Here is a 144,179-nt window from a genome sequence, read left to right on the forward strand (position 1 = left end):
GTCATCTCACTAGTGAGCTTTGTGGGACTGGTCGTTGGAGGGTCCTTCAAATGTGTATTTGGTTTAGTTTCGTTCTATCTTATGGCTTGCCTCTCAAGCACACCACCCTTTGACCGGTGTTCATGTTGCCTGGACTCAGAGCCCCTTCATTTATCTCTATTTTTCTTCCATGCTGTCAGATTATTTTCTTTTGTAGGCTTGATTCAAATACCTGCCCATGATTTCCAGCATTCGGCTAGAGTAAGGGGCCCCAGTTTATTTAACATGGTAAATGCTGCGGCAATGGTCCTCAGGTCTTTCTGTAAAGAGAAAAATTAAAGCTGGCTGTCACTTTCTGGACAAGTCTCATGGGGTGGCAATTTGGTAGAAAGCAGGTCTGTTTCTCAGCTTTGTGGGCTCTGAACCACAGTTTTATGATTGCACCTGAGAGTGATCAGGCCTTCAAGAGGTGGCTCATACTAATTTACCACACAAGTCATAATCCCAATGGACTCATTTTTTAAGATATTTCCAACCTTGTCTAAGGTTGGTAAATGGACTACTCCCATTGTCCAGGCTATGCCTTAGCTTAGAAAATTTAATTAAGGTCAAGGGCTTTATTAGTGAGAATAAAGGTAAAGCAAAAGTACACAATAAAGCAGTGCCTCCACAATGCACTTCCTGAGATTCCATCTGGAAATCCTAGAAAACATTTTAGCCATACCCACTGCCTCTTTTTCTCCTTGTCTTTGAAATAGAGACTTGCTTTCTGAAAGTCAAGACTTCGGGAGTGGCAGAAGGATCAGTACCAGAGGATACATCTGTTGAGGGATATTGCCAAAAAGAATTAGTCACTCAATGTCTGATATAGTCTCTCCAACCAGACCAGTGGTTCTCAAAGTCTTCTGCACATTAGAATCATTTGGGAGCTTTAAAAAATCCCGATACCTAAGCCATACTCTAGACCAATTAGATCAGTGTCTGTAGGGGTGGGAACCCAGGACATCAACATATATCAACATATTAGGGGTTCTAAATATACTATAGAAACGTGTCTCCAGTGAACTCAGGTTATTTTTTTTTAAACTCCCCCAGAAAAGTCATGTTTGTGAACCACTGAACTAGGTTAAACCAATTGCATATCCACAGTCAGATTCCCTTCTTCCTTAGACAAGGTTGGAAATAACCCCCTACTTCCCTTTTGTCTGCCATCCTGTTTAGGAGAGTTCAGGGTAAGGAAAGTTTATATTTATATGGCAGACACTGTAGAGGCCTTTACATATGTTGTCTCATAAGTTCTGAATGTAAACTGCACATTCTAATCCCCAGGGCTGAGCTTCCTAAAAATGCATGTCAGCCATAGCCCTCCCCAGGTCTCCTAAAGCAGAAACTCTGAGATTGGGTGCTGGAAATCTGAAGATTTTTCAAACTCCCCAAATGAGCTGATTCAAACAGATTATGGGGTGGCCCAACCAGAAAACCACCTGCGGTACCAATATATCAGAAGTGTCAAAAATACCACAGACTATACTGCCAGTGAACTCAGGTCTTTTACCTACTTACCTCCTAACATATAGGGCAAAATGCAACATGGTTCCATTTCTACTGAAGTAGATGACCTTCCAGAAGAAATTAAAAGGAAGAAAGGGAAAGGAAAGGAGAGGAGAGAAGAGAGGAGGGGAGGGTGGGGCAGGGCAGGGGAGAAGAGGGGAGGGGAGGGGAGAGGAGAGAGGAGAGAAATGAAAAGAAAAAGGAATAGGAAAGAAAGCATTCTTGCCAGTATTGACCCACACCACTAAACACATGTTGAACAAGTATTTTTTGACAGCCACAGTCCTCACATAGATCAATCCAGCCCTAATTTCATATCAGATTTTCACTGATGCTATTTGGGCTGGTTGTTTCCAGGTAGACCATATGATAAAATAACAAAGCCAATAATGCTGCCATTTATTGAGCATTTACTACACTTCTGGTGTTAAACCTTACTATAACAGGGAGAGCACCCATTCACTCATTTATTCATTCACTCAACAAGTATTGACTGCCTGTAGCAGAAAAAGGCAGTATCTGATAATGGTGAGCACACAGACTTTGGGATGACACAGCTTGAACTTGAGTCCCTGCCCTGTGAGCTGCTGGTCCTATGCCTTTGGACAAATGATTTACTACTTCCAATCAGAGTTTCCTCCTATGTGCAATAAGGACAATGTCACCATAAACAAGCAACTCATTAAGATACTGAACACAATGTGTAACTCTTCAGTAAGAGTAATAAGCATCGGAGACTGTTATTATTGCTACTATGGGTATGAACTGCACTGCTAGTCTAAGAGCTAGACACCTTTATCTCATGAGCAAATTCACCCATCCATTTGTTTATTCATCTATTTAGTAATTCAATCAGTCAACAAATCATTCTTTAATGCTGTGCTAGGCTGTGGGAGCTCACAGGAAAGGGAAACAGACAATAAATAAATAGTGATGAGAGCTGCAGGGGAGGTGTGTGTGTGAAGGCGTCCTGGCAGCGTGGAGGGAGGCGCTGGCAACCTCGCGGAGGGCAGCGGGCATCGGTTTCATGGCTCAGGAGATATCAGAGCAGCTTCTCCTAGGAAATGTGCGGCTAGTGATGTGAGGGTGGGAGTTAGGGAGGTGAAGAGGCTGCCAGGCAGAAGGAAAGCCATGTTGACAAGAGAGGTTTCTGGGATGATGGCCATTGATCACTGACCAGAAAGGAAGGTCCTTGACTTTTCCCTGGATTTGGCATTCTGAGAGGCTGGGATTTGATTTTTGAGCCTGTAGACTTACGTTTACCTACTATACTTCTCAGAAAATCCTCATTGAGATTGGATGAGTTACCTATGCAATTCTTATGAATAAATTGAGCAAAGCTGTAGGCAAGTTAATGTTTCCAGAAAATTTTTGCAATCACTCGATCATTTACTGGCAAGAAACCTCAAGACCAAGGGCAAAAAGGAAATTTGGGTTTAATAACTGTTTGCAGTGGATATTCCAATATGATTTTCATACAATTTTTCTATCACTTGGATTTATTTTATTAAGCCTTTAAATATCAAACACATCATTCTGCAGTAAAAACAGGCTTTTGAAATGTTAACAAAAAGAAGTATTATCAACATTCACTTATTAGGTTAGAATATATTCTAAACACAAAGGATCCCATCACTGGGGTTTCTATGGGAAGAAAGCTCTGCTGATGCAGCCATAAAACACAGACCAAACCTGTAGCACTTTGTGTCACTCAGCCCCACTCCAGAGGCTGCAAGACACCCTTTCTGAATTCTGCACACTCCCAGCAGCCAGGATGTCTCCCGGGAAGTGTATTTTAGCCCTTAAATCTGGATCTTTGCAGCACAAGGAAAAAAAATGATGACTATACACAAGAGTGACGGTCTCTGAAAACCAGGATGGAAGGCAATATTTACTTTCTTTTTATACTTTCCTGTACCTGGCATTTTTTTTGGTAATGAATGGGTTTATTTCTTAACATTTTCCCCCAAGTCATAATTTAAAATACAGGTTTTGCCCTAAAACACAGGTAAAACACTAAATCAACTTGGGCTTCACATATAGTTCCCTCTCACTTCTTATGAGCTCATTTTGCTTTGTTTAAGGCAACTGTGACAGAGACATTAATCTAGGACTTAAATGCCTTGATGAAAATTGCTCTGTTGTCACGGTTGTAAAATTCACCTAACTTTCATTCTTGTGCATTTTCTTTCCTTAGTTATATTTTGGTTTGGAGTTTATAATTTAATTAATTATATTTTAATAATGTGTGCTTTTATTTTTTAAAGATTTTATTTATTTATTTGCGAGAGAGAGAATGAGAGACAGAGAGCATGAGAGGCAGGAGGGTCAGAGGGAGAAGCAGACTCCCTGCCGAGCAGGGAGCCGGATGCGGGACTCGATCCCGGGACTCCAGGATCATGACCTGAGCCGAAGGCAGTCGCTTAACCAACTGAGCCACCCAGGTGCCCCAATAATGTGTGCTTTTAAATCAATTTATTATCACAACTGATAAAACAATAGGAATTTAATAGAACATGGATACATTCCTTATGAAGGTTTTGTTGGAAACTTTTAAATAGGAGCTGGAAGCTTGGAGGTAATTGCTAAAATTTCTCCCAAGAACTTAACAGAAAATTGCACGAAGCCCATAATGACAACATTTTTACCGTTTGTAAATACCAATGGCTAATATTATAAGAATTGAATTGGGATTAATATAATCTTACAGACTGCTTCTTTTCTCAAGAAATTAAATTATAAGGGAAAAACGTCATCTCCTGGTCATAGTCCTACACAGCAAGAAACATTTTAATTGTAAATGTGCCTTTTAGAGCCTTTAAATTTCAAAAAGATGAGCAGGAGGACGGATCCTGTGTGTTTACTAATCTGTAAATAGAGTACCAGGCCAGAAATCAATTCTGAAATGCGGCATCAATTGCACATGCTTCCACTTGGTTTTAGTTGAATAAAAGCCCTACTAGATACGCAAATAACATCAAACTTGCCAGATTACAGAGAGGCCCCTCATACTCCAAATCATGATTGTCAATCATCACCCAGGATTAAGGGATATATTTTAAAAACCTAAAAGCTAGCGCTTCCTTTTAACTTCTGCCTACTGCGCGTTTTGGATTATCGCCCAGAAATAGTATTACTTGAAACAAGACTGCCTCCCTCCTACCATCGATGAGAAGTGCATTGTTACCATCTGCTGTTGTCTATTTGGAATAAAACTCAGCAAGGCACCAGCTTAATGTTCAGAGCCCTTCAGCAGACTATGCTGGTGTTTAGATGCAGCTTCACATTTAAATGGAGCTGGTTTTCAGTTTAGTCAGTGTTTTCTCAATGTTGCAATCCTCCCCACCAGAAAGAAGCAAATTAGTCTAAGAACTAAGACGGCCACAACATATTTACATTGTAAAGTGGAAACTTTAAACCCTGCAGCGACCAGTGAAGCTTTACTTGTAAACTCTCTAGGTTTATTCAGGTGACTAATTTTCCCATTTTTGTATTTTCTCATTAGCATTACCTGCTGCAGACATTCATATTACTTTCACTATTAGAAAATACTCTTTTAAAAGGCATGTGTTCTTGATGAATAATACCCAAAAGATGTAATCATCAAAGCGTCTTAAATATATATATATATACACACACACATATATATAATGTAATACATATATAAACATATATATTAAGGAATCTTTAAAAAGAGTTATGAGGTCTAAAAAAAACAACAGATTCTGTGAATTTGTATGAAACAGATGTGCAAATAATATCTCTAAAGAAATACACAGTAAACTGATAACCATTTTCTTCAGTTAGAGGTGGGGAAAGACTGAGAGTCTGGAGTGGGAAAGACATTTACTTGTCTATATTATTTTGTGCTTTTTATTTTTAACATGTAAATGTATTAAACATTTTTTATTAATAACCAAGAATGTGACTATTTTAAATGGTAAAAAAATAAATATATATATATCCTGGTTCTTTAAATATAAAACAAAATCACATTCCAGGACTAATCTTATCAAAAAATAACCTTTTAATAAGATTATTAAAACAAAGTGTTAATTTATGAAAAGTTTAGCATTCTATTAAATTGCTAACAAAACACTGAATTACAACCCAACAGGTTGCTTCATTGAATTCATTCATCTACTCCTGGCAAGGACATGCCAAATTTGAACTTAATTAATATTCCTTCTCCTGGTTTCCATAGTTTCTTTTTAAACATGAGTACCAGCAGAAACTGGCAGTAACTTTACCCATATTCTCAATAATAACCCCCCCTGGCTGTCAATATGTATAAAAAGGAAAATTTTTTTATACCCAGAAGAGCCTCCATTTTCATGTCTTTTGTTTAAAAATATGCTGGTAACATTTCTCTCTCTTTCTCATTTTGTGCATGCAGTTTGACATACTTAACTCTTATCCTGCCTGTGGTTCACACAATGCTCAGCTGAAAAATGAATGCTAAGAGTGGTGTTGCCATTCTGGGTCCGAACAACAGCCTCCCATTCTACCTTCCCATAACTGCAAAATTGCAGCGGTCTATGAAACTGGGGCCTGACAATTAAGTGTTCTGGTAGAAATCACTAGATATGGCTTGAAATTTATCTGGGTGCAGAAGGTTCTTTTATTTCTATTCTAACACCTGAATGAAGATCTCCTTAGCCACTGTAAACAAAGAAATATGAATTGGTGAGAAACTATACCTATACAAATAAATGGCATATGGGTCCACTAAAGTGGGTCATTTGAGCACAGCTAATTCACTGTATTCCACACAATTTCTCTAAGGCTAGGTATTTTCCTATAGCCCCAAGTGGAAAGAAGCAGTCTCAGACCTAGTCTTGGACCTCCTCTCTCTGCCTCATCTTCTCTTGGATCCATGCTCATCCTGGCTGGGCTGATTGCCTTCTGTGAATCAAAATGTCTCCAGCAGTATGCTGCCCGGCTGTTGCAGTCTGTCAAATACCTCTGGGTCCACTTAATTTTAGTCTAGACTGTCCACCTCTTTCTGCTAGGATGCTGTTATTTTTCAGATTTTGCTTATTTTTCATCTAGCTGCTCCATCTCCGTTTATTTGCATGTTCTACACTGCTGGTGAAGATACTTCTGCTGATTAAATGGGTCTGTTGTGGTTTACAATAAGATGTATAGCCTTATTGATCTGGGAGGAGTTCCATTTTCCCTGGTTTGCAAGAATCAAGCCTGGACCACACATCGCATCAGCCACTGTGGTCCCTGCTTGTGCTGCTTTTTGCATTCAGTCCTCATTGACCACTGGTGTCAACGATATATTTGTAGACTCCACCCAAGAGGCCATGGGGTTATTGACCTCTCTAGCTACATTTCTTTGGTCTTACTGACAACCATAGCTATCCCAACAAGTAACCACAGAGCAGTTTGTTCTCATGGCCAATACAGACCTTATCTTGACCACTACTCTTTCAGACTCACTGATCTGTTTTCTCCTGAAAGGGATTATGCATCTAATTCCAATGAGTTTCAGAATAAACTTGCAAGCAAAGGACAGCTTAGGAATACATGCCAATAAACATGTTTCTAGTTGTATGTTTCTCCAAAATTTTCTCCCTTCTTCTATGATTATAAGTAAAAGGACAAAACACTGGATTTTTAAAAAAGTTTATTTACTTAGTTAAGTAATCTCTACACCCAACATGGGGCTTGAACTCACAACCCCGAGATCAAGAGTTGCATAGTCCCCCAACTGAGCCAGCCAGGTGCCCCCAAATGGTAGATTTTTAATATGAAAAAGATGTGCCTTGTATTGAAACTGCTGTTCTCCCAGAAGAGTCCTAGGAATAAGTTCAAATACAATTTAAATAAATTAAAAAAGAAATGTGCTGACCCTAAATAGAAAAAACCTATATAATATCACAGGACATAAAACGAGATAGAAAAGCATACCATCTTCTTGAATGGAAAGAACTTAATATTTTAAAAATACCAATTCTCCCTAAATTAGTATGCCAATATACTGCAGTTTCAAGTAGAATCTCAACAGACATAAAAATTGTCCTCTGCTTATACACATACTCCCTTGTCCCATCAGACTTCATTTGAGAAGCATAAGTTCAAATATAAAATCAAAAATTTCAAGATGTCAGCAGAACGTCAATCCAAGGGCATCCCTTCTGAGCATGGGCCATGTGCAACTGCAGATCACACACATACAAAGCTAACCCTGCCATCCTGACCTCCATATTTAAAATGGAAACTCTTCCCTGCCAAGTCTTCTTTTTCCCTATATCCTGATCTATTTTCTCCCCTAAACCACTTATCACCTTCTAATGTATTTTAGAATTTACTTATTAATTATATTGATTGAGAAAAATTATATTTGATTGGCTTCTGCTGCTAGAATGTAAGTTCCACAACAAATGGGGTTTTATTCACTGATACATCCCATGTGCCTAAAACAGTGCCTAGCGTATAGTAGGTGTTCAGTAAATATTTGACTTGAATGAATGATAAAATAAATCAAGTGCTAATAGGGCCTCTATCCTAGGCTAATAAAACTCTATGAGGTAGAGTTTTGTGGTGATTCCTCACTAGAAATGTGTTTTGTTAAACTTCTGAATTTGGGGCACCCTTCCACAAAAAGCAACGGAGACCCTGGGACTTCTCCACTCATACACTTGTATTGCTGCTCATTTGCAAATTTGTTAATTGGGTAAAAGTATCCTTAAAATGGGCCTTACGTGTCTTTACTGCCTGTCTTGGAATCTGGACCATGGACCAGGCTTTGGGTCTGGCCTAGCCCAGCATTTAGGCAACATTATCAACTGGCCAATGAATTCTTACCCACTGGCTTAAGTAAGAAAGGAAAGGCTCACTCTCCCAACTCTTCATGTTAATTTAGGTATTTCCAACCTCTGCTCACGCTATGAAGGGCCATATTAATGTCCAATCTGCATATTGAAGTATGAAAAATATTAATTTAAGGGTAAGAACAAGTTTGAAAAGTTATACCAATCAAAATCCATGGCTTGATTATTAACAGAGTTGAACTCTGAGCAGGATTATTGGGATTTTTCACTTTTTCAGTGTTCTGATTCATTCATTTTATAAATGATCTAGCTTTTGGGGGTTGCTGGATAGTTTGGATTCCTGGAGAAAATAAACCCATTATAATCTCAGATGGATATACCCTTTGTTTGGGGAAAATTATCCAAGATAAACTCTTCACCAGTTGATCTTGAAGAAACATGTGAGGTCATCAGAAGTCTAAATCCAGATGTTATAATCTGAGTAGCTGATTTTCTCAGAAATATAACATGGTAGAGTTAAGAGTTATGGGCACCAATGTCTCACTGCTATGTTTAATTGTTGCTCTACCTTTCCCTACCTGGGTAAATTTGCACTGGGTTTCTCTATGCCTTGACTCTTTCATCTATAAAATGATGACAGTATTAGCAGCTATTCACAGAGTTTTTGTGTAGATTGGATGTAAAATCATTAAAATAACATCTGGCACAAAGTAAATGCTTCATGAGTGTTAGCTATCATCATTAGTTTTGTTTAATAGCTGAATGTGGTTGGTGTTGGCTGTGCTGGGCTCCTGAAACATTGGAAAAATGCTTTCCTATATGTAGATTTAGGTAGATGACTCTCAGTGCTCCTGCGTGGTGGTATTAAAATGAACTGACTTGGGCTTTGAGAAATCCACTCTACTGTAACTGACCTTCTAGACCCTCTCTCAATCATTTTAAAGCAGAAAAATGAAAGGGCCTTGGAATTAGGAGTGTGGGAGGGGGACAGAAAGAACTTCTCTGGGTCTGGATTTGGAGAATGAAAGTTCTTGGGAGAGTTTTTTGATGGACATTAAATTGGCCTCAGCATCTGGGAGCCTGATAGAAACTCCACAGGGTCCCTGATATTGAATTTGGGGCTCATGAACCTCAGAAAAATCATGGCCAATGGTAGAGTAAATCACTTTTGGAGCTGTTCTTTGGTTATCCCCCAAGCATGCAGTAAAGCTGTATTAACACTACAACTTTAGGTTTGGGGGGAATTGAAGGTGTTGTGTTGGAATCGTTAGAATTTCAATATTTTTTAAAAATTGACCTTCTGTAGACCAAGCCAGGCAAGCAGCACACTACACTATACTTCTGGTTATACTACACTGTATATTTCTGACATGTTTGGAGTATTTATAGTACATACACATTATTTTAGAAATGAGAATAGAGAAAAAATATTATATATACACAGGTCTTAACCACCTATATGAAGGAAATACTATGGTGAGCCTTATCTTTTGAAGTCAGATGATGTTAATTATAGAACATGTAAATGATCCAATCATAGGAAGTCATCTATATACTTCCCAATTTAAACTTTCTAAAGGACTGACTTTGATGGGGAGGGAGGGAGACAGGTGTCATTCCATTTGAGTCTACCCAATATATCTATACACTAAAATGCTAAGAAAACTTTTTTTTTTTTGCCTAAAGTAAAAAACAAAAACTCAACAACTATACAATCATCAAATATTATTATTCAGATTTCAAAATCATTCCCCTATGTTTCAAAGCGAATGGAATTTTTTTATTCTGTTACAACTTCCAGTATTTCTGAAAAAATAGATTAAAGATAGTTTAAATTTTTTATATGACCTTAACCAAGTTCTCCTGGTGAAAGAATAGATGTTCTAGCACTCTTTGACTTTCCCTCTAAACCTATTTTTGCTAAGGTATATGATATTATACATTATTGTGTAAACTGATAATGTTAACATTCACCAAGATACATAAGCTAAGAATCTTGGAATCATCTTTGATTTCTTCTCTTCCTTGCCCTCCACATCCAATAAGCAACAATAGATAGGTCGTATTGGTTTAATCTTCCAAGTGTTTCCTGAATTCATCACCTCCTCTTCATTCCTGTGTGTCCCCTAGTTCAGGCCTTCACCTTCCAGGTTAAAGCAAGTAACCTCATTTCTGCTCTCTTCTCCCCTCTCATCCACTGCATACATTCCTATCAGTCATCTTTTTAGAGCTGTTCATGTCATTTACCTGCTTATTCATCAATGGTTGGTTCTGCCATCTTCATGATAAAGCAACAATTAACATAACATTTAAGATTCTTAATAAGCTAACCCTGACCCAAGTATTCCACCTTTACTTGCCTTTTTTTGATAGATTACACAGTGGGAACTCTATTCACAGTCTTCCCATTCAATGACTATACCAATGACTTGTGTGCTACACCCCTGAAAGTGTGAGCCACTTCTATCTGGAATGCCCCATCCCCTGAAATGTTCCTTGCCTTTTAAGGCTCAATTGAAATGTAACCTTCTTTTGGGGAATCTTCTTAGAGGTAATAAAACAAAGTGGTTACACAACTGGCTCTGGGAGCTTATGGGTACAGTTTGAATTCTGACTCTATTACTTTTTAGATACAAAACCTTGGTCAAGTTATCGAACTTCTCTGTGCCTCAGTTCCCTCATTTGTAACATGGGGATAATAATAGTATCTACCTTGCAGTGTGAGAATTAAGTGAAATAACAAATGTACTTATTAGCAAGGTGCTTGCTTTAGTAGGTATTTAATAAATAGTAATTTGAGAAGCTTTAATTACCTCCTCACCCCCTACCAGCCCACAAATTTGAAAACAGTTCCTCTGAGCTTCTGTAGCACCTGGTTCCATGCTACTATTACCGTACTTATTACAGAGCACTATGATTGGTTGCATACACTCTCTCACTAGGCTAGACTCTTGAGGGCAGGATCTTTTTATCTTAATATCCTTATCTTCTAATGCAGTACCTGGCAAAAACAGAATTTCAATGTTTATCAAATGAAGAATGAATGAATGAAGTGACCCCTCGGAGGATTGGAAACTCCTTTAAAAAGCTCATAGAAATCAGTGCGAATGAAAAACAATCACAAATATCTCTTCTCCCCACTTTACAACATTTGCACAAGGTCACAGAATTAGTAAGTGACAAAGCCAAGATGCACATCTGCCATTTGTCTGATCAAGAGCCTTAGCTATTAATCACAATGGTATTTGGTCATTGCATGCTGGTAGCATTAGGGGAGGAGGTGACTCTCACATATTCTCAGTTGGGCTCAGAGGTGACTTGTTGAGCTAATCTATTTCTGACATCACTATAAGCTCTTAATAGAATGCCTGCATCTTCTTGCATTTAGAATTAAAGAATTTTGGTAATCATAGACCTAACAAGGAAACTGAGAGTTGAGTAATTTGTCCATGCACAGCCTCCTATTTCACATGCAGTTCATTATAACATGTATTAAATTCATCCCAGATATTGACCCTTTTCTCACATAAAGTCTATCTTACTTAACATATATATTTTTTGGCCTGCTAAATGACAACTGTATGATCATTTTCCCTCTGAACTTTATTAGTAAAAATATCCTATTGGTATTCAGTCATCAATGGTCAAATTTGCATTCACACAATCAGTTTCTCTGATGTACTCTTATTAATTAGTAACTACTCACAGTAGGAAAAAAAAAACATATGACATGCACTTCAAATTTAATTCCTTCAAAATGAAAAGTGCCATGTTTTGGTATAAACATTTTAACCGTTCTCAATTTGACTTTACTAATTTGCTCACCACAGTAAAAGAAAACACACCAAAATATAATTGTTTCTGAGTGATAAAATTATGAGTAATTTTTATTTAGATTTTTTACATGTTTTCTGTAATGACCACTATCATTCCCCTTTGTCCTAAAGCCAAAGCTTTGGTGGTTGAATGGGGTGAGGAAACCCTCCAGAGTGGGAGAGGAGAGAAACCCAATATGGGGTACTGGAGCTCAAGTGGAGTGAGAAGGGTGTCACATAGGAGAGGGAGTATATGTGTGGGTAAGTTAAAAAAAATATGTGTGTGTGTATAAACACACATAAAACCCCCTAGCACTGTCCACTGAGAGGGAGTAGTGACAGTGAAATCTCAGCCATGATAAGCTCATCTCATGCACAAATCATGGCTTCTAAATACCAAGTCCCACTAAATGGTAGAGAAATGGCTGATTCTAGGGCTGGGCAAGGCAAGTACAAGATGAGTTTGAGAATCCTGTGTGCCTAAAAGTAAGGAAGTGCTTTAAAATATGATGGCAACATATCAAAAGGGCATAGGAGCCAACGTGAAGGGGCTTGCACTGGCTAAATGTGGAACAATTTGAGATTCAAAATAAACAACAGATTATAATCCATTGACTGGAAAACCATGAATTTATATTGGTATCAATAAATGGAAAATTTGATTAGCAGGATATATACATAGCTTCAACTACATCCCCCAAAAAATACTTAAAAGAAAAAAACAGTAACTTTATAGTGGAGCAGCCTGATAGGTAAACAAGTGATCAAAATGAACATCATCAGAAATGGGGCAAAATGAAATTGTGCACTACCTAACAGAATGCAATGAGAACAGACAGTTAGAATCTAATCATAAGGAAACAGGTAAATCCAAATTTAAAGACATTTTGCAAAATAACTGGCCTGTAATCTTACAAAAGTCGAGGGTAGCAGAAGTCAAGGAAAGGCTGAGGAACTGTTCCAGAGTGAAAGAAACAAGAGATACAGCAACCTAAGGCAACATGTGATTTTGAACTGTATCTTTATACAACATTATTGGGACAATTAATGAAAATTGGATAGGGTCTGAAGGAGTAATATGTGTTAATTTCCTAATTTTGATGGTTGTATTATGGTTACATGGGAAAACTCTTTCTTTGTGGAAATATAAAAGTACTGTAGGGTGATAGGGCATCATGACAGCAACTTACTCTCAAAGCGGAAAAATTTTATTTGTACAGTATTTACAACCTTTCTTTAAGTTTGAAATTGTTTCAAAATTTTTTCTTTAAAAAGCAGAATGCAGAAAACTAATCAAGAGATTATTCTTAAAGAGCTGATAAAGTAATTCAATGAGATATATAACTCCAAAAACATAATTTTAATGATGATGAACTTTGTCCAATTCCTGTGTCCACTGTGAACATACAAGTTCTTCAAAACTGTCTTAGTTTTATGTCATTAACTGACCCAGAAATTTTTCACATGACTTTCACAATCTTATTTAAACACACATACACACACACAAACACACATTCTTCCTATTAGGACAGTGATATGTTCATAGGTGCTATTCAGTAGAGAGAAACTATGTGAGTTCTATTTTTAAAATCAAACAAAAATGTAGGTATTATTATAAAAATAACTTCTCCCCCTTGTGGCAAAAAAGGAAAGTACATTTTACTGGAGACTCCTAATACAGAGGCACTTAGTATTACTCCTTATAAAGTATTTTCACATAATTTCATGTGAATCCTCTAAATAGCACACAGCATTTGCAAACAATATACTTAGAGGTAGTTTCACAGTTCTCTTTAGGTCAGCACTGTCCAGATTCCATTTAGACAATATTCTCTATAGCAAAAAGCTGCAGATTTGAAAGAACTGCCACAACAAAATACCAGAGTTCAAAGGAACCAAATCTACCCACAGTATAAAAGATTAAAATGATAGGCAGGTAAAAAGTGATGGTCTCACTTAAAGGTACCTGCTTATTTAAGATTACAGGGGCATCAAGAAGGCTTCCTACCTTTCCAAGTTTAATCTAAAAAATTTGAAAGTCCACCACTGGAGATTAATTCCTTGGAGTTGGTTCCATTCAATCTTCAGACTTAGAGTATTAGTACGAAGATACTCTGGAAGGGATAAGACATTTTCCTTCATTTAAGATTGCTAATAGTGAAAATAAAAGGAAGTCACTCATCTGAGCTGTAACTAAATGAAAGTTAACTTATTCACTGCAGATTCCTAGCCCTATTCTTAACCCTCCACACTTCTTCCTATTAAGTCACCAGTCACTGATAATTCTATGTTTTACTGACCTTCCCATGATTATAAAGTAATTTAAGTGGTTTTTCAAAGTAAACTTAATTCCAGTTTCAGACTTTTAAATTAAAAGTGGCTCAGTTGGATACTGTTTCTTCAACATAGTAATATAAATATTAGTATCTTGGCTAAAATGCATTATTGACAATTTTAATACATGTTGCACAGTACATATTAATATTGAAAAATACATGTTATCAGCAGCATAATGTTGACTATGTTCTAATCCATTCCACCTGCTCAAATATTAGTGCAAATAATTATATATTTGTAATGCATCATTGCTGTCTAGCACAAATCTATGCCTTCTGAATAAATGACTTTCCTCTGAGGTTGTTTGCTGTTTGGAGTATGATGTGCTATATTCATATTTAAATTGGCTTTGTACGGTGAGGCAGACTGCAACCATCTAAAACACTTAGAAAATGAACAAGTATGGTTAATTACTTTTCCCTCCCCCTAAAAGTGATATTTATCACAAGAACTGAAGTTTACTGTTACCACCCAAATAATACTGTTGATGTACACAGGGCCAAGTTTTAAAAAATATCAATCTTGTTAAGCCCAGGGTTATCAGCCTAACTGCTCCAAACCATCAATTAAAATTCTTACACTCTACTGTGTCAGGTTTCTCTCCCATATACACTTGAGGAGTTGTTTCTCCCCTAAATTTAGAAAGAGAAAGGACTGATCAGTGGTAAGAATAAAAGAGTTAAGGCAATTTTTAGAAGATTAAACATGCAATTTTTGATTACATGAAAATGGCTATCTATTGCTAATACACTGAGTACGTTTTCCCTATATTTTCACTCCAACATTAGTCATTAAAAACTACCAAATGCATTAAATAATTAACAGAATTGGCAAACTTATGACATTAAAATAGTCTGTTTTTGAAGGCAGAAATACTGACTTCCTCGTATTTTCCAAGCTAGAGTTGTCATTTACTTCTGTTATAAAATGATACAAAATTATTAAGCATAGTACTATAATTATGTAAAATAATACTCACTAAAGAGAACTTTTTGATAGAATGATTTCTATTAAATACAAACAATATTAAATTAAAATTTCATGACCACTTATAAAATTTTAAAAACCAAATTTAAAAAGTATGATTATACACTGGGCACATTAAAAAATCCAACAGTAAATTAGATACTGATCCTGTGTATCAACTTCATAGTCTAAACATTACAGTGAGAACCAAACATTGGATGAGAAGAGAATTAGATTAAGCAAAAACTAATGAGCCTATCAAAACAAAGGACCTATTTAAACGTTCAACAAGGAGACTGTACAGAACATAAACAGTGAGTGAGAAAGACTTAAGTTTCAATCTGAGCCTTTTATTAGCTATAGACCTTGAGTAGGTCTACTTAACGTTTTTGTGGCTTAGATGTTTCATCTGTCAAATGAAGGTAACAGTACCCAACTCCTAAGGCTGCTTTGGAATCTAATGAGATCATGTATACAAATCAAATGATTAGCATAGTGCATGGGACTTGAGTAGATAAATGTAGCTATAATTATTTTTATTATGCATCAAAATTTAAAAATTGCTGTTTTTACTTTAGGTAGAATTATTTACTCTAACAACATGGACTGGTCTTTTCCTCCAAAGTACACAATGTATTTTAGAACCGAGTTTCTCAAGCAGAGAGAAGTACTAAAGGAATTGAATATAGTTAAACTAATCGTATAAAAGCATAAAGTGCTTTTGATATCAAATTTTCCAAAAGAAATCGGAAATATTCAGTACACTTCTAGGAAACTACACTTCTGAGTCAGAGTAATATATGGGTAATATGCAGCATAATTTCATATTAAAAAAAATTAAATTCCCAGAGGTGAGTTTTTTAAGTCTACGACAAAGTATGCACTGAGTGAACTTTGCTTATTCTCATAAAACAGTTGTTCAAGCATGCCTTAGCCACTACCTTATAAACATGACCACCTTAAAAGGTTTTGTGGCATTTCAGGAACCAAATCTCTTTATCTGGGTACTTGTAAATATTCACCATCATAGATGAAATAAAGGCATTTTAGGGAAGCAGTAAATTCTCCACTTTGAGTCAATCTGGTAATTCAGTTATTTCACCGTTAAGTCAGAAGGCTGCTATTCAGATAGTGAAATATTTAAAGTGAAAGAGGAAAGAAAATCATTTAAATATATAAGTTAACATACTTAGCAGCCCTTTTTTAAAATGGGAAGGTGCTAGGGACTTGCAACCATGGTGATGCTCAAAATGAGGCTAAATACTTGTCTTGAAATAGGCAGATAGTCAACTATATCTAAAGATCCATCCAAGCGTTATTTAATAATTCTTCATAAGGACTATTTATCTACTCTGGTTGACTGTCATTTTCAATATCATAACTTACATATGCTAGACTTCCTTCTTAAACTTGTGTTCTGTATTTCACTTTCTGTACCATTTTATGCAAACATAATATACTCAAGTTGAAGAAAAATAATTTGCAGGGTTTTGGAGCCTATTTTCAACTTCAAAACATTACCTAAATATTGCCTGTTAGCTCATGTGGAACTGCAGAAAACTGTAAGATTCTCCTTATTCAATGTTGGCTAAAGTTACTAATATACAAAGTTGCATTATTGCGGGGCGCCTGGGTGGCTCAGTCGTTAAGCCTCTGCCTTCGGCTCAGGTCATGATCCCGGGGTCCTGGGATCGAGCCCCGCATCGGACTTCCTGCTCGGCGGGAAGTCTGCTTCTCCCTCTCCCACTCCCCCTGCCTGTGTTCCCTCTCTCACTGTGTCTCTCTCTGTAAAATAAATAAATAAAATCTTTAAAAAAAAAAAAGTTCCACTATTGCTACCTAAAATTTTACCATGTGCACATGAAAAACACCTTACTTATTGATCATCTCTTTTGAGTCATAAATTGTGGACAAAATTTTATAGTGGCCACAAATATACAAAATATTTTAAAAACTGGAATACAAAGAATGCAAGTAATGCATAGGGGTTTATACAACAATTTTTTTTTTCTTAGAGTAAGATAATCAGTTTAGGTTAAATTTCTAATCTTAGTTATATCTTTCTCCAAAAAAAAGGAAGTGAGAAGACCTATGCTATAAAAAATAAAGAACATCTTGAAAACTTAAATAGAAATAATTTTTAAAATTAAGTACACATATCCTAAAGATGTAAAAATGGAGTGAAATAAAAAAACAATTGCAGGGAATTTGTTTATTAAACATTAATATTAACACTTCTAAGTTAAGTATTCACTTAAGAGTTTTCTTTGTCACTGCCTTGGTCAATGGACATAATGGAAAATATTGCACAAAACTCAAGCATGGAAATAATAATTAACAAAATATCTAAGCAACATGTATATGCTTTACATTTTAAAAATTAGTCCAAACAAAATAATTTGAAGCACTTCTCTGATTTGGAAGTCTTAAAATGTTCTCTCATGTTTTATTTAAGATTTTTTTCTTTTTCTTTTCTTTTTTTTTTTTTTTTTTTTTTACAAATTGACACTGTGTACAAAGAGTTCAAATGGCCAGTAAAACTACTGCTTTAAAACTGTTGGCTTTCAGTAACAGAGGTATAATTTGAATTCACATCAGAGCTTTCTAAAATGGCAATAGTACAAGCATATGACTTTCTCTAGTATCCAAAATCTGTTCTGGCTTCCCTTGGCTAAGGAATAGAAAACTAGACAGCCTTCTAAAACTGCCACGATTTACTAAAATGCTTTGATAAAAGTGGGCATACTTCGTTTCTCTTCCTTACCTTGATAACACTGGGCTAAACAGAAAATGAAGAATATTCTGTCAATAGTAATTTAAACAGTAGCTAGCATTGGACGTGGAAATTTTGGTAAAATTGATGACCATTCAGAAACATAGTCTTAAAAGAAAAGTAGTTTGCCAAAATTAGGCCAAAAAGGCTACAAGGCTACATTAAAGGAAAAAAAATGCCAAGAATGAGCTGAACATTAAACTTTATCTGTTCCTAGAAGATTATGAACACCACAAAGGAAGTTGAAACATTACATATAGATAAGAATGAATTCTTGCAGAGCAAGTTTATAGAAATTGTAGAGTAATAGCCTTTCTAAATTTCCACTTGATGTTTAAAATTTTATAAGTGATTTATTATGTCACCATATTAAGCCAATTCAATTAACTCCAATCAGTAAGAACTGCTTCAGAAATGCCTTGAAAAAGATGACAGAAACTATAGATTTGAAAAGCAACCAGTTTTTACAAAGCTCATCTCCAGACTTAGAATATATAATGCTATCTATCAATTCCTGATTCCCCTTAAAATGTATTACTTATGTTTAGCCATCCCATCTTATTCCAGTTTAGCATTAAGAAAGAAATCTTAAAGGACTGCATTGTTGCTAAACACTGTCAATATTTCTCATATTCACCATTTAGACTAAACCTCATTTTACTTCCCTTGTAATATTAAAATAATGAATAAATGTGGTCCTTTAGTTAAGGTCCTCCACCTTATCTTAAGTGAAATATAAAATAAGGTAGACTTACTAATTTCTTGCTAGCATTGGCTTAAAATCTGTTTACGAAATAAGAAATAGTAAACTTTAAGTTTTTTTACCCAGAAAGCAGATGTATTCTGATCCACTCCTAATATCTACATAAAACATTTCATCATTTTAGTTTAGTTTGTAACATTTTTCTTGGAATATTATTGTTGTACCTCAGGAAAAAAGCCAATTAACCAACTACAGAAATTATGCTCAATTATTAACCTTTTGAAAGAGGCAAAAGTTCTCTAGGAAAACCTAAAATAACTTGTCTAACAATTATCAAGTGCTGAAAAGGTCATTAAAAATTGGTAAATAATAAATGCAGTTTTGCTCTATTTTACCATTAATGCAAAATAGGATGGTGAAATTTTCCAATAGAATATGTTAAAGAATATCAACTGGAACACTGATAACATCTCATTTGTCTTCTGACACCAACATTTTCCAGGATGAAAACAGTGACATGTAGGTTCACAGAATTTGAAATTTAGAATTTGAAATTTATAAGTTCAAGAATGGAATTAAAATTCAACTTAAGGGGAAAAAGCAAAATATGGCTAGTAGTGTCCAAATTTCAAATAAAATCTCAAGGGTAAGTATGGCTGCTGTTTCTCCAAACAGTCATTTTTCCATAAAATGTTGGCTGTGTCATTAAGAAATCTCCTGTGCTTTCCATCAACCAAGGCCTGCTGAAGTACAACATGTTTCCCTTGTAAATTCAACCTCAGCTGAAATGTCGAGCAAGGCGGGCAGATCTATAGTCAGCACGAAGTTGTACAAAGGAGTGAAGAATGTTCTTGTCCAGATTAGCAAGTTGTTCTCCTGAGCAGACTTGCTTTAAATTATCTGGGGCAACTACCAGAAGATTGCAAAGTGCATGCAGAGTATCAAAGAGCTGTAATACCAGTGGAATCTGAATTGAAATAAGAGGAGAAAAAAAAAATAACATTGAAACAAAACAATTTCTAGTTTTACAATTAGTTTCTCATTTATATATTATTCTCATTTATATACTATTAAGACTTACTAATGTGGGAGAATTCAATATTAAAAATTGTAAAAGCTCCTGAAAGTGTCAAAACTCAAATATTTCAGACATTACATAAACTTGATATAATCTTTTTAGGTGAAAAGGTCCATGTCAATTTCCTTCAATAGTAACAGTCATTTATACTTCTGTGGATTAGAATTAGTTACCATTAATTTAGCACTTTTCTTAAATAATTTAAGCCTTAAGGGATTTCAGAGAGATGTACACGAAGAAAGAACGTATTTTCCTGATGTGTGATATATACAGCATCAGTTATGAAAGTCAACAATGTCATTTGGACTGTCGAATTGAAATATGGCCTTGTCTAAAATACAGCACAGAGCAAAAATGTATTTTGACTGAAAATATGATTAGAACAATACTTTTTTAGTTAGGAAATGTTAGATCTGTCTCACTATAATATCAGCAAGTTTTAAACTTTTCGGTAGTGATTGTAAGTCAGCATGCGTTTTTAATGGTCTGACTTATGTTCTTGAGCCTATTTACAAGTTTTATATTTGTGAATACATACCTTGAAGTCTTTGGCACACTTCCTATATTCAGCTACATCACAAATTGCTAACATGCCACCCATACAACTGTAGGAATATTGTTGAAGATGCTCATAAATAAGTCGATGAAAACGTACTCCAAGTTCCATCAAAACTGTATCCACATTCTTCCCATCCATGGAATTTTTAATCTTTTCCACTTGCTTTCTTACATAAGCACAGACTTTAACACAGGCCTGTAAAATTTTTTCTACACTTATTACATAGAAATGTGTATCAGTTTAGCTAAGGAGAAAATACATATAGTATCTCATTAATTTCTAAGTATAAAAGAAAAAAACTTAGAGCACAGTAAGATACACCAATGAAAATGTTAAGCATAGTAGATATTACTAGTATATTGATTTATTTTACTCACGTTAGTATACTGAATCAAAACATTGTTTTCATCCTCTGGCTTAAAATCTGTTTTCTTTTGTTCTGCAGCCAAGATATGCTTCATCTGTCCAATCATACAATTTAAGGTCCTAGAGAATTAAGAACACCATATATTTGACCCATTTATTTTAAATTTACTTTAATTTATATTATTTATACTAAATTGAAATTATTTAATTTCAGAGCACCACAAAATTATTTACTATTGGTAGACTTTAGATTTTAGAAAAAATAAATTCTAGGTCTTGCTATCAATGAACTCTTGGTTTTATTAGCTTCCTGTTCTTGCCCAATACTTTATTTAAGGTAATCTTAAAGATCTTAGAAACCTGTCACTAACTTACTTCCTTAACAACCATATACAGAGACTGGTTAGAAAGAGGGGAAGATAGAGGGTTAAGACAAATGGCCAACATTTGGAAGAATTAGTGAGATGAATAGGAGTTCCACAGTCTAAGGGCAAGCAGGAAGCTGAACAAATGGTACTAAAGACTCAGTTGAGAAATGAGAACATGGGTTTGTAGCGGCACCAATAATGTTCAAGTTATATGCTATTCTCCAACAGCAATCAGCCACCCAGTTATGGGAATAAGAGACTGCACTGCTCCAAAACCTTGGATCTGTAAGATAGTTAAGGTTAACGGAAACAGATTTTAGGGTAATTATAAGGGGCTAATTTAAGAGATGGATCAAACAACCTAAGCATAATAATGAATAAAGAAAAGGATAGAAGATTGGCAAAAGATAAATATATTAAGGGCCAGAGTTCCTGCTGAGGTCAGAAGGTTATGGAATTGGAAGAACAGGAGGTTGTGAGCAATGAGTGGGATATTCAAGTTTCAAGTTTTTGTTATCAATGATAATGAGGTCTAGTAGGATATGAGAGTAGGTAGCTAAAATGAAGACGAGGAAGAAAATGAATGGGTCACACACATGGAAGTAGAAATAACCTAAGATTTAAGTTTAAAAGAAAAACTGTAAGCCAGATGCCCAAATCCTCAATTAATGTAGGAGACTAACATAAATGATTGAGAGACAACAGCAATAGGAAGAGATGATGTGGGTTTCAAAGGCAAAAGGGTTCCGACCTAACACCTACAGATGGATACTGGTCTGAAAATATCAGAGAAGAGATCAGGTGAATGCTCTGCTCACCTCTTGGCCCCATGGTACATGGGTAAAAAAATCAGAAGTTCACATTCATGAGACCACTACAGGATACTGTGCTTTCAATTAATCAACTAGTGCAAAGACTCTGAGATTAAGGCTTATACAGAATGACATTAAGAAGACACCAAGGAAATACATCTTTCCTATATCTCTGAAAGTTTAATATATCCAACCTCCCTATGTCCCAAATATGATTTTCAGGCATTCTGAGGTAAAGCAAGAAGAAACAAATTAAGTTAATAGGAGAGATTTAGGTTAGGAAAATACATACTTCTTGAAGTGATGATTATAATGTGTACAATATATCATACACATTGTAATTATATTAAATGAAATTATATATGGTTCTCATATGGTCCTGACTAAAAACAAAAGGGAGAGACCAGTTTTAGGATTATTCTAAGCATATAATTCAGTAAATTAGTCTCAGTAATTAATTTTATAATACCCTATTTTTCCTAGTTTTATTCTTCAATTTTATTTTTCTTACCTTCATTATCATATACTCAGTAGTAATTCTTGATCTTAGTGAGAAGATAATTGGGAGGTGAGCTGCAAGTTTGATACTGATAAAGTAAAAATTTCTTAATTTTTTGTAAATTAGAGTAGATTCCAGGCTATCCTTATACAGCACTGAAACTAACCTGCATTCAAATATGCTTTCTTAAACAGAAGAGAAAGGAACAGAATTACAGTAAGAGAAAAAGATATGCCCAAATCTAGTAGCATGGGCTTTAGAATTTGAGTTCCAGCTCTACCACCATTAACTGTGTTATCTTAGCACATTACATAATTTCTTTAAGCCTCCATTTCCTCATCTGTAGAACAGAAACAGTATTTCCTACCTAATAAATAAAATAATACAGGTAAAGGTCCTTGCACTGTGCCTAGCGCACACCAAATGCTTGATAAGTGGTAACTATCATCATCATCAATATATGCCCACCACGTCATCTCAAGAAAAGAGACCCACTGCTCTATACTATTAATAGGTAATTAACTACAAAAAGTTATAAAAATTTTTGAATGCAGTCTGTATTCACTTAATGGAATTCACTTACAGAAAACAAGTATATTTATTTAAAGCATTTCAGATATAAGCCTAAAAATTCAAATGAAAATAAAATCCTCTATGTTACATATCACTTTTAAGGAGTCTGGAGAGAGGGAAAGAAAGAGGAGGAGGAGGAGAAAGTGGTGGCCTACAAAAATGGCTTTTCAATTGAATCTAGTTTAAAAGCATACCTAAACATACTGAAAACCTTTTCATGCTGCATTTATAACGGTGTTTTTACAATTTAAAAAATATGAGAGAAAAGGAGGGGCGACTGGCTGGCTCAGTCAGTGGAGAGTGTGACTCTTGGTATCAGGGTTGTGTTTGAGTCCCACATTGGTATCAGGGTTGTGTTTGGTATCAGGGTTGTGTTTGAGTCCCACTCTTGGTATCAGGGTTGTGTTTGAGTCCCACTCTTGGTATCAGGGTTGTGTTTGAGTCCCACGTTGGTATCAGGTTGTGTTTGAGTCCCACTTTAAAATAAAAACTTTAGGGACACCTGGGTGGCTCAGTCGGTTGGGCGTCTGCCTTTGGCTCAGGTCATGATCCCAGGGTCCTGGGATCAAGCAGGAAGCCTGCTTCTCCCTCTCCCTCTGCCCACTGCTCTGCCTACTTGTCCTTTCTCTCTCTCTGTCAAATAAATAAATAAATAATCTTAAAAAAAAAATTAATTAATTAAAAAATAAATAAATAAAATAAAATCTTTAAAGGGGTGCCTGGGTGGTTCAGTTGGTTATACATCCGACTCTTGATTTCGGCTCAGGTCATGATCTCAGAGTCATAAGACTGAGCCCCGTGTCTGGCTCTGCGCTGAGCAGGGAGTCTGCTTGAGATTCTCTCTCTCTCTCCTGCTGCCCCTTCCCCCAGTGCTCTTTCTCTCCAAAATAAATAAATAAATCTTAAAAAAAAATCTTAAAAAGTAAATAAATTAAACATAAAAAATATAAGAGAAAAGGTAAAACTAACAACTTGCCTATCAATGCCAGTATCCAATTTCATCTCCATTTGTTCAATTATTTCTTTTTTCTTCTGAAGGCATTCAGATAACTTAGGAGAAGAGCTATTGAATGTTTAAAGGGAAAAAAAATCACATTAGTAGCCTTATAAAAATTTTTCATAAGCACATGTATATTGTTATAAACATTTATACATACACATATATTATTTTACTTTGCTCACAAATCCAAGAAGCACATAAGTAGTAATTACTATACCCAATTCAATACTAGGAAATTATGTTGTATTACTATGCCCAATAGTCACACTAGGAAAAATTAACCAGTTAAACGAGAAGGAAGAGGAAGATTTAGATTTGTTACTTTCATCTAAGAGAAGATATCCCTTAAGAATATAAATATATGTGATTTTGCAATTTGGGGATTATTTGGTAAACAAAAACAAACACCAAAGGATATCACCAGAGTCTTAAGAATATAATAAATTATACTAATTAAAATTTGGAGACTAAGAGCCAATCCAGCTGTATTTAGCTTTCCTATATTATAAAAACAAATTTGACAATCATATTTGCCTTCTGAATGCCATCTAAATGTCAAAAACACCTAAACTATTAAGGAATCTGCAACCCTAATAGTTATGTGAATTCTGTGCTATGTGGCATTACAGCTCTTAAAATAGTGCATTTCCTTTTAAAGTGTGATTCAGGGATCACAAGTGATCTTTATCTTTGAGACTGTTTTTGAATTAATTTCTTGGCATATCAATGTGTACAATAAAATGTTTAAAATTTTATCTTTTATTTTTCTTTTTAAAAAATATTTTTCCTTTTTAATAACAGTATACACACAATTTTATAAGGCATGTTCACGTATATTCTACCTTATTTAATCCTCACATACTTTAAAAGTTCACATAAATTGAGATATAAACCAAATCTTATTTAATGCCTTATTAAAATCTGTCCTATTAATCTTATAAAATTTTTGTTGTGTATCTTTAAACATAGAGCATTATAATAGTCACTGAAATACCAAAAAAAATCAATTTGACTAACCTTATTAGTGGCATAAGGTGATCATTAAACTGCTTGTCAAAAAGATGAAAAATAGTATTGGCCTGTTGCACAACATCCAAAAAATAGAGATTTGCATTCCTAGAATCTGAAGAAGGAATTCCTAAAATTGGAAGGCATGTACATATTAGAATCATACTTGAAGAAATTCATCTTGGCAACAGAAAAAAGAACACGGTATCATGAATAAAAGTCACTGCTATTTTAATAAATTAGCAATGATTTTTGTGGACAGAAGAGTAAAATTAAGTTTAGTAACTTAATAAAATGAATAAAATTTTTACATGAAAATTTTCACCATCTACTCAGTCTTCATTATTTGCTGAGATAAACCAAAAATTAAATCAATAAATGAATCATCTTGGACTGTATCTTCTTTCCTTTCCCACTCTCATGCCCAGTGGTTCCACATGAGCCATGCATACACTTCCACCATTTTTCTTATAACAAGGCCTCATTATCTCTGGTAACAGTTAAAATAATTTTTTATTAGTTTCCTGGGTTCAAATCACTTTATCTTTTCTGCTATATATTGTTGCCAGAGTAACATACTTAAACTTACACATTTCACTCATCTTGCTCTCCATTATTTCCTCAAAAATATTCAAAGTCTCCTCACTGTCTAAAATTCATGGCATTCAAGCGACTCAACATGCTGACTCCAAAAAAGAGAGCTGACCTATCCAGACTTCAGTTTCCTCTTTTTTGTAGAAGAGCAGTCCATTCTAACCTTAGATGTTTGTGTTTCTAGCTAAAATGAAAAGGTATAATGGGCTAGGGAAAATATTCACATATGAGAAAATAAAATTAATAGCTAGAATTCTTTATAGGATGATGATTTTTTTCAAAGTTTTAAAAATGAAAGCAAAGGTGTTTCATTTTCCCATAAAAGACAAAATCACCAACTGGTAAGAAAATTAAAGGCTCCAACACAAACTTACAAAAGAAAAAAATAAAGTCAATGCACATGTGGAAAATCCTTACTATTAATCAAAGTTATTAAAATTAAGGTAATATTTATGTATATTTTTAACCACTAAATTAAAGTTTTTAAAAGAATATTCAATGTTATGCAGAAGAACTGGTACATGCAACAGCAGTGTAAATTAGGGCAAAAAAAACCCTTTTGGAAAAGGCTTTATGTATAGAAATTTTAAAAATTGGTAACACACTTTGTGGGTTTTTTTTGGTTTTTTGTTTTTTTTAAAGTAAACTCTAGCCCCAGTATGGGGGTCGAACTCATAACCTAGAGATCAGGAGTTGCATGCTCTACCAACTGAGCCAGGCAGGTGTCTCTGGTAACATACTTTTGCTCTGCTAACTTCACCTCTGGGATTTCATACAGAGAAAATAATTCAAAATAAGGAAAACACTTTAAGCTCTACAATGTTCACTGCAGCATTATTTATATTACTAAACTGCTGGAAAAAAACCAGTATGTCTAGTAAGAGGGGATAGTTAATTTTATTTAACTTTATAATATATATGCATGACAAAATTTTATACTATCATTAGAAATAATAGCAGTAAGTGCTAACTGAATGGCTGCAGGGAAGAAAATTTATGAATTATAAGAGACATTTTCATCCTACCAGTAAATTTTCTAAGTCCTTCCAAATTGTGAATACAGCTACTAAAATGAAGATGCTAGATTTCCATATGAGCTAAATAATAAATCCTTCATACCATATGGATTCAAATTCTTGTTAGTTTTTCTCATTATCTTCTTTAATCTTCTTAATATCTTTGAGGTATTATCATCCCAATACAAATTGCCACATTTAGTCATTTGCAAATGGCAAATGTTAAATACTTGATGTCAAGAGTTTGCTGTAATTGGGGTGCCTGGCTGGCTCAGTCAGAAGAGCATGCGACTCTTGATCTTGGGGTCATGAGTTTGAGCCCTACACTGGGTATTGAGATTACTTAAGAAAATAAATTAATAAACTTAAAAAAAAAAAAGAGTCTACTGTAATTAAGTTAAAAAAAGCAGGATACAAATGCTTTTAATCTGTCCTGAGAGCAAATCTACAATCATGAGAGCAAATTAAAAAATGGGTAAGAATAAATCAAGTTTACTGAATTATGGTAATTTTGCTTCAGTGTTAAAAAACTAAAAAATGATGTGATATACAGTCAATAAACATTTTTGAGCATCTGCTATGTGCTTTCTAAGTACTAGATAATAATGGTGAATAAGACAGATGAGATTCCTAGCCAAAAGAGCATATATGCTGTTCTCTTAAAATACTCTTTCTCCAAATACTCCATTTACTCTTTCACTCCATTCAGCTCTCTAGTTCATATAATTCCTCAGAGAGGCATTCCCTAACCAATCTCTCTAAAAAAAGTCCTCTGCTCCTGAATTCCCCCATCCTACCTCCCCAACACTTCTCACTATCTTACTCAATTTTATTTTTCTTCATTGTACTTTCTAGTCATTTGTCTATCTTATCCCTAGGAATGAAAGCTCTGTGAGTGCAGGAGTAGGCATTTAAAAGTGAATGAATTCTGGTAAGTGGAAGCAGACATTAACAGATGAAAATTTCACTGTGATAAGTGCTATGAAAAACATTAATTCAGTGATGAAATAATGAATAACTAGGCTGGGAGTAGAGGGCTATCTTAGAGTAATCCACAAAAGCCTCTTTAAGAAGGTGACATCTTAGTTAACTGAGATCAGAGGCTGAAAAGTCAGGCATGAGAAGTGCTAAAGGAAAAGGGATTGGGGGATGGGGGAAAGCCTGAGTGAGAAAAAAAAAGAATGAAGGCTAGAGTGGCTGATGGCTAAGGTAGTGAGAGGAAGTACAATATGAGAAGTGGATGAATACATAACAGGAAGACAGATCAAAAGCCATGCTTTTGTAAAGTTTGTTATTGTTTTTCCCCTAAAATTAATAGGAAGTCCCTAAAAGGTCTTAAACAAGGAAATGATAATCAAACTGTTATGTGGAGTCAGTATTGTGGAGAGGTTGAGAATGTTTACAGAAAGGCCAGTAAGGAATGGATACAGATGATGGTATTTAAATTAGGGTGGCATTAGTAGAGCTTGAGAAAAGTAGATGAATTTGAGTTATGTTTGGAAGTATAGGATTTGCTAACAGACTAGCTATCAGGTTTGATGAAAAGGAAGAAATATGGCAACTCCTATGTTTGGGGCCTGAGCAACTAGTAAATAGTAATGCCTTTTAAGGACATGGGAAAGAATGGGAGTAGAACAAGTTTAAATGGAAGATAAAGAGTTTCGGTAGGGATATGTTAAATTTGAGATGCACACTGAACAGGTGGCAAGTTCAAAGAGGGAACTACATTAATGCGGTTGGAATTTAGGGAAGAAATCATTATTATCCTATTAATACCAGTAAACCTGAAAGACCAAAAGCAAAAGAAAAATTTTAATATGAATCTATTCCTTTCCAGGCTTATTTTGGAATATTTTCCCTTCTAAACTTTACATTATTCAACTGCTTCAACCAGAATTGCTGTCACCTTCAGTTCTGCTCCTTTGACATTTTATAACTTGTAGCATTGTACCACATTCTGCCATACACTGTAGTGACTTATGTAGCTTACCCTGCCCTGTTTGATGTAAGCAATATGAGAGAACTCTTTGTGTAACTTTCTGCGCCTGACAAACTCTTGCATTATAGATGCTCAAAAAGCATTATTCATTGCATTGAACTGAATTTGATATAAAGAGTTGAATATATACAAAACATTATGCATACAGTTAATCAAGCATGATCAAAGGAATTTAACACAAAATATAACACAAATATACTTACCAGCAAGTCCTGTTTCCAAAGCATAATCAATATGCTCAATACATAAAAATTCCACAAGAATGGTAAAAATTCTAAAGGCATTCCTTGGTAAATCAGAAGGATCAGAGAGCTTTAAAAACAAAAACCAAATACATCACTCCTAAAGTCTATCTTTAAAAAAAAGGGCTTTTCTTTTTTTTTTTAAGCAATCAATTTTGTATACGATGTACCCAGTATTCAGGTTTCAAAATGCTAACTTATGCCTCTTCCTCTCCACCCCCAAAGCCTCTCTCACATACATAGACATATAGTTACAATGCTTCGTATTTATCTACAATTCTCCTGGCTTAGACTAGATCAATATTTTTCTCACCTGGATTGCAATCCATTAGTGGATTGCGACAAGAAAGAAAGAGGGAAGAGACGAGAGAATCAAGAGTAAATAAAGTATAATGTACATGTTAAAACCACATATAGTTTTATGAAATACACATACACACAAAAACATCATACACATATGCATACATATAACAAAGATCCACTGGACTGCTATGTAAAATCCATTTCTTATAGGTTGTGGTCAAAGAAGTTTCAGAGCCACCAACTTTAACAAAAGCTATTCTAGCAAAACTCAGAATAAAAAGGATTCTCTATTCTTCTGGGGGGTGGGAATGGGGAAATCGATAACAAATGCACTATAAAATATGACAGGCTCAAATCCCAGCTTCATCACTTCCTCTTTGAGTAAACCCTTAAGATATTATTTAACCCCACCAGGCCTCAATTTCTTCATCTGTAAGGTGGGAATAATATTAACAGTACTTACATCCTAGTCCTGAGGTGAGAATAAAATATAAAAATGCACATAAAGTATTTTTAGCACAATGTATGGCACACAGTAAACTTACAATAATAAATGTTCATTTTGCTGTTGATATTGCTGATGATTACTCAGAAGAATTATTAGTAATTATGGTGAGAAAATGAAATCTCTCTTTAAAAAGTTAGAAAACTACCTCTCAACATCTTATCACTGCTTTCTGTATTATTTATCAACTGATTGTTGCCACTTCGTAGTCTATTCATTTACCTTTCTCAGAGCAATGCTTATTATCTGATATAAAGAGCTGGGAGCTGAAGTGCATAACCCCTTTAAAAACCCTATTATAAATACTGATTTGGTATTACTCAATTCCCTTCCTGATCTTCTTAATACTACCTCAAAGTTTACTCTTCACTAGTCGCTCTACCACAACCTTTACCTCCCTTCTTTGCTCACTGATCCTCAACAGAAGCCCTTAACAAGCAATAAAGAATAAACTTTTCACCCTCCTCCTGTTTACATTCATATATCCATGCATAATTGATAGAAGAGGTAGACAGAAAATTGATAGGCAGACAGAAGATGTAAACAACCCTGTCAATCAACTGGACCTGACATTTATAGAATACTCCATCTAACAACATCAGGATATACACTTCTTTTTTCAAGTATACACAAAACATTCACAAAGATGGATCATATCCTGGACTAAAACAAGTCTCAACAAATTTAAAACAGATTCACATCATACAAAGTATGTCCTCTAACCACAACAGGATCAAATTTGAATCAATAACAGAAAGAACTAAAAAATACCCCAATATCTGACAACTAAAACACTTCTAAATCACTCTTGGGCCAAAAGAAATCAAAAGGGAAATTTAGAAGTATTTTGAACTGAATGAAAATAAATACAACATATCAAAATTTGTGGTATGCAGCTAAAGCTTACCTTACAGAGAAATTTATAAGACTAAATGTTTATATTAGAGAAGAACGGTCTCAAATCAATGACCTCAGTTCCCACCTTACAAAACTAAACAAAGAAGGGCAAATGAAACCCAACCAAGCAGCAGAAAAGCAATAAAGAGTGGAAACTGATGAAACACAAAACAAAAGAATAGAGAAAAATCAATGATACCAAAAGGTGATTCTTTGGGAAAATCAATAAAACTGATAAACCTCTAGCCAGACTGATCAGGGAAAAAATATACAAATTACTGATATCAAGAATGAAAAGGTGACATCACTATAGATTCTACAGATATTACAAGGATAATAAGGAAATATCATGAACAACTTAATCCCAATAAATTCAAACATTTATGTGAAATATACAAATCCTTAAAGACATGAACTACCAAAGCTCAATTAAAAAGAAATAGGTACCTTAAATAGTTCTAAATCTATTAAAGAAGTTGGATTTGTAGTTAAAAACCCTCACAACGAAAACCGCAGGCCCAAATTATTTCACTGGTAAATTCAAGCAAACATTTAAGATAGAAATAATATCAATTTTACACAAACTCTTCCAGAAAATTAAAGAGGAAGAAATATTTTCCAACTCATTCCACAAGGCCAACATTACCCTGATAACCAAAACTAGACGAAGACATTGTGTGAAAAAAATATATGTATAAGTCAATATCCCTCATGAACACAAACACAAAAATTCTAAACAAAAGTTCAGCAAAAGAATAGCAGAAAATCAGTGATCTAATGACTACCTCAAGGAGTTAGAAAAGAACACCAAATTTAAGGCAAATAAACTAGAAGGAAAGAAATAATAAAGATATAAGCAACAGATGAAATAGAAAAAATATAGAATAGAGAAAAACCAACTAAGCCCAAAACAGAGTCTTTGAAAAGACTAATAAAATTTACAAATCCCGGGCGCCTGGGTGGCTCAGTCGTTAAGCGTCTGCCTTCGGCTCAGGTCATGATCCCAGGGTCCTGCGATCGAGTCCCACATCGGGCTCCCTGCTCGGCAGGAAGCCTGCTTCTCCCTCTCCCGCTCCCCCTGCTTGTGTTCCTGCTCTCGCTATCTCTCTGTCAAATAAATAAATAAAAATCTAAAAAAAAAAAAAAAAAAAGTTCAGCAAACCTAATCCAACAAAATATACACAGGATAATACCTGATAACCAAGGGGAGTTTATCAAAGGAATGCAAGGTTAACATTTGGAAATCAATGTAATTCAGCATACTAACATAATAAAAAGAAAGCATTTGACAAAATCCAACACCTAATCTTATAAAAACTCAGAAAACTAAAAATAAAAGCATTTCCTCAATCTGGTAAGGAGCATCTGTGAAAAACCTATAATTAATATCATACTTAATGGTGAAAGACTCAATGCTTTATTCTTAAGATCAAGAATAATACAAGGTATTTGCTCTCACCACTTCCATTCATCATTGTACTGGAGGTTCTGAGCAATGCAATAATGCAAGAGAACCAAATAATAGGTTTCTATACTAGAAAGGAATAAGTAAAATTGACTTATTGGCAGACTCCATGATAGACTATTTAGAAAATCCTTTGGAATCTACAAAAAAAAAAGCGCTACTAGAACTAATAAGTTTGGTTAAGTTGCAGGTATAAAGTCAACATATAAAAATCAACTGTTTTTCTATACACTGACAACAGAGTATCAAAAATATAAATTAAAAAATACCACTTGCATTACATTAAAATAGCACAAAAAATGTTAAATACTCAGGGATAAACCTTGTGTGCTAAAAAATTACAAAACTTTGGTAAGGAAAATTAAAGAAAACTTAAATAAATGGACAGATATACTTTTTCTTTAAGATTTTATTTATTTATTTGAGAGAGAGAGTGAGAGAGAACATGAGAGGGGAGAGGGTCAGAGGGAGAAGCAGACTCCCCACTGAGCAGGGAGCCCGATGTGGGACTCGATCCTAGGATTCCAGGATCATGACCTGAGCTGAAGGCAGTTGCTTAACCAACTGAGCCACCCAGGCGCCCCTGGACAGATATACTTTATTTGTAGACTGAACACTCAATATTATTAAGATGTCACTTCTCCACAAACAGAACTATAGATTCAATGCAATCAAAACCCCAAACTTTTTTTCCCCAGAGACTGACAAAGTGGTTATAAGACATATAAGGATGCAAAATAATTTATATGAAAATATTAGGGGACTGACACTACCTAATTCAAGACTTAATAATTACAGTGATCAAGACAGTGTAGTATTGGCACAAAGACAAATAGGTCGATGGAACAGAAGAGAGTCCAGAAACAGATCCACATATAAATTGTCAAGCAGTTTTCGACAAAGGTTCCAAAGTAATTGAGTGGAGAAAGGATAGTCTTTCCAATAAATAACGCTTAAACAACTGGATGCCTAAATGCAAAAAACTGAACTTTGATCCATACACCATAGGACATGTATAAATTAACTCAAAACTGATCATAGACCTAAATGTAAAACTAAAACCCTAATAAGATATCACTACACACCGTTAGGCTGTCTAAAATTAAAAGGACTGATTATGGGGCGCCTGGGTGGCTCAGTTGTTAAGCATCTGCCTTAGGGTCAGGTCATGATCCCAAGGTCTTGGGATCGAGTCCCGCATCGGGCTCCCTGCTCCGCAGGAGGCCTGCTTCTCCCTCTCCCCCTACTTGTGTTCCCTCTCTCGCTGTGTCTCTGTCAAATAAATAAATAAAATCTTAAAAAAAAAAAGGATTGATCATACCAAATGTTGGAGATCATGGGGAGCAAATGAAACTTTTACACATTGCTGGCAGGAATGGCAAATGAAACAACCTTGGAAAATAGTTTGGCAGTTTCTTTAAAAGAAATACCATATGAATCAGCCATATTGCTACTAAGTATATACCCAAGAGAAATGAAAGCATATGTCTGCATAAAGACATATACATGAATGTTCACAGCAACTTCATTCATAATAGTCAAACACTGAAATCAATCTAAATGTCTATCAATAGTTTAAGCAGACATACTGTGGTATATTCATGCAAGGAAATACTACTCTGCAATAGAAAGGAGCATACTAATACACACAACAATATGGATGAATTTCTAAATAATCATGCTGAGTGAAAGAAGCCAGAAACACATGTACATATTATAACATACCATATACTATTTATAAAAACTAGAAAATTGATGAACCTCTTAAAGACATCCTATTTAGCTTTCAAGACTCAGTCCTCAAATGTCGCCTTCTTTTTGAAAATAAATCTATAGTGACATAAAGCTGATCAGTGGTTCTCTGAGGATAGAAGTGAAGGGAGAGGAAAGGGGGATTATAAAAGGACAAAAGGAAACTTTTTGAGGTGATGGATCAGTTCGTTATCCTGACTGAAGTTATAGCTTCAGAAATGTAGACATAACTTACCAAAGTTATCAAACTGTGCAGTTTAAATATATGCATTTTACAGAATGTCAAAGGTATCTCAAAGTTATTTTTTTAAAAAGGAAAAAAGCACCAATCTGCTCATTACACTGCCCTTTTTTAATAATCCTTTAAAGTTTGCATCATCTACAAGGTCAAGTCTAAATTTCTATCCATGGTGTACAAAGAGTTTCTGTTTACCTTTGCAATTTCCTTTCTCATTACTCTCCCATGTACATTTTTATTTCAAGCATTTTATGCTGCACATCTGATCTTTGTATATTACTTTTTACATGTACTATTCTCTGCAAGAATCACCTCTTGAAGATATCCTATGTAGCTTTAAGACTCAGGCTTAAAAAGTCCCCTTCTTTTTGAAACCTTTTCAAATAAATACTCTTCCTCAATTCTTTAACCAGGCAGAGCTGGCTGCACCGTCTTTGGTCCCAGCAGGGTATACCTATTTTGCACTGATTATTTCTATGTCAACCTCCTTTCTCCACACTATTCAAAAGTAATATATATGTCTTATTTTTATATCTTCAGTGCCTAACATAGCAGCTGGTACAAAGTAAACACATGTTTCTTGGATTAGATTGTGCTGAACTTCAACTGAATTTCTATCTTGTAACTTTCCAGGTAAAAGGTCAGGACACTGAGCTAGTTACTATGATTCAAACAACATAATGTTGACTGCTTCAGGTTCAATGATCTTTAGAAATATTTTAACACATTTCCAGCATTCAGAAAACTAGAGATAATTTACCAAATATACCCATCACCCACCCACATATGTCGTATCTTTTTTTTTTTTTTTTTTAAGATTTTATTTACCCATTTGACAGAGAGAGACACAGCAAGAGAGGGAACACAAGCAGGGGCAGTGGGAGAGGGAGAAGCAGGCTTCCTGCAGAGCAGGGAGCCCGATGTGGGGCTCGACCCCAGAACCCTGGGATCATGACCTGAGCCGAAGGCAGATGCTTAACGACTGAACCACCCAGGCGCCCCCAGATGTGTCATATCTTATCATTTTTTCCAAATGTACTTCAGATTTTTTTTCTTTTTTGGGGGGGAAGGGGAGTCCTACATATGGATGAAGTCCCTTAAGTACTCCTCCCTCATGGCAAACACTACCCTGAATCTATCATGCTTATGCTTGTGCATATCCCTAAACAATATAAGGGTATTCTTCTACTTTTTAAAACTTTATATAGTGGCATGATACTGAATATATCTTTTCCCCATTTTGTTCTTTTCACTCAACACTGTATTTTTGAGATTTTTTTGTTGATACAACATGTTGATACTCTAGTCATTTAAATTGTTGTACAGTTTTCTAGTGTATGAACAATGTCAATTTATCAATTCTCTTTTCGAGGCACACTTAATTTGCTTCTAATTTTTCACCATGATAAACAATGCTGCTATGATGTTAGACATGGCATGTAGACCTGTGAGTTTCTCTAATGAATTCCGAGTTACTATCCGAAGTAACTATACCAATTTTTACTTCCATTGGTAGTGTAAGAAAATTTATATTGCTCCACATCCTTACTATGATCAGACTTAATTTTTGCAGACTGAGACAGTATTTTCCCATTTTAAGTTTCATTTGCCTATTAGTGAGACTGAATATCTTATTGGTAATTTACATTTTCTGTATTTGTTTACATGTTTAGTGGTCGAGCCAGGTTTTGAGTCCACCTCTGGCCGACTCCAGAGACCTCACTCTTGGCTATCACATATAATGGAGTCAGATGATAGTTTCTTTATTTACTGAGAACCCACTATGTGTGTTTATTAGTCTTTGTTTTCTATTGATTTATATTTATATGTATAATTTCTATTGATTTACTGTCTATCAATATAAAATAGACATATATATCAATACAAATAAAAAAATTAAGACTGCCTCAACTCTCAGTTCCACTGCTTAAGAAGTATGTATCTCAGTTTCTTCATCTGTAAAATGGAATAAAAACCTCACAAGGTTGTTACAATGATTAAATGAGCTGATGTATACCTAAAGTGCTTTGGCCCACAGTATATGCTATACAATTATTTGCCACTATTATTTGTTTTACATAATCTTCTGCTAGTAATACTGGTTATAAATACCTTCTTGCAGACTGTGACTTAAGCTGTTTCCTTTGTTAAAGTGCATTTGTTGGAAAGAAATTCTAAATTTTAATGGAGTCAACTTTTCCTTTGATATCTCGGTTCTTAAGACATCCTTCTTTCCCTAATGCTCTATTTCTTTATGAGATGGCTCTAAACCTCCCTTTCATATCTTGATTTAATATATTGTACAGAAGAAAAATTTGGTATATTCAACTTTTGAAATTATATTAAAATACACTTCTAAATAATTTTAAAATAATTCTGTTCTCCAAAACAAAACCTCTATAATTTTTTATTACAAAAAATAGTTGTTCCTAACCAGAGAGCAGATTTATATCTTACTATAAACAAGGCAAAGATTAAAAAACACAACCATATAAATAAAATAAATTTATAACTACTCTTACCCTATGACATCTTTCAAAGGCTTGTTTGGTTTCTTGTAAAAGATTAACCACCACTTCTTGAGATAGGAAAGTTTCCCCATGAGTATCGATACTTGGCCCCAATGGTAAGTTGGTACGTTGTCTAATTCTCTCTTTCAAATCCTGAATACTAATGCATCATAAAAACAAATGAAAAGAGAACACTTTACTATACACAGATTTCAATTTCAAGTACTCTTCAACTTAAGTTGTATATATCAACAGAGAAAAATGGACTAATTGCCAGACATAAAAGTTCTAATTTCAATAATTAGTTCTGTAAAGTGAAATAAGCTTTAATCTCTAAACATAAGATTTTCAACTGAAAAATGAGTATACTTGGAGTTGTGACCTTTAAAGTCTCTTTCAGCTCTATAATTCTGACTCAATAGCCAAAAATTTCTTGTTTGGTTTCCTTATGAAGTGGACTATTCCAAATAAGTTAATATAACTAAATGGTCCTGCTTAAAATAAACTTTAAAAATTTAGTGCTTTTTAAATATATCTAACCATTTGAGCATATTGCACATTTCTTTATCATTATTAAACAAGATACATTAAACATAATTTAGCTTTTCTTAATGACTGAGGGTTACTTTGAACATTTATTTTATGGTGGTATGTTTAGAAGGTTGGATTTCTTTTGCTCCTAGAATACCTAGCTCTAGACCACTATGAACTTTTTTTTTAAAAAAAGATTTTATTTTTGGGGCGCCTGGGTGGCTCAGTTGGTTAAGCATCTGCCTTCGGCTCAGGTCATGATCCCAGAGTCCCGGGATCAAGTCCCGCACCAGGCTCCCTGCTCAGTGGGGAGCCTGCTTCTCCCTCCTCCCTCTGATCCTCTCCCTGCTCATGCTCTCTCTCATTCTCTTGCTCTCAAATAAACAAAATCTTTAAAGATTTTATTTTTTTTAAATTAATCTCTACCCCAACATGGGGCTTGAACTTACAATCCTGACATCAAGAGTTGCATACTCCACTGACTGAGCCAGCCACACACCCCAAACTATTTTTTTTTTTTAAATTCTCATGATTGTTCTTTAGTTTTTCTCTTCCCTTACTTGCTGCTGCCTTTCAGATGTCACTTCTTATTCCTAATTATAACCTCTCCCTGATCACTATTTAGTATATAAAAAACTGGGAAACAAGAAACTGATTTGAGTGTACTCTGTACTCTAATTATATGGCTCTGCATAAGTCATTCTGCTTCATTCTAGAATCAAATTGGTCCCAGACAGTTGAGATCTGGATAACAGATGCCACCAATCCTATAGCAAATCATTTTCTTCTAGTATGCGAATAATCACAGATTTTAAGGTATTAATTAAATAATTTTATGCCCAAGTATTAAAAAGCTCAGGATACCTAAACTGTAAACTATTTGCTATTTTTTCCCACACCTGCAACAACAAAAAATGATGTGCTTCCTAGTTAATAACCTGGAATAATTTACTCAGTGTGGGGAAAAAAAAAAAGGAGACTATAGAACTCTTTATAGTGCTGGTATTCTGCTTTACATTTTAATTACATTATGTTAGGTCATTTCAACATGTGGTTCAAGAGACAGGATTTGATCAATGGTGTAAATAAGCTGGGTTAAATGAGTTCTTCACAGAAAATTCACTGTCAATATTTGACAACTTTGTCCAAATATAATAAAGGTCTTAAAATCTTTAGTTTTAACTACAACATTTAACAGAAACACTCACCCTCCCGTGCCAATGGATCTCTTTTGATGGTTTTTTGAGTCATAATAGCGCTGTAGGATCATAGCACTTCTGCTTTTCAAATATCCAGTCTCCACCTCAATATAGTTCTCCAAATAGGAAATGAAAATGGATTTGATAAGCTTCGACAAGAAAGTCTGTTTATCAGTACCTAAGTTAAACTCCATCAACTTGCTGGAAAGGTTTGTGGTTCTTTTCATGGAAAAGGGGGAAAAAATTAATGTATATTTTAGGTACAGTGACAATACTAAGGAATATATATTTTTACAATGTGATTTTAATAACTTATGTTAAACCACCATTTCTTAAACCTTGGAAGGCACTTAGGATACAGAGAGCAGCTGCATAGGGCTATATATAAAGTAGAATGGATATTACAAATAACATTGTGGCTTAGAAAACTGACTAGGGATAATCTCCTAGGGATGACTTAGGAGAAGAAACCAAGGCAACCAACCAGTCTAGAAATGGCAACAGTGGCAGAATGACTTCAATATGTTCTAATGCCATTCATGACATGGTACCCACGTCAGAATACTGAGAGATCTACTTTCCGTTCATTCTCTTTTGTCTTTGTCCATGTGGACTTTCCTCTAATTTTCTGTTTCACATTATTAAAGATAGGCTCACAATAAATGTTGTTGGGATGGACTTCCTGATGATGGTTACTTTTGAAAACCCTCCTCTCAAAATGATGACACTGATGAACAACAATAGGACTGGGAAAAAAAACTCCCGAAACAGCTTCTGATATGATATTTCCAAATGTTACACTTGTATTTACAAAGCCCAAGGCAAATTTTCATATCAGACTTAAGGCTGAAACTGTCATTTGTTAAGAATTTGTGACTTTCTCAATTTCTAAAGTTTTAACTGCCAGATAAATGTCATTATACTATGTCTCAGAGAAAAAAATTAAAGAATAGTGAACTAGCTTACAATTAAAACCAGAAACAAAATTCTTGAGTCTTAACGTAAAAAAAGTTACATTAAAGTACATGACTATACAGCATAATATCCAATTCCTTAAGTTAACATGCTAAGAATACTGCTCTTTGTACAACAGTAGTCTATATAATCAAGCATTTAATGCTAAAAGGTATACTACTATCTACAAACTATTACTCAAAAAAAAAAAATACTTCATTTTCTATTAAAAAAAAAAGGAAAGAAAATCTGAGATGTTACTGTTTTCCTATTTTCTAGTAATTAAAAGCATACCTTGTATACAAATCATAGAGATTTTTGAGATACTGCTCTGCATCAGACTTCCTACATTCTTCTAACTGGTCTTTCACAAAACTCTGAGAAAAAAGTCAACATTTTATCAATTAAGTAAATATTAAATTATATATTTTTCTCTAAAATTACTCCACATTCTTGAATTGTTCTGATTAAAATACAATGGAAAAGGCAATGCATAGAAAATATACCAATATAAAAAAAATAAGAACACAGGTTTTTAATTTTTAATGCTTCTCATATTTACCTGTTCATCTATAGCACTTTTAGGAATAAGTATTAAAAATTTCAAAATTTCTTTTGAAACTGGCCTATCTTGCCTCATAAAGTACATTTAAAAAACAAAACCTGAGGCTATACTGATAATAGTCAATTCCTTAAGAAATAGCATTTCCCAAACTGGCCTGGGTAACCCTAGTGTCCCTTGAGACATTAACAGGCATTACTCTAAAATTTTAGACTCCTGTTTTCAGAGAATCACAATACGTATTAGTGCTGTTAAAGGATATTAAGAGTCCTGAATTGTGTTTTAAAAACAAACACTTCTTTAATGTTGCTTAATCCGGTAGTAAACATAGTTTAGGAAATGTTGCTTTAATGTACAGTGCTATGGGAGTCAAGGTTGTAAATTAAATTACTGTGTTTTTTCTTTTCATGTTAGTACATATTATAAAAAATTCTACAGATTGCACTTGTAATTCTTACCCAATTTCACAAATGCCATCTATTGGTCAAAGTGAGGACCCAATAAAAATAAAAATCTGAGGTTTCCCCTCTACAACCTGTTATAACTACTACTTCTGCTGGAATAAATTTCAAACATGCTCTGATGATACTCAGTGATTATGATTAGCACCTTTTTTCTTGATGAACAATATTTTTTACAAAAGCATGATACTGTCATTCCTTTCCCCTTCACTGAATAGATTACTATCCCAAAGGGCATTACATGAATAAACTAAATTTTTGAAAAACTTTTAAAACAGAGGAAAAAAATCACATATTGCCTGAAGAACTATTTAGTCAGTTTAAAATTACCTGTAGTTTGACTTCAAATACATTTTGAATAAGTTTAGCCAGTACTGTTTCTGGATTGCTAAAGATATCTCCAACTTGTTTGTTCACTCGTTGGCAGAGTATCGCTGCATCTTCAAATATATCATTTCTCAAGTAAGCACCCTAAACAGAGGCATTTTACATAGTGAATATATAATTTTTAAATGGTTTTAAAAACACAAATTAGCATAAAATAAAATAAAATCCAATAAAGTATACTATTATGTTACCTCCTGGCACTGCTTTATATAAACATCAACACAATGGGAATAACCCTATGAAGAAGAAAGAAATACATCATCACAGTTCTGGTTTAATAACGATAATTATAACAGTAATAATCTCAATAAAAAAGTTCTTATATGTAATAAAGCTATGTCTATGTGACACAGACATAGCTATATATATATATTCATTAGATATAAAGCTATATCTAATGAATCACCAATAGTAATAGTTATTGGACTTAAATAAAATTAATAGTAGAAAGCTAATAATATAGTATTTCTCCCAGTTGCTTTCTATGAAATTGATCACCTGGTTCATATCCTTGCAGGACTTCAGAATGAAAGAAGAACCCTGAGGTATGACTTCCGTGCAGTCATTTTGCCCTATGATCACCTAGCCATCTCCTTCAACTCTAAATCATGTATTTGTGTTCATGCTCCCACACACACACAGATTCACAATCTTGAAAAAAGGCTTATATATACATACATAAGTATACGTATGTATATACATGTATACACATGTATGTATTTCCTTCTTTACTCTCTTGAATTCAAAGCATTTGTGTTCCCCTGCAAGAATCTGAACAGAGCTGTACTTAACTGGCATTCTGGAAATTTACTTTTAAAATTCAATCTATTTTAGCAGAACATATTTAAAAAAATAATTTGTCATATTAAGCTCTCTTTAATGATTTGTATTCATTAACAAATCATACATAAAAACAAGTAAGCAATGCAAAGTATACAATCGTCTTAAGAGCCATTCTTAATACTCATGCAGATATTTTACTTAAATGAAAAGTCTAAAAAATAACTTCTATTTCCCTACTCAGATACAAATATAAAGAAACAGATTTTTTATATATATTTTTGTGTGTGTTTGTTCTTTTTTTCTTTTAGATTTTATTTAAATTAGTTAACATATATTTTATTACTGGTTTCAGTGGTAGAAATTTAGTGATTCATCACTTGCATGTAACACCCAGTGCTCATTACAAGTGCCCTCCTTAATGCCCATCGCCCATTAACCCATCCCCCTCCCCTCCAGCAACCCTGTTTGATCCCTATACTTAAGAGTTTCTTGGGGTGCCTGGGGGGTCAGTCGGTTAAGCATATGCCTTCAGCTCAAGTCATAATCCCAGAGTCCTGGGATCAAGCCTGATGTTGAGGTCCCTGCTCAGTGGGGAGCCTGCTTCTCCCTCTCCCTCTGCAGCTCTCCGCTTGTGCGCTCTCTGTCAAATAAATAAAATCTAAAAAAAAAAGTTTCTTACAGTTTGCCTCCCTCTGTTTTTATCTTATTTTTCCTTCCCTTCCCCTATGTTCATCTGTTTTGTTCCTTAAATTCCACATGAGTGAAATCATATGGTATTTGTCTTTTTCTGCCTGACTTATTTTGCTTAGCATAATACACTCTAGTCCCAACCACATCACTGCAAATGACAAGGTTTCATTCTTTTTGATGCCTGAATAATATTCCATTGTATATATACACCATACACCACATCTTTGATCCATTCATCAGTCGATGACATCTGGGCTCTTTCCATATTTTGGCTATTGTGGACATTGTTGCTATCAACCTCGAGGTGCACGTGCCCCTTTGAATCAGTGTTTTTGTATTCTTTGGGTAAATACCTAGTAGTGCAATTGCTCAATCATAGGGTAGTTCTATTTTTAACTTTCTGAGGAACCTCCATACCGTTTCCAGAGTGGCTGCACCCGTGTGCATTCCCACCAACGGTGTCCCTTTCTCCACATCCTCACCAACATCTGTTGTTTCCTGACTTGTTAATCTTAGCCATTCTAACTGGTTTGAAGGGGTATCTCATTGTGGTTTTGATTTGTATTTCCCTGATGCCCAGTGATGTGGAGTGTTTTTCATGTGTCTCCTAGCCATTTGTATGTTTTCTCTGGAGAAATGTCTGTTCATGTCGTCTGCCCATTTCTTGACTGGATTTTTTGGGGGGTTTTTTTGGTGTTGAGTTTGGTAAGTTCTTTACAGATTTTGGATACTAGCCCTTTATAAGATATGTCATTTGCAAATATCTTCTCCCATTCCATTCATTGCCTTTTTTTTTTTTTTTAAAGATTTTGTTTATTTATTTGACAGAGAGAGAGACAGTGAGAGCAGGAACACAAGCAGGGGGAGTGGGAGAGGGAGAAGCAGGCCTCCTGCCAAGCAGGGAGCCCGATGCGGGACTCGACCCCAGGACCCTGGGATCATGACCTGAGCCGAAGGCAGACGCTCAACGACTGAGCCACCCAGGCGCCCTCCATTCATTGCCTTTTAGTTTTGTTGACTGTTTCCTTTGCTGTGCAGAAGCTTATCTTGAAGTCCCAATAGTTCATTTTTGTTTTTATTTCCCTTGCCTCTGGAGACGTATTTAATAAGAAGTTGCTGCGTCTGAGGTCAAGGAGATTGCTGCCTGTGTTCTCCTCTAGGATTTTGATGGATTCCTGTCTCACATTTAGGTCTTTCATCCATTTTGAATTTTTTTGTGTATGGTGTAAGAAAGTGGTCCAGTTTCATTCTTCTGCATGTGGCTGTCCAATTTTCCCAACACCATTTGTTGAAGAGACTGTCTTTTTTCCACTGGATATTCTTTTCTGTTTTGCCAAAGATTAGTTGACCACAGAGTTGTAGGTCCATTTCTGGGTTCTCTATTCTGTTCCATTGATCTATGTGTTTCTGTGTCAGTAGCAGACTGTCTTGATGATGACAGCTTTGTAATATAGCTTGTGATGCCACCAGCTTTGGTTTTCTTTTTCAACATTCCTTTGGCTATTTGGGGTCTTTTCTGGTTTCATACAAATTTTAGGATTGTTTGTTCCAGCTCTGTGAAAAATGCTGGTGTTATTTTGCTAGGGATTGCACTGAATGTGCAGATTGCTTTGGGTAGTACAGACATTTTAACAATGCTTATTCTTCCAAACCATGAGCATAGAATGTTTTTCCATTTCTTTGTGTCTTCCTCAACTTCTTTCACAAGTGTTCTATAGTTTTCAGAGTCCAGAGTGCTCAGCATTACACGATGGAACCCCTACCACAAGTGTTCTATAGTTTTCAGAGTATAGATCTTTTACTAACTCTTTGGTTGGATTGTTCCTAGGTATCTTATGGTTCTAGGTGCAATTGTAAATAGCATCAATTCCTTGACTTCTCTTTTTGCTGCTTCATTACTGGTCTATAGAAATGCAACAGACTTCTTTGCAGTTTTATTTCCTGTGACATTGCGGTATTTCTGTATCAGCTGTAGCAGTTTTTTGGAGGAGTCTTTTCAGGTTTTCTACAGAGTATCATGTCATCTGTGAAGTGTGAGCCTGATTTCTTCCTTGCTGATTTGGATGCCTTTTTTTTGTTGTTGTCTGATTGCAGAGGCTAGGACTTCCAATACTATGTTCAACAGCAGTGGTGAAAGTGCACATCCCTGTCGTGTTCCTGACCTTAGGGGAGAAGTTCTCAGTTTTTCCCCATTGAGGATGATAGTAGCTGTGGGTCTTTTATATATGGCCTTTATTATGTTTAGGTATGTTCCATCTATTCCTACTTTCTTGAGGGTTTTGTCAAGAAAATGCTGTATTTTGTCAAATGCTTTTTCTCCATCTATTGAGAAGATCATATGGCTCTTATCCTTTCTTTTATTAATGTGGTGTATCACAATGATTGATTTGCAGATATTGAACCACCCCTACAGCCCAGGAATAAATCCCACTTGGTGGTGGTGAATAATCCTTATAATGGACTATTGGATTCTATTAGCTAGTATCATTCTTGTTGAGAATTTCTACATCCACATTCACCAGGGATATTGGTCTATAATTCTCCTTTTTAGTGGGGGTCTTTGTCTGGTTTTGGGATCAAGGTAATGCTGGCCTCACAGAATAGGTTTGGAAGTTTTCCTTCCATTTTTATTTTTTGGAACAGTTTCAGAAGAATAGCTATTTATTCTTCTTTAAATGTTGGAGAATTATCCTGGGAAGCCATCTGGCCCTGGACTCATTTGTTGGGAGATTTTTAACTACTGATTCAATTTCTTTGCTGGTTATGGGTCTATTCAGGTTTTCAGTTTCTTCATGTTTTAGTTTTAGTAGTTTATATGTTTCTAGGAATTTATCCATTTCTTCCAAATTGCCTAATTTGTTGGCATATAATAGCTCATAATATTCTCTTACAATTGTATTTCTATCGTTTTTTCGTTGTGATCTCTCCTCGTTCATTCATGATTTTATTTATTTGGGTCCTTTCTCTTTTCTTTTTGATAAGTCTGGCTAGGGGTTTATCAATTTTGTTAATTCTTTCAAAGAACCAGCTCCTAGTTTTGTTGATCTGTTCTACTGGTTTTTTTTTTACTTCTATATCATTTATTTCTGCTCTAATCCTTATTATTTCCCTTCTCCTGTTGGAGTTAGGCTTCATTTGCTGTTCTTTTTTCAGCTCCTTTAGGTGTAAAGTTAGGTTGTGTATTTGAGACTTTTCTTGCTTCTTGAGGAAGGACTGTATAGCTATATACTTCCCTCCTAGGACCACTTTTGCTGCATCCCAAAGGTTTTGGACTGTCATGTTTTCATTTTCATTTGCTTCCATGTATTTTTTTTAATTCTTCAATTTCCTGGTTGACCCATTCATTCTTTAGTAGGATGTTCTTTACCTTCCATGTATTTGTTTTCTTGTGGTTGACTTTGGTTTCATAGCATCGTGGTCTGAAACTAAGAAAACCCTATTTCTTTAAGTACCTTCTTTGTAGAAATACAATGCCATACAGGGATTCTTTCCCTAATTCAAATTCCCAGAAGACAATATTCCTTTGTATTACCACCTGAGATCCTCTGAATTTAATTTAAATCTTTTACTAGTTACATTCCATCTACTCTCTCGTTCCTACATCCTACCAGATATTTAAGGCTAAATCTTCTTGCTTATGACCTATTTTGTACATGTTTGACTGAAAAAATAATTTAAAAAACAAGAAGATAGTATGATTTTTCTATGTCAACCTATATAAAAATTAACTGATAAAATATTAATATTATTGAATATAAAATATTAAATACCTAAAATTTAACATTTATGGAGATGTGAAATGTATATTCAAATTGTTCAAAACAATAAAAATTATCACTGTGATATAGTCACGCAACTATAATAAAATCAGAGACTATCCTATATAGAATTTATATAATCTCCACAATATTGAAAACTAAACTTCGTTTTTATTACTATTTACCTTAAAATGAAGCAAAACTGCTGCTACTTCTCTCATTCTGGAGATTTCACCTCTTCTTTGAGCACTAGTAAACTCCTGAATCAGTTGGCATTCTAAATCATGATATTTACCTAAACATAAAAAGAAAGTCATTCATCTACAATGACACATTCAAGGTATCCAAGTTATTTACAAACATATGAATTATTTACAAATATAATGACTATGGATCTAGCTTTCTTTTTAAAGACTTACAAATACAATATTAGATTACAGGCAGTGAATCTAGCCCTTATAATATACTATGATATATAAATCTATATTTTCAAGACAAGAAAATCTTCCCAACCAGTAAACAGCTGAACCCCCATGGTCTGATTACCATTTACCACTGTTACTTAAAAAAGCAGATGACTGAGATAAACCTCTAGATGTCATTTCTGAGAGTAAGAGATAGGAAAAAATCTTAAACCTAAAGCTACAGAAAGGGTGAAGGGGACTATAAAACTCCTTACTAGAGATCAGATGTCTTTACCATGAACAATGGTGGATTCAACACCAAATCTCACCTTAAGATAATATATGGTGTCTGATTCACCACATTACTGAGGTTACTAATGTTCTGAATGAAAACCTGACTTTGGACTAATCTATAGTAATCAAAAACAGTGCCAGGAAGTCCAACTATCTATGTCATTATGATAACACTTCTGGGAAAACAGGTGGCTCTTTGAACTTTTTATGCAGTGGCATCCCAAACGTGACTCAGGTTACCATGGGGGCCTGCAAATATAGTGGCTTTCCCAGAGACCTAGACTGACCTACTTAAAATATAATCCAAAGATTGGAAAGAATAAAACTAATCATGTAAGGAGTCATATAGGTACCAAAATGCTCATATGAGCTTGGCTTTTAAGAAAAAGAACCTATTTTAGAGATACATGTATGGATATAAAACAATCTCCAAGATGTATCATTAAATTAAAAACACATGGTATATGCTAGCCAATTATTTTAAAATAACTGGGGAGAGTAGAACTAAATTCTCTCTCTATATAGATATAGATACATATATAGATGTGTGTGTGTGTATATATACATGTGTGATTTATGTCCTATGCTTATATATCCAGAGCATACTCTAGAAGAATACCCAAGAAACTGGTAATGACTGTTTCAAGGAAGAGGAATCAAACTCAGGGATGGGGTGGGAGGATGACATTGTTCCCACTATCTCTCCTTTTACTATTTTTTTTCTTTTACATAAGTATTTTTATCATCTATTCAAAACTAATACTATTTTAAATACTTTTAAATACTATTTAAATACTATTAAAAACTTACTTGCAATTTTGGATTTTACTTCTGAAAACCTGAAAGATAAGAATTAATGATAAGATTCATTAGTAGTGACAAATGTACCATAGTAATCTAAGATGTTAATAAAAGGGGAAAAAGAGCCTGGGGGGTATAAGGGAACCCTTTGTACTAAAGGTAATCATAAGGAAGGAAGGAAGAAAGGAAGGAAGGAAAGAAGAGAGGGAGGGAGGGAGGGAGGGAAGAAAAAAAAAGAAAGAGAAGAAAGGAAAGAAAGGAAGAAAGCCAGCCAGCCAGAAGGGAAAGAGTACTGACAATAAGCAGGCCAGGTAACAAAACTGAATTTGGACAATTCAGATGGGGTAGCTGGTTTTCATTTATGAAATTCACATTGAATAACAATAACTTCTTAAAGAGGGAGAAGTTCTATATGAGGCACTGACAACTCCACCAGCCCCAACACTGAGCTGTTGTCTCAACACATTCACTAACATTTTAAATTCCTTGATACTTGTCTATTTGCCCCTTCTGTTGGGATTTTTTCATACAAAATTCCATTACTGTTATTTAAACAAAAAAGAATGATAAAATAAGTATATGAAAAATAAAAGAGAAGTCATAAAAAGGACCCAGCAACGTGTCTTACAGACTAATCATTCAATCTTTGCAAATTCAGAAACTAAAATATCACATACTACCATACACTAGAAATTTTTAAAATCTTAAATATCAAGGAAGAAAGTACATCATGGAAAATTAATGTTGAGAGATCCTATACAATCAGTTTGGAGAGAGGAAGGTGGCTGGCAAAAGAGATGGCACAGACAGATAAAGAAGGTAATAAAAACTTAGAGAGTTATACAAAATTGATGTATCAACATCATGGTGGATTAGAGAGTGCATGTAAGGCCATATGATCTTTCTGAAAAAATTAAATCTAATTAGGATATATATTCAATTCCAAGGCTCAGTAGAGAGGCTAAAACAAAACTGTAAGATATGTATGTAACTGAGAAGTGAAAGAAGATGCGTATATGTAGAATAGGATGGAGAGATTATCCAATAATTATCAAGCACCTATTGTGAGCCACACATTTTACCCACTTAAGCAAATGGTCCAACTCTGAAATGAGATAAAGAGAGGTTTTTCTGGTGACTTTAAAAATCATTACTCATGAAGCGCCTGGCTGGCTCAGTCACTATGGCATGAAGCTCTTGATCTCTGGGTTGGGAGTTCAAGCCCCATGTTGGGTGTAGAGATTACTTAAATAAACTTTAAAAATCAATCAATCAATCAAGGAGATGGGTATGATAGTTCTTGGTGAGGATAAAGCAATATACTAAAGCATTTATATTTTGAAGATCCCATTTCTTTTCTAATTTATTTCAAAGTATATATATATATATATTTTAAAGATTTTATTTATTATTTGAGAGAGAGTGAGCAGTAGAGGGGCAGAGGGAGAAGCAGACTCCCTGCCAAGCAGGGAGCCTGACACGGGCTCAATCCTGGGACCCTGGGATCATGACCTGAGCCGAAGGCATACACTTAACTGACTGAGCCACCCAGGCACCCCTCAAAGTATATTTTAACACAAATTATGAGCTAAATCTCTTCAATAAATTGCAGTAATATAACAAAAGATTTTTTCCCATTTAACTATGTTTTAATGACTAATGCTTCTTTATAAAACATATGAGAATATCTTTCTGACCTTAGTAAAATACTATTTTAATAAATAAAACAGAACTATTCATTTAAAAAATCATGATTCACAGTGCTGGGAAAATATGAGATTATTATTAGCAATCGCTAAATGACATGGCCATCACTGCTAATCCTATATGATGATTCAGAGTTGGGATAAAATAAGATATATTTTGGGGGTAAGGAATTCATTCTCACCCTACATTTGTATCACAAACTTTAAGTATAGCAATACATTTATATTCTACCTGTACCCAAGAATCCCCAAGTACTGCCAAAAGTAGTAACAGATATATTGTCTGTTACATGAAGACTTACTTTTTTCACACATTCATACGAGGAAACTACTACTACCAAGATTTTATTAAAAAGTCTGACATTCTATGGACTAAAGGAAATCATGAAAAAAAATCTCCTTCTCCATAAAGTTTCTTTTAAAATGAAACCATTAATACCTGACTTAGCAATGGCCCTAGGGCCTTGCATCTAAAGCAAGGTTTCTTAACCTGATGTCTCTAGGGAGGAGTCTGTGGATAGGCTAAGAGTCTGAAATTCCATGAAGTTGCAAATAATAATCTGTGTGTATCTGAATTATTTGAAGAAACTTTATAGCTTTCATCAGCTTTTCAAAGGTGTCTAAAACCCCAAAAGTTTAAGAATTCTCATCTAGATATAAGAAAAAACAGCTGAATGACCCAATGTTTAAATTTTCCCTGTCTTCTCCCACCTAGGTTATCAAAGTCCAAAAAATGAAAATTCAAAGTATCACGTTAGTAAATTTCAAAATTCTCCTTCAGCAATTTCTTTTCAGAAGAAAGATAAAGGATTGAAAGTATTTCAAGGTATATCATTAAATGTAGGTATTAAGAGACTATATTTTTTCAATTAACTATTATATACTATGAGTTGTACAAAGGGGGTACTCAATAAATTCTTGTTGAATAAGCAAAACCATACAGGGAAAAATACAACTTTATCTATAAATTATAGCACATATCAAAATTAGGTCTTGAGAAATAAACTTGCCTGTCAAAAGGTAACTCCTGGGCAATTAGGTGCAACTTCTGAATGATGTCTGCTGCTTCCTTTATCTATTCAAAAAAAATTGAAAGCAATAATTTTTAAAAAAGCCCTTATGTATATCAAAAATATTTTTATACTTGAAAATAGCCCACAGACCCTCACTCCAACAATTTTCTTTTAAAATCCACAAAAATAAAACCTTTCGAGCAACAGAAAGGCATTTGGGATATCACTAATAATGAGTCAATAAAACATAAACATTTGTCTTTCTGATATTGAAATTCTGTGGTTTTATAATACCACAGTCCCTTCCCAATGAAACCTGCAGATCAAATTTACTTGGAAAAAATTCAAGTCATTGCTTGCTGAAAAGTAGTGTCTCTTCTGGTTTATGTACCCAAAAAAGACAAATAAGATATATGAAAATAATTCAGATTATATTGCTGCATATATCTCACTTTAAGCTAAATGCATAAAACAATAAAAACACCTGTCATTTAATAAATATATTTATAAAACTTGTTCTAAAAGCAAAGACAGAATTTAATATGAAGTCTCCTGAATGAAATATGGTACAAAAACGTGTGTACTTAAGTTGTAAAACTAAAGGACTAAGGTCAAGGGTCTAAAGTTCTTAAAATGCAAATATGTGACTGCGCTTACTAATGTGTAGGGGAGTTATATAATATTCACTTTCTTTAAATGTCACGTAAGTACTGAGATTTATTTTGTCATACTTCAGTAATTGATTTTTTAATCATTCACTTTCTTTTACCTAAAAAATAAAGAGACTCTTAAAAACATGAAGGAAGAGCTAAAAACATTACTATAGATCTTTCTAACTATGTACTCATGTGAAGTCTGGCAAGCAACAGTGGATAACAGCAGGGCCAAAGAAAGGATAGCACTGTTGTCAAACAATAGTGAATATAGCATTTCGGTTTCCATTATCTCTTCTCTCCTAGTCAGCATGTCACTGTCATTTTCAGTTATCACTCACTCAATCCTGCTGCACATGGGCACAGGTACTACTGCAGTATCACTTTTCACCATGCCATTTAGTTGGACTGGCAATATCCATCCTTTTCTCCTCACCAATATCCCCTTCAGAAAAGACTTGCCTGGTCCACAGCCAGTTCTGTTTCCATCAGGAATGTGTTCTTATCTTTTAAGAGATGGAAGTCCCCATTGTATGCTGTTTGCAAACTTTGCTTAAATGTAGTGGAAACAGAGTAACAAATAACACTTGATTTTACTGAACTTCTATAGGTAATTATTTTGTAAAAATCATTTAAAGCACAACAGTTCTTACAGTCATCCATCAGTTAAAATGTACTATAACAGTAAGTACAGAAATTGCCAAATCCACAATCTAATCTAATTTGCTTACATGTAGAGTGAGGTGAGAGACCGCCCATGCTAACAGTGTTAAAGATAATCAGAGTCATCAGGCATTATCTACATGAAGCACAATAAGGTGTGATTCTAGGGACAAAAACAACTAACACATTTTGTAAGAACAGAGGTAAGAGGAAATATATAATATGGACATAAAATAGGTCTTTTCTACGGAAGAAAATTAAAAGATTCTGAAAAACAAAGATTAAAAAAACAAAAATGACTATGGAGCAGGAAGATGTGTGGATATCTTATCCCATTTCAGTTCCTTCCACAGTCATACACTTCCCTAGCTATGTGGGTGATCTGGCTCTTCTTTCCTTTGGGAAGGTAGAAACTGAGAAAGCCAGAAGTTTATCTGATAATTAGCAATCTAATACCATATATGAGTTCCTAAGTGTAATTAACTGCAATAGTACCAAGCCAAAAATAATGATTCACTATTAGCAAACAGTAACCCAAAACTTATGGAAGACATGAGAGAAAAACAAGACGATCGGGGGGAAAAAAGGAATAAAATATAAGAGAAAGGGAACACAGGGCACCTGGGTGGCTCAGTCTGTTGCGTGTCCGACTTAGTTTTGGCTCAGATCATGATCTCGGCATCATCAGATCGAGCCCCACATTGGGCTCCTCACTCTGCGCTCAGCAGGGAGTCTGCTTGAGATTCTCTGCTTCTCCCTCTGCCCCTCCCCCCCAACATGTGTGCACACTCTCTCTTTCTCTCTCCCAAACAACTAAATCTTAAAAAAACAAAGGAACACAAAATGAAAGAAAATGGAATATAGAGAAGAGTGAAGCAAAGGAGAAGAGGAATTCACTTAAAAGCTGTTAGTCTATACTTGCACCTCAAAAATTACAGATAGCTAAGTGACCAAGTGAATGAACTAGCAATATGAAGACTTTTTCTTTCAATTAAAACCTCAAAACTTAAGAGGTAACAATAATACCAAGAACTATACAACTACCTGAGGATAATTGAAATGTTTAAAAAAAGTGTAAAGAACTTAATTTCATGATATAAAATATTGCAAGCAATAAAAAATCAGATTAAAAATATGTATGATCAAAAAAAAAATATTTATGATCAGTTATATTTTCTTTCCCTAGATCCTAAATGGCTGCCTTGAGCTGCATTCAAATAAACAGGACAACCCACATTGGATATAATATCTGCATTTGGTTTATAACAGCATAAATAGATTACATAATCCTACAGGTATAATCCAAGGTAATCCAAGTTATAAATGTTAAATTATATAATTTTTCATATTTAAAACATATTTATAATATGCATATATACTTTTATATTATAAATATATGTTTATATTTAGTAAACATAAAAACTATCCTGAAAAAGTTCATTGTTCAAGCATTGGGGTGTGTGTCTGTATGTATGTATATTTACACTTATGCTTAAAAATCACATAAATCTAATAAAAGCTAGATATTGCCACTGTTTAACAAGTGTTTAAATATGATAATCTTAATGTTACTCTGTCAATTCAACTTTATAATATAAATATAATTGCTTAAACTCATTATTTAAAATACTATCTTTTCCTTAGAGGAATTATGTATATGTAACTGTTTTTTCAAAGTTCTCTAAAAATTATAAATTCTATAAGCCTATACAGTTCCCACTCACAAAAATGTGTTGCTTAATTCAATGTAAACTTTAACAATACATAACTTTTAACTTTCCACTATCAAAAATATTCCATGGAGTAAACTCGGAATAATTCAGGGAGACTGTATTTATTTATTAGTGGACAATGTTACCATATGCATATACTACCTATACGAAGGTCTTTTTTTGTGTGTGCATTTTGATTTTTCCCCCCTGGGAGGAAGAAAGTCAGCTAAATAGCCTCCTTTCAAGATTGGAGAACAGCCAATACCATGTACCAGTATTAAGTGACTAATGCAAAGAAAAGGATTAACATAAACAATTCAGATTTTTCAATTCTCTTTAGTCCAAACTATGCTTGAATTCTTTATAAGCACTCTTTTTCAAGTAACAGAAATTAGAAGCTCTGAATTCCTTTTGCAGAAAGATACTTCTGCCTATCAGTGATTTAGGTCAGACTATATCCTCCCCCAATGGAATATAACTATTAAATTTTGTTAATATTAAAAGTCAACAATGGAAAAGAAATACTTATTAACACAGTTACCTCAGCATTTTCACATATAATTTCATAAACAAAAATTCCAGACAATCCTGCAATTAAAAATCTGAATATATAAACTTCATCAGTAATCTGCAGGCAAGTATACTAAACACACTTCAGAACAATAAAAAGTTTTAATAAGTCAGCTACTCGGTGATTTGAAAGTAATAACTGGAAAGTAATAAATGTAGTTCATAATTTGGGCATTGTTATTAATGATGCAGGTGCTTTTATCCTTCTGACAGTACTCACCTTTTCAGAATTTGTAAAAACGTCAGATTTCAATTCTCCATCTAGAAACTCATTAAAGTATTTCATCAATTTCTGAGCCTCTACTGCCCGTTGTCTAGGTGTGTTTACCCCTTCCAACTGGTCTCCAAGGTGACAGACCTTGGTTGCTACATAGCTGATGTGCTCATCTAGTTCTTGGAAATGTTGGAAGGCAACCTGGGAAAAATGCGCATAAGCATAAAATACAATCAGAGAACCCAGTTTATAAGTGAATTCGTATCAAAACTAGACCACCAATCTCATCTCTACTCTCTAACTTAGGTAACTAAAGATAACATAGAAGTTATATGTGAGCTAAACTACAGAAACAATTTATGCCCATTAGCACTGCATGATCTGAAAACTTTTTAACAAAGTTGCACACTTTTATGCCTTTAACTATTAAAGTAATATTTTATCATGAACATTTGTTAAGCAATAAAATTGTATCCTGTTTAACAATATTCCCAGTATAATTTAGTCCTAAACAATGATTCTGAAATCAATGAACTAAGTGTCAAAGGGACCAGTGATAGGAACAATCTGCTTGCTACTGAGTCAAAAATGTCAGAAATAAAAGGCACTAATTAAAAAGAGCATTTAACATTTATTTTTAAGTATCCGAAGAGCAATGAAATAAGGTAAGATGGTTCTTGCCCAGTTTTGAAAACATAAAAGACTATAACAATTATTCAATTGAAGCAAAGGTACAATACTTCCTAATATATTCTTCCCTTGTTTCCAGAGTACACAGATTATCCTGTGGTTTTTGAAAATTATGTATAATGAATGCCTTAGAATTGCCAATAACACAATTGCTGATAATTCAGTATGGTATGGCACTTTTGTTCTAACTTTAAGTTAAGAGGTGAGGGAGGAGGGAGCTGCAAATATTCACTAAGGACTTCCTCTGTGCCACTGTTCTAAGCATATTACATGTATTTACTTATTTAATCCTTATAACAACCTAATTTATAGATGGAAAAAACTGAGGCACAGGGAAGTTAACTTGTTTGAGATTATATAGCTAGTAAGTGGCAGAACAGACTATCTCCAAAGCTTGTTAGATTAACTATTAATACTATTATTATTACCAAGAGAAAACTGCATTATAAGTATTTGGAATCTATCACTTTGACTACACAAAAACACATTTTCTATCTTATGTAAATTACTGACTTTATTAAGTATTTTTTCACAGCCATATGTACTTAAGTGAAGGAAATCAAATAAATAAAATTTGAGCAGAAATCAGTTTGCTAATACCTAACACTAAGAACAGCCCCTGGGAGGCAGCAATGCTAAACAGGACTCCATCAACTATACTTACAAAGGGCAATCAAGTCCCAGATCAGGCCCAGGCTGTAAAAGGGTTTCACAGGTTCCAGATTCAGTTTAGGATTTAAGAATGGCTTAGAAGTTTGGCCTACTTATCCCAGGGGTGGGCTACTGATTTTACTCCAAAATGGATTGAGGAAGAATTCTGTATCCACTCTCCCCATAGTTATACGACAGTTCTCACACGGGTATATACCCCATGACTTCTGTAAAACTTCCAAGATTAGGGAAAAATCTGATCCAGGCAACAGCTGTTCTGGTATTACTCTGTTTTATGCTTAATGAGAATACAAATGACTACCTAACTATCCAAGCTAATCATGAGCCCCTAAAAATGCAGGTCTGCTACAGTGTCATTCTTCAAAGTTTGCCCACTGTGACTGTACTGGATACCACTCCAACCTAAGAAGGGAGTGCCGTGATCCCAAACCACTGATCAACAGCAAGTCAGTGTGCTAAGAGTGCCTGATAACAGTTCATTGACATTTTTCCCCAGGTATGGGAACAGTTGAGAAACCTCAACAGTTACTATTATTTGACTAGAGTTTTTTAAGAACTTAATGGTGGAAGGAAATAAAGATAACCTGTGTAAACTATTGATAGCTTAACTGCTTACCTGATTGCTTTTCTGGAGCTCTTGCACCTTCTTGGCAAATTCCTTGGCTTCTTTCTGACACTGTTGCTCTAGTTTCTCTACTTTCCTTTGAATCCTTTCATCCATTATCTGTAGTTCCTGAATATGATTTACAAATTCTTCTAATAACCTAATAGAGGAAAATCAGAATATGTATCAATCCATCTATGATTAATCATTAGGAACCGGCCAGTTCACTTGTAATAAAGTATCAGTAAGCATTCCTTAAGGTAGGGATGATTATGTTAATTTTCTCGAGAGCATCTTAGGGATTATCTTTGACATGAATGAAAACCTCACCCAGAATATCTACTACCTTCCAGAATAGAAATCAATTTTATAGAAAATAGTCAAAAAGATAAAAAATATATATTTTTAATATATATGATATAAAAATTTTATACAGTATATAAAAATAACAGTGTGCATTCCAGGAAACAGTGACTTTCTGTTCCTTTAATTTACAACTATACTTAAAACAACATATTCAACATGTTTTTATTTTAGAGATATAACCAACCTTTTCTAGTATATTACTAATTGGAGAAAATATTAAATTCTTACAACACAATAAAATCCCCTCACACCAGTTAAAGTCCTTCTCTAAAATAAAAGAAATATAAAAGAAAATAAACCCCAGGCTGTAAAAGGGGTTTGGAAAGAATTTCAATAGTCACCTTTATTCCAAACACAAATTTGTATTAGATTGGATCTATGGGGAAAAAAACATTTTTACTTCACCTTTTGGGATCAAAAGCTTCAGGACCCCCTCTAGAGCCTCCTCCTGGGGTTCTCCACACAAGTCGTTCAATATACTCATCTGCCACAAAAGGCTCCTAGTTTACAAAATAAATGTTCTTTAAAAAAGTTTCATAGAAGATATCTTAATGTTACTTGCAAAAATGAAGCAGGTTTTACTATGTGAGAGCTTAAAATGGAATTAAATTACCATTTAAACACATTATTATTAAAATATACAAGGTTATTAATTTTAAAAAATCAAATTAATAAAAATTAGGATATTAAAATATTAGAACAGTATTATGACTAGATAGAACATCCCATTGGGAAAATGAGCAAAGGACACAATTTATAGAAGACATACAACAGGAAACATATGTGGCCTCACTAACAATCAAATAAGGTCAAATTATCACTTTTTTTTAACCTCGAACACACTGACAAAGTGGTTTTTTGGTAATTATAATATGCAATACAGGAGAGGGTAAACTGAAATTCAGACACTCATTTTTATTAGAAACGTTAACAGGTACAGTATTTTTGGAGGACAACAAGTAACAATTTGATAACATAAACAGTATTATGAATGCTCATACCCTTTAATCCAGTAATTCTACTTTTATTTTTATTTTTTTTTTAAGATTTTATTTATTTATTTGACAGAGAGAGACAGAGAGAGAGAGGGAACACAAGCAGGGGGAGTGGGAGAGGGAGAAGCAGGCTTCCCACAGAGCAGGGAGCCCGATGTGGGACTCGATCCCAGGACCCCGGGACAATGACCTGAGCCAAAGGCAGATGCTTAACGACTGAGCACCCCAGGCACCCCAGTAATTCTACTTTTAAAATTCTACGGGAAAAGCAGATATGAACACAATTTTTGCAGAATGTTCACTGAGTGTTATGTATGATACCTAAAAATTGTTTACATAAATATTCAATAAAATAATTATTGAAAAATTATGACAAACTTACAGGATGAAAACTATGTACTTATTAAAATCATGCTGAAAAAAATTAAATGCAATGAGAAAAAATGTTCACAAAAAAGCAGGATAAAATTTTCTAAATTTTCTCAGGAAAAAAGCATTAATTATGAAAAAAAAAGAATATTAGAGTAGAAGACCCAATCAAGAAACTAAACATTCAAATATTCACCATCAGCTGACAATGAATTTTTTAAACTAATACACACTAATTTACATATTTTTCATACTACCTTCTTTCATGCAAATGGGTATCATATATTGCCGCCCTCTTAGCATGTAACTTAAACTAGTAGCATTTGCTGGTGATTCCAGTTTGAATTCTAGTATCTGCAAAATTTTCCATTTGTTAATCATATTCTAAAAACATATTTTCATTGATAAACATTCACTGAACAATAAAATCTCCAGTGCCAAGCACTCCATTAGGCTTTGGAATAAAAAGATATATTAAAAAACTGTAACCTCAAGAAACTCACAGCCTAATAGGGGAAAAATTATAAATAAAGAATGCAATCGTATATAATAAGTAAAATTAAGAATGTGTGCAAACTTTAATATCAATACTGCTAAGTTGTTACCTCAACAGGTAGCTGGGCAACAGAAATGCGGTATTTAGTAATTCAGCAAATTTTGCTGAGCAACTGCTATGTGCTGGGCATAGTAGTAGGCACTAAGAATACAGATGTTAATTCAATAGACAGGGTTCCTGCAAGGCCTCACAGAAATGATCTTCTAGGTAAGGAGGCCAACATTAAACAAGTACAGACATAACTAGTTACAACTGTGATAAATGTAAGCGAAAGAAAAGTCCTGGATCTAAGACTATACAACAGGAACAGACATGATAGGAAGATAGAAAGGGTAGAAGACTGGCAAGAAGTAGGCATTACATCAGGCAAACTTTCTGAGGACCAACACTTAAACTGAGACTAGAATAAAGAAGAAAAATCAGCCAGACAATAATGGAACAAATATTTTTCCCGACCATTAGGGAAAGAGTAGATAGAACTTAGCCTATTAGGGGAACTGAGCAGATGGACTAGATGACAAGGACCACATCTGGAGGAACATGAGAGGTGACAATTAAGGCCAACAGATAATAATCTTGTTCTTTTTTATCATCACCACCACCACCACCACACTGGTACTTGAGAGAATCATTCACCAGTCTGATGTGAGAGGAGGAATGAGAGGATGAATTTCAGTCAGACTAAGAATAACCATCACGATAAGAACAGGAATATGTACCAACAAAAATAACATCTCACATAAACACTTTACACGTATTACCTCATTTACTACTCTCTTCATAAGACCTGTAAGGAAGGTCCTATTTTACCCCCCACTTTATGATGAGGAAACAAAGGTTAAGAGAGGTTAATTACTTAACCAAGGTAACACAAGCTGAGCTGAGATTTAAATCATTCTGTTCTATTGCTATGTAAAACTGAATGGCAACTATGGGAAACTACAAGTAGTTCCTTGTACCTAAAGTTAGATGGTAAGGATAATAGGTGAAGCTAAAAAGGTAAAAACTGCCACACGAAGGCATATGCACATCACTGATCATGTCTTTTAAAATTTCTACTTATATTTATAAACATTCTAATTAAATGACCAACCAATAATTTTATCAGACAACTGATACACTGTCACATGCCTATCTGTAGATAGAATCCAATATCAACTTTCAAACTGGTTCATATTTTATAAGAAAACCATATAACCTTTATGACTGTTAGTATCACTAATTGCTAAAAGAAAAAAATTAACATCAAGCAGTAACACAAAACAATATAAATAGGTATTAAAAAATTTTTAAAGACTTTACATTTTACCTATAAAAGTCTCTTTTAGAGTAGTCAAATAACTGAAAAATAGCAGTCATATTAATCCAGTTTCTCTAAGATTTCCATTATAGGAAAGCTATCTGATTAGATGAAGGCATAGAAATAAACAAGATTGTTAGCTACTTAAAAAAAAAAAAGTCAGTTTATCCATGTGCTAACATGTTTGAGAATTAAGTCCTAAGGATAATTTAGATATCCTGCAAAGGAAAAATACTGGCCCTCTGAAATGTAATTAACTCATTTAGCAAACATATCATCATTTAAATAATCATACCTCTTCTCTAATTCATTTCTGTTGAAACAAAAGTTTTATGTATGTCTAACAATTCTTAATTTACATATATAAATTGGGAAACATTGACTCAAGATAAAGGAATTTATGTTTAGAGCTACTTAGAACTTCAGAAACTGAGCTACTTAGAAACTTAAAATCTGACAAGCATATGAAATACTCCTAAATAATGATGAAATGTTGAGAAAAGCTAATTTTTATCTTTACATACTTAATCTCATTTAATACTTACAAGTCTATGAGGTAGGTTTTATCAATATTGATTCATTTTATACCTATGCAATTGTGTGATACAAAAAAGTTATTTAATCCAAGGTCACACAGATTCATCTGATTTCTGAGGTCCAAATTTTCACTTCTGGTAAAATCCAGAGCTTTTTCTTTAAAAGAGGCTAAATTAATTTAGGAAATAGTTCTTCCAAAGTCCACAATACTCCCATAAATAACTTTACATAGTAATCATGTTCCTTTTCCCTGTCACTTTTTATACATGCATACCTATGTAAATACTTAATAATCATAGTTCTCATGTGTTATTAATTTCATTTATTATTCAGTAGTTGCAATTTTCAACTAAATTTCATTGAAATTTACACTGTTCATTAATTTCCATGTAACAGTTCTACTAAATGATGTATGTCCAAAAATTTATACATCAACACAGGTATTACTGACATGGTAAAAAATAAGCATTTTTTTCATATGAAATATTTCAATTTTCTCAAAATACAATATGCCTTCATTCAACAAATATTCATGGAGAGCCTACTACATGTTACTGACTATTCTACAAAAGTCAGTAAACAAGGCAGGAGAAAAATCTCTGCCCCTATGGATGTCATGACAGGGAGTGAGAGACAAATGAACAGATACATGATAAATAAGAACTATGAAGAAAACTAAAGAGGATACAGAGTGATGGATTAAAGTATTTATTTTGGTAGAAGTGATCGGGCACGGCCTCTCTAAGAAAATATATTTTGAACGCAGCTAAGGCATAAGCCACGTAGGAAAGCAATGCTCCAAGTACAGAAAACAAACTTAGTATGTGAGCAATGACAAGAGGCCAGTGTGACTAGAGCAAAGGGGAGAATAATTGTAGATGAGGTACAAAAGAGGTGGTGAGAGTCCAGAGCTTGTATCAAGGTCCTGTAGGATGTACTACGATATATTTCCAGCTATTTATTGAAGAAAAGGCCAGGTTCCTGAAAGGGAGGACTCTGCAACATGCTAGCAAATATATGCAGTAATGATTCTACTATTCCTTCCTCCCCCCTCCCCAAAGAGCTATGACCATTTACTTGAGTAACTGTGCATTAGGGAAAGGGGAACACTCAAACATTTTGAGGTCCGTTATATACAAGGTCCCAGGTGATACTGATACTTGATTGACTCCAAGTATCATGGATTCAAGAGAGTGAGGACATATGGGAACCAAGTAATAAACCAAATTCCTAGCCAAGATCCAATGGATCCATCAGCCCAACTACTGGCCATTTCCCCAGTCTGCAAACATGTAACAGTGACAGACACACTTGATGGTGGATGTAACTCCCATATTGGGTCCTTGGTCTATAGAGTAAGAGCTTTTATAGTGGGGAAGTCCAAGAAGTCTCTGAAATTGCCTCTACTCAATGTAGTAAATCAAGTGGAATGGCAAAATTTGGTGCCACTCTTAAAGCTCTAAAACAAGGATCAGCAATTTTTTTCTTAAGGAGCCAGACAATAAGTATTTCAGGCCTATAAGCCATATAGTCTTTTTTTTTTTACAACCATTCAACTCTGTAGCCATAGTACAAATGTAGCCAGACAATAAGTAAACAAAAGGGCATGGCTGTGTATCAATAAAACTTTAAAAACCGGCATCTACCCCATGGGCTATAAGTTGCCAACCCCTTATTTAAAGAATGCTGGAGCTATGTTCCCCATAATTTTCTTATTTAATTCATTAGTCTGGTCTTATAGAAACCAGACAAATCCTGGAAGGTGATTATCTCAAAATCAACCAAAAAGTAGCCCATTCCATCTGTCATGCCAGATGTAGTATCTCCCAGCCTCATGGTATATGGCCAATGATTTGGCAAATACGTTATTTTCTATCCCTATTAAAAAAGAGGATCAGACAATTCAGTCACATAGAACTGACAATGGTACACATTTACAGTTTTGCTTCAAGACCATTTGAACTCTCCTACCAAAACTGATCCAGTGACTGTCCAAGCTCAGTATCTAGCCTAACAGTAACAGAGACCAACTCTGAGCCCCTGAAACAGCCACATCCTTCAAGTAGACTAACCAACCACATGGTGGCAAGTTGATTACATTAGTTCTTTTCCATTCTAGATGAGTAATTCATTCTGACAGGAATAGAAACATTTGAGTTGGGTATGCCTCTCCTCAGAGGGAGTGTTGTTTCTGTGGCACTGGATCCCACATATCACGTCAGCCCAAAGGACCCATTTTACAGCAAAGGAGGTGACCATGGATCTACTGGTCATATCACAAACTACACCACCCAGAAGCTACTAGTCCATAGCGCACTGGAACAGCCTGCTGAAGGCACAGCTGAAGTGTCAGTTCAGAGACAATAACTATAAAGATGGAGCACTACTTTCCAAGATGCAGTATATATTCTGAATTTAAAACCTTTATATGATGCTGTGTTCCCACAGGAAAAACATGGGTCTGAGAACAAAGCACAAAAGCAGAAGTGATCCTGCTTATGATGACTCTCAATTTGTGCTTGCTATTCCTACAATTTTGGGATCTAGAGGGTTAAAGGTCTTGATCCCCAAAGGCAAAGATCTCTTCACCTGGGAATATAATAAGAGTCCCATTAAACTATAACTACAAGTGCTGCCTGGGCACTTTGGCTGCTTATATCCAGTGGGTAAAAGCAAGAAGAGGAGTGACCATTTTTTTGGCAGAGGCAACTGAATCTAATCAGGAGGTAGGGCTGCTATTATGTAATAGGTGCAGGAACAATATTTGTGACACACAGATCTCTTAATGGAGATCTCTTGGAACTCTTTTGACCAATTCTGAAAGTACACAAACAAGCATAGCAACCCTGGCCTAAGAAGGGTATGGTAACCAGTAAAGCCACCAAGAGTAGCAGAGGCATTAGCTGAAGGTAAGGGGGTATCAGAATGGAGAATAGAGAAAGGAAACAGACTAGAGAAATGAGTATCAGTTGCAACCTGAAACCAGCCACAATAGTGGGAGCCATAGTTCATGCCACTAACCTTCTAATTTTCCTCCCAATTGGAATGCCAGAGGAGCTGCTCCCCAAATGTCTATGAAAAAGTGGAGTCTTGTGGCACAGGAGTGGTCTGTGGTGGACACAGTGATATGTCATCCAGATCTCCCTTCAAGAAGGGTCTTGTTCTAGCTGCCAGCAGTGCTGTGCTATCAACAGAGAGGCTTTGGCTGGCAGTATTTTCAGGCATCACCTCAGCTGCAGAGAACCGATTCACTCAATGTCCTACCTTTCCCAGTGTGATCTATCAATACCTAAGATAGGGATATAAAGGCCTGACAACTTTGGTCCAAAGCAGGACAACTCTGACACTTCATTTTTGTTCCAGAACTCCCCACTGGGGCCAATAACACTGTCAGTGGGCCAGCATTGTAGCTCTATTTCTCCATAGGCCCAATCTTGCATCCTTACCCTGCCCCTTCACAGACATTCACCCCAAGGGTACCTCCTAGTTAATATTCTACACACTAAACGCTGTCTCAAAGTCTGCTTTTCAGAGAACTCAACCTGCAACACTGCAGTAGTTGAGAGATAATGGTTCAAACGAAAGTGACAGTGGTTAAGGTGCTATGGAATCATCACGTTCATGACATTTTAAAGGATGTATTCATACAAATTGCTGGATTGGATGTGGGGAGAAATTTAAAAAGGAAATCATGATTAGTCATGGAGAACTGCAGCCTGAACAACTGTGTGAATGGTGGGTGGTGTCATTTACCGAGACTGGAAAGAGATGGAAAGAGGGAGTGAGGAAACAAGCTCCGCTTTGCATATGACCTGTTGTGGATGTCTATTCGATATATAGTAAGTGAAAATGTAGAGCACATAATCAGAAAAACAAGTTTGTATTACAGGGAAGAAACTAGAGCTAGATATAAAATCAGAGTAATTTAAAATCTCATAACTAGATGACATCTAGGAAAGAGAAGAGCATGTCAACAACATTCAGATAGATGGAGGATAAGGATCCAACAAAAGAGACAAAGCAGGAGGGACTAGTAGAAGAGGGAGGAAAAACCAGGAGAGAACAGTGTCCTGGAAGCAAAGTACAAGTTCTACCCTCTAAGGCAATCAAATTATCACAAGAGTTTAAGATAAATCAGCTACTCCTCTCAATGGAATGAAAGTTCCAAAAAAGCAAAAAGCAAAACAAAACAAAACCCTTTCTGCTTATAAAACCAAATAAATCCCAATAATTCGCTCTCCAATACTTAACCTTGTTGCAAAGGCATTTACAATAAGATAGCCAAACTAACAGATTCTAAGACTTCCAACTGACCAAGTCACCCCAAAGGATTCTCAAAGGTACCTGTAAACAATTCCCCAAAAAATCTTTTAGAATTTCATAAACCTGGCAAAGTTATATCCTTACCTTCTATTTTACTACAGTAACAAAAAAGCAAAAATTGCCCCAACAAAAACAAAAACCTCAGAAGTATGCAATATAGACTAAAATACTGTCATATTAAGTTTAACTTTACATAATTGATTATTGTGTCAGTCTGTTAAAATGATTTTGTATTTTTTACAAATGCTACCGATTATAAGGAAAATATGGGGTTTGTGGTAATTTCTATTAAAATAGAAATTTCTATTAAAAATAAGACATCAAGCCCTTGGACAGGAACATAAATCCCTAATTTAACATTGTTTCTTTGACAAAACTAAACTTTTATATTTTCTTATAGCCTCTTTCCCAAAAATAGATCCAATGCAATGTGTTACAACCACCCACAAAATAAAAAAAACTAATATTTTCCCTTAGCCTAGGTAAAAAAAATAAGGCTCAGAGGATTTCAGAAAGAAGTATTTCTGGGTCCTATGAAACCAACTAACCCACGGGTTCACAAGTACTACCTATAAAGTATTTTTCTTAAATTTATTGTGCATACCACTGCCAAACTAATCTTTAAAACACTGCTTTCTTTTAGTCAGAAACTTCCCTATGCAATTCTTAAATTATCAAGTTCACACTCTTATGTCTACCCTTTAAGATTCTCATCTTACACGTCCTACCCAATTTCTTTTACCCCCAAAATGAACAGCCACACTACCATCAGCCTATTACAGTCTTCTCTTCACCTCCATGCTACTTCTGCTTCCTTATCTGTGGCTAGGTAACTCATCCCACAAGGATACTCTTTCTCTTCCAACAATCCAAACACCTTTATATATTTACTCCAGCTCAATTCCTATTTATGCCTTGAAGAGTTCCTTCCCTACATGACCTCCCCTCATTTTTTCACTCTTAAACCCCTACAAGGCTTAAAAATTCAAATCTCAACACAGAACAATATACTAGTCATTTTTGTCATTTATTGTTTTATAATAACTTTTTTAAGTTTCACTCTTCTCCACACTTAAATTGAAACCAAGGGTATCATCTGTCATACACTTCTCTTGCTTTCCAACTGTGGTCAACAGAATAATGTTGAGCACCACAGATACAGAGTAAGTCAAAACACTTGCTAGTTGGGGCCATGGCCAAATCCCCTGCAGAGGATCTTGAAAAATCAAGCCTTGATCCATATATCCAAAACCAAAAAGCCAGTACAAAAAGCAGTACTACCACCCACACTCCAAAAATAAAGAACAAGCATTCCCAATTTTGGAAAATTCAAAATTTTAATAAAAACCAAATATGAACCTTATGCAATTCTGGCACTGGAACTAAACAAATTTTATTACATTTAGCCTCTTCTTTTTAACCTCATTTGATTTGGTTTTCACGAGACCATGTGTTTTATGGGGGATTAATAGATGAACTACATTTAATGAGTACTGATTTTTTTCTTTAAAGTACTATAAACTCTTTCATTTTGTGTCAGGCTGGCAAAGTGGAAAAGTAGGAAGATAAAGCATATTAAGACCCTTAAAAGCAACTAAGGCAAACTTTGCAAAAGTAAGTTTGAAAACTACCTGCAACATTATGAGATGAATAGTTTTACTTTTTTAAAGTCAATTTTAACGTTCGATCCTCAAGGAGATGCCAGCTCTTTAAACTATGATAAAATTAGCCAATTAATCATATTAGAATTGTTTTGAAGATGATCAAATGGTGGTACTTTAAAATTTTATGAAATATTTTAGATTCTCTTATGCAAAATCTCTCTTCAGGATAGACTATATCTCACTTCTGACAAAAAAGTAATATTTGATTTCTATGCCCCAAAGAAAAGGTAACAGAATGTTATAGTATTTTTTTTTATACCAGTCTCAAAAGAACCACAGGATTAGGTTTAAAAATTGCAAAGCTAGAGGGGTGCCTGGGTGGCTCAGTAGTTTAAAGTGTCTGACTCTTGATTTCAGCTCAGGTCATAGATCTCAGGGTCTTGGATCAAGCCCCACCTCCGGCTCTGTGCTCAGCATGGAGCCTGCTTGTCCCTCTCCTTCTGTTCCGCCCCCCACTCATTCTCTCTTCTCTCTCTCTCTAAAATAAATAAAATCTTTAAAAAAATTTTTAAAGCTAGGATAGTCATTAAATATCATCTTACCCTAGTCCCTTCATCTCATTTTTATACCTAAGTAACTGAAGCAATGAAATTTAAGTCTTGTCAAGGTATTAAACCAGTATTCTAACCAGAGATTTTCCCACTCTATTATGGTGTCTTTTAAAATTCTACAAACACCAGGAAAATTATCACCTAAAGTATCTAAAAAATCTTACATTAGCATTTCAAATCAAATTAAATATATTTACAAATTTACACATTAAATATATTTACACACACTTAACAAATACCTCTGGGATCAAATTAAGCAAATGGATCCAAGGAATCGTTCACTTAAAAAAAAAAAATATTACCGACTTATTCAATTTAGAAAGAGAGCACAAGTGGGGGGTAGGGGGGGCAAAGGGAGAGGGAGAGCAAGAATCCCAAGCAGACTCCCTGCTAAGCACAGGGAGTCCTGATTTCCTGAGATGAAATCAAGAGTTGGACGCTCAATCCACTGAGCTACGCAGGCGCCCTGGAGTCATTCACTTTTTTGATTCATTATATCTTTAGTAAGCAAAGATGTATATATATGATAAAGTTAACTACATCATTATTACTATTTTATATATATTTTATTACTGTTTTCGTATTTCAATTCCAAGGAAAGAAAATAGCATCAGAAAAGTTAGCACACATTTTAAAAATATCGTATATATATAAGCTTTTAAACTGTACACCACTCAACTCCTGAGCACACCAGGGACTCAATATTTTACACTAATTATACACACACAGTCAATAAATGATCCTCAACTTAAAGACTTTTTCATTTCAAAAGTTAAATGCCAGGTTGGTTTGACTAGAGAATTCAGACTACAAAATACTTAAATGTAAACCCATTACTCTTTAAGCATCTGCCTCTACCTCTACCACTCTAATGAGAGTGGTAATCTTGGTGTGGAGTTGATCAACCCCTGTTCCAATCATTTATTGCTACATAATAACCACTCCAATAAATTAGTGGCTTAAAAATAAGAATGATGATTACTTTGTTCACAAATCTGCTATTTGGGCAGGGCTCAGCAGGGAAATCTCATCTCTGTTCCATGTCATATCTGCTGAAGCAGTTCAACCTGGGGCAAGAAGACCTACTTTCAAGCTACCAAGTTATGTTGACTATAGGCTGGGAGTTCAGTCAGCGGAAAGCCTGGATTCTCCCAATTGGCTATGTAGCACAGTTGCTGGGCTCTAAGAGGGGGAATCAAAAGAAGGTCAAGCATATCACCTTTTATGACCTAACCTTGGAAATCACATAAGCAACACTTCTGATACAGTTATAAGCCTGCCTAGATTCAAGAAGGGAGCATGGGCCCTATCTCTCTATGGGAGGAGTGTCAACATCACATTATAGGATAGCAGATCTGTAGCCATCCTGAAAAACACACCCTTCCACAGCGCCTTTTTGTAATTCTCTCCTACTGTAATCTCCTACCTCTATGATTATTTCCTGCTAGGCTCCTTTGAAGGCTTTTTCTCCCTGACCTATTCTCAATCTAGTCCTCTTCTCAATCCCCTTACCAATATTAATTTTAAAAAGCTACTATTCTTCTATGGCATTCTTCCAAGCAGTTTAAATTTATCAACTCATATAATCTTTGAAATAACCCTCTAAGGTAGGTACTGTTACTATCCCCATTTTATAGATAAGAAAAGAGGTACGAGAAGATTAGGTAACTTGTCAAAGATCACAAAATAGTAAGGGACAAAGCTGAGAGATGTCATCCATTCCTAGGTCTAAACTGCCACCCATAATGGATAACAATTCCCATGATAATCTGTATCTCTAGGTGGGGTCTTTTTCTGAGTTACTAATTCATATTTCTCACTGCCTTCTGGACTTCTTCACCAGGATGTCTTACTAAAAATTTAAAATATAGTTTTTTAAAAATGAATACATTATTCCTTCCCCCTGAAAGGGTCCTTCCTATTTTCTCCATCACAGTTAATGAATTACCTACTTTCTCAACTTCAAAAATTTGGAATTAACTCCTCAGTAACCAAATTCTTTTGATTCTTCTTCAAAATGTCTTACCAAATTTCTTGTCTTCTCTGTCCCCACTGAGTTAGGTCAGAATTTCACCTGCCTAGATTAATCAATCAACAGACAATTCTGGACTACCTACTAAATGACAAGAACTATGCCAGGTAGGGTACACCCTCTATATTCCCAACTATCAATCTCTTCCCCATCGAAAGCCATTCTTCACAGTAACGTTAAAATTATCTGCCTCTCCACTCCTCCCTAAAAAAGTCACACCAGCTCCCATAAGCATAGCCTTAAAGCCCTCTCGAAGATTCCCCCAAACTGCCTCTGTGGGCTCTATGAACCACCACTCCACATGCCTAAAACATGCATACACAGACCCTATCTCTTCTCAGTATTTCCCGAATACACCTCATCTTAAAAATTAGTCACTTCTGGGGTGCCTGGGTGGCTCAGTTGGTTAAGCGACTGCCTTCGGCTCAGGTCATGATCCTGGAGTCCCGGGATCGAGTCCCACATCAGGCTCCCCACTCAGCGGGGAGTCTGCTTCTCCCTCTGACACTTCCCCCTCTCATGCTCGCTCTCTCTCTCATTCTCTCTCTCTCAGATAAATAAATAAAATCTTAAAAAAAAAAAAAATTAGTCACTTCTGTCTCTGCCTTGGAATGCCCTTCTCCTGCTTGAAAAGTTTCTAATCTATCAATATCCAATTCATATGTCATTACTTTACGAAACCTTTCCTAATTATCCCAGGAAGAGATTCTGTACTTGTACTACACTGTATTATCTGTTAACATATGTCTCCCTATGATACCATAATAAGAAATGTATATTTTATTTTAAGAAATATATATTCTAGTCTTTGTCCTCAGCTCCTAAGACCTTTGTTTTTTCCTAAGTGATAAATGTGCTAGGCACATCTTTTGTTCTAATATTTGGTCTTTGACCCTGGTTCCTGACACAGAGCTCCTAAAGCCCTTGTAATTTCCTAAGTGATGTGGTTGATAGGAACATCTTTTTTTTTTTTTTAAGATTTTATTTATTTATCTGACAGAGAGAGACAGAGCGAGAGAGGGAACACAGGCAGGGGGAGTGGGAGAGGGAGAAGCAGGCTTTCCGCCGAGCAGGGAGCCCAATGTGGGGCTCGATCCCAGGACCCTGGGATTATGACCTGAGCCGAAGGCAGACGCTTAACGACTGAGCCACCCAGGCACCCCTGATAGGAACATCTTATGTGGAGCTCCTAAATCTTGTAATTTCCTGGGTGACAGAAGTGTCTTTTATTCTACTGAGGCAACAGGGCTCCTGGATGGGGCTGGTCACCAGAAAGATCAAGCATGATTAGAAGTCCCTCTACTCCTGAGTTAACTAAGTTAATAACTGATTATTCCTATGTGATGAAGCCTCCATAAAAATCCCTAAAGTATGGGGTCCAGAGAGCTTCCAGGTTGCTGAATACATCAAGGTGCTGGAAGGGTGGTATACCCAGGGAGGGCTTGAAAGTACTACACTCTTTCCCCCATACCTTGCCCTAGGCATCTCTTCCATCTGGTTGTTCCTGAGTCATATCCCTTTATAATAAACCAGTAATCTAGTTGGTAAATTGTTTTCCTGAGTTCTGTTAGCTGTTCGAGCAAATTATCAAACCTGAGGAGGGGGTCATGAGAACTCTTATTTTTAGCTAGTCTGTCAGAAGCACAGGTGATAACCTGGACTGCAACTAGTATCTGAAGTGGGGGCATACTTGTGGTACTGAGCCCTCAACTTGTGGGATCTGATGCTAACTCCAGGTAGACAGCGTAAGAATTGAAATGAATTGTAGAACATCCAGTCAGTGTCTGCTGGAAAACTGAACTGAAATGTTGTAGGTAAAATCCCCACACATCTGGTGTCAGAAATGAAGTACTGAGACTAGTCGTAGTGCTGAGAGAAAGAGTTTTTTTCCTTTCACTCCGCCAACTAGGTGTTTAACTTAAACTGTCTTTTAACTCCAGTACTTGAGATGACTTCTGCCCTAGTACTCAATAAATGTTTGCTGAATGAACACATTTTCTCAAATGCACGATAATTAATTAATTGGTAGCCAGGTTCCACACACAATTATCTAACAGCTAATATGGCTAAAAGAAGCAGCATTTCAGCAAATAGAAGGTAAAGGGGGTGGTCCACATTTCTATATCTCATGTTCATTACTATATATTTAGCTAGTTAATTGAACGAGAGATCTTTTTTCAGTAACTCTGTTTAAATACTTTGTAACTTAGTTTGAAAATCCAAGAAACATAAATGTATTTGTGTGCAAAAATGTGTTCTTGGCTATTTAAATTCTAATCTGGAGGTCAAACAACCATTGTTACCATAGTCAAATTACCTGACCTCAAATACAATTATCAAGGCACCTCCATTTACAGGAAAGAAAACACTTAAGTTCCTAATCCTGGCATTTAGGACCTCCACAATTAAACTCCAATTTACCTCACATGCCATTCCTCTTCTTCATGCATGCTATACTCCAGCCAAAGTGGAACTCTTCCCTTGCCTCAAGGATCTACACTTACTTCCCTTTATGTCTTGGATTTTATTGTCTGCTTTATTAGAAAGTCCCTTCCATCCAGTTGCACAAACTCAAATCTAACAGATCCTTAATATATCATTCAAATACCCCTTCCTATTCCTTTCCCACTTCTAGAGGTAATCTTCCCATTCTCTCAACTCCTATAGCACTTTATCTTTGACACCATTTATAACTTTATTTCAAGTGTACACAGTTATACATCTTTATTCTCTTCCCACATTAATAAGGGCAGGTTCTATATTAACTCAACATTGTCCAAAGTACATTGGAATTCACAAAATTAACAAGCAGTAGAAAATATAACAGTCTCATGGTCAACTAGTTTGGGAAATAAACTTCTCAGAACCTTTAATATACTAAGGTATGTTGTAACTTTCTAACAAAACAAAGTATGCCCATTTCCAAAACTTACTTGGCCTCTAAACCATTTTGGGTTTTCTGCAGCACATTTCATAGTATTACTATTTCTATGGCATGCCTTTGAGACATGCAGCCTCATTAATCTTGGCACCTTATCTTGAACTTAATAGGTATTCAACAAATATTTGTTGAATGAATGGGTAATTGACCCTGGTTAACAAAGAACTCTACCATAAAGGCAGCCTGCCCAAAAAGAAGACTCCAAGAATGACAGGAGAGAAAAATAGCAAGTGAGAGAGGAGTACAATGTCCTCAGTAGTGCAGTAAGAGAAGAGAGGAATACTTGTGACAACAGAGGAATTTACTACCCCAGCCACTTTTTATATGCAGGGAACTAATCTAAACCACGTAGGAATGCCTGTTTACAACATCCATCCTGAGGTAATCATTTAGAGTCACTGGAGATAGAATCTTTCAGAAAATTTGTCAACAAGGGTTGAAACTATGAAGGTATTCTTGTCAATTTCGAGGCTATACACTATTAAAGTAACTGAATCATCTATTACTAAAGCATTTCTGCCAACTGAAGAAATATCCTGGAGTTTGATTTTGTTGTATGAGGGTGTTTATGTTATAAAAGGAAGTCTCATAGGATCAACAATAAGATTTTAAAAGAAGTAGAGTTAACACTTATGAAATTTCATGGATTCAAAGCATAATTTTGTATTGATTTAACCTCTTTTTCAATGTGGAAATGAAAGCAGCATTCAACTTAATCGTGCATTAAGACCAGGATGTATAAAAACAAAATATCCTGACTACATCCTGACCTCTGTTTCCTACAGTTCTCCAGCTGTGACTAAGAAAGGGAAGAGAAAAAGACACTCCCTGATATGTCCTACAATCTAGATCCTATGGTAGTAGCAACAGGAAATGGCAGTGATGACTGAGGTTTGTTTTTTGTTTGCCTCCTCACTCTAAGGCAAAGACAAACTTTTCACTTAGGGATGAAAACTTATCCAAGAATAGAGTCCACTGGGGGCTGAAAAGATAAATACATTTCTTAATTGTAACTATTAACATTTAATTATAACTTTTAACGTAACAGGCTTTTAATTTTGATGAAGCAACAAGAGAAGGTCACATGAATTAAGATCTATAAGCATGTTTAAGGTTGCCCTATGAACCCTCTGGCCACAGGACTGGTCTGTCTCTGTCATCACTGATCAGTTAAGTGAATATTACTAGCTATGCATAACAAGTCACTCAGCTAAACTAAACCCTAATTTGGTTCAACTACTTTACTAAATAGCATGACCCTAGAAAGCAAATATATATTTACTTCTAAGAAAATAAATATATAGCTATAGATATATATACATGTATATATATCTACCTTCTCTCCCCTTTACCCTGGGGGGAAGGGGGGCAGAAATCAAATATATTTTCAATTAAGTTAGGTGGACTCATGTGGTCAAACATTTAAAGAAAAATAGACATAATACGGTCTTAGATACAACTGGGAATGTCAAGCAGGATTCATTAAATCACAGGTTAATGCCTTATGAACCATGTAAGAAAATAGTAAGTTTTCTATTAATAGTTGGCTGGTCATGTATTCATTTAGCAAATTAAAGATTTCAACTTCATAAAGTTTTCTACCTTTATAAGATGTGAAAGATAAAACAAGGAACGACAGAACTATTTAGTATCTTGCCCAGAAACACGCAGTAAAAGCTTTCAACAATCTCCCTGCTCCTGCATCAATCAATAAAGAGACGGCACAATTTTGGAATTAGAGAAGTTAATGCAATATACCTCCCAACACTTACATCTCAGAACATACAATTAATATTTCCAAATTCTTTCTTGTAATTATAATCCTTCACTCACAAATTACTATTTGATTATTAGTTATTGTAACAATGGTGTATGTTATTCCTCTCAACAAAAAGCATTATCTATCCAAGAGCTGACAGGAACCCCAAATATAGTAACAGTTACAAATGAAAAGTTCCCAATTGTTGTAAAAACTGTGGCATTCAAATTTTAAGCCAAAAAAACTGCTGACTCTTAAGCAGAAAAAGAATCAAATCTTCACTCGCGGAGAAATTCTCTAATGTCAACTGCAGTCTTCTCAATTATTACTTACACTTTTGTTATTCAATTTGAAACACAAGCACACACAAAAAGGGTCTTTGCTTCCTTTTTCTTTACATCTGTTTTCACTTGTTTCACAAAAAGAGATCCTTCATAGGTTTCGTTGTTTGGTGGTCCAATTGGAATTTTCCTATTCTATTTATCTCAAACATCACAGCTTCTTCTTACACTGAATTTCACTAAATTAAATTTTAAGTTTTAGAGAGTGAAAATGCTCCAGGAAACACGTTTGAACGCTCATTGTCTCAGGAGCTAAGGATTCTCTAGCTTGCCTTTACGTGGTTTTAAAATACATTTAAATTCCTTGAGACCCGAACGTGAATGTTAATTTCTAGTTTCGCCTCCCCTTTCAGTCTCAAGGGCTAAGTAGGCCTGTTATTGTCCTAAAAAACCACTTCAGCCTTTACGAATGTAAAGGAAAACTGGCCACTTGTAACGTTTACTAACGGAATAATTTTAATTACTCAACCGCAAGAAGCCCCCAGTCGTCCCAATCTCAGGTGGTCCCCTTAGAATATTACTCGAGGATCCAAGCGACAAGACGGGGCTCGCCCAACCTGAGGCTGCTGGCTCCTCTCTCCGCGCCCTGAGTCAGCCTTACCCACTTCTCATCCCGAGTACATCTTCCAACCCCTAAACCTCCGAAGCTCCTCTCCAGCCTGCGGACAAAACCAACCCTCCTCCTTTCGGACTCCAGGTTCCCTTCCCTGCTCACCTCCCCGCCCGCATCCCCAAGCCACCCCTCCCCCATTTCACGCTCCGCCCGCGCCGCCACCGGAGCCGCCACCCCACCCCTCGCCTCTCGCACCTTTCCTCCCCCGGCTGCGTCCGCTCCTCCGCCCGCCCACCTCGCTGTCCGCACCCCGGGCCTGCCACTCCCCGAAGAGCCGCCGGGACTCACCTCGAAGAGCTCGGCCGTCGTAGCCATCCCGGCCGGCTGAGAGGCTCGCCTCGCACTGGAAGCCGTCTCCTCTTCACATGCTGCGCCTCAGCGGCGCCGCGCACAGGTCCCCGCTCGGCTCGCCAGCTCTGGCTCCGGGCCGCCGCGGGATCCCCCACTCCCCACAGAGCCCAAGCGGGGCGGGAGGGCGGCCATGAAGCGAAGCCGCAGACGCCTGTCAGCTGCCTCCCGGCGCCGCCCGCGCCGCTCCCATTGTCACCGCCTCGTACGCCGGAAGTGGAGCTGCGCGCGCGGGGTTGGCTGTCGGGAGGGGCCGGAGAGGGAAGCCTGCAGCCGGGGAACCGCAGAGAGGCTCGTCGCTGGGGCGAGCGAGGAACCATGATCCTTGCGGGCCACCGTCCCGGAAGTGGCCCTTAGAGGAAGAAAGTACTGGGGTTCCTGGGGAGGAATGCTTCTCGGCATTCTAGATGAGGATTCACAGAACTTTTGTGGCATGTGTTGACAGGAGGGACTCAGACGTTTTAGTCACGCCACCTGAAGGAGCCAGCGTCTCTGCTGAGCCCAACCTGTTTGTGGTGGGACAGAAGGTGGCTCAGGTTGGGTGAGCCTCGGATCTTCTGGTAGGAGCCCCTCTGAGAAAGCCGGTCTGCGTCCTTTTTCCGTGGCGACCTTAGGGATGAGTTGATGCTTTAGTGGCTTGTCATGGCCCAGCGGGCAGTGTGGCTCATAAGCCACGAGCCGGGAACTCCACTTTGTGGCACCGTCAGATTCTCCAGGTAAATGCAGTTCGAATTCTCAGGGGTGATGGATCGGAGGGATTGATAATGTACTGTAGTTTGGGGATGTGTCTTTGTCCGCCGCCTTGGGCTAGTTACTTAACTTCTGTTTCATCTGTTTAATGGAAATTTTAACACCACTACTTAATAGTATTGTGAGAATAAAATGTGTTGATGTTTGGCACATATTATTACGTGTTTTTCAATATTAGTATTACTGTAATAAAAATTAACTTCACCTGCTTGGGATTGAGATGGAGATGACCAAAGGAAAGGAAAGGAAACTTACTGAGCACTGAACATGTTTCAGATTTTTCTACTTTCGTTAATAAAGATCATTCAAGGACATTTTAGCTCATTCTTCAGGAAAATCTTCGCTGAGCAGTAAAAGACTGTTATTTTCATATTATGTTTCATTCTTAGAAACTTTCAGGTGGATTACTTGAAAGTTCCTCATTGTTGAAGAAAATTGGAAAAGTACAAAAAATAAAATCATATTCACTTTTTCTTAGATTGTGTAGGCTGATCTGGTTCCACTTTTAGAATATGCCACATTCTATCAAAATAGCTCTGTGGTGAGAATTATACAATAACTCATGGTAAAATATAAGTGGCAGTCTGTAATCTGTATCACCTTTTATTCTTGGTGGCTATTGACAGCTCTTTCTTGCCATCATATTTATTCTTCCCTGAGGAAAGCTCTGTAGGGAGGTAGCATAGCTCTGCATTGAGATTGAGACAGATAAAGATGAGTGTGATTTTAAATGAAAGTGGTTGGCAATGTGGATATGAAAAATTCCCTCTTCACAACCTAAACATTTTTTGTTACTGAGGGTATCAGAGTTAAAGTTTGCCATTTTCTCCCAGGATACCTGGCTTGCTTTGTTGTTGTACCTTAAGTAAGGAGTTTAATAATATTTAATATGGTTCAGGAGCCTCATTGGTTGGTCCAAAGTACTTATATATTCCTTTGAGTATCTTTATTTCTGCCATTCTCCTCCTCCTCACAGGTAACTCTTACATGTTTGTTGCTATCCCTTTATTTTGTGTTTGTTGGTGCATTTTTCAAATTACACAATTAAGTGTGCTATAGACTTCATTTTCTTATATTTGCCAGACTTCTCAGCACTATTTTTAAGAAACATCCATGTTACTTTGTGTTCATCCAGAGCAGCGCTGTCCAGTAGAATTTTCTGCAATGATGGGCATGAGAAATGTCCTAAATCTATGCTGTTTAATATTGTGCCACTAACCACATGTAGCTATTGTGCTTTTGAAATGTAACTATTATAACTGAGGAACTCAGTCTTGTTTAATTTTAAGTTTAAATAGTCACATGTGGCTAGTGGCTCCTGTTTTGGACAGTGCAGATCTAAACCATTGCTCTTTTGTACTCTATGGTTTACATCCTCTATATTTTGCCTGTCCCCTTCCTCTAGTGATGATAATCCCAGGTTGCCTCCAACTCAGCCATCAGAATGGTGATGCAGTAGATATCCTCAAAAGGCTCATAGGGCCTATCTATGCTGATTTTGACTGAATATTGTGAAATAATTAGCTCTTCAGAATACTTTCTCCAGTCTCACTCTTCTCATCAGCAGTGAGCAAATGTTCCTATATCTCCATTCTTTCCTAACATTTATTCTACTTCTTGTCAATATTGCTATAAAGGATATCTTATTTTCATTTGCATTTCTCTGTGTAGCAGTGATTCTTAGCCCTTTCGATTTCCTTTTCTGTGGATTGCTTGTACATATCCTTGTCCATTTTATCTTTGAGAGTTGCTATTTGTCTGTTTGTTGGTTTTCATGTTAATTTTCTCCTGAAAATTAATTCATTGTGTATTCTTATGTATTCATCGTATATTCTCGATACTAGGCCTTTGTCATTTTTAGTTACTACAGATATTTTCTCTCATTTTGTCATTTTTAACTTTATATATCACTTGATTAAACAAACCACTAATTTTATTACAGTCAGAGTAGTACTTTGGGGGTTTTGTTGAGGTCATACTCTACCCTTATTTTCCAAAGCCATCTTCTTACATTATCGTCTCTTAACTTTATCATTTTATCTGTCATGTTTAGGTCTTTAATCCATCTTCAGATGTCATGTTAATAGAGGAATCCATTATATTTTTCTCTATAGTGTGGGCCAGTTTTCCTGTATGTTAAATGTATTTTTTTGGTATATATATATATTTTTTTCATTGATTTGTGGGACTATTGATAGTTGATTATGTTTCTCTTATAAATATTGGTCTGTTTCAGTTCTATTACTTTATTTGCCTATTCTTGGACCAGTACCATACTGTATTTATATCTGTGACTTTGTAACTTATCTTAATACCTTACAGAGATAAGATTTTTTTTACTGCTTATAAAAATAAGTTCCTTGAAGAACTCATTGTTGCTTTCAGATTTTTTTTTTTCTCATTGTACTCAGGATATTTCAGAAGAAAAATTCAGATATGTTTGGGTGGGTTTTTCAGCATCTCTGTGGAGGCAGCAAGTTGGGTTCAAATAATTCATCTGTCACTTATTAATTTTGCATCATTAAAGAAATTAGTTTTATTATTTTCCATTTTCTGAGCTCTTGGGCCTGGTGTAAGGGCTAAGCATACATACCCTGGCATATTACCCACATATATGCCAAAGGTTAATGGCCATCATTTAAGATTTTTAAAAGCAGATGGTCGTTCCTGTATGTAATTATGTTTTCCCAAAACAAAACTTGGTTTAGATTCAGATTTAGAAGTTTGCTGTCCAGATATATAGTAATAGTATCAGCTTCAGTATGGCTTAGTTTGGTATTTTACCCCATAATTGTAGGGCCAAGGTTTGAGTGCTATTTTAGAAAAGGTCTAGAATAAATCTAAAATGATAGGTTGAGTCATCCAATAAAAATATTTATTGAGCACATACAAGGTATTGTGTACAGTCCCAGATTAACTTCTTATCTTTACATCCAATATTGAGATTCTTACACTTAAGAAGGACTTTAATTATCCTCTAGATAGCCAAAGGGTAAAACACTGGGCTGGAGTTTAGTTCACAGTTCTCAACTGTTCTTATCCTGAGACCCAGAGAAAGAAATGGCATTCAGCTGCTAAGCCATTACTGGAGGGCTAGCTAAATCTTTTCCTTTCTCAATCAAAAAAGTACATCAGAATGTGAATGATAACTAATATAGAGATAACTTTGAATACATTCCTATTTTTCTTTTTAAAAATTATTAGTAAACATCAATATCTTATTAGGGGTATTAATGAAAAAAAATTATTTTGGCCAGGTGTGTTTTTGCTTCTTGATGAGAATTGCTGATATATTTAGATACTCCTTTATTGTACAAATAAGAAAATAGACTTAGGGAAGTTAGGTGACTTACACAGAAGTTAATACTAATAAATGACTTTGTTCTGGACATTAGAGTGGAGAGAAAAGGAATAGGGAAAGTACATCTTTTTTTTAAACTAAGAAAATGTGACATAACATTTTGTAAATGAGTAAAAGCATCTTACTCGGATTTTATTTCTATTACCTCATAATATCTTTCAGGGCCATAAAGATAAACATTTTTATTACTAAAGCATTCTTACATTTTAAGGAGTTGGCAAGAAGACTCAGGGTATTTGTTATTCACTATTAACTGAGTAGAATAGAACATTCCTTTTACATTTGTATCATCTCAGCTAGTGAATCCAAAATTATGGCAGGTTAAATTGAACCACTTCTTTGATTCTGCTCTACTAAGATGGAATCAGAAAAGAAAAAAAAGGCCTTAGTAGATGCCTAAAAAGTGTCCAAGTATACATTCCTGGCCTACCAAACAGGAATCTGAGTGACCAAGAAACTAGAATTTTGAATTAGAACCATGTACTTTACCTATTTAAAAAATTAACTAAATTGATCTATTTTCAGTAATAAATAATGACATTATAATTTGAGATAATATACCAAGTATACAACAGTTAGTTACTACAGTAGAAATTTAACGTGTGATACATTGTTTTGGTTGTGGATTTTGTGGGTGTATGTATTATTGTGTGTTTTGTTGTTATTGTTAGTCTTGTGTTTTGGGTTTGTTTTTGTTTTGGGGGTTTTTTGGATTTTTCTACTTTTATTTTCCTTGGAAGAACCATTTATAATATTTCTGTTTCCATAATTCAGACGGTATCCAACTGTTGAAAAACGAGCCAAAGTCTTCAATGGAACAAGTTATGTGCCTATTCCTGAAGATGGTCCCTTTCTTAAAGCACTGTTTTTTGAACTTAGATTATTGGATGATGATAAGGACTTCGTAGAAAGTCGTGATAGCTGTTCACACATCAATAAAACATCTGTCTATGGACTCCTAGTAGGAGGTGGAGAACTCTGGCCAGTTGTTGCTTTTCTGAAGAATAACATGATATATGCTTGTGTTCCACTAGTTGAACAAACTTTATCCCCTCGTCCACCATTAATTAGCATTAGTGGAATTTCACAAAGTTTTGAACTTCTTTTTGGGATACAGGATTTTCTTCACTTGGGTCAAAAAAATGAAACTGAGTTAAACACAAAATTGAACCAACTGCCTGATTTGCTTCTACAAGCTTGTCCATTTGGAACTTTGTTAGATGCCAACTTACAGAATTCATTGGATAGTATTAATTTTGCTTCTGTGACACATCCACAAAAACAGCCGGCCTGGAAAGTTGGAACATACAAAGGAAAACCACAAGTTTCTATTTCTATCACTGAAAAGGTAAAATCCATGCAATATGATAAACAGGATATAGCAGATACGTGGCAGGTTGTTGGAGCTGTCACTTGCAAGGTGAGATTTTCTCTGATACTTGTTTTATCATACCATTGAACACCTATGGAGAAAAGTAAAATTTTCTAACTTTATTTTACATTGTTATATGACATTCTTGATTTTTATCATAAACAGCAGTCATTAAATGTGTGAAATTTTGCAACATTACCTTTTTGTATTCCTTATGAATTGAATTTTTTTTAAAGATTTTATTTATTTAAGAGAGAGAGTGCACAAGCTGGAGGGAGAGGCAGAGGGAGAGGGAGAAGCGGACTCCCCGATAAGCAGGGAGCCCGATGCGGGGCTGGATCTCAGGACCCTAGGATCGTGACCTGAGCCAAAGGCAGACGCCCAACCGACTGAGCCCCTTATGAATTGTATTAGTTATATATGGCTGCATACTGAATTGTTCCATTATCCCCAAAATAAACATTTATTATCGTCATTGTTCTGTGGGTTAAGACTTCAGGAACAGCTTAGCTAGGAACTTCTAGTGTGGAGTCATGAGATCACAGTCAAAGCAGCTGGAACTATAGTTACCTGAGGGTTTGATTGGGGCTGGAAAATCTACTTGCAAGGTGGCTCACTCACATGGATAGCAAATTGGTGCTGGTTGCTGATGGGAGGGCTCAGTTCTTTTCCATGTGGACTTCTCAGTAGTCTAAGAATATCCTCACAACTTGGTGACTGGTTTCCTATGGATCAAATGATGAGAGAGAAAGAAAGAGAAGGCACAGGTAGAAGCTATTCTTTTTATTACCTCAGCTGAGGACAGATGACATCACTTTTACCACTTTTTGTTCATTAGAAACAGGTCACTAAGCCCACTCCACATTCAAGGGGACTAGAATTAGGCTTCACCTTTTGAAAAGAGTAAAAGAATTTGTGAAAATATTTTAAAACCATCATATTTGATATTTTCCATTTCCTCTAAAAGGATGAAATTGACAAATCTTTGAATTAATATCTAAAACCATTTTGAAGGGCTCTTATATTATTTAAAAAAGTTTGTAGGTTAATATAGTGTTCTCTGGTTTCAGGATAGAAAATAGGAAACGGCAATAGGAGTAACAATATAATTAGTAGTGAGGAGTGCCATTTTGAATAATGATCAAAAATTAAAGCCTTCCATAATTTCTGCAAGTACATATCAATAATATTTTTATATGTCCTTATTTTTCTGATATCCTTTATTCTCTGCACTTATGAATATAAACTTTTTAATAAAAATGTTGAGTGGCTATGTACAAATGCTCTAGATAAAAGTAGATTTCAAGAACAGAAAATTAGAACAGTCCTGGCAGACAAATTGGGTCTTTCTTTTCCTTTTAACCTTAAAGTAACTTAAGAGTTTATGTGTCTATTTTAAACTCACTTCTATCATGATCAAAAATACATTCCAGTTATTAACTTATTAGAAATAACTATTATAAATGATGGGGTGCCTCGGTGGCTCAGGTGGCTAAGTATCCAACTTTTGATTTTGGCTCAGGTCGTGATCTTAGGGTTGTGAGATCGAGGCCTGTGTCAGGCTCTGCACTGGGCATAGAGCCTGTTTAAGATTCTCTCTCTCCCTCATCTGTCCACCCCACCCCCAGTAAAAAAAAACAAAAAACAAAAAACTATTATAAATGGCTCTAAAATTGAGGTGTGCATGGATTATGTCATTCACAAATCTTAAAGTAGTTGAACCCTTCTTTCTCATAAGTCTGTGAAATAAAAGGAAAATTCACCATTTTTGTTTTTCCCTTCTGTGGCAATAAATAGGGAATATGTTATATATAAATTTGCTACTAATTAATATCATGGTGTTTAAATATCTCAGCTCATTGATAGGCTGACTGACCCTAGTTTATTGCTTATGGGAATTTTGGATTGGTTTCTATACAAATTATCATGATGGAGAACTTTCTTCTTTAAAAAACTTTCTTCTAAAAATAAAAAGAATGGGGGTGTGCCATAATCCATGCACTAAATGTTTCTTTAAGCTTGTATGTAAATAGTACATCTGTTAGCCAAACATTTTTTTTAAAGTTCTTCAGGAGGTTAGTATTTAAAGTTTTATTATGAAGCCTATTATAAATGGAAATAATTATCTTCATTTAATCTTAGTCCTAGTAGAAAACCTGGTGAACCAAAAGCCAGTGGACTGAAGTTCTAGTCCTCATTCCACCACTAATTCTTTGGTGTCTTTGGAAAAGTCATAATTTTTACAATCTTTTCTCATTTTTAAAATCAGGTAAGTTCCTAGGTCCCTTCTGTTTTCCCTTCACCTAGTTAAAAGTGAGATTTACATATGCCAGATTGGCTTAAAGGGTAGTACCCAGGTTTCATCTAGAATGACTGTCCTCATTCTCTAGTAAATGACTGATGATCTGGTATTTTAAATCACTAGGTAGCAGATAATCCATTGGTGGCTTCCGTAATGGTTGCAATTTTCTGATCCCTCTAAGAATCTTAGACTGATTTAATAAGCATAAACTGAATATTTAAATATTATAATAGTATTTGCTATTAATATTTGCTCATTTTATTATCTCCATAAATATCTGTCAAAAAACAACTTTTTTTTGTTCTTTCTAGTTCACATATAGAGTGAAGTCGCAGAGTTTGAAACTCAAAACATTAAAATATTTTTTTTCATGACTGCATAGTAATTTATTTACTTTTTAAAATTTTTTTAAATTTTATTTTATTATGGTATGTTAATCACCATACAAAACACTAAAGTATTTTTAAGTTTTGTGGTAAGGTTATTGGACATCTTTATTTTCAAATGTGATAGACATTATTGTAACTGTTACCAAAAAATCTTTATGAGGTACTACTACCTGGTACTGTTCATAATGCCTGCCGGCTAAGTGTTTACATTGTATAGCAGATATATTCTTGAATTCACACATATGTCAAGCAGTAGATAAAACGTAAGAAAGTGAATCATGTCACATTGGAATGGAAAACAAAGGTAGGGTACACAGTTAGAGAAAGATGCCCATTCAGTAAACATTTTTTTGAGTGTCTCTTATATATAGCAATGTGCTAGGCACTAGAAATACAAAGAAAAATATAACAGTTCTTGCTCTCAAAGAACTTAAAGCTTCAAGAGGGAAACAAACAGGGCACAGACAAATATCTATAGGGGGTGAGCAGTTATTGCATGATGCGGACTATGTATATGATAGTAGAACTACCTGCTTGCATTTGCAGCTAAGCATTATACCTGCTAAATTCTATTAACTCTTAAAATATTTGTTCAAAATGGTGTTGGGAAAATTGGATAGCCACATGCAGAAGAATGAAACTGGACCATTTCCTTACACCACACACAAAAATAGACTCCAAATGGTTGAAAGACCTCAATGTGAGACAGGAGTCCATCAAAATCCTAAAGGAGAACACAGGCAGCAACCTCTTTGACCTCAGCTGAAGCAACTTCTTCCTAGAAAAATCGCCAAAGACAAGGGAAGCAAGGGCAAAAATGAACTATTGGGACTTCATCAAGATAAAAAGCTTTTGCAAAGCAAAGGAAACAGTCAACAAAACCAAAAGACAACCGACAGAATGGGAGAAGATATTTGCAAATGACATATCAGATAAAGGGCTAGTATCCAAAATCTATAAAGAACTCATCAAACTCAACACCCAAAGAACAAAGAATCCAATCAAGAAATGGGCAGAAGACATGAACAGACATTTTTCCAAAGAAGACATCCAAATGGCCAACAGACACATGAAAAAGTGCTCAATATCGCTTGGCATCAGGGAAATCCAAATCAAAACCTCAATGAGATACCACCTCACACCAGTCAGAATGGCTAAAATTAACAAGTCAGGAAACGACAGATATTGGCGGGGATGCGGAGAAAGGGGAACCCTCCTACACTGTTGGTGGGAATGCAAGCTGGTGCAGCCACTCTGGAAAACAGTATGGAGGTTCCTCAAAAAGTTGAAAATAGAGCTACCATATGATCCAGCAATTGCACTACTGGGTATTTACCCCAAAGATACAAAAGTAGGGATCCGAAAGGGTACATGCACCCCGATGTTTATAGCAGCAATGTCCACAATAGCCAAACTGTGGAAAGAGCCAAGATGTCCATCGACAGATGAATGGATAAAGAAGATGTGGTATATATATATACAATGGAATGTTATGCAGCCATCAAAAGGAATGAGATCTTGCCATTTGCAACGACGTGGATGGAACTGGAGGGTATTATGTTGAGTGAAATAAGTCAAACAGAGAAAGACATGTATCATATGATCTCACTGATATGAGGAATTCTTAATTGCAGGAAACAAACAGGGTTGCTGGAGTGGGGGGTGGGGTGGGAGGGATGGGGTGACTGGGTGATAGACACTGGGGAGGGTATGTGCTCTGGTAAGCGCTGTGAATTGTGCAAGACTGTTGAATCTCAGATCTGTACCTCTGAAACAAATAATGCAATATATGTTAAAAAAAAAAAAAAGAAGAAGAAGGTAGCGGGAGGGGAAGAATGAAGCGGGGGAAATCGGAGGGGTAGACGAACCATGAGAGACGATGGACTCTGAAAAACAAACTGAGGGTTTTAGAGGGGCGGGGGGTGGGAGGATGGGTTAGCCTGGTGGTGGGTATTGAGGAGGGCACATTCTGCATGGAGCATTTTGTGTTATGCACAAACAATGAATCATGGAACACTTCATCTAAAACTAATGATGTAATGTATGGGGATTAACATAAGAATTAAAAAAAAAAATTCAGATCTACCAAACAAAACACATCAATAAGCCTTCTATGGCCCAATTGGCTAGTTTTAATTGGGTGCTTTAATAGAGGTAAATGTCAAGTTAGAGTTGAGGTAGAAAGGAAGAGCCTTTTTACCATGAACACACAAGTAAGGTATATCATTCTGGTTAGGTCAGAAAAAGAGCCATTACAAGGGTTTTGGGAGTCAAGGTATTTAATATAGGATTTAGGGCTTACTAAAAATAACAGTTAATTTAAAACTTTATGAAAGTGTGAAAAATAATTTTGAATTCTGTGAAGCTCATACCAGGTGTAAGAGGAGTTGAGAGAATAAAAATTCTGATCTTCTGGCTGCAGCCTTCCAGAAACAGTCACTAATGACTTTAGTCTGGAGAAGCCAGAATTCACAGATAAGTCTGAGATGCCACCATGTCTATCTGTTACAGCCTCAAAGCAGAAATTCATGGAAAGTTCTGAAAAGTGCTGCATCTGGCCACCACATCCTTAAAGCAGGAGCTGAGAGGTCTGTGAAGCTGTCATATCCAGCTTCCATAACCTTCCAAGAATACTGGCTTCCCAGTTGCAGGGTAGAAAATGATTAAAGAGGTAGATGGGAGCCAAACAATGAAAGGCTTAAAAGTCATGCAAAACTGAGGGGAAACTATTGAAAGATCTTGAGCATGGATACCATATATTTAGAATTCTGTTGGTTCCAGAAGATGGATTGATTAGAGGAAGGCGAATCTAGATGCATTTAGAGGGCTGTGATAAAAATTGTAGGGGCCTGTACCAGTGTGTTTGCAATAGGAATGGAGAGATGTCAGTGGACTTAAAATAGCTTTTTAAGGGTTTAGGTGTAAGCAGAGGGCTCTAAGAAGTCTCTCCTAGTTCCTGCTTGGTATCTGAGAGTATAACAGAACCACTAACCCGAACACAGAAAGCAAGAATAATACCTTGAAATAAAAATGAGTTAAGTTACGGGAAATGACTCAGATAAATTTAGAAAAGCCTCACCCAGAAGATGTATGCCTCTAAGATCTTGGTAATATCTGTTTCTGTTTCCATTACAGTGTGACTTAGAAGGAATCATGCCAAATGTTACCATCAGCTTGAGTCTCCCCACCAACGGGTCTCCACTTCAGGATATTCTAGTTCATCCTTGTGTGACTTCTCTTGACTCTGCTATTCTGACTTCTAGTAGCATTGATGCAATGGATGATTCTGCATTTAGTGGACCTTACAAATTTCCATTCACTCCTCCTTTAGAGTCATTCAACTTATGCTACTATACTTCGCAGGTAAACAACCTTGGAAAAGTTGGAACTTTGCTAATCTTCATATTTATGAATTCTGTTGTAAGCAAATCATTCATACTTTTGGCCCACATGAGAACTTTTCATTATTAACCAGATAGTAATTGATGAATGAAGATGAAGATTCAGGTCTTTGAATAAGATACTTCTTCTCTCTGGTGTCTGTAATAGCACTGAATGGTTTTCAAAGTCATGGGATCTTTTTTTTTTTTAATGTTCCTTAATAAGGACTCCATGGTCATAGGATAGATCCTGATATAACTTAGTCATGGTTTGAATTATAACATAAAATTCCTGTAATCCCAGGCAACTGGGGTAACAAATACATAATATTATTTATAGATACTGTCTGTTAAATAACTGTTTTGTCAGACATTGTCCTAGGCACTTTACATGTTTTTTCTCCAGTACTTTTAAAACCCTTAATATAGGTATTACTGGCCCCATTCTACAGATAAGGAGAGTCTCAGAGAAGTTAAATGACATGCCTAAGGCCTTATAACTAATAAGTAACAGAGTCTGGATTGAACCCAGATTTTCCACACTCCAAAACCCAACTTCCTTTTTACTATACCATTTGTCTTTTGTCCTAATTATGAATCAATAGTTTAGAAAACCTACTCAAGCTACCTTACATAAAGGGAATTTATTTTGATAATATAAGAGGCAATCTGAGCGTCATTCAAGGATAAAAAGTAGACCCAGCCTGTACTGGGAATAGAACCAGAAAATCAAAATTAAAATCACCCTGTACTAAGTGTCTATACTGTCTGTCTCATCTCTCAGTTTTCTCTTCCAGCTGGTTTTCTCTGCTTCCATATGACCTATAACTCTAAAACCTTATGCTACATAGAGTCTATTTATTACTTCAAATATACCAGAAAGAGTGATTGGCTTACTTCAGCCTACAGATAGTTTCTCCTTCAATCAGTTACTGATAACCAGTTGAGTAAGCTACTGCTGAGCTGGGGGTGGGGGAGTCACAAAATACACATAGGGAACTGTGAGCAGGGCATCAGTGAACATTATGTCTAGTGCACATCTTATGTTGCAGGTCATAGAGAACCTGGAGGAGGGGAACCTGGATGAGCAAGCAAGGAAAAACAATGTATTGCAAACCTTTGTAAGGCACCTTTCTTATCTCTGGAAACAGAGAAGGAAAAATCCCTGCCTTTAGAACGATAATGGCTCCCTCATCTATTATCAAAACAGTGTAGAGTAATCTACACATAATAACTACATTACTACAGGCCCTTTTCTCAATCATCATTGGTATTTTAGACCCATTAACCTGAGAATTATACAAAAATTTGTTTATGTTTGTTTCCAGGTCCCAGTCCCACCAATTTTGGGTTTTTATCAAATGAAAGAGGAAGAAATACAAGTAAAAATAACAGTTAACTTAAAACTTCATGAAAGTGTGAAAAATAATTTTGAATTCTGTGAAGCTCGTATACCTTTTTATAATAGGTAAGAATAAAACAACCTGGTACCATGATTTCTGCCTTTCTTAGTACATTCCCATTGCCCTATAGTAAATTATTTATCTTTGTTTTTTTACCTTATCTTTAAGATCTAAAAACTTTATTCAAATGAATGCTGATTCTGAACCAAAATTCAGTCATAAAAATAATCTCTTTACCTTTAAATGTGTCTTCATTTCTCTAGTTAAACTTACTAGTCAATACAAGAAGGCATGTGATGTAATGAGCACTGGGTATTATATAAGACTGATGAAACACAGACCTGTACCTGAAACCAATAATACATTATATGTCAATTAATTGAATTTAAATTTAAAAATGTTAATAAATAAATAAACTTACTAGTAAATACAAACTTAAGCCAATGTAACTTCTTTAGGGATTATTTCACTACTAGCTTTATTTCTAGCAATTTCTCTGTGCTCTACATAGAAGTCAAACCCAACTATCAGCTACCTGGTGAATTAAGCCAATGGTAACATAAGATTACGTCCTCAACAGTTCTGCTTTTAAATTTGTTCTGCAGCATAGTTCTTTTCATAGGATGCCTAAAGATACAGTGAAATTATAGTTTTAATGTTATGTCATTCCATATGACTGTATTAATATGTTCTATATGATTTTATAGTTGTGTTCAGAATTAATAATGAAATGTCTATCATCACCAAAAATATTTATTGTGGTTTTGGTGTTTTTTGAGATATAATATTTATTATTTGTTCTACTTTATTCTGCAAACTTCAATATATAAATCTGCTTTTATGCAGTCCTTCTATTAAGTAACACTAGCTGGATTTGACTTAGATCTCTTTAGACTCTTCTATGATCATTTTTTTCTTTCTATTTTGTCCTTTTCTTTTTTAAAGAGGTCCAGTCACACATGTGGAATACAAAGTTAGTTTTGGCCAGCTTGAAGTATTTCGAGAGAGAAGCTTATTGATCTGGATTATTGGTGAGCTTTTATTTATTGACTTTTTAAATTCATTTGTTGTAGAATCTACTTACTTTAAAATAGTTAACTGGTACGTTTGTGTTTTTAGGACAGAAGTTCCCCAAATCAATGGAAATTAGTCTTTCTGGAACAGTCACTTTTGGAGCCAAGAGTCATGAGAAGCAGCCATTTGATGAGATTTGCATTGGAGGTACAGCATATTTAAAGGTAAATACATTTATGTGGCTCACTACATTAGAAATCCTTCCTTTGTTTTTAAATTGCATATATCTAATTGATTTTTAATGTATTCTAGCCATTTTTTGTGGGAGAACTTCTTGTCTGTGCTAAGTCTCTTTAGATTTTTGTGAGATTTCTTTTTGTTTAGTATTAGTCACTTTCTATTTCATTTAATACTTAAAAAATTTTTAAGGTGAAACAGTTAAGTTTAACCTTAACACGTCAAAGTAACCAAGTTCTATTTCCCAGCTCTTAGTTACCACATTTAAGATTCCTATACAAAAACTATAAGATGTAGCCCTTGCCCTCTAGAAGTTTTCCACTGATACATGTCAGTAATTGATCAGTGCTAACTGCTTTTGGTATTTGAAGGAAACAGTGAGCATTTCTGACCAGAGTGGTCAAGGAAAGCTTTGCAGTAGAGATGGGAGTTTAAGCAAAACTCTGAGGCCCAGATAAGCATGAAAATGAAATTTTGAAGATTGACCAACATTTATATAGGTAAATAAATGACTTAATCAAAGGAATGAAGGATGACAAGGCACACTTAGGAACCAGTGCTAGAAATAGTAGTAACACATCAGGCTGGATAAGTGATTTAGGTCTAGATTGTAGCTTTGGAGGGTTTGCATTCTGACTTTTATTCCTTTGTTAGAAAATGTTTTTAGTTTTATATAGATCTTTCAGAAAACAATACTTTATGAAGATCAATCTGGAATGGATGTGAGAAGGTGAGTAGGAAAAAAATAGTAAAACTTGATTCCCGATGAAAGGTTGTAAGTTAATGATGCTGAGTGTCACAGAAAGAAAGAAAGACTCCTGGAGAAGCTGTGATAAAGGTAAAGCATTTGTCACTAATTAAACAAAAAATAGTTTTAAGTCCAAGATTTAAAAACATTTTTTAAAAAATGTAGCTTCAATCAGACTTGAAGCTCCAAGAGGGCAGAGACCATATGAGTGTCATTCATTCATTATTTTTATCACCAACATCTAGTTTATTACCTACCACATAAATATTTGATGAAGGATGAATATACTTAAAGTACTAATATGGAGAAAGTTGGGAGGAAGTGGTATACATATCATGTATATTGCTGGTAATAGCAACGTATCCCAATGTAAGTGTCTAGTAGGTAGCTGAAAACCTAGAGCTAGATTCTCAAGAGAGAATTCAACAGTATATAAGGATGCAGGAGTTACCTTGTGGAGAAAAAAATAATTGAGGCAGTGGAAGTGAGTAAGATCAGAAAAAAAGAAAATAAGTAGATGATTTAGAAGACCCAGTGAGAGGAATTGAAGGGATGATCAGAAAAGTAGCAGGAAAACCTAAATAGAATGGTAGAGAAATCAGAGAGATTGAAACCTATATAATAACAGTTAGAAGAAATGGTAGTGAAGTCAGAAGTGCAGGGACACCTTAAGCGTCTGCCTTCAGCTTGGGTCATGATCCGAGGGTCCTGGGATCTAGTCCCACATCGGGCTCCTTGCTCAGCAAGGAGTCTGCTTCTCCTTCTGCCTTTGCCACTCCCCCTGCTTGTGCTCTCTTTCCCTCTTTCTCTGACAAATAAATAAAATCTTAAAAAAAAAAAAGTACACTAGTGATACTCATTTCTTCTATCTTGGCTTCAGCTATATCCACAGCTTTGTTTCAAGGATTGTTATAAAAATTCCTACTTCCGGATATTTTTTAGAAAAAATATGGGATGTTACTACACTGTAGGTCTTGCAGAGGTAGGGATTCTGACTTTTTTTATTCATTACCATCACCTACTCAGTTATAATCTCATTGCAAGCATGTAATACATATTTGTGTTCACTGAATAGATTTATTTTTATAATATTTAGTTATATGGAAATCAGTCTTATTATAACTTCCAGAATCCAGAATTATACCAAACAAGCAAGCAGAAGCCCTTTACAATTAGAGATAATATAAATTGCAATAGGAAAAAAAATGCTTAAAAGATCACAAAATTTACATTCTATGTATGTGGCCCAGTTAATTTGGCAATCAAAAGGAGAAAGTTAGGAAGTAGGAGAAATTTGCAGGGATGGGAGATAGAAGAAGAAGTGTAGAAAAGATAACAGGATATTGCAAAATCAGGAGCTTTTAACAGCAAATATGAGAACCACAGCAGAAGGACACTGGAGCTCCCTTGATAAGACACAGACCTTTGATAGTTCATGTGAATATCACCATGACTCAGGCACCCCACCACTATGCCTTCAGAGAAAGTACTAATAATGGCCCTTTCTAAAATAGCACAGTATAATAATTGGCATTTATACTGATGATGCCACATTATCAATTAAATCCAGAAATACGGATTACATTTTAGAAAGGTTTCATAGGTGAGAGAAAGGATGATTTCTAAGCTTAGTTCTAGAAAAATTGAATTTTAGTTTTCTGGAAAATTAAGCAGAACATCTCATTCCCTCCAAACATGAGATAAACTGTTTCACTTTTAGTAATTGTATTCTTGTGTTTTGCTAGAAAGTGTATACATTTCTGCCTGTAAAAGAATTATGATCTGAAATATATCACAATCATATAGCCTTAGAGATAGAAGAGAATATGCAGAATACCAGACACCCTAAGGGAAGAAGCACCAGTTTTTGTTGTCAGTGGAGTCTGAGTTCACATGCCAGCTCTGCTACTTAAATTCTGGGATGCTAGTTGCTCCCATCTCTGAACCTCAGTGCCCTAATTTTTAAAATAGGGATGCTTTGCAACATAGATTACAGTCCATATTAGTGAAGTATCTGGTGGGTGTTAAGCACTTCCTAATGACAACATTACAAAGAAATGGTCCTAATGCAAAGGGGGAAAGGTGTATGTGTGTATGTATGCACGAAAGCACACCACACACATTTTTATTTTGTGAACTATGTGAAGTGAATCGCTAAAATTGTGTCAAGGGAAAAAAATGTGACCATCGCTTTTATCAAATAATCACCTCAATTTGGTGTATTTCTCTTCTTTTTCTAGCTTCATTTTAAGATCTTAGATTATACACTCACTGGTTGTTATGCGGATCAGCATTCAGTTCAAGTTTTTGCATCAGGAAAACCAAAAATAAGTACACGTAAGTTGTACAGATGCAAACTAACTTGAGGGAATTAAAATGGTGCTATACAATTACTACCTAAGACAAAATTAAAATGGAATAGAGATCAGAGAATAATCCTACTTTATAAAAATTCTGACCTGATCCTATCCTGTGTAACAGTATGTGTACTTTACATTGGCCTCTGCCTTCTCTTGTTTATAAAATGGTCTGGGTGAGCAAGAATTGGTATAGAGGTGGGCTTTAGTATAAAGTTGGATTTGTTTTGCTCTGGTTATAATATACTTTTTTATTCAGAAGTTGTTCCCCGACAAGGGTTTGAGTCTGGCTCAGACATTTTATTAGCTGTGTAAATTTGGACAAGTTAGTAAACTTCTCAAAGTTTTCGTTTCCTCATCTATAAAATGGAAATAATAGTACTGTTTATCTCGGGATTGTTACGAGATTTAGATAAAATTATATTGACCAAGTGCCTAGCATGATGCTTAGCATGTAGCATGGATTCAATAAATGTTAGATGTGATTATTATTTAAAATTTTAAATATTTTTAGCAAATGCTATAGTCAATGAGCATTATTTAGTGCCCTCTCCATTTTATAAGTAGGAGGGCAATAGAAAGAAGGTTTCCAGCCTTTGGTGAGTTTATTGGTTGTCAGTAAACATATATACTGTATATGAAAACACAGGGAGACAAAATAATTTATAAATGAATTCAGAATTATTTAATTCAGATCAAATATTTATAGTAGCATAGAACAGAAAAGTAACTAGAATGAGTTTAAAAGTTAGCTAAACATAAGCAGAACTCTTAAGTTTTATTTATTTAAGTAATCTCTACACCCAACGTGGGGCTCAAACTCATGACCCCAAGATCTTCTGACTGAGCCCAGATGCCCCTAGATAAATATTTCTTAAACTAAGGATTAGGATCCCCAAAATAGGTAGGATAAGACAGGACTTTGTACATGAAAGTTTCAAAAGGATTACAGAACTCAGAACTACAGAATTCTAAGCGATTACTTGTGAATGGCAGTAATAAATTCCATGTAATGTAATCAGAATAAGTCATAATTCTTTACCTCCTTAGGATTTCCCTATGTTTTCTCAGGCATCGTTTTTTGGTTGTATTTTAAAGAAATGTATATACATGGAAGAGTCTTCAAGATGCATTTTTTTATTGAAGGCATGATATAGTTATATCAGTTTAGACAAACCATGCTAAATGCAAATATTTTGGATTCTATCTATGGGATACTGAATGCAAACAGACCAATATTTTAGACTGTATGGGAGATATGTTTTCTCTTTAGGTAATGTCTAAATATTTTAAGTATCTTATTAATATTAACTAAACATATTGTAGCAATTCTCAGAAAGCATAATACAGGATGGGGTGGTTCCGTAATGTACCTGCTTAATGTAAAATATTAATATATTTTAATATAAATTAATATAAAATATTAATATCTTGAATAAAAGAGGTCATCTTATAATGCATCATTATGACCAGTCTTTTATTTCCTTCCTGTTAGTTTCAGAACACGACTACCACTTTGTACAACTAAGACCTTTATTTTGCCATCATCTTGACAATACAATTTATTTTCAACATATACAACTTAGTTCTGAAAATATTAATGCCAATAATAATGTTAATTTAAATAATAATAGCTAACATTTATTGCTTACCGTGTGCCAGGCACAGTTCTAAGTATTTTACGTGTGTTAACTCATTAATCCTCGCAACCCTATGTGAGAATTGTTATCTCCATTTTACAGATGAGGATGCTGATGGAACAGAGGGATTAGGGTCACGTAGCTAATAAATGGCAGGACTGGGAATCAAACCAAGCAGTCTGGCTCTGGAGCCAGTATGTTGTGTTGCTTTTCAATGTTTACTAGGTTCTCAGACTGAAGAAATAAATAAATAAATAACAAGGTAATACATCTTACCTCTATCTTTTTCATTATGAAGAAAGGCATGAAGAAGAAAGGTAGAAAAGGCAGAATTAGATATTCACTAATGTGTGTAATAATCAGAATTTACATGGGTCTAGCTCCAAATGAGCATTATTAGCTCAAATTTACATATCAGAAAACTTTAGTTCAAAGAGGTTGTCATTTGTCCAAAGCTATAAAGCTATTAAAACAGAAAACTTAAATTTGATCAGAACTTTAAGAAACCATTGAAGCAACTTTTTAAAAGTATTACTAGAAAGTGGAATGTTTATTTCTGTCTAAAACTTGGAATGGGTAAAGAACAGCAAGATCAGGATAAGGACCATGGTGAAGAGAGGTCACATAATTGGAAACCAATAAAAAGTTTTAAATTTTTTTTGTAGTTGATGTCATGGTCCATAAGAAACAGAATTTAAGGAAATCATGAGAAAAATTGATAGAAGTGGAATAAATGAGAGATATTGGCATAAATTTGGCATAAACAAGCTCAAAGATAGATTTAAATATTTAATAAACCCATTTTTTAAAGCTGTAAAAATTACAATGCCTTGATAAAGTGAAATTAAAATAAGTATTTCAAAGTGTTGCCTTTCTTGAAATCATTGTGTTCCACATTTTTAAAATATCATGACTGCTCTCTCATTGAATTTTTGTTAATGTAATACAGTCTTATCATTTATTTCTTTTTTTTTTAATAGACCGGAAACTAATTTCTTCTGACTATTACATCTGGAATTCTAAAGCTCCTGCGCCAATAACATATGGATCATTATTACTGTAATTATCTCATACTTAAATAGGATTTATATAATGGTAACATAAATTAAATCATTAGTCTTTTATTTTTAATGTGTGTGCATATAACCTATGAATGAAAAAAGTCATTGATTTAATTATAAAAATGCTCCTGTTTAATGTTTTTAGCCTGACATAGTTTGAAAGAACATTTTAAAGACTAATATTTCCTCTTTTGTTACCCTTTGATTTTACTCAAATATGATTCAGAGCAGAAAACAGTAGTGATTCACTTTAGGCTTATTTTAAACTAGTCCTGGGTCACCCTACCATATATACTTTCCTGCTCCTGTGGCAGACATGGCTAATCAGTTGTAGCCTTCTTTCTCCACTGAGCCTTCCTGGATACGGGCTCAGGCTCCTTCTCATTGCAGAGCTGCAAACAGCCACTCCTGATGGATTGTAGATTAAAAGATGGATGTGCAAGATAAAAAACTCTGCTCTTTCCAACCTGAGAAGTAAGATCCTGGTACAATGTATTGTTATAGAATACCAGAAACCACTGTAAATCTCTTGGGGGAAAAAAAAAAATAACCAGTCAATGAAAACAAAGGAATGTTGTTTAAATAGTAACCTGTTCTTAATCAGAACTTTCTTATTGACTAATAAAGAATCTGAATAATTCTATTTAAGGTGTTTGTTTATCTCTGTTCTAGAGTTACTTTTCAGGTAAACTTATTAATCTGCCACAATAACATTTTGCTCAGGATGTCAGTCAGCATACTAAGAGGGGTGGGATACCTTTAGAAAATGAGCCTAGTGTTTTGTGATCACTTAATGCCTGCAGCCAAATTTTTTAAAGATAAATTTAGGTATAATACTGTTTTTCATGTTTATTATATGAAAATTCTTGATGAATTCAGTAAAAATTCAAAAGCTGTTCTGTGGGTAGAGAGTATTACTTAATCTTATTTCAGTGTCGTGTAGTCTCTTTCCTTTAAATTTATCACTCCTGCTTTCTTACTAGCATTCTCTTGATTTCTTCAGGAACCACCCTGTCATACTTTTTATTCTCTGTCTTTACAAATTATATGTCTCATTCTGTTTTCAAAGCAGTTCCTTGTCAAGTTGGACTTTAAGTGGCCATTCAAGAAAAGATGAAATCTCAAGATCCTCAAAAGTTAATCTATGTCAAGTTTCTTTTTATGGAATAGAATTAGAAGCGTTATAAAAAATATGCATTACAGATTAATATTCAATTAAATTATCTCTTGGTTTCTATTTTTTTAATCAGTCTCCTAAGGAAAAGCTTAGAAAAATCTTCTAACTCCTTGAAAGAGAGCTATGATAGTTTGAAGGGAGAGTGCATATAAATTTAGGATTTGAAATATGGCTTTTTAATTAAGGTCAATCTCACTCGTTATAAATTCTCATTTTCTGTAAGGCATTATGGCAGAATGCTCTATGTTCAAAATTATCCCAAGTAACAAAGAAAATAGAATAACTGCCTGACCAGGACTTTAACTTATTATTCTGGCTTAATCATAGATAATCAGTAGTTAAAATTTTCCTTTTGGAAGAAGAAAAAAAAACATTTCACTTAAGTTATTTGATCTCTCTTAAACTCAAGGAAAGCTTAACGTTTAACTTACGTTAATATTAATGGAGCCATTTGGACATCTTGATTGTATAAATGTTGAGTAAAGTACACTAAGATAGGCAAGAGGCATTTATCTAGTAAGTACATAGATATCCAGTATAATAATCCCCTAAACTTTCTTTCTAAGCAATCAGAAAAACTAGTGAATCTTTGATTTGACATTTCTAGAAGCCTGAGGAAAATCAAGGGAATACTGGACAAGTGTAGGGCGAAGGGGAACCTGATGCCATCTGTTGCCATTCCATTCTAACATAACGCTACAGAACTAAAACCAACTCATGTTTTCATCCTGTTGAGATCAGCTGGGCACACTGTGATGCTTTTGATTTTGTCTAGAAACCTGTCACTTCAGGATAATTTCTGAAGACAAAGTCTGTTTCCCGTTTGGTAGGTGACCTGTTTAATGTTTTCCCTGTGTCTGGGAACTCCTTAGTGTAATTAGCGACCTTTGAACTCCACAACTAATCCTGAGCTATTTTGTATTCCTTACTCATCTTTAAGGCTGGACCTTTCTTTTCTTCAGAGTCCGCTGCCACAATTAAAGAAGAAACAGCTGCATTTCAAAGGGATTCCGATTCCAGAAGCTTAATCGTGATTGACATGTTCTTATTCTAAGCTATAAGACACTCTAAGAGTCCTTTCTTGGGTTAAAACTTCAATCATTTTCTAAAAAATTATCTATGGATTTTATTCATTTTCTTTGATAACTATTCTTTGCATTTTTTAACTTGAAAGATGCTTTGCATTTGTGGTGAATATGAGCATCTACTTCCAGTGAAAGATTTGGATGGTGTCAGACATACTCTAGATGCAAAATTGCTAAATTCCCTTTTAGTGCCAAAATATGATTATGAAATCTGATGTCTATCATAAGGGTAATTATTCTTCAGTAGACCCAAAAGGTAAAAAAGTGTTAAATTTCTGAAAATGTACTCTAAAAAAAGTAGTTCATGATTTTCGTAAAACCCTTCTTCATTTTTTACTGAACAATATTTTTAAAACTTTATAAAGCTGGCAATACTCTTATAGTGTAAGGTAATTAATACCCTTACAGCGGTGGGCACTTTTTATTTTTCCTTTTTAAATTATTGATTCTAATGTCAGGTTTGAAGTAAATAGCCTTATCAGGAATTCTTAAGAGAATTATTTGTGTAAAAAGTTTTTTTTTTTATTAAACAATAGTCTGTCTCATAAACTTTATTTTTTTCACAGCAACTCAGTATTTCTGAGTTAAAATTATTGTGGTTTTTATACATTGTATGATTTAAGGTCTTTCAAAGCACAATTTTATACCCAGTAACAACTAATATTTTTCTTTTATTTTTTTATTATAGTATTTCACACTGCTTTAGAGACATTCATAGACTCCTGTACCACCCCTGAGAGGTAGGTAGGTCAAGTTATCATCCAGAGCCTCTGTGGGGACTGCTGCCATAGCAGAACGGTTGTTTCTAAGACAAAGGTCAGAAAAGGGATGTTAATAAACAGTCCTCAGGTTTAAGGGACTTTTTTAGGATTACATCTTAAATTCCAACAAATCAGATTTAGGAGTTACTGAAAGTGAAATTGATCCATCCCTCATCCAAACTTTGCAATACTTTCCTGTTCTGACATCATTTAGATAGTTAGCTGTATTATCAGATTAGAAACCATTGTACCCGGCTGCTGAAAGGAAAAGGAGGCAAAAAGCTAAACATGGGATGAATTCTGAACCTTTTAACCTGGCTGAAGTACGTTGGTCCCTGTTATGCAAATACCTTCAATCCTCTGCTAAGTTCAGTGGAAATAATTTTCTTGAATGACAGGTTTATTCAGCAAGGATTCAGTTGGTGATTAATCCCCCTTTGATCTAGGGTATTTCACTTAACTACCAGTTACCTCGTTCTGACAAAGTGCAACTGAGATTAGGGAGATCACTAGAACACTACCAGGGTGTGCGTTTATTCTCTCTAACCTTTTAAAGCAGGGGCCAAGAATGCAATTTATTTTCAGTATTTGAAGATGTAAAGTCCTGTCTGCTAAGTTAGAAAGTCAATTGAATACCAAATGAAGTTTATTTCTTACGTAATAGAACAAACATTTCTTTTTGCTTTGACTAACAATGCTTTTAGGAAATGCAGACTTTGAAGAAAGAAGAAACAGAGACTACATTCTAAGTATATCTTCTAGTTTTGTTTCATGTACTAGAGTGTATACTTATTGGCTCTGAGATAAACCAAAAATCAAAGCAGTGGCTACAACTTAGATTGAGAAAATGCTTCTATTTTATTAAACTGCATGGTTTCTCCCCGCCCTCCCCCCATTAAAAAATGTCATGCTATGTGGTAAAGAAATCCAATGGGGAAAACATATTGTAATACACAATTATTCACCTTAAGACTTGCGGTTTCAAAGCTTTATTTGTTAACTTTGTCCTTCCTTGAGGAAAAAGGGCTTGTTATATTGCCACCATAAGAATAATCACATTCTTTTTCAGAATGATAGGGGTTTTTTCCATAAAGGTAAATGATGCCATTACAAAAATAATCCAAATTATTTTAAATTATCAAAATAATTACTTTCCACTGTATTGTTTACTATTTCTTCTGCCTTTTTCTCATTTAATTGGGTACCTCTTCTTCCATAACTGTAAAATTTAAGATACTTTATGGAATTTTGTACAGTATTTTAAGAATAAATATTTTATGCTAGGCTTCTTAAAGAATTTGCTTTTAAAAACTATTAGCAACATCAGTGTCAATATTCATCTTCCAAGATATCAAATTTGGAGATTTATTCCTTAAGTATATTTTAAGATTGGCTCTTAAAAGAAGAAACATAATGATTTGTAACAAAAATAGTTTTAAAATATTAAATTATTGATTAATTTTATTATTACTGACAAGGCTTTTTTTAATGCTTTATAATTGTTCATTATTCTATTAGCAGTTTAGAATACAACTTACATATTTAGATAACTTTCCCACACATTTTTTTGTCTCAAACATTCTGTGATCCAATTTCTAAACTCAAACAATGACTTGTACACATTGAATTCATGTTGGTGCCAAACCAGTCTCTCTAGTTTCAATTTAGTAACCAATCTGTTTCTAAATACCTTCTGATAGCAAGTTACTTAACCAAAGCAAAATTGATGTGCTTGCTTGGGCAGCACATATACCAAAGCAAAATTGAGAAGCAGAAAAAGATTTAAGTTAGAAGAGCAGGATCCCCTGGCTATATTGCTAAGAAACTAGTATTTTGAATAATTAACTACTCTTCTGCAGTCAATATTTAGTTAATAAATGTTGCAATATATTTTGAAGTATGCCATCAAAGAATCTAGATTTAAACGTATGTATACACATATGTGTGTATATTTGTGTAATATATATGTTAGTGTATCTGACTTGGTGGGTTGCCCTATGAAATGTTTGTGTATCATGTCAAAGGAAGAATATTTAAAGTCAGATAATCTTCACTCCAAACATGTTTGTTAACAGTAATGGAGAGGTTCATTAAAATGAAAATTAACAGAGAACTCATGCAATTACTCTCAAAAATGGTTACAACACTTAGGAGCTGAAGCCTTTTCAACTACCTTCTAATTTTTTTCATCAACTGTTTTATGGAGATGATAATATTATTGTCTATGTATAGCCTGGAGCAGTCAGTGCCTTATCCATACTACTAGTTTACTCTGAGGTCCAGATTGATTTCTCTAGGCCCTGACTAATCTGTGTAATTGTTGGCAGTGTGGTGCTAATGTATGATGCATAGCATTTACGGATTGACAGGTACCCTGGGATGGAAACCACCTGCTGAATTGTTTTTTCCAGTAAGACATGTGGAAATTTGTATGTCTTAATAATCCATTAAACACTTGAAGTCGAACTGTATGTTTCCTTTAAATGTCTTCTTTTTAAATGATAGTTCTGTAAAAAACAATATTGTTTAGTTAACATACTACTAATAATAAAAATAAAAATAAATCATGATTATTCCTCTTAAAATTTTTACTTTTTCTTTGAAAGGACTTGAGTGCCCTCTGCAGGCTATAAAGAGATAATTAATGACTGTATTTAAACCCTGTGATTTTTTTTTCCCCTTTTAGAAGCATAGCCTGCATTAAGTGGGATCCATTTTATTTATATTGTTAGCTTTGTTAATTTGTCAGTGATTGAAGCAAGAATTCCTTTGTCAGTTTTATAGTTTGTGTTTAGTGTGAAGAATATTACCATTGATTTTCCAAATCACTTAGCTGGGGCTCTTTAAATGTTGGAACCATACACATTGGAACTAATAATAAACATTCCCTCACAAAAAGGAGACCAGGAAAACATTCAGCTTTTTGAAATTTATTGGAGATGTAGGCAATAACTTGATTATTTCCCATTACATTTTTAGGGTATTATACATTTGATATAAAGCCTTTTTCAATATGCATCATGTAAAATTTTTAAATTATATACAAGTTCTATGTATTGATCTTGTTGATGAGTGATGATTGTGTTCAAGTTAAAAAAACAAGGCTTCTTAGAATTTCTTTAAAGAAAGAATTGAACAGATAATGGTTTGTTGTGTTATTAGGTAGGTCTGCTAACTAGAAAGAGCATTTCTATTTGAAGAGCAAAAAGCAGAGGTTTCATTGAGTCCCTCATTTCAGTGTACCCATACTTTCTCAGCAGGTATAGCAGTTCTGTTCCTAAAGGATTTAGGAGTTCATTTTGTATATACACTATAGAACTGGAGTGCCAGTGGCACTTCTGATTCACTTAAAGCTGCCAGGGAAACTAAACATGATGAGAACAAGGGGAATGACTGGGTCAAATTAATAGAAATAGATCTTTTTGCAAGCATCATAATGATCCTGATCATCAACCTTGAAAAGTAAATTAGAACAAGCAAATTGCTGTTGAAAAATTCTTTCAGCACTCTGCTGTTGCTACTCAGCTAGTCATGGCTCAGCCAGAGGCAAGGAAAAAATGCACTCAGTTTTGTATTAACAAAGGCAACATTATTAAAGTGAATGTTTGCATTGTGTTTATTGAAGTGTTCAAAGAATATTTGTTGCATCTTCAACCTGCTATTCTCCAGACTAGTATAGTGCATGAGTGATAGTAAAAATGAGTCATGTGTACATTTTAGAAAGATAACTGACATTTAACTTAAATGTTTCTGAACTATCTTCAAAATATTTATGCATCAGACTTCAATACTTTCTTTTTTGAAGGTTTTCATCTAAGAAATACATCCATAAAAAAAAAAAAAAGACTCATTTGCTTGAATATACCTTCCAGTTACTTCCAAATGCTCGAAACTTTCCTCCCAGAAACAACAATGCATAGGGGATAATGGGCTGAAAACAATAAAAAAATGAAAACAGCTGTGAAATTGCTGAAGTGAGTGTGTAACAATACATAGTATGTGCATTGGAGAAACAGCATGATAACTGTGAGCACTTATGTGAGCTACAGTTGTCTTGAACTACTTCATAAAAACCAAGTTGAGAATAGCCAAGACAGCAAATGATAACATGTCAGTCTTTCATTTAAGAATTTAAGAAGTATTATATGTACTGGTAAAATGGGAAATTAATAATTAAAAGTTCAGAAAGAATTTTAGCTTTCACCTGTCTAAAATGAACAATTTAAATCACTTTTATATTTTAGAAGTAGGAAAAGTATAGTACTTAATGGGGATTAAAGTACCATATTTTGCTTGGTCTCTTAATAAGTGTTTATGAATGCAGTTCAGTATTCTGCAGTCTCTTATGCATTGAGTAGTTTTTGAAGAAACGTTTTCTTAGATTCACCAACAGGACAGGTTGTCAGTCTTCTACATTTCAACCCAAAAATTTATCTATCACACTTAGCAAAGATTATTAGCCCATGCTGTAGGCTGTTGAGAACCTCTTAGCCAGATATTATTTACCACTTCTGTAGCATATATTTACAGAGTATTATGTTTTTATTACTTTGTAGTCCAGAAGGAATTGATAAAAATTACTTAAAAGTTATGAATTACTGTATAGAAGTTTATATTTAAAATGAATTTTATTTAACATTTTCCTAAGGAACTTGGTCCATAATCTTAAAAAAAAAAAATTATTTTTTAAATAAAGTAAATACCAAGCCTCTAACTCTGCTTTTCTAAGAAAGTAACCAGGAAAAGTGGTTAGTAATGTGCATAGGTTAGTTAATAGTGGCAAGGGGACTTTTTAACTGATGGGGATATCAGTGGCTTCATGCCCATAATATGGATTTCCTTCTATTAAAAGAACATGCCATTTTATTTAATATTAAAGACCTAAACATAATTGAACATAAGGTATGACTTGAAATTAAAAACTGCTGAGTAATCTAGTTGAAATGGAGACCTTAATTTAGTTAATAAAAATTCAGTGTTAAACTTTATTATATTGTACTCTTACTATATGCCACTCTAAAACTAGACACAAAGACAAAAAATAGGGGCGCCTGGGTGGCTCAGTTGGTTAAGCGACTGCCTTCAGCTCAGGTCATGATCCTGGAGTCCCGGGATCGAGTCCCGCATCGGGCTCCCTGCTCGGCACGGAGTCTGCTTCTCCCTCTGACCCTCCTCCCTCTCATGCTCTCTGTCTCTCATTCTCTCTCTCTCAAATAAATAAAATCTTTAGAAAAAAAAAAAAAGACAAAAAATAGTCTCTGATTTTGCATGGTGCCTTATGACTCCCACAATGTATTAGCACTGTAATATGGAAGATTACTTCTGCACATTCGTTAATACAGAAATTGTTCAAGGAAGTGATGGTTGAAGTTCCCAGGCAAACAAGACAGAAGGGCATCCAAGGTCAACATCCTATCTGTGAGGTCCGACAAACAGAATTCCAGAAACCTGAACATCTAACATAGTAAGTGTATACATAGAATATTTTTTTGGTTCTAAATGTTTGAGATTTGAATAGATAAATATAATTTTTTTTTTCAAATCTTCACTTTTATTTTTCTTTTTATTAACATATAATGTATTATTTGTTTCAGGACTACAGGTCTGTGATTGATCAGTCTTACACAATTCACAGCACTCACCATAGCACATACCCTCCCCAATGTCCATCACCCAGCCACCCCATTAAATACAAATTTCTAAGGAAATTAATTATTGCTATATTTAATTTCCACCCTAGCATACAAATACAAAAGCACTTCTGCCTACTAAAATCTACATTCCTCCACTCTGTCTCCCCTTCCTTGATATTTTTGAATGCATATTCACATGTGCTAGTATGAGACTTGCCTCTGTATGATCAATGAATAAAATAGAATGATATATAAATAGGAATATAAAGAAAATATATAAGTGAAGAACTTATATAACTTGATAGGGTAATATATATTGTATTTGATAAGCTAACATTTTCTCTAATTCACCTACAGTAGAACCTACACCTTTGGAATATATTCTTAGCCTTGTTTCATTTGAATATGTATACATGTATATAAGTAAGTAAAACAAGAGAAATAAAAGCTTGAGCACTGGTCTCACTTACTAGCTTACAAATCTTTCCCGCACCTCCCACGCCAATATTTTGAACTTCTTGAGGACAATGACATTTATCATCCCATCTTTGTATTCCCAGTGCCACGAGAAACACAAAAGAAGCTTAGTCTTGATTCAGTGAAGTAGCAAAATGTTAAATATGTAATAAAGCAGATTGTCTTTGCACCTAAAACAAATCAATGATGTTTGAGTGATTATGGTTTTGCATGTGTGTATAAAAAGTTCATTGTGCAAACAGTGGTTCAGTCCACGTTCAGCACAGGTAATTTCTGCCCTGTGATTGCCATGTGTACCACCATTCAGAGATATTGTCACCATTTGTGACACTTCTTCAGGCATACTGTGCAGAGCTTTGGCTCAGCCCGTTAGACCAGCAACAGCTGAGGCCTGCAGTTGCTGCCCATCATAGGACACATTCTTTGCGGTTATGCTTCAGTGAACCTTAAAGCCCTTGGCACTCCCTTCTTAGAAATCCTTTCTGGAACTCCTTCTATAATGGCTTTGTGAATCCCCCACTATTCACCAGAGTTGATCCTGATTTTGTTCAATATAATGTGACCTGATGTGCTATGACTCCTCTCATCCCATAAAGCCACAGCTTTCAGTGATTCCCATATTCTAATGAAATAGAGTCACCAATATCCAAGAATTCCAAGTGATTATTTTGAACATATCCATTAACCACAAAGGCAGAGTGGTGTAGAGGAAATATACAATATTTGAAGTCATACACAGCTGATTTCAAAACCTGCCACTTACTAGCTGGGTGATCCTGGATAAATTACTTCTGTGATCTTCCCTTTCCTCCTAGCTTCATAGGGTTATTGCATTAAATGATACCAAGTTCTCCACATAGGTGTTCAATCAATGTTCTTTCCCTTCTAGATCAAAAGTTAAGAATGGCCTTTTCAAGTAACTTTCTCTGCCTATAATTAGTTATACCTTCAGATTATCAAAATTATATGAGTTGTCCATTTGACTTTGGTGGGGGTTTTTTGTTTTTGTTCTTGTTTTTTTAAGTAAGCCCAACATGGGCTCACAACCTCAAGATTAAGAGTCACATGTTCTGCTCTTTTCTGGTTACTACGGATTGAGGAACCATGAGCAGCAAAGTCTCCCACAACACCCTGTACGAGGCAGTGCAGGAAGTCATACACGGGAACCAGCACAAGCGCCAGAAGTTTTTGGAGATGGTGGAGCTGCAGATCAGCCAGAAGAACTATGACCCTCACAAGGACAAACTTCTCAGGCACCATCAGGCTTAAGTCCACTCCCTGCCCCAAGTTCTGCATATGTGTTTTGGGGAACCAGCAGCTCTGTGATGAGGCCAAGGCAGTGGATATTCCCCATATGGACATTGAGGTGCTGAAGAAATTCAACAAGAATAAAAAATGAGTTAAGAAGCTGGCCAAGAAGAATGATGCCTTTTTGGCTTCAGAATCTCTGATCAAGAAGATCCCGTGAATCCTGGGCCCAGGCCTGAATAAGGCTGGCAAGTTCCCTTCCTTGCTGACCCACAATGAGAACATGGTGGCCAAAGTGGATGAAGTGAAGTCCATCATCAAATTCCAGATGAAGAAGGTGCTGTGTCTTGCAGTGGCTGTTGGCCATTTGAAGATGACAGATGATGAGCTTGTGTACAACATCCCCTTAGCTGTCAATTTCCTAGTGTCATTGCTCAAGAAGAATTGGCAGAACGTCTGGGCTTTATCATCAAGAGCACCATGGGCAAGCCCCAGAACCCATGCTAAGGCACGGTCTAATAAACCCTCCTGCTACCATTTAAAAAAAAAAAAAAAAGTCACAGTTCTACTGACTGAACCAGGTAGGTGTCCCTTTTTGGCTTGGGTTTTGAATGTTCAGCTATATGTTATATTGCAGGAATGACTACTCCACTGCTTGACTGGGTCCTTGAAATTAATAAAACTGCTGTAGAATTGAGTGAGGTGTTTTTTTTTTATTGTTTTATTTAAATTTTAGTTAATATACAGTGCAATATTGGTTTCTGGAGAAGAATTCAGTGATTCATCACTTATGTGGGTATGTTTTATGAACTTTACTAAGGTTTAACAATTCGTCATTATTCATAGGAGGACATTCCCTCAAAATTCATAAGATTTGAAAAAACAGTCATCTGTCAAAAATGAGACTGAGTGAAAATAAAATCCATCCACAGGAACATTGAACAAATACAATAATAGCCCACAAACCTTTAATAGTGCTTGATTCTAGAAGGCTTTCTGTATGTCATCCAAGATGTAGTCTGTGCCATTCATAACTAATTGTTACATGTGAAAGTCATTCCTTCATAAGATGAACCACTGATTAAACTGGAGTCTGATGTCTGGTAAGGAAATGAATATATACAGAATATTCTGAAACACATTTATGTGACATACTGTACTAGGCTGTAGGGAAAAATGCGATGATTAAGAGCTTGCTTTCCCAGAATTTATAATCTAAAAGATATAAAACCCCTTGTATCTCTGGGGTTTTCTTGAAATACTTTTTCCTATAAAAGGAAAATGTTGATTTAGTTGACAACATAATTTTTTTTAATGTCAAATTGCTTGATTTATTGATATAATAAAACACTATTTGAGTTGTCAAATTTAAGTTCCTGGAAATCTGAAGTTACAGAACAAGGGCACTTAAATCTTAAAATGCTAAAAAGGGTTGAAAATAATTTGTTCTCTCCCCACAGAATGGGACATTTTGTTTTGTTTTGCTTTGTTTTACTGGCCCTTTTGCCCAAATTAGCTCTACTGAATAAAATAGAAGCTAAGCTGCAGCTGCAGAGTTCTAATAATAGGTGGGCATATTCCTTCATCTTCCCCAGGTCTGAGTCTCTACCACAATGCCAAGCCTCTCTGATGTCTGAAAGTGGAAAAGTGAATGGCAGGATAACATCGAGGCCTTTGAGACCCTCAGGGAACTCCCGCTGAAGACCACTCCCCACTTCCCAGTCCTGCATAGGAGGGTTCCGTAGGGATGCCCAGTTGGTGGCGCCTGAGAGCTTCCTAAGGGTGCATGAACCCACAGCTACTAACAGGTTTTCTCTTTATGCTTCTATTTCTAGCAAACACACTGATTTTTACAATTTTAATAGTCCTATAAAGTTTCCTCAAATTTAAATAAAAAATGAATGTATAACAGTTTTAACTATACTGGAATTAAATTTAAAAAATAAATTGAAAATGAACACATATAAAGAAAGATATTGAGTAAATAATAGTTCAGGTGGTATATGGTGAACAGAAAGATGGAAACGCAGATGAGTGCACAAAAATTATTTGGGGGTGTTTTGAATCAAAGTTTGACACTTAGGGAATCTAAAATAGGAATAACTCTTCATTATGCTACTCAAGATAGTTTTTCAGTAAAGTCCTCAGAGGGGCTAATAAGCAGTGCAGTCTGTGGAGAATATACTCTGGCTTTTGGGTTAGGCAGACACAGTTCAAATGCCATCTCTGCGTAAGTTAACCTTGGGCCCGGGGTCCTCATTTGTAAGCTAGGAGTCTTACCTCATAAGATGGGTGTATGAATTAAATGGCATAGCACATAGAGAAAGTACATAGGTGATGCTCATTCATTCCTTTTGACTCACCCTCGAATAATGTCAGCTGTTTCTATTCATGATTTCTGAACTGGAAGTAGGTCACAATTACTTCCATTCCAATTTTTTTTTTTTTTTTTTTGGTAATGTGCTAGCAAAATAGGAAAAACAGCATATTGAATTCCCATATTTACTGCAGCACAGAGAAGTTAAAAGTTTGTGTTACTGGCAAAGTCAGATGTAGATTTTCATCTAGTTGAGCTAACCAGTCTCACTGCTTCTCCTTCTGTGCACACAGTAAATGAACTTACACGCATAGACGTTCTTGTAACAGATAATTTTCTTCTCTGCTTTGGTAACTAAAAGCTAAGAGCTGAAATCTTAACCTTTATTTGACCTTTCTAGAGCTTTTTAAATATATTTTTGGTTATTATCTTATATTGTGTTCCTTTTATTATTCTCTATTTTCTCTTTGCTTCAGTGTACCTATTTTTTTTTTTAAGATTTTATTTATTTTATTTGACAGAGAGAATGAGAGAGAGAGCACATGAGAGGGGGGAGGGTCAGAGGGAGAAGCAGACTCCCTGCCGAGCAGGGAGCCCGATGCGGGACTCGATCCAGGGACTCCAGGATCATGACCTGAGCCGAAGGCAGTCGCTTAACCAACTGAGCCACGCAGGCGCCCACCTATTTTTTATTTTATTGTACTACCCTATCCTATTATATGGATCTTTATTAATTGATCTTTATTGTCATTATATCCTTTAATGTTGGTTTCCTCAAATCATTTTCAGAATAAGGTTAAGAATGGTTATATGTGCAAAATAGTGTCATTAATCTGCCACTGATAATGTTCTAGGCAAAATTTAAGAGAAAAAGATTGGAAAGAATTTAATATGATCCTGAAATTGGTCATGTCAGACAGTTCCCTGGTGACTTATAACTTTAAGCAGTTCATTCTTGCTAAAACACAGTGAACTTAGTTAATGCCACCAATCATTGCTTTACATCAAAAGCCATTAGAATCTGTTTGACTATCTTTTTTTAAATGAGACTCACTTCACTAACTCTACCAGCTTATGTATTCAAATACATACTGTCTTTCAAATTAGTCTCCTCTAGAGATGATTCTGGTGAATCCATCATAGCTAGAAAAATGAGGGGAATTTCTCTTTGCAAAAGCCTTCAAAGCTAATTTAGAAGCTACAGAAGAAAAATGAACTTTATGATTGCCTCTTCTCTTTAAATAAAACCCACTTTATCTAGCTTAATCAACTGTCTTATATTCATGGGACTCAATTTTTAAGAAATCAAATATTTGGAAGAATATGCCACATGATTTGAAGCCTGTTCACAAAGAAAAAGGAATTTCCAGAAAGTTTTGGTACTATGACAGACTCCATGGAATTAGTGTTTAGTTAAGCAGAGAGACTACTTTGAAGCTCTGTTGCAAGTTTGAGTGTTTCTAAATGCATCTCAGTAATAAGCACATCCCATACAGCATAATTTACATGTTTCTAGGAAGCCAAAATATTTTCAGTATCAGGATTTGAGTTTTGTTTGATTAAAGCATAAAAATAAATTTTTTAAATATAATAATTTGGGGGTCTTTATAGGAAAGATCTATTTTGACGGGAAAATTGCAGCAATTGAACCTGTAGTGTATAGGACTAGGACTGCCTAAAATGAAGGGAAAATAAAGGAGTACTTATGCATGTGTTTTCATATTCTAATTTGAATACTCTATCAAGAGAAACTAAAAATTATGTTTTATACGTCATTCTCATTCTTATAACAATCTTGTGATTATTTGTATTTAATGTTAAATATTACCTGACATTTTTACTTCAATTATTTTTAGCTGTTCACGCACAAATGCAGTAAGGCTGACATAATTACCCCCTTTTAATTCACAAGAGACATGTATTTACCTATTTGTTATAAGGCTTTTCATGCTAGCATGCTGTTACTGTGACAAGACTACACACAGTAAGTAAAATAATATCATCTATTGCACAGCAACCTCAATAGCTGAATGTTAATTTAACCAGTAAAGACAAAGTAATTGCAATAATAAGAACTCCTTTCTTCTGATGAAGTTAAAAATGGAACTCAAATTGTACTTATATGGCTCATTGGCTTAGTGATCACTGGAAAAATCAACCATAGTGCAAAGCCTATTTGCAAAGCTGCAACTAGTTACTAGAGATCCTAGTTGAAGATCTCATATAGGATCAGTGTAGATATTAGTAGAATACTAGAGTATTTGGCACCTGGAGTGGATTATTTTTAACACTTATCACCTCCATGTGACAAAATTATTTTCAGTGATAATCATGAAAGGAATAAGAATGATGTCCAGAAAGGAGTTCAGGTAGTGACAATTGTCTTTTATTGACCATATGTATGTGGATATTTGGGGAGTTTTCTTTTTACTGGCATAATAATCATGCCAGTGGAAAAAAATAAAATGAAATATTTATTACAGAACAAATAAAAATATAAATATTTATAAATTACATTAATGCATTTTATTTTTTTTGAAGATTTATTTATTTGACAGAGAGAGACATAGCTAGAGAGGGAACACAAGCAGGGGGAGTGGGAGAGGGAGAAGCAGGCTTCCCGCCGAGCAGGGAACCCGGTGCGGGGCTCGATCCCAGGACCCTGGGATCATGACCTGAGCCGAAGGCAGACACTTAACGACTGAGCCACCCAGGCGCCCCCATTAGTGCATTTTAAAAGGGCAAATTTATTTTTTGGATTTTTTAAATTAATTTTATTTTATTATGTTAGTCACCATACATTACATCATTAGTTTTTGATGTAGTGTTCCATGATTCATTGTTTGCCTATAACACCCAGTGCTCCATGCAATACGTGCCCTCCTTAATACCCATCACCAGGCTAACCCATCCCCCCACCCCCCTCCCCTCTAGAATCCTCAGTTTGTTTCTCAGATTCCATAGTTCTCATGGTTCATCTCCCCCTCCGATTTCCCCCCTAAAAGGGCGAATTTATACCTACATAGTGGTCTGTCACAGTAATGCGTAATAGCGTTGCAGTAACTGATATAGTTTTAATCAAATCAAAACATCTGCAAAAAGTACAATTTAGACAACTACATCATACCACTATGTAGCGTTCTATTTCCTTGAGTTATTCTTTACTTTAACACAAATGATTAACAATAAAAAGTAGTATTCAAATTTAGTAAAAGATTTAATGTTTGAAATAAGATTTACACTTCTCAAGCAAAAAGTTCATACTTCAGATTTAGCATGTTGTCTCACTGTTGTAATAAAAACTTCACAGAATTACTGGATTGAAGTGACTCAAGTTCTGTTTCTTAATCTTTAAAATCACTGTGCTAAATTATTAATTTCAAGTATACTGTTTAAACAAAGGATTATGTAGCACCATGAAGTTTGAAGATAGAAATTGCCTTCAAAGCAGGCTTTAACAATCCTCAACTGCTATTACTATGGAAAGGAATGGATGCAGCCAAGTCCATGTGTGGGGGCTGATGGTATAATTGGGAATTCTCCAAATTAACTTACATGCAGGATGCATTGTTTATTAAAGGATAGGTTATCAAGATGTGCCAATCTGTAATTTACATATATTTTATTTCAACTCAACAATAACCACAGTAATTATTTAGAATTTAGACCAACAAGAGACAGTTTTGGAGAGGATTGTTTTGTCACTAACATTGTTTAGAATTGTTGGCACATGACAATAAAAAGCAGACCAATGTTTGGTCAGTTTTATTCTTGTATTTAAGCTTCTCTACAGACAATGCCTACATCAGGAGGTGACCACCCTACCCTCAACACATGACGGCATACTTTCATTTCATCTTGACCTGCAAGACAGGCTTTGTTTTGTGCCAGGTACATCAACTGAAGAAAACATCCAGAGATGTTCTGCACCAATCTTTATATGTTCATCAGTATTCACTTAGTGAGGAAAACCGAGGGTTAATTAGTAAAATTAACAGTTGTTAAATAACTGTGTGTCACTGCTTCCCAGGGCCATTGTACAACATGATTAGTTCTACATCATATCCTACCATTAACACTATAAAACCTTTTTTTTTTTTTTAACCCCATTTAACTGGAGAAGAAACTCAGCTGGCCTTAAGTAGGCAGCAGACTCTCAGCATGTTTGCTTCATATTTGAGCACATTCCTGGTTTCTACTCTGTTCCTTCCCCAATCCTAGAATCTCAGTGCTACTGTGATCCTCGATTTCTGGGATCACTTCAGAGTTTCTGTGTCCCGACTAAAGTATTAGGAACCTTCTGTGTTCCACCATTCAGAGGATTCACTTTTCAAATAGCATTGCGGAGTGAGTAAATCTTAGCACAAAGACCAAAGGTGCAATTTCTGACACTGAGAGTGTTCTGTATCTTGGGTAATGGGGCCTTCATACCACCTCTCAAATCACACCACGTCAACCACTCTCTGCTCATTTTACTCACATGGTCCATCTGGTACAGTGACTTAGCCCAAGTCATTACCTTAAGATTGCAAATGGGGCATTAGGGCTCATGAGTTTATGGGAGTTTCTATCTTGGTGAGGACAGGTTTTCAAATCTTTTTATAAAGTCACAGGACTTTTTTCTATCCCAAAACTAAAACAAAAGGCAGTGCTGGTGGCTGTACAATCATGACTATATCACTTATTGTCAGTTTCTTCATCTGAAAAACGTGGGAAGAAAGCAAGATGACTAGATGATCTCTAAGGTCCCTATCACATTATATATTTCTATTGTACATATAAAACAAATTTTATATAAACCAAATTTATCATTTCTATGCACATAATTTTGGGAAAAGAGAAGAGACAAATTGTTAATAATAGGAAAATATGATGGTGGTGACAATGATCACAGGACTCGTGGTTAGGAAAGCAAGTTGTGGAGTTATAAAAATCTTTCTTATGGAAGTTTCCTGATTGGGTTTCTCTCTCTCTTTCTCTTCCTTTTCACTTTCCCTATGGTTTTTGTTGAACCGTGGCCCACCATCCCATACCCTGGGGCTCTACTTAACGAATGTTAACAAAATCACAACAAGAAGTAATGATAAATTCTTTAGAGTTAAAAAAAAGGAGGGGAAAGACGAAGAATGAAGAGTTCTGGGGGATGGAAGTGGGGTACAATTTGACAACCTAATAATGTACAATTGTCATAGAAACTGAAGGCAGATGTGGCAGGGGGCAAGAGTAAACTTCTGGTGATCAGGAAGTGCTATGAAAAACAGCTTCTACACCATTCAGGAAGTGACCTTGCTTATCACAAAACAGCAAGTGTCACAAGGACAGATGAAGGTATAATTAAGAAGTGCTTTTACTTTTCAAACTCAGTATCTTCATACAAACAAAATGATTTTAAAACAGCCGTGGTGGAGTGTCTGGGTAGTTCAGTCAGTTAAGTGTCCCACTCGATTTCGGCTCAGGTCATGATCTCAGGGTGGTAAGATTGAGCCCTACGTTGGATTCTGCACTGAGCATGGAGGCCGCTTAAGCTTCTCTCTCCCTCTCCCTCTGCCCCTCCCCCCATGCTCTCTAAATAAATAAATAAATAGACAAATAACAAAAACCTCCCTTAAAAAAATAAAACAACTGTGGCAATTTCACAAAACACCTAAATGCTAACTGCGGTTGCACATTACCTTCTGAAACACCAGCAAAATCCACAGACACTAAGGGTAATAATGCTGGAAACACCCTATCCCAGGGAATGCTCTTTCTCAATAAGATATAGTCTGCTATTTGACTTGACATTTTTCTTTTCAGCTTTCTATCAGTAACTGTAGGATTTAAACTGAGATGTTACCTGATTCCTGGAGGGGTGAACTCCAGGGAAAGGTGGTGAGAGAGGTTTCTGTGTTGAACCCATTCTGATCCAGAGTTACTGGGAGGCCAACAGGTGTCCTGGTGGTCCTGGGGTAGAAAACAGGAAAAGGCTTACACTGGAGTTGACCTTTGGTCAAAGCTAGCTCCAGGGAAGAGGAGTTGGACTTCATCTAAGAACTGCTTTGTCTTGCCCAAAGACTTCCTTGTGGTATAGGTGGGGCCTTCTGGACAGTGGAGCACCCATTTTTCAATGCAATTCCATGTGGCAATAAGAAGCAATAACAGTAGTGGATTAGTGTGGTCAAGGTCAGTATTCCACTTCGTGGGGTGAAGTTGGACCAAGCAAAAGCCTCTCGTGCTCTGGATAATGAGGGTGGTGGGGTACCTATTATTTGTCCCTAGTTATCCATATATTTATGGATGATTTGTAGAGAAGTTCAGGTAGCTGCATCCCCAAATTGCAAAAACATCTTTTCCTTCTTAAAGTGAGATAAAACAAAGTGAACTGTTCACTCTCTACCACCCAAGTTTAAATCTCAGTCTCCAGAGGGAAATTTTGAGTATTCATTACACACAAATATTTACTTATGTCATACAAATGCATAATGTTCTAGGCTGATTCTGAGCATAGATCATAAAAACTAACATTTGTTAAGCACTTACTGTTGGTTAATCTCAAGGCATTTTCTCTTTTAATCCTCCCAATAACCCATGAAAGTTTAGTACCTCCATTTTGCAGAGGAGGGAAATTGGAGTTTGGCGAGATGGAATGGTGGACCAGAATCTGGGCAGAGGGCAACCAGGCTCAGGGACTCCCTTCTCTATACAGTGCCTCCCAGGAAGCAGACCCGATTCTTTGGCAGTTGGAATGAGAGACCTCACTTCTCTTTCCAGCACCACCCCTAGACAGGTAAGAGTGAAGTTACTCTCTAAACATTGAAATTACTAACATTGATCCAGTCCATCTGTTCCCTAATGAGGTCAGTGTGACCACTTCTCTGCTTCCATCTTTCATAACCCTCCCTTTTACAAACTGTACCATTCAGTTTATGTGTACTTTCCAGCAAGCCTGCCAAGGACACTTTATCATCAACCGTAAGATAAACTTTCAGTCCCAACTCCATTTCCATAAGCAAATGACTCACTAAAATTTCAAGTCAAGAGGTGAGAAAAATGTAAATGTAATTCTTTGAAATGTCTCCTTTGGGTTTGCGGAATGTACATTGTAGGGGCTAATTGTCAGAACGTTTAATTGTTACCCTGTATCGAGCTTCCCTTGTGTGCTGGAGCAACACTGTAGGTGCTAATAGTGAGAAAATTTGACTGTAGCTCTGCTGTGCTCTCTTCATTAAGCTAATGGAACATTTTCCTTTCATTTTCTCCCTAGGGTAGCTGTAGGAGTACAACCTTATAATTGTTGCTCTTACTGTAATTGGAGGTAGTAGGAGTATATGTAATCTTATTGTCTTTCCTATGTGGTGGTAGTTTATTTATGACCTATTGATAATTCCCAGCCAGCAGCAGAAAACTCAGTGAGTATTACATTAGCATTCCCTCCTAGGAGAGTGCCTACCAAACAAAGACTATCATTAACCAGAAGGAACACATACTAGGGATGGCCCATCATACCAAATATAAACTTCATTACCACAAAAATTGACCCCTCTGGGTATCATGGATGTTTCTTTTTTTCAATAAAATTAATGACGCCTTCATCTTTACCTTTCTTTAGATGTATTAACAAAGCTTCACGAATCTTTTTGGGAGGCTCTCAAAGGCCACTGCACATCTTCAAAGTAATGGGGAGTCTTACTTAGCCACTGAGGTCCTTGGAGTATAAGGGGTCATGAGAAAAACATCGAAATTGAGCATCCACCACCCTGATTCAGGGCACTGGGGTGTGCTGAGTACAACCTAAGGTCAGCAGGACCCTCCCCAGAGGAGGGATATGGGGATGCCCTAGGAAACTGTTGACAGTACAAATGAGGAGATCTGCTGAGGCACAAACATCTGTATTGGCAAATCTTGATCTCCTATAACATATTTTGATGAAATAACACTTTATCTTTTACAAGCTGGAATGTTTTTTAGGACACGGAGTATTTTCTGAAAATTCTCTACAACCTATGTGTTTTGTTTGGCTTTCATTAAAGGGTCACTGTAGAGAACTTGTATATTAACTATTTTGCTGTTTAAAATAGTTCCATTCCAGGGCTGTCCTTTACTTCTGAGCAGAAAGTATCTCTGAGGTCTGTACACAGAGCTCATAAATATAAACAAGTTAGGCTGGCATCCATGAGAACATAGAATTCTGTATCCCACCCCCACTAGATTATTGAACATGTAAGAACTGAATGGTGGACTGGATGCATAGTCAAATATCTGAATTGTCAAAACTTAAAATCTGCAAATTGGCATTTGGGTCAAGTAACAACACTAAAAATCTTCACAGAGATGATTTTGTTTTATACTCCTGTAGTAGTGCAGAATAATGGCCTCCAAACATGCCCGTGTCCTAATCCCTGAAACCTGTCTCTTACCTTCGATGGCAAAAGAGATCTTGAAGATGTGATTAAGTTAAGGATCATGGTATTGGAAAATGAACCTGGATTATCTGGTGGGCCGATGTATTCACCACGTTCATTATATGAATGAGGAAAGAGAGTCAAAGGAAAATGGGACCACAAAAGCAGAAGTTGGAGTGATGTGGCCATGAGCCAAAGAATGTGGGCAGCCTCTACAGGTTGGAAAAGGCAAGAAAATGGGTTATCCCTCTAGAGACTCTGGAAAGAATGCAGTCCTGACAACCCATTTAGGACTTCTGACCACCAGAACTATAAATGGTAAGTCCATGTTGTTTTAAGCCACTAAATCTGTGGTAATCTGTTATAACAGCAATAGGACACTATATAACTCTCCACAGTTTTACAAAACAGACTCATCATCTCCATTTAATAGTTGAGGAAGCTGATATTTCAGGGATTCAAGTGGTTTAGCTCACCCTGCTTCCTCTCACAATGCATGGGGCGTGTAGCTAGTTTTGAGTAGAACTGCATTCTCTCTTGAAGCAGATGGGTTCTCCCAAGGTTCTGGAAAAGCTGCAAGATGCATGCATTAGGTAACTTGCTAACTGCACATCCACGCTTTTGTCTTCAGTCATCAGGTTAGATGACTTTTTTTTTTTAAGATTTATTACTTATTTGGTGGGGGGGAGGTGGCAAAGGGAGAGGGAGAGATAGTCACAGGTAGACTCCCTACTGAGCACAGAGCCCAGTGCAGGACTTGATCCCAGGACCCTGAGATCATGACCTGAGCAGAAATCAAGAGTTGGATGCTTAGCCAACTGCACCACCCAAGCGCCCCCAGGTTAGAAGACTTTTAATGAACTTAGCTGAGTTTTTTTATTTTCTAAAAAGTTGGCAGTTTTGTGAAGATTTACTCAGCATTTCTGAAACCAGAGCTTCTTATGTTGCTCCTTCTTTTGGCAGATATTTTCCTTTGTCTCACCATTTAAGTTTAGACTCAAAAACTATTTATACCAGGAGGGACTAAACAGTCTGTAAGGGGAAGGGGCTTAATGTGTTTCCCTGTTTGCAACAGTGACTTCAGTCAGGTAGGGTCTTAGTGAATGATGTCATATTCCAGTTTCAACATCTCAGCCCACATAAATGGAGAGCATAATTATGGATAGTTAATGGCCATTTTCCATGTCCCTAGCATCATGGTTCCCTGGGTTCTGCAGCAAGTCTAGATATAAAGGTTTGAGCCTTTAGGTTTGTTCTGGTTTTAAGCACATTTGGCTCTACAGAAGATATGCATTCATTACACATCTCTCCTAGCTTGGGGGAATATTCTTCCCCTTACTGTGTGGTCCAAGTGAAGGCAACCCCATGTGACCTAGGCATGGCCAATTGGAGAACAGTATGTTAACTCCTGATTGATTCAGGGATCAAGAAGGATGGCCCAGAGCTCTTAGGCCTTTGCTGCCAGAGAAGGAAAGATGTTTTCTCTTCTTTTGAAGCTATCAGAGTAATATAAGCCTATGACTCATGCATCTTGTGGCCATGTTTACTGAACATTTGAGGCAGTCATCTGCTGCAAGAGAGAGCAGCCAACACCCAGGAGCTGAGAGTTGACAGAAATTCCAGTACATAAGCCATCAAAACACCTTTTCAAATTTAAGTAAGATGGATATGGGTTTGTCATTAAAATAGTATATATTCTTCAATTTAAGTTTTCAGGGCGCCTGGGTGGCTCAGTTGGTTAAACATCTACCTTTGGCTCAGGTCATGATCCCAGGATCCTGGGATGGAGCCCCACATCGGGCTTCCTCCTCAGCGGGGAGTCTGCTTCTCCCTCTGCCCCTCACCATGCTTGTGTGCTCTGTCTCTCTCTCTCTCAATGCTCTCTCTCTCTCAAATAAATAAATAAATAAGATCTTTAAAATAAATAAATAAATTTAATTTTTCAAAAAGGTGATGATATCATACCTGAAGAAAATGACATAAAGCGCAAGCCTCCTCTCCAGATTGTCTCATCTGCCCATTCCCACCCCATAGGTTAATAATGGTCATTCTTAATTTTTGTATGTAACCTTATAGATTTTCTTCATGCATGTACAAACAACTATAAAAATACATCTATATTTTCTCTACCACAGAAAGTATATTAGACATATTGTTCTCCAACTTGCTCTTTTAACCTAACAATGTATCTTGTCAATCTTTTCCTACCAATAGATAACTTCATCCTTTCTGCCACTAGATAGTATTACAGGATCCATTGTGATCAGAAGGTCCTTGGAAAATCAGGTTGGTTTTGAGGAGTTGGGTCAACTCCATATAAGAAAATAGTGTTCCTTCATGGCAAAGAATATACAGAATTTCTAGGCTCCCTTCTTTTTTTTTTTTTTTTTAAAGATTTTATTTATTTATTCACAAGAGACAGAGAGAGAGAGAAGCAGAGGGAGAAACAGGCTCCCAAGGAGCAGGGAGCCCGATGTGGGACTCGATCCCAGGACCCTGGGATCATGACCTGAGCCGAAGGCAGACGCTTAACCATCTGAGCCACCCAGGCGCCCTAGGCTCCCTTCTTAGTAGGTCCAAATCTCCTTTTCTTTCGCATATTAGCAAGCTTACTATTCCCCAGAAATTAACATCAAAATTTAGGGTGACACTTGCCTTTAAAATTATGAATGACTAACCTTATATAATCTTGAAAAGTGAACCCAAGATAAATAGAACTGTGGCATAGGCTGGAAATCTACAATTCAGTTTGGTTCACAAATGTTTTCTTTGTACAGTGTTTAAAATTTTTTTAACTGCTTGCTAATAGTTAAAAACTTTATATTGGGCTATTTCATATTAATATTTTAGTATTTAATTTATAACATTTCATTTCAATATTTCATATTCAATACAGATTTCTGGTTTCCCTGGACAACTTGGACTGCTCATTTCCACAGAGCAACAACAGGCTAAAGTTCTATAGCAAGTTCCAGGGTAGGTGCTCAATAAACGCATGTAGGACTTCCATCTAAAGATGGCAGGTTAAGCATACACATTTCCTCTGACACCCTTACCAAAACTCGCAGAAAGTATCATATTAGGATGGTTTTGAGGAGTTTTGTTTTTTTTTTTTAAGAGCTATAAAGTCTCAAAGACAATAGGAAAGGATAGGATAGCAACAGAATGTTGGAAGCTGGAAAGCTGACAACAGGCACCTCACCTAGTAAACCAGAGAAAGTAGAGTCTTAAGGCAATGGTGGGAAAGCAAAAAACCCAGCATGCTTTGCACAATGAATTTCTAAAGCCCCAGGGAATGATGGCCCCAGAGACTTAGGAAAATGTATATGAAGTTGAACTGCAAACAGGAAGAGTGGTAGAAGGATGTAACTAGATCCCATCCCTTTTCCTACCTGGCAGAGAACTAGTACCTGAGCTAGGAGAAAGAGGACCTCTGGACTTGGGGGGAGGGAGGCCTAGGAGCAGTGACTAATGTTGACCCTACATTGAAAAGAGGAGGATGAAGTAAAATATGTATACATACTAAATGTTGAAGCTCCTGCCAGCATGCCTCCAAACCTGGCTTCCAGAAAGCAGCCAGCTTTATAAACTCAGGGAGGATTACTAAATGTTCTTCTTTGGAAATCTGACCCCGCCAAGAAAAATGACCTAGCAATACTGATGTGGGTTGGGAGTTCTTATAAACAGAACAGCCTGATCACTCTGCAGCAAGACCCATAGTCATCAGGCCTCCCAGGCTAACCAGAGAACTTTCACTGAGCTTTTAAGCAATCCATTCTTCATTATTATCAAGCAGCTCGGGATTCTTAGATATCTGAGGGAAACTTCCAACATAAAAGATAAAGTCCAAAATGAACCAAAAGAAGAAAAAAAGTAAGTTGCAACTTGGACTACAGAGGGACATGAAAACTTTTTTAAAAAGCTACCATTAAAATTTTCAGGGAAATAAAAGATGATACTGCATCCGTGAAACAGGAGATTCTATTACAAAGGAATATTCAGAAAAATGTAAAAGAAAAAAGTTCTTGGAAATTAAAAGTATGATAACAGAAATGAGAAATTCAATAAATGGATTAGAAGGGAAATTGAGAAACTCTCCCAGAACTCAGATTAAAATACGAACAGAAAATACAGGAGTAGGCTTAAGAGAAATACAGGAGATCCAATACCTGAATAATAGGACGACAGGGAAGATGAGGTAGAAATCACCAACAGAAACATTCATAGAAATTTCCCAAAATTAAATGAAGAACATGAATTTCCACATTGAAAATGTCCAGGGGTGCCTGGGTGGCTCAGTTGGTTAAGCATCTGCCTTCGGCTCAGGTCGTGATCCCAGGGTCCTGGGATCGAGTCCCATGTTGGGCTCCCTGCTCAGTGGGGAGTCTGCTTCTCCCTCTCCCTCTCCCCCTCCCCACCACTTGTGTGCTCTCTCTCTCTCTCTGAATTAAATAAATAAAATCTTAAAAAAAAAGAAAGAAAATGTCCGTAAATTAATAAAAAATAGACTTATAATAGGTTCCTAAATATGAGACTTCAGAACTCAGAATACAATTAGAAGATTCACAGTGTTTCCAAAGAAAGAAAACAGATTAAATATAAACAATCAAGATTTCTTCCAGAGAAGCAGATAAGACTTCTCTAGAGACCACAAGAAGCTAGAAGAAAATGGAATATTTCCTACAAAATTCTGAGGGAAAATAATTTCCATTCTGTCATTCTAAGCTCAGTCAAAATATCACTTAAATGAGGGGCGCCTGGGTGGCTCAGTTAAGCATCTGCCTTCAGCTCAGGTCATGATCTCAGTGTCCCGGGATGGAGCCCCAAGTCAGGCTCCCTGCTCAGTGGGGAGCTCTGCTTCTCCCTCTCCCTCTGCCCCTCCCCCTCACTTGTGTTCTCTCTCTCTCTCAAATAAATAAATAAATAAATAAATAAAGTCACTTAAATGAGACATTTTCAGAGATTCAAGTTTCCCAAAATTTGTTTTTTATGTATCCTTTTTCATGTAACTACTGGAAGAGACTCCCCCAAAAAGGTAGGGTAGACAATTTTAAAAACTTGGAGTCCAATAGAGTTGGGATCCCACACATTCAAGAGGCAAATAGAGTCCTCAGAATAAAAGCAATCAGATGCCAGTGCCCTCTAGGTTATGTCAGAATCCCAGTTCTAACCTGTGCTTCACACACTCAGGCACATCCACCATGTTAACCATTAGCGTAATACAAAACATAAGACTTCTTCAAACCCAATTTGCATTACGATCACTAATATCCAGAAGGATGAAAAAGTTGGGGTGTGGGTGTGGGATGGGAGCATTTTTCACATATTATTTGTGATTTTTCTTTAAAAAAAGTTGGTTTTACTGTATAATTTAAAACATGCTGTTTATTAAAGGAAGGATTAGTCCTTGTGTCACATTTTCCTGTTTTCCCACTCCCAACTTCCCCCAAACCTATCAAGACCTATGTAACAGAAGTAGGATCTTAAATACCTTTTGTTTTTTTTAAAATAATGTTTTAATTTTAGAATACTTTTAACTTATGGAAAAGTTGCAAAAATAGTAGAGAGTTCTCTGATAACACCTCATTCAGTGTCCCCTATTGTTAACATCATATAGTGATTCATTTGTCATGACCAGGGAATCAACATCAGTACTTTACTATTAAGTAAACTCCATAGTTATTGTTTCATTAATTTTTCCCTGTTCTGGGATCATATTCCAGGATATCACATTACATACATGTCTCTTTAGCCTCCTCTGCTCTGTGACAATTTCTCAGACTTTTCTTGTTTTTGATGACTTTGGCTAATTTGAAGAGAGTTAATAAAATATTTTGTAGAATGTCCCTAAATATGGGTTTCTGATGTTTATTATCATGGTTAGACTGGGGATTATGGGTATTTGGGAGGAAGACCAGGGAGGTGAAATGTCATTTTTTGTCACATCGTATGTGGGATACATGCCATCAGTGTGACATGACTGATGACGTTAACCATGATGAACTGGCCCAGATAGCATTTGCCACATTTATCCATGTAAAGCTATTATTTCTCCTTCCCATACTCTATTCTTCAGAAGCAAATCACTAAGCTTAGCCCACATGCAAAGGGATGAAGAATGAAGATGGGTGGTGAGTATCTATATAAATCATTTGGAAATACTCCCCTCTCCCTTTTTTATTTGTGTTTGTTCAATTGTGTATATATTCTATACTTTGGATTATAATCTAATACTGCCTTATTTATTTTGTTGCCTAAATTTTTCCAGGTTTGTCCATTGGTAGCTCTTCTAGGTTGGCTCCTGTTTTCCTTGGTTATGCCTCATTTCCTGTTTGTGTTTTGAGTACTTCCCTACTCTCTGGCATTACAGGATCCCCTGAATTCATCTTGAATATTTCTCCGTCAGCCCTATAATCAGCCATTTCCCCAAGGAGCCTGTTCCTTTTATTAGAGAATATCATATACCCCTAATTTAATGCTGTGATTCTTTTTCTTTTAGGACTTCACCCCTCCGTCAACTTAAGAGCTATTGGGAATATCAGGGAAAGAGAAAGATTTTGGTAAGTTTCTTCAGGATTAATGTAGACTTTATTTTAACACCTTACTCTAGCTTCTTACAAGACAGAGACTATATTAGTTGTCTCTTATCCTAGAAGAACAGTATTAGAAATTGGAATTTTCAGTCTTAACCTTATACCCTTAGAAATATTATTTGACTAACATTTTACAATCCATCTGAAGAATGCTTAACAGATATTCTAAGAATTAGATTCAGTGATATTAAGTATTTTAAGAGCAGGAACCCCATAAATACATATGATAGTTAACTTCTTAGTCTTTGCATTTTTATTAGGAATATCTAACAGATTTTATAAATCCCATACTCTGAGTCATTCAGTGAGTGCATAACTAGTGTCATTTTTCTTTACTTAAGAAAAAAAAAGATGTTTTCACTAGATACATAAAATGAATAACCAATACTAGAATTAAAAAATTACTTTAGAAAGAGACAGTTAAATTAATCTGAAATCTATACTATATAAATGTGAATTCAAAGTTAATTGTATTCTTTTTCCAAAAAGCTACATTTGCACTTACAGATACAAGGCTCAACTCAACTGTCTGTGTCAAATGACTTAATCTGGTCATTAGACTTATGGGGAGGTTTAAGCATTTTAGTGAAAGGGGACAAATACAATATTCTTTTGTTTAAATTAAGTTTTGCAATTCAAAGGATTTGTTCATTTGGGCCTTCAAGTTCCTTCTTTCAACATGAGAGAGTCTCAAAGGTAGAATCTTTGCTTGAAAGGCTTTTGTTTTTGAATCTAACTTTTACTTTGAAACTAACCAAAAAGAAACTAAGTGTATCAGAAGCATACCTAATCTCCTAGAAGTCAGCATTGCATCCAGTGTATTAAAATTAAAACCTTTTTTTTTTTTTTCTCCTCCTTAAATAGGCATTTGGTAATAAAAGGCCAATCAGCTGGGTTAGGATAAAACAAGCAATGTTTTTTCTTCACTAGTTCATTTGGAAAAGTCACTTTCCTAATTGAGAAAAATTTAATGAATTTTACTTGTATTAAAATAAAGGTGATTGGCAACAATGTACTCATTTGAGAAAGTCATTACATTTATGTATTGTGTTTTGATGTAAATACTTTTGCCAAATGTATTAGCAAGGAATATAATATTATGGTTCATGGTTCTTGTAGTATCTGAAAAGAGTAATTGTATAACTAATCAATGAAAACAAAGTAAATGTTCCTCTTGGGTTTGTACAATAAAAATGGAATTAAAATTACTCAGCCTCAAAAATGCAAATATAATGCATCTCTACCAGTAGAAAAATAAAATTCTAAAGGCAGAACTTGTATAGTAAGGCCAGTATTTCAATTCCTCTTAAAGTCTTCATCTGATTCCAGAACTGATCACTTCAAAATTCATTTGCATGCATTTTTATAAAGTGATCAAATATTTCACTGTTTTTAAAACAAAATTATCATTCATTCTCCTGAACAGGCTTACTGATATTCAGAACACATTCGGGGGGAAAATTCATGCTAATCAGTATAGCGGCAGCAACCAAAATAGCACTGTAATGCATTAGACAGTAACATAAGATTAAATTCACATTAAACTCAAGAGCAAATAACCCACATCAATTTAAACAGATTAAATCCTGGGAAAGGGCAAAGGTTAGAAATCATCTGAGGGATAACCAAATTGTATTGAGAACAATAGGCCTTATATTAGACAACAGCACCCCCTACTGGAAGCTTGAGGCTGCCTGGACAGGCATTCTCCGAGGCTGCTGAGGGCAGGGGGAAAGGAATCTGTGAGGATGCTCAGACCTCCACCTGGCAGGTGGGGCTGCCATGGAATTCAAGGGCATCATCAGTCCCAGAATCATTTCTTCTCTATTGTGTAATCACAAACCTTAGGCATATCACCTTAAATTTTTATTATTTCTCAACTACAGGTGAGCAAGAAATGGATTCTGAAGATTTTATTAGTAAACATTTAGAGTGCCTCTTTTTTTAAAGAAAGGTCAAATTCTGTGATAAATACTTGATATGAAAAAGCAATATCTGTTCATGCAATGATTTTAATTAGGCTTCCTTGGAATTTCCCCACAGTGCTCAAAATTATTCCTGTCCTTAGTAGAGAATGTTTCTTAGGGTGCTTTGACCTAATACTCCAACAAGCATGCATGGTGGCTATATTTAATACATCTGTATATGAATACATATATACACACAGCATATATATATATATATATATATATATATACACACTGTGAAATCTGTGGTTCAGAATGGACCCTAGAGAAACCTTGGTAAGATGGCAAAGCTTCAGCATCAGTTTGCCCCTTAGGGTTCGGTTTTATGGCTTTTTTTTTTTTCTGTTATTCTTTGGGTAAGTAAACATCTTTAATGATCACAAAAAATATGAAAACTCTTGAGAAATAATAAAAGCAATCATTTAACAAGCAGACTAGCCATCTATAAGACATCCTCTTTTTAAAATTAATGTACGGGGCGCCTGGGTGGCTCAGTTGGTTAAGCGACTGCCTTCGGCTCAGGTCATGATCCTGGAGTCCCAGGATTGAGTCCCGCATTGGGCTCCTGCTTGGCAGGGAGTCTGCTTCTCCCTCTGGCCCTCCCCCCTCTCATGCTCTCTCCCTCATTCTCTCTCTCAAATAAATAAAATCTTAAAAAAATTAAATTAAATTAAATTAAATTAATGTACAATATACAAGTCTTTTGAATTCAACAATTCAAATAAATCAAATATTTAAACTGGGTTATGTTATATAACTAAAGGACACCTCAGTCAAGCTGACTTGTTAAACATGTTTAAATGCCATAAGCAATAAGTACAGTAATCAGAGACATAAACTGAAGACAAATCAGGAGACATCATTTTAACAGATGGGGGTGGATACATAGAGTGACTAGGGGAGAAAAGGAAATAGAAGCAGGCACTAAAACCAGGTTTGGCTTGAAGAGAAGCCAAAACTATTATGAAAAATGATCATGGAAACAGCTCTCAGCTTTGCATTTTATTTTCTGAACACCCACCCCACCACCTCCAGCACCAAATGCTTTAGTTTCGTGACTAACCTGTGGATGGTTTTTATAAAAAACCTACCAGGGAGGTGTATTACCCAACCAAATGGATCCTAGCTCAGAGACCATGTTCATGTTCCCAGCCAGATGAGAGGAGAAAGTGACTTTTCCTTCCCCGGAATTTTTGAAGTGTGTGGAGGAGCACAGGGCCAGCTGAACTGGAAGGTGCTCTGTTTAACCCTCCTGCCTAAAATATGGAGTAAAATCATTTCAGAAAGGAGTTAAATGTCTATTGGGAGTTGTCTGCAAGGTGAGAGTGTTCATTTCCTGAGGCTAGAACCACTCAACACATTCCTCAAAGAAACAAGATCAAAAGTATTTGAAATTACAGGTGCCTGTAGGAAGCAGCTTAGTAGTGGGGAAAAAAATCAGGACAGAAGAGACCAGGATCCTAACCCAGCCTGGCTCTGCTGTGTGCCCTTGAGTGTCATGTAACCTCTCTGTGCCTTACTTTCTCCATCTGTAAAAATAAACACATCTATTTTCCAGCTTTGATAGCAAAAGAAATTTTCATGAGGATATAGTATCCAAACAAGACGATCTAGCAGTGCCTCATAGAATCATCATTGTTCAAGAAGAGAATGGGTTCACAGAATCAAAAAACTAAAGTTAATGGCACATCTTCCCTGGATTCACCCATTCATTTATTTATTCTTCAGTAGGTGTTTATTAAGGGTCTACTATGTGTCAGACTGCAAACCAGGGAATGGAATACAAATTTGAACAAGACCCAATCTCTTTCCTCAAGGAACTTGCAGCTTAGGAGGGAAAAAAGACAAATAGATGTGTTTTCACAGCATAGGGCAGTGAGTCGTCTGCTAGCATAAACCATGGTGCGGTGTGAGGGCATGTCTGGAGGAGCCCAGCCAGGCGGGCACAGGTGAAAACTATCACCAAAGAATGCGTGGAGCAGCAACACCCAATTCCCACCTTAAACCATAAACAGAAGTTAGCCATTAAAGAAAAGGGGGGTGGTGTTTTAAGCAAAGTGAGCAGCCTAGAGCAGGGAGAGAACACAATTTAGGCAACTGCAGGCTACTCAGTGTGGCTGGGGGGCAGGGGTGTGTCCAGAGAAGGGGCTGCAGTGGGAGCAGGAGCGTGCCCTAAAGTGCTGAAGGAAAGAGCTCATTCTACCCAGGGTGAGGCTGAGCGTGGGAACAGAATGGAACAGATTGGAGGTTTTTAAGGCTGGTGGCAAGAAGACCAGTTAAGAGCTTGTGATAAAGAATTGTACCAAGGCCACAGCAGTGGAAATAGAAGAAATTTGCAAATATTTATAAAGGAGAATTAACAGAGTTGAGTGACTAATTGTGTTTGAGGGTGAGAGAGAGGGAGATGTTGAGGATGACTTCCAGACTTCTGGCTTGGATGGCTGGTGCACTGTCAGCAATGCAGGATGATCAGTTTGGGCTGGGGGAAAGGAGCAATTCCGTCTGGGCCATTGGTTGATGAGACATTCGGATAGAGAGGTCTATAAAGGTTCTAGAGGATAAAGGAGAGATTACGGGCAGAGATACCGATTTGGGAGTCATATGGAGCATTGTCCAGGATAGTGTATTCTCACAGTTCATTGCCTGGAGAGGAACTGTCTTCTTGCTTCTACCATCCACTTGCCCAAGTACTGGAAAATCTTGTGGAAGGATTCTGATTGGTTTGGATAGTATACCCAATGGCCAAGAGGGTAGGTTGCCTTGATTGGCAGCCTCGACTGGGACCATTTACTTGGAAGGATTATTTCCCAAAGGGTAGAAGAGTGCTGTGCAAAGCAGCGAATGTTACAACGAATGTTCCCCAGTCCACTTCTTTTTTCTCATTAACCATTTAATAAATATTTGTCAAGCAAATGATATTTTCAACATACATCCATAACCTTTAAATTTTTATTCTGTAAGCATTTTAATAAATAGACTGAAACCTTTCAATTCTCTCTGCCAAAATGCCCAACCAACAGGGACCACTAAAGAATATGGTGATGAAGAAGTTACCCAGTTACCACAGGAATTAAACTAGTCCTATCTATATAAAATGAACATGAACAGCCATCTAAGGAAGTAAACCAAAGCAGTGTCTGTAAATACGTGACTTACATCCCCACAATTAGGAACCCCCACAGTTCCAATCAAGGTGATCTGGAATTGTGTTTAGAAAAGGATAGTGAATTATATGGTACCAGAACTGGAGATAGAGTGTACGAACTGTTTAGGAAAGAGAGTGACCTCTCTGAATAACAAGGCTCCATATACACTAACATTTTACCTGATTCTGTGTGTTAGTGACCTCTGAGTTTCTTGTTAGTAGTTGTTTGACTATAAGAAGAGAATGTACTAGTTTTGCAGATGAAAATGCACCATCTTGGGCGCCTGGGTGGCTCAGTTGGTTGAGCTACTGCCTTCGGCTCAGGTCATGATCCTGGAGTCCCTGGATCGAGTCCTGCATCGGGCTCCCTGCTCGGCGGGGAGTCTGCTTCTCCCTCTGACCCTCCCCCCTCTCATGTGCTCTCTCTCATTCTCTCTCTCAAATAAATAAATAAAATCTTAAAAAAAAAAAAGAAAGAAAGAAAAAGAAAATGCACCATCTTTCTTGCAGTTATATTTCTCATAGAAAATTAGAAATTTTGTATTAATTTGGCCATCTCTGTTCTGAGTTTAGTTATGTGAGTTGGCATCTCCAAATCCTGACTGCATAGGTTGATGTAGGTTGTACAAAACTCAGCTTTGAAAGCCATAGGAAAGTAAAGGCCATCTTGTGGGACCCTCTGGCAGAAGGCTTGCTAACCCTCCAGCCTTGGACAGGACCCCAGCAGGATACCTTCTATGATAGTTGAAAGGAACCCCAATTGATAAGTCAACAGATAATTTTAGATCACACTAAATCAATGTGTGGTGATCAATGAAAACAGGAATTCCTATCTGTTCAATGGCTAAAATGTGTCAAGAATAGCTCTAGGTACTTTACTGAGATGCAAAAAAAGTGTGTAAAATGTCTTCCTTGAAATCTTGTATGTAACAGTGTGTACAGTCTTATTTGTAATCAGACTGAATGTTTGTCTTTCCAAAATTCAAATGTTGAAGCCCTAATCCACACACAGTATAATGGTACTTGGAAATGGGGGCTTTGGGAGATGATTAGGTCATTAGGATGCAGCCCTTATGAGAGGGGAGAAGGCTCCCACCAGACACTGTGTCTGCCGACATTTTGACCTGGGACTTTCCAACCTCCGGAATGGTGAGAAATAATAAATATTTGTTGTTTAAGCTATCCTGTCTATGGTAATTTGTTATAGCAGCCCAAGCTGACTAAGACAGTGAAGAACTGGAATTAACTTAAACATTCAACAGCCAATAATAAAACGTGATCCCAATTGGCAAAAGCATATAAATGAAAAGACTGAAGAACTAGACATGGAAACATTAACAGACAAGTTCAGGTGTCTTTTTTTATAATCTGCTTTGTTCTTTTGTGTATTTAATTTTTTTCTATGGTGAACATATATTTTATAATTGAGCAGCTTTCATTCACTATTAATTCCTAAGAAGAAACTTCAATATTATTGTATAAGTCTACAGTCCTCTTTAGGTTTTATTATTTCAAAAGAATGTAGGAGTTCTTATATTGAATTTTTAGAGGAAATACAGTTAGACTGTCTCTTGGTTTACCAAAGACTTTATTTGTCACTCTGCTTGCACATATTTGGTCCTTCATTCAAAACAAAACCAATAGAGCAGCATCAGCCCAATTTTGCCTCATTGCCATAGCAACAAAATAGTGACAAAAGCACACAGCCCCTTCCCTCCCTCTCACATCTGTGCCCTCTTATTGTTTCTCACCTACTTTCATTCATTGCCATTGTCTTCCATCCTTTTTTTTTTCACCTTTTTTCATATGTTGACTCCTTCTTCCCAAAAAAAAGTTCATGTGTGGCAAAAAAAAAAGTGCACGTGGCTAATCAAAATGACCTAAATTTTAAATGCCAACCTCTTTTCTCTGTTTTATACTCTTCAGGGATCCTCCTCATTCACTCTAAGTAAGGAACAGTTATATTTTTCCTGGGAAGCTTGTCTAATCCTGATTTCTGAATGCAAGTAATTTCGGTATTCAGAACTTAATTCAAATGAACTCTTTTTTTTTTTAAGATTTTATTTATTTGAGAGAGAGAGACAGACATAGCGAGAGAGAGCAGGAGCAGGGAGGAGAAGGAGAAGCAGGCTCCCCGCTGAGCAGAGAGCTCGATGCGGGACTTGATCCCAGGACCTGGGATCATGACCTGAGTCGAAGGCAGATGCTTAACCGACTGAGCCACCCAGGCGCCCCTCAAATGGACTCAAATAGAAGGAGAGAATGCATAATGGGGGACCTGCTGGCAGTAACTTGGTTTGATTAGACTTTATTCCTCTCCCCTTCTCTTACCCCCTCCACACAAATTCATGATAAATCCATTATTTATTTTGGGAACTGTGAAGAGATGAAACTGTAACAAGAACCACCACAGATATTTCAATTGCACTTAAAATCAGAGATGTGGACATTGTTGTATTCCATACAGAAGGGTGTGCAGGTGACCTTGCCTACCACATCCATTCTGAGCCCCTCCTTTTCCTATGCTCCTTTGTCCCTCTTATGAGTTCTGACTTCTCTCAGGTATCCACTGTCTTTCTGGAAGGCATGTCTGTCAGGAGAGCATAACCCCAGCCCCAAATCTAGATGGTGAGTCTTGATTGATAGAAGCTAATTGTGATGGTACCATTCCTTCGCCAGGATTGGTCCAGGCATGGGCATGCAATGCTTCTCTGGCTAATGAGACATAAGGGAAAAAAGAAGAGACAAGGGGAAGTCTGCTGGTGGTTTCTGACAAAGGTGGCTGAAAGGTACCAGAATGTGGCAGGGACTGCTTCTTGTTGCTCACTGTACATGCTTCAGTTAGTCTATAGTGGTAGAAAGTCTAGCTGGGCACATGGACATCCAGATTAAAGAATACATTCCTGACCATCTTTTGCAGCCCATTGTGGCCTAATAAGTTCTCACCAATAGGTAAAGGCAGAAGTGTGATGTGGCAACTCCTGAGAATCTTTCTTATTAGACAACTGACATGTGCCCTTTACCTGCTCTTTCTTATTTCCTTTATTCTGCTAGGTGAGAGGTGGATGTGATAGCTGGAGGTAAAATAACCACTCGGGACAGTGGATGACCTTGGGAATGGAGACCATGTATGGAAGAACAAAAAAAGAAACCACACCTGAGCCACTGTTATTCTGGGTTTTCTGTCATTTACAGTCAAATCAAATACTAATTCAAAGAAAAGGATGGCCTATTTTCAGCCTCTAGATGTTGTTGTGTCTAGACGTGATGACTGGAACTGCTGCAGCCATTGTGCAACCCTGAACGAACTATGCCTGAAGCCAAAGGCAAACGTAAGAATGGCAAGTGATAAGATTGAGCTGTAGAATGAATGGATAAAGAAGATGTGGTGTATATATATATGCAATGGAATATTATGCAGCCATCAAAACAAAAACAAAAACAAAAACGAAATCTTGCCATTTGCAACAATGTGGATGGAACTGGAGGGTATTATGCTGAGCGAAATAAGTCAATCAGAGAAAGACATGTATCATGTGATCTCACTGATATGAGGAATTCATAATCTCAGGAAACAAACAGGGTTGCTGGAGTGGTGGGGGGTGGGAGGGATGGGGTGACTAGGTGATAGACATTGGGGAGGGTATGTGCTATGGTGAGCGCTGTGAATTGTGTAAGACTGATGAATCACAGACCTGTACCCCTGAAACAAATAATACATTATATGTTAAAAAAAAAAAAAAAAAAGAAGAAGAAGAAGAAGATAGTAGGAAGGGAAAAATGAAGGGGGGGAATCGGAGGGGGAGACGAACCACGAGAGATTATGGACTCTGAGAAACAAACTGAGAGTTCTGGGGTGGGGAGGATGGGTTAGCCTGGTGATGGGTATTAAAGAGGGTACGTTCTGCATGGAGCACTGGGTGTTATATGCAAACAATGAATCATGGAATACTACATCAAAAACTAATGATATAATGAATGGTGACTAACATAACATAATAAAATAAAATTTAAAAAAAAGAGCTGTAGTCAACTAACCCTCCCATCTTCCCGTGGATTTTATATTATGTGAGAAAATATTTTTGTTACTGTTTAAGTCACTGAGTTGGTGATTTCTGTTTCTTGAAGCTGAAAGCAATCTAGCTGGTACTAGAAACTGGTGGCAGTTTTTCCGCTGGGATTTTTGTGGGGGGGTTGGCCTTTTGTTTTTTGTTTGTTTGTTTTTGTTTTTGTCTTTTTTTGCCTCTTAATCTCTTAGCTTTTACTGGAGGGGGGTTCAAATCAGTGAAATGCTCACTTTCTGACCAGAGGACTGGGAAGAGGAATCCCTGTAAGCTGAAGAGCAAAGGAGGAGTCTCGTTTTTCTATTTTCTATTTCCTCTCCCAGCCCTAACCTGAGGCCAGTCGTAGATCTGCACTGTCATTGCAGGAAAGGGGCTCCTGTTATGTAAAGGGTGTGGAGAAAGCCCCGTTATTTTTCTTCCTTTTTTTTTTTCTCTCACTACTTCACCCTGATGGGGGGTCAGTGTGTACACCTGTGATCTCCTTTAGCACAGGAGGCTAAAACTCTTAAAGAAAACCATCCTTATACCCAGAGGAGCCTGAGAAAAAGACCCATGGGAACTAAAGAGTATGAAGAAAATCTCAGAGAGGAGAGATCTGAAGAATGAACCCAATTCTGTGAGTGAGCTGACCCAAGTCGTAGGCTCTCCTCCAAACGCAGTGAAGGCTTTGAGAACCGAACTGATATTGGAACCACTGTCCACAGAAGGTGAGATCAAACTTGTGATCTAAAACTATGCAGGCTGATAACCTGCTGAAAAAATAAAATCAATATTCTCTCAACATTTTAAAAGGACCCAGAGAATCACAACGTAGTATTTTAAATGTCTAGGATACAATCCCAAATTACTTGACTTACAAAGAACCTTGAACTCTGACCAACTCTCAAGAGAAAGACAATCAGCTAATGCATCTCCAAAATCATCCAGATGTTGGAATTATAATACAAAGACTTTAAAGCAACTTTTATAATGAATCTCTATGAGATAAAGGTAAGTATTACTGAAATCATGAATGGAAAGAAATGTTTTCAGCAGAGAAATAGAAAGCATAAAAAAAGTACCAAATGGAAATCTTGGAACTGAAAATTATAATATCTGAAATAAAAAAATTAACTGGATGAGCTCTGTAGCAGAATAGAGATGGCAGAGTAGGGAGTCAATATACCTGAAGGTGGATCAATATAAAGGATCCACTTGGAAGAGCGAAAACAAAACAAAACAAAATAGAGCTTCGGGGACCTGAGAGACAATATTGAAGGTCTAACAATCCTGTTATCGGAGTCCTTGAAGAAAAGGAGAAAGTGATTGGTGCAGAAAAAGTATTTGAAAATATAATGGCTGAAAAGTTCCCAAAGTTGGTGAAAGACAAAGATTTACAGATTTCAATGAATGCAAACAGGATAAATTTCAAGAAAACCATGCCCAGACATAATCAAACTGCTGAAAACCAAAGGTAAAAAGGCCATGAGGGGAAAGGAGTTTCAATACCTGACAGTTGATGGCGAAATAGAAAGATGGAAACAAGGCATTCACTGACTAATTCTGTGGTCTTACAAGGTCACTCCCATCCTCCATATTGCATGAAATTCAGTACAAACTGTAAAACTCCTTGATGCTTTATGGCATATGCCTGCTTCTGGGAAATTGGACCAGAGTCCTACCTCAGCTTCAGGGAGGGGGAGAGAGAGACTGTCCTGGGCCTTGTCACTTCTGGTCACACTCTCTTTCATTTAATCTTGCTGCTACCTGCTGTTCATTCTCTCCCCTTCTGTCCTTTGTCTAGTGGGGAGTGAGCAACATTTTCTGCAGGATAGCTTCCTCAGAAAAAAATTAAAATCTGAAAGTATATTAAACCATTATGTTTTAGATAAAAAATATAATATCTAAAACCAAGCTTAAGTATTTTGAAACGTTTTTCCCCTTTCACTAAACTGTTTCTTTTTTTCTGCTTTTTCTTTCTATCTTTTCATTGTGCTTGAAACGGCATAACAGGTGCACATTGGAACACTGATTATACATTTCTTTAAACAAATTTTGTTGTTACATTGTGTTAACATCTTTTTCTTTTTTGCCTCTTCTTGATTTACCTTTTAGTTAGCCTTCAAGACAGTATGGCGCTACCTTTTAGGCTACTTGCAGATATAGATCCATCATTAGGCCCCTTAAAATTGTGCTTCTTAAAACAGGAGATCTCCCCTTCCATTTTAGATAAGACAAACAGCTATGTACTGACACTCAGAAGTACTCCTTGATTCACTGATTTGAAACCATAAATTTCACAGCAAAGATTTCTATTTTTGTTATACTCCACATCTAGCCAATTTGGCCTCAAAACCGGCAAGAAAATTCAGTCCATTGTTTTCTTCTGTCTCCTCACAGAGGACAGAAACACTTGGTTTTTCAACATAGGAGGTGGGAACAAGGCCCAGAGCAGGCCTGGCTGACGTTGGCCATCCCTGGGCTGTTTTCTCCCACCTTGTGAGCTAAAGGATTCCTGAGACTAGATGCCAGGCCACAGCTCATCACAGTGGCTTCCTTCTCACTGCCAATGGACAAAGAGGGTGAGGAGGAATTGAAACAGAGGAAACGACATTGGATGGGGAGAGAACAGGTCGCTGTCATCTTTACAGCAAAATGCTCCTCAATCCTGAAGAGGGGCTCTAAACCAGTAAGATGCTGGTGGGATGCTTCTCTCCTTCCTAGTGGAGTGGATTTCCTGATAATCACAGCTCAGGAGAGTTGCTCCTTTTCAAGTGACAGTCTCTGGGTACTTCTCTTTAGTCAGTTCCAAGTAATGCTTGAGAGAACACTAAGACAGAATAAAATTTTAATTATTTTCCAGGTTTTAAAGTGTATACAATGATTGACTTTTCTAAGTGTGGTGTTTATGTTGTTTTAGAAACAGTCCTTTTATCTATTTCTAAGGAAATTCAGACAATTCTGACATTTAAACAATTCATGCTTCTTTCACATTTTATTACTTGTAAAGCATTTATCTGTCAAAAGTGCAAAACATTTCTGTAGATTCCAGGTATAATTTTTGAAAATGTAATTGTTTCAGAATTTAACTGTCCAAATAATTCTTAAGCTGGGTATGCATAAATAGAGGAATGTGTATGCAGATATTTGAACTGTTCATAAACTTCAAACATAGCAAACTGAAGATTATCAAAGTTTAAAAAAATTTCTTTTCAAAGTTTAAAAAACTTGTCTTTGGTCTGACGTGGTTTGCAGGGTGATGGCTTTTTGTCCAACCTAAATGTTCCTCCTAGTTTTGTAGAACAGAGAACAAATAAAAGTAATGGAGAATTTCAGGCATGAATCAAAACGGGAAAAGAATGGAAGTTGTTGCAAACCCTTACCAATGCATTCATGCCCATAGCAGCGTAACAAAGTGGTAGAAAGGTTTGCTGTGAACAGGATAGCGTGACTCAATGAAAAGCCAGGTGGGTACGTAGAGAGAGCTCAGCAGCACTACCCCAAGGAGACAGAGCCTGCGGTCCTGTGGGGGAGGCAGCGTTCAGGGCAGAAGGGCAGGGAGCCCAGGGGAGTGTGCTCTCTGGAACGCCAGGTCGTCACCTAGAGAAACATCCATCTCCCTTATTACCCCACCGTGCTTTTCTGCCACACATCAAACAGCAGATGGACAGCCAGCTGTCAGAAAGCATGGTCTGCTTGCCTCCTAAATGGAGGTATAGTGTGTGGAAGGTACCGTTTTAGAGTCTTGTACTTTCAAGTGAGAAGAGCCTGTAAGGCAGCAGGAGCTCGGGGTAGGGGTTATGTGTTGCAAAAACGTTTCAGAAACATCAAACGTTACACTCTCTGCGGAAAGGTAGACTCCAGCTTGGGCTGCTGATTCCTTTGCCTCAAGCTGAGTCAAGTAGTACACAAAGCATAGACAAAAGCCTGCAAATGACTGGCAGTCGCCACGGGGTACGACAAACCACTGCCGGCTCGGCTAAGTCCGGACACGGTTCTTTCTCTGCACAAGGGCGGCTGCACCCGCGTCTAGCTGAAGCATGGTCACATCTCCTCCTCCGGACCTCTGCAAAACTCTCCACAGTGAGAAGGCAGGACTCTGGTCACCGAAGCCCCTTGTTTCTGTATCTGTTTGAAGGCTTATTCAGATGGAGATTTTATTCCTCAGGCTTTACCAGTTTTAAGCTTGAGCTTTTTTTTTTTTTTTTTTTTTTAATGAACTATAAAATGAGGCATGACACTGTTAAAAATAATTTCTTCTTTGGGGCGCCTGGGTGGCTCAGATGGTTAAGCGTCTGCCTTCGGCTCAGGTCATGATCCCAGGGTCCTGGGATCGAGCCCCGCATCGGGCTCCCTGCTTGGCGGGGAGCCTGCTTCTCCCTCTCCCTCTACTGTTCCCCCTGCTTGTGCTCTCTCACTCTCTGTATCAAATAAATAAATAAAATCTTTAAAAAAAAAAAAAGAAGAAAAGAAAAGAAATGTCAAACGCCACTAAGTTTTAAAAATAATAATAATAATAATTTCTTCTTCAATAACTGAAGCCCAGTGCAGTTTCCTGTTTCCAGAGGCATATGGAATTAGCCACATGCCTCTAATGTTAGTTCTTCTATTTCCCACATTACTCCTTGGCAACCCAAACTGGTCACTCTTTGAATTATCCATTTACTCTTTACTGCAATACTAATCCTCACAGACCACTGTTCTGAATGTCTTCTGCCACTTGCCATGGTATATCAACTTTTTAAAAATATCATTGTCTTCTTCAAGGAGTAAAAAGAAAAAGCATTTTCTTTTGTTTAATACTGTGGATGTTAAAAATAAGATATTTACTGGATCTTAAAAACTGTCTGCCCATAGGGTTTATTTCTTTAATGAACATTTCTTAAGTGTGTATAAAACATCCTATTACATAAGAATGAGGCACCCATTACTCTTTCCATTTTATAGAAAAGGAAATAAAGTCCCATTGCATGATTCCTGCAGACCCCTACCATGCAGTGGGGACATGAAAAAAATCCAGGAATATTATCCAGTAAGATGGTTTAACCACTATTATGTTGTTCTCTTTCAGTACAGGACCAGCATCAAGAAATCCTTTATGGAATGCAACACTCTGGAAAGAAAAAACACTTCTCTCACCACATCCCCTTTGGGGTTTTCTCCTGTGCTAACAGTGGGACAGGATTGCTGACCACTGTTCACAGCTCCAGTGTGATCCTGGGCATCTCTAAGACAGGGCCCCTCCGAGTGGGAGATGTCTAGGGGGAGCGAAGCCCTCAGCACACAGGAAGAGCCGACACAAAGAGAACCGGTCTGCCACATTGGCCTTTTTTCTTATTTGTGCCTATGTGGTTGGAAGATCCTCCTTTCAATCAAGTATCTGTCTACTTCTATACAAGTAGGTGGCTATTTTCATGTTCACAAAACACTCTTCAAAAGTCAACCTTCAAATATCCTTGAAGGTGGAAATGTGCTATTGTTCACTTAGATGACATGAGACACCTCCCAACATTTGCTCTAATCTGCTAATACCCTGTGGCAGGTGGACACAGTCAAAAGAATTCCCATGAGAGCCATTTTCTCATTTGAACAAGATGGAAATGGCACTGGATTAAGTTCAAATATCATCTGTGACTGGAGCATATAAAGACATTAAAGAAATTTATAATACTGTGATGACTACCCTTGCAACTATTACCATCTTTTAAAATCCACCCCTCTAGCCTATTCTCACCGCTTGTTAAGAAAATACAATGTGAAAGGGGTCAGCAACACAACTTTTCACAGTAGAGCTAATAACCCACATATGTTTAGTAACTCATTCAGAGTCCAATTTCAAAAGATAAAACAAGTAAAAATGACACCGGGGTTGTTTCATTTCATGGTCAATCACACAATTCCTCATTATTGACCTGACAGCCAGCGTGAGACATGCAAGTGGTACCATGGACAGTGGTGGAAGCGAAGGCTCTGGAAGATCCAAGGGGATCGCTTGCCATAAATCATTTCTATGGAAATGCACAAGCGGATAATTCCCACGCAAGATGACTTCAAGAGCAAAGTAGTAGATCTGGTTTCTGAGTACAACTTAACAATGAACATGTAAATAGAAAATGTACAAATCTTGAGCAACAAGTACTGCTGTACTGATGACTTGAATAGTGATAAGCCAATAGACTCAACACAGATGTTCTCAGATTTTATAAAACCAATAATGGGGGGGGGGGATGAAGGCACTAGATACCACTGTCCCAAGGAACACATCACAAAGACAAATAGACCTCTGTTTAGGCAGAGTTTGAAAAAGTTAAACAAAGAAGCATAAGAATAAGTTATCTTGGTCAGTCTCTAATTTCATGTAGACAGGTGATACATTTTAAAGACGGTTCGGCAGAGAATATCTTAAGGATATTTCTATGCTAACAAATAGTTATTAAGTACATACTGTTATGCATTTATAGGTGTTTCAACCAAGGAGCAGTTGTAATAAAAACATGAAAATATAGAATACGGTATTTCTGGTGTCTTAAAATCTAGCCTTTATTATATAAATACAATTATAAACTTGAATCCTCACTAAATCTTTATTATCTCTGCTCCATTGTTATGTTCTGAATGAAATGTACAAATTAGAGAAATAAAGAAAATAGCCTGAGTAGTATAATCCATCCTGTGGCAAAACAAGATGAATGGTGTTTTAATACACAGGCAAATATGCCATAGTTACCAAGGAAGACTTCAAGTGGTCCTATTCAATGGGAAAAGGAAAGAAAACATAAAAGAGTCCTGATCATGAAGATAAAGATTTTCCTGAGGTAGCAGTAGTCCAGAGAATAAAACAAGGGAAAGTAGATACAGTGAATTAGGACTTAACAACAACAACAACAGAGTAACATTTAAAAAACAACTTACCTAAAAGAAACTGGTGTAAGAGTCTGTAGATATTTGGTTGGTTTTCTTCAGTGAAAAGAGACTTTTAATTATGTGAATATGTGTAATGTATAAAATAATTCATGTTTTAAAATTGGGAATAAAATAATACAATAAATGTGAGACACTGTGATAAACAGAACTATACAACTGCGAAGTATATTTCCATGTATTTTGCATTCATCAAGATGCTTATCTTGCTGTTATTTATAATTGTCAGTACTAATGTGATGCTGTAGGTTATTGACAAAAATAAGCAATGCATATTTAAACATATGTTTGCCATTGCTATTAAAGTCAGCATCAGGGAAATACAAATCAAAACCACAATGAGATACCACCTCACACCAGTCAGAATGGCTAAAATTAACAACTCAGGAAATAACAGGTGTTGGTGCGGCTGTGAAGAAAGGCGAGCCCTCCTACACTGTTGGTGGGAATGCAAGCTGGTACAGCCACTCTGGAAAACAGTACGGAGGTTCCTCAAAAAGTTAAAAATAGAGCTGCCTTACAACCCAGAAATTGCACTACTAGGTATTTATCCAAAGATACAAACATAGTACGAACATAGTGATCCGAAGGGGCACCTGCACCCCAATATTTATAGCAGCAATGTCCACAATACCCAAACTATGGAAAGAGCCCAGATGTCCATTGACAAATGAATGGATAAAGAAGATGTGGTATACACACACACACACACACGCACACGCAGGAATATTAGCCATCAAAAAGAATGAAATCTTGCCATTTGCAATGATGTGTATTATTATGCTAAGCGAAATAAGTCAGAGAAAGACAAATATCATATGACTTCACCCATATGTGGAATTTAAGAAACAAAACAGATGAACAGAGGGGGAGGGATGGAAATAAAATAAGACAAAAACAGAGAGACAGACAAACCATAAGAGACTTTTAACTATAGGAAACAAACTGAGGGTTGCTGGAGGGGAGGGGAGTTGGGGGATGGGGTAATTGGGTGATGGGCATTAAGGAGGCGCTTGATGGAATGAGCACTGGGTGTTATATGCAACTGATGAATCACTAAATTCTACCTCTGAAACTAATAATACACTATATGTTAATTAAATTGAATTTTAAAAAATTAAAAAAAATAAAGTCAGTATCTTTAATTGTTCTATTAGAATTCTTTTTTAAAAAAGATTTTATTTGTTTATTCATTTGAAAGAGAGAGAGAGAGCACAAGCAAGGCGAGAGGCAGAGGGAAAGGGAAAAGCAGACTTTTCCCTTGCTGAGCTGGGAGCCTGAAATGGGGCTCAATCCCAAGACCTGGGATCATGACCTGAGCCGAAGGCAGACGCTTAACCATCTGGGCCACCCAGGTGCCCTGTTCTATTAGAATTCTTAAATAAGATATTCTTTCTTTGTATATGCTTAATTACGCACTTAGTTTCAGTTTTCCTTCAGAAGGTGTATTAATTTCAATTAGTCATTTTTTAAAGTTGTTTTTACTTGCTTCATAGAAATGAAGTCTATGACCATAATTTTGGTGATTTTTATATTATTCTGGGGAAGTCATTGAGCATAATTTATTATACCCCCTCTTTACCTTAGGAAAATGAATATGGGGTAATTATTCACTATAAATAATGTACGCCTACAAATAGTGCTCTAGCTGAAGCAAAGGAACCAGTTGGTAGAGATGATCATCTGAAAATTCAGAGTTTAAAAATTCAGTTAGCCAGTTAAATAAATCCCACTGCTTTGGTTTACTTGGTAGAGACACAGTATTGTTTTATTTTAGAGTTCAGTCTCAATATCATAACATCTTTTTCTTCTTTGAGACTCAATGATTTCTTCACCTTACCATTTCTCCAAGAAATAAAAAGTATAAGAAGGATATTATATATTAACATCTTAAATTTTTTATTTTGACTCTTGACTAAGCCCCCATCTTATAATTTGTTTAATTAATGAAAATGTAGAGACTATTACTAAAATATACAGTTTTAACACATTTACATTTGCTTTTACTTCCAGGCGAGAAATCAAACAGTATTGCTGAGAAAATTATTAGAAATATGAGCTACATATCAGTTGTGATTGCCTTAAAATCAATATCCTTTTATTTGGACAAACAGCAGCAAGAATCATTAAGATAGGACCCTAGCAATTGAGGATAAATTATAGCTCAATTGTGAATTTGTTATGACTTTTTATTCATTCCACATAGTTTTCAAAACATGCTGATTCCATAGATTCCTTTGCTGATCTTGTTTTGAATTTCCCAAGTGAAAAATATAATCAAGAAGCAAAATCCAATCTAGAACGAGCTACACTTAAAGCCGTGGATGGGACTGGTCATGTTAAAACAATGGCCTGTCAGTTGGTTAAGCGTCTGCCTTCAGTTCAGGTCATGATCCCAGGCTCCTGGGATCGAGTCCCCCATCAGGCTCCTTGCTCAGCTGAGGTTCTGCTTTTCCCTCTCCCTCTGCCCCTCCCCCTGTTTGTGCTCTCGCTCTCTGGCAAATAAATAAATACAAACTTAAAATGACAACAACAACAGCATGCTTCTGCCTGCACGTGCAGCCCCCTTTCCCCCCACCCCCGCTGCCCCTCAGAGCCGTTGTTCAGTTGTCCCCAGGATGACATTCTGTGGCTATCATCTACCATCTCTCTGCACCTACAGGCTATTAGACAAAACCTCTGCTATGTCAGAGGAATAGAGCGCTTGCAACGCCACACAATTATCTTTCGCAGCTTTAATTTCTAAGAATTTGACCACTAGCCAAACAATGATTCACCGGTTTTCATAAATTTGTTTCAATGTTATTATTTCTAACGGTTTTTCACATTATTACATCTGCTACTTTGCCACAAGCACATCCTTTTCCGTTAGCTCTACGTCTGCCTTAAGCCTCAGCTAACAAGATCGCCAGTAGCGGGCACCTGGCTGGCTCAGTGGGCAGAGCAGAGTCAGGGACTCTTCATCTCTGGGTGGTGAGAAAAAAAGATCACCGACATATAACTAGCCATTGCTTTTCTCCGAATGTTCTTTAAGACAGACAAACCCCAGGGAAGACCCACAGCTGGTTAAAAGTGCACTGTCGGCTGATCATACCACAGGTAGCAACTGCTACGAAATCTCAGAGTTTGAAAGGAAATTCTGCTCTCCAGATCCAATAAGGTAAGAACTGTCTTTCAGTAGCATGGAATTAGCAGATGTTATGCCTCAGGGCATTGCTAGAAGATGTATTCCTTGGCGAGCTCATCCAATCTATCAGAGTATCTTGGTCTTTCAGTTCTGCCTGGTGTATCTTCAAGAAAGGAAATTAACTACAGTTTAGGTTTGGAACTAAAAGAGATTTGTAGATTCACAATATTTTCCCTGTGTCTAAAGGGTTTTCTAAAAATATTTAATTAATTAATTAATTTATTTATTTATTTATTTGAGAGGGAGAGCAAGAGAGCAAGCAGTGGAAGGGACAGAGGGGGAGGAAAAGGGAGACAATCTTAAGCAGACTCCATGCTGAGCATAGAGCCGGCCGTGGGGCTCGATCGCGCAGGACCTGAGATCATGACCCCAGCCGAAAACAAGAGTTGGATGCTTAACCGACTGAGCCACCCAGGTGACCCTGTGTCTTAAAGTTTTAAGAGGTAAATTTTTTGTTTCAAAGATTATTGTTCAAGTGTTCAGCAATGTTAAGTCTTTTTAAAAAATAAGATCTTCTTTTTAAAAGTGCAAATTAAGTTTGTTGATTATCAGAGTATTTTTTGAACTAATTTTAAGTATGAAATAACTAATGCTTTTTAACTTGTGACTTCAGTTATTCATGTTGCATTAATTTAAGCTATGAGTAAGCCATTTCTATTTTCCACATATTACGTATTACAAACTGTCTTGCCCCTAGCAGGCAATTTTATATCACAGAGATTGAAAATTTCAATTTGCAGTAAGAAGCTTTTTTTCCTCAGGTCCAACATCAAATACTGTTTATAAAGATGTGTAAGCAGGATTTTTTTTTGGTTGTGTTGGATTGTGCACATTGACAATAATATCAGAAGGTGAGTAATGAATTTTCCCGATTTATGCAATATTCTCTTAATATAGCTGGAGGATAAAATCAGTTACATGAGGGGGGGTTGTGAAGCAAAGGTTATCTGAAAAATTTTTTTAAGATTTTATTTTTTTGAGAGTGAGAGAGCACAAGCAGGGGGAGGGGCAGAGGGAGAGGGAGAAGCAGCCTCCCCTGCTGAACAGGGGAGCCTGATGTGGGGCTCCATCCCAGGAGCCTGGGATCATGACCTGAGCCAAAGGTAGATGCTTAACTGACTGAGCCACCCCAGCATCCCAGTTATCTGAAATTTTAATTGTCAATTGAAATATCAATTATGACAATAGCCCTGTGACCATTTCCAAAAGTCAAAAAATGTCCCTGTGTTGAAGACACCTCAGTGTCTTGAGTTACTCACCTTTTCCACTCTCCATTTAAGGTGCAGTGATGATGGGCGCCTCTTCACTGGGGGTCTAATTTACTGACAAGAAGAACATCAGGGCGCCTGAGTGGCTCAGTTGGTTAAGCGACTGCCTTCGGCTCAGGTCATGATCCCGGAGTCCCCGAATCAAGTCCCGCATCGGGCTCCCTGCTCGGCAGGGAGTCTGCTTCTCCCTCTGACCCTCCCCCCTCTCATGTGCTTGCTCTCTCTCATTCTCTCTCTCTCAAATAAATAAATAAAATCTTTAAAAAAAAAAAAGAAGAACATCAAATCAGAAAATACATTGACAAGGGACTTAGTATCACAAAGTTAGGAACGCTATAACCTATGAGGGTCTTTTTACCTTTCCAAACCCAAGCACTCTCCAACATATTCAAACTCCCATTTTTCATTGAAGGCAAGTGGAGTTCCAGCATTCACATCCTTTAAACAACTGGGCTCCATAAATCTCATAGTATTTAGGTGGCAAGTGACTCAACTCATAATGTACCACAATCCACATAGTTCAGAGGGTTCTAGTTCTACTAGTATGGTTATTCTTCCCTCCTTCAAGTCTCCTGAAGAGGATGGGGAGAGAACACGTACATATTGATATGCCTGTGGGACCCCATTGGGTACTCTATTAATTCATTTATATACCATGCACTGTACTAAGCCCTAGGATATAGGGGTGAACTAAATATCTATTTAATTCTTACAACAACCCTGTAAGGTAGATATTATTCATTCACATATTACAAATAAAGTTGTACTATCCAAGTATTTTTAACCCACAGAAAAATATTAAAACTTTGGTTCCTTTTACTACATGTTTAAAAAGGAAATCTAGTTAAGTATATCTTTTTCTATGATGGAAGAAAAGAAGATTTGGATTTTTTTCCCTAGTGAAGTCTGTTGGTATTTTTCCTTAATTCTTAGATATTGATGATTGGTATGTCTGGCACTTGACACACTAACTCATAAAAAGAAATCAGAACAATAAAAAGACAAACAACCCAAGTAAAAAATGGCAAAGGATTTGGAGAGATATTTCTCTAAAAAGATATACAAATGGCCAATAAACACATGAAATGATGGTCAACATCATTAGTCATCAGGGAAATGAAAATCAAAACCACAAAGACATACTACTTCTCACCCACTAGGATTGCTGTAATCAAAAAAGACCGACAAGTATTAGCAAGAATGTGGAGAGCTTAAAATCTTCATATGTTGCTAGTATGAATGGAAAATGGTGTGTT

The 144,179-nt window shown here is 36.1% G+C and overlaps 2 protein-coding genes and 1 pseudogene across 7 annotated transcripts; 2 read left to right on the plus strand and 1 right to left on the minus strand.

Moving 5' to 3' along the window:
- Window positions 1–13,319: 13,319 nt before the first annotated feature.
- On the minus strand, window positions 13,320–74,891 carry EXOC5 (exocyst complex component 5). Of its 2 annotated transcripts, XM_045900931.3 has the most exons (18): window positions 74,647–74,888; window positions 56,783–56,877; window positions 56,024–56,171; window positions 54,052–54,246; window positions 50,231–50,295; window positions 47,524–47,552; window positions 46,201–46,310; window positions 40,976–41,020; window positions 40,728–40,868; window positions 39,669–39,751; window positions 38,430–38,639; window positions 36,703–36,850; window positions 28,982–29,090; window positions 25,179–25,299; window positions 24,138–24,224; window positions 20,921–21,029; window positions 20,523–20,738; window positions 13,320–19,873 (listed from the first exon to the last, which is right to left on the minus strand). In XM_045900931.3, the coding sequence occupies exons 1-18, from the start codon at window positions 74,671–74,673 to the stop codon at window positions 19,685–19,687; spliced, it is 2,127 nt and encodes a 708-aa protein (XP_045756887.1). In that variant the 5' UTR covers window positions 74,674–74,888; the 3' UTR covers window positions 13,320–19,684. The 2 variants fall into 2 exon arrangements, with proteins under 2 accessions (XP_045756887.1, XP_045756888.1); XM_045900932.3 differs by lacking the exon at window positions 13,320–19,873 and having other exon boundaries at window positions 20,652–20,787; window positions 74,647–74,891.
- A 110-nt stretch (window positions 74,892–75,001) lies between these two features.
- On the plus strand, window positions 75,002–103,207 carry AP5M1 (adaptor related protein complex 5 subunit mu 1). 5 transcript variants are annotated; one of them, XM_064571097.1, is made up of 10 exons: window positions 75,003–75,422; window positions 79,592–80,237; window positions 86,016–86,243; window positions 87,589–87,728; window positions 88,609–88,694; window positions 88,783–88,901; window positions 91,903–91,999; window positions 94,640–94,718; window positions 97,671–97,722; window positions 103,086–103,207. In XM_064571097.1, exons 1-9 carry the CDS (start codon window positions 75,349–75,351, stop codon window positions 97,717–97,719), a joined length of 1,518 nt encoding a protein of 505 aa, XP_064427167.1. In that variant the 5' UTR covers window positions 75,003–75,348; the 3' UTR covers window positions 97,720–97,722; window positions 103,086–103,207. The 5 variants fall into 5 exon arrangements, with proteins under 5 accessions (XP_045756890.1, XP_064427167.1, XP_064427168.1 ...); XM_045900934.3 differs by lacking the exon at window positions 103,086–103,207 and having other exon boundaries at window positions 75,002–75,422; window positions 97,671–100,628; XM_064571098.1 differs by lacking the exon at window positions 97,671–97,722 and having other exon boundaries at window positions 75,004–75,422.
- LOC123861631 (large ribosomal subunit protein uL1-like) lies at window positions 103,103–106,686 on the plus strand (annotated as a pseudogene).
- The last annotated feature ends 37,493 nt before the right edge of the window (window positions 106,687–144,179 follow it).

This window comes from Mirounga angustirostris, unplaced genomic scaffold (genome assembly GCF_029215605.1).
Source record: "Mirounga angustirostris isolate CCGP_5_RB_7025 unplaced genomic scaffold, mMirAng1.0.hap1 SCAF_9, whole genome shotgun sequence".
In the NCBI taxonomy this organism is placed as follows: Eukaryota; Metazoa; Chordata; class Mammalia; order Carnivora; family Phocidae; genus Mirounga; species Mirounga angustirostris.

What these genes read in the sequence shown, in the direction of transcription:
- EXOC5 (XM_045900931.3), bottom strand. Translation starts at nt 74,673, where the DNA reads ATGGCTACGACGGCCGAGCTCTTCGAG. An exon ending in AGCTCCAGAAAAGCAATCAG is followed by an intron (nt 54,247 to 56,023) that starts GTAAGCAGTTAA and finishes CATTTTTCCCAG; the next exon opens with GTTGCCTTCCAACATTTCCA. An exon ending in TTGGATACTGGCATTGATAG is followed by an intron (nt 21,030 to 24,137) that starts GCAAGTTGTTAG and finishes TTAATTCTCTAG; the next exon opens with GACCTTAAATTGTATGATTG.
- AP5M1 (XM_045900934.3), top strand. Translation starts at nt 75,349, where the DNA reads ATGGCCCAGCGGGCAGTGTGGCTCATAAGCCACGAGCCGGGAACTCCA. An exon ending in TATGCTACTATACTTCGCAG is followed by an intron (nt 86,244 to 87,588) that starts GTAAACAACCTT and finishes GTTTGTTTCCAG; the next exon opens with GTCCCAGTCCCACCAATTTT. An exon ending in ACATATGGATCATTATTACT is followed by an intron (nt 94,719 to 97,670) that starts GTAATTATCTCA and finishes TTTTTATTATAG; the next exon opens with TATTTCACACTGCTTTAGAG.